Raw genomic sequence first — 144,179 nt, 5'->3', positions numbered from 1 at the left:
GCCAGGAGCAACTATGGGCACCTTATTGCATAGGCAGCAGAATGCTGTTTGGGGGAGTCCAGGAGCTCCACCCTAGCCCCAGCGGAATCCTGCAGCACAGCCATCACCAGCTCCCGACTCCACCTCCTACCACCTCCTGGCATTGTACTTTAAATCTTTGGAGCAGCGTCAACAAGCAGGCCTGCCCCCGTAAGTAGAATGAACGGTTCTGGGGAAGGCCTGTTCATTGACATTGCACGGCGGTTGCCCCACAGATATAAAATCCAACTTTGGGAAATGGATGGGATGGCGGGCATCAACCATCAACTGCCAGTTTTTGGGGATGCCATGGCCCTGTGTCCTCCCGCATTATGACACCTATGCCTTGTTGGGTAGACTGGATGGACCATACAGGTGTTTTTCTATAGGCATTGACTATGGTACTGGTTTTTTCCACTTTTCTTTTTCAAAAGCTTCTCCTTCCTCTATGCATAGCTAGCATCAGATCCTAAAATGTAACACCTAACTTTGCTGCCACCTGCAGCTATATTCCCAGGGGTGGAGATATTTTGATTTTAATTGGGACCTACATATGTTTACTTGCCTTTCTAAAATGATGACCAAATTCTATATGATATATTTGGGGGGGATAGATGAACTCTAAAATCTGCCTGACTGCATAAATGTAGGTGCTAGGAGGGTAATTTTATAATAAGGGCTTTAAGGCAGAGTGCAGTACAGGTTTTTCTGAACCCTGTGTTCACTCACACAAATAGCCTGGACACTTTTGCAGGTATAATAATTTTTTTTTATTAAGTACAGACCTGAACCTGTTACCTCACAGGCTCTGGTAAGGGTAAGCAGTTTTTATTAAGCAAGGTTCAAGGGTTGATCTCAGCCAGACTCACATATAGTCCACAATCCAAAAGTCTCATACTGTCAGCTCTTTTAACAGTCCCTGCCAGATTTTGTGACTTCCCAGGGCTTTTCCTCAGCCCACAGCCAGGGAAGGGTTTTCTCTTTCTCTCTCTCTCTCTCTCTCAGTCACATACAAATCTCTGCTTCCCTAGGTTCTCTTTAACCCACAGCTATGGAAGGGTTTTCTAGTAAAAGTCCCTTTCTCGGGATCTCCTCTCTCAGGGACTTCTCCAAGAACACGGGACAGAGGGGTAGGAAATGAGAGAGAAGATTTTTTTCTCTTGCTGGCATCCAAATTCTGCTGCTCTAGGCATATGCCTAGCATGTTTAGTGGTAGCGCTAGTCCTGAAACCATCCTAAATCTCCAGGAATGCCTATGTACAAAGTACAAATTTTCCATAATGGTATCACTACATGCAGTTGTGTAATTTTGTAGAAAACACTTTTCTCTATGTTAAAAAGATTTTACACACTGAAAAAGCTTGTTAAAATTAAGCCCTGTGTAGTTTTAGATGGAAAAAACCCAACACATTCAAATAGAAATATTAGAAGTCTGATATTCAGCCGGTAGTAATAAGTGTTTTGCTCCCTGTTGACAGAGTTATTCCTGGATATCCAAGTTGGGAGCTTTGCAGGTTTCAGCTTTGAATATCCAGTTATTTTTAAGCTAGCTAACACGTCAAGGGCATTTGCAATATGACATCCAAATCCAAGTTTGGATGTTTTCAGAACATGCACAAAAATCCAGTAGCGAACATGATCCATTTTCAAACCACGCTCGAGAAATGGGCAGTGACATGGCAAATGAGGTTCAACGTTGATAAGTGTAAGGTAATGCATGTCGGTACCAAAAATCCCATACACGAATACATGATGTCTGGGGCGGTACTTGGAGAGATCCCCCCCAGGAAAGAGACTTGGGAGTACTGGTCGACATGTCAATGAAGCCATCTGTGCAATATGTGCCAGCAGCGAAAAGGGCGAACAGAATGCTAGGAATGATTAAGAAGGGGATCACGAACAGATCAGAGAAGGTTATCATGCCGCTGTACCCTGCGTCCAGCACTGGTCGCCGTACATGAAAAAGGACACAGTACTACTCGAAAGGGTCCAGAGAAGAGCAACTAAAATGGTTAAGGGGTTGGAGGAGTTGCCGTACAGTGACAGATTAGATAAGCTGGGCCTATTCTTCCTTGAAAAGAAGAGACTGAGAGGGGACATGGTCGAAACATTCAAGATAATGAAGGAAATAGACTTAGTAGATAAAGACAGGTTGTTCACCCTCTCCAAGGTAGAGAGAATGAGAGGGCACTCTCTAAAGTTAAAAGGGGATAGATTTCGTGGTAGAGAACTGGAATGCTCTTCCGGAGTCTGTTATAAGGGAAAATACCCTCTAGGGATTCAAGACAAGGTTGGACAAGTTCCTGATGAACCAGATTGAACATAGGTAGGGCTGGTCTCAGTTAGGGCACTGGTCTTTGACCTGGGGGCTTCTGCATGAGCGGACTGCTGGGCGCGATGGACCACTGGTCTGACCCATCAGCGGCAGTTTTTATGAGCGTTGGGAGCAGCGCAGGCCATTCAGCACAGTTCCCCACACTAAAAACAGTTTGATTGAAGAGGGTCTTAGTTTTGAAAATTGGCACTTGGACATTTTGGCTATTAACATGTCCAAGAGCTGGTTTATGCCATTTTTGGGACATCTGCATTTTTTCAAAGCGAGCCCCATAGCCTTTCATAATGATGAGGGCTAGAAAATTTGAGTGGCTTCATGAAGACAGAACATAAATTGTAGAAATGTAACTGTAGAAATGAAACTGCCACCACTGACCTAGAATCTTTGGTCACAGACATGGAATAACTTTTTAAACTTGTTTCCTTTTCTCCATTGCAGCTAGAATGGAACATAGCAACCACTGCTAGTTTCAACCTGGCACCTCTCTCTAAAAAAAAAAAAAAAAGAAAAATGAAAGAAAGAAATTTACCACTGTCCCTTGGCATGTTCACTTTATGAAAATTCCTTCTATTAACCAATTCTTTGTATAAAATTTGATTTCCAAGAGTACTTATAATAATATTTCAGGCCCATTTAATGGTGACTAAAGGTAATATAGTGCTAAATAGAAATACAGAATCCAAACCTGCAAGGACCTGAAAGGCAAAGAGGAGATCCAAGGTCAAGAAAACAGGAGAATAAGATATACAAAAAAGAAAGAAGCTGAATTGGATTACAGAGCACATCATCAGACCTACAATAATTAACTGGAAGTTATTTAAGTATCTACATTAGGCAGCAGTGGCCTAGCTTCAAGAAATAACTTAAACTGTTCGGGGTCAAAAATGCATAGGAATTGTTTTGAAAAAGTAAAGAAATATTTACATGGCAATCTGAACAAGAAGCCACATGTTTAAAGTGCTAGTACTTTGCGATATGAACTGGCTTGTTTTAATTTATAATCTGGAACAGCCACTGATGGGTTTTTTTTTTCTATATCTGAATATTTAGCGCTGGGTCTGATCTAACTTACCTGGATAGTTATCTGAATACCTTTGATTTTCTGCTCTGGCACCCAGATAACTTTTGACTCTGGCTTAGGTTAATCTTTGGCACTACTCTGATAGCAGCTAGAGAATGACACAGTGAAAAAATTCATCACCATTCCCGTCCCCGCGGATAACCGCAGGAAACCAATCAAAAGAGCTGAACTACTCAGCGGGAGATTCATGGTCTGCCTCCAGCCTGCCGCACCCCGCCCATCACTCTGTTTTGAACTGCCCAGCCCATTACTCCGCCCCTAGCACAGCTGATTGGTGACAAGAGGCAAAAGGAGTTTCCAAGTTTATTCTATATTTGATATACCAACCATCATCGAGTATCTGGTCAGTTTACAATACTAAAATTAAGGTACAATTTTAAAAGAAATGGGGACATTTCATAAATATAACACAAGTGACTGACAATACACAGACAATTTTGGCACATGAGATATTGGGGTTGGGGCAATAAGAAATACATCAAAATAAAAATAAACTTTAAAAGGAAGGTAAGAGAGGGAGGGGAAAAACAAGGGAGGGGGTGTTGCTTCTTAAAAGCGGTTCTCATTTATCACTGAACTTAAGTGGAGTTGACAGAGGATATGATCCTATCTCATATGTGATATGCACCCCTGAATAAAAATGTTTTAAATTTGCTCTTAAATTTATCGAGGGATTCTTCATGTCAAATGTCAGACGGGAGAGCATTCCAGAGTGCAGGGGCTGTAGCGGAAAATATAGTATTGCAAGTATAGAAGAGCTCCTTAATTTGGAGTATAGTTAGTAAATTCTGCTTAGTAGATCATAAAGCCCATGAAGTGGCAGCAGAAGATGACCTTTTAATGACGGTCTTTCCTGCTGCAGCAAATCAGCAGGAAACCACGACTAATCGATGGGAGATGATCCGCAAAAACAGATCACTGTTGAACCCTGGATAGTAGATAATGTTATTCAGATAACTAGCATTAAATATTGACTCCTTTGTCTATATAATAATAATTTTATTCTTATATGCCGCCAAAGCCATAGAAGTTCGAGGCGGTTTACAGCAAGAAGCGCTGGACAATCAGCGAAGAGGTTACAATCAAAGTCAGCAATACAATCTTACATAATGAAAGAATATGAAAGCTATATAGTTCTTAGGGTTACTGGTTGAATAGGCAGAGCTGAGTTGATTCTTAGTTTGCAAATCTTTTACAAAGCTGCAGTAGAGGTTTCTACCGCGGGCCAGTGAGATAATACCTGTGAGTGTCAGAGCATTTACCTCGCCAGCCTGTGGTAGAATTTTCTGCCGCAACTTTATAAAAGTAGCCCTAAATAAAAAAAAAACACCCCCCCAAGAAAAACTCTCCATGCTTTTGTTCTTAATTACCCTTTGTAAAATTTTGGAATCTTCTGGATTCTCCAATAGGAGATATTGCAGTATATAAGACACCACTAGCATTAGCGTTCTACACTGGGTCGTTGACTCGGTAGCCTCTTTTCCGCAGTGGATTGCTCGTTTCGCAGAGGTGGGGCATTATGAAATAAAACGCACCCCCAAGTCTGGGAACCTTGCTCACAGGAGTTACTTAGCTCTCTGGAGGCGGGCCTTGACTTTATGTCACAGTTCAGAGCCGGAGGCTGAAGACCCCATGCTCTGACCCTTATTGAAGTGGCTGTCGCTCTCTCCTTTTCGCTCCTTTTCGCTTTTCTAGTGGCTGCACTAGAATGTTTGGTTGTATGGGGGGTATGTCTGAGGGGTGTTTGCTGTATGATTGTTGAGATTTGAGGCCAAGTATTTGGAGTTTGTGTGTGTTTGCTAGGGGGTATTTTGCTACTTAAAAATGTAAATTGTATAGGACATCCGGCCGAAGGATTTTTGTATTATGCCTCCTCGGGTGTCATGTTTTTTCACTTGTTGCTCTCTCTGGTTGTTATGCTTATCTCTGCTTTCTCCACTTCTGGTTGTATGACCCTTTGCAATTGCTAATAAAGATATTTTTCAAAAAATAATAATCATAAATCTTCAATTCCATCATACAGTAGATACTAAGATGGAGTAGGCATACTCGCCCTCCTCCCATACTATTTTACTAAACTGCATTAAGCACTAACACAGGGGAAAAAAGGCTTACCGCATTGTTATTAAAGCTTTTTGTAGCAATTTTCCCTTTTGAGCATGTTACTCATGCAGTATTTTTTTAAAAAATTATTTTTGGAGGTGTTGTCAGGGTCAGAGAATGACTGTGAAAGCACTAGTCAGGTAGTGTGCTCACATTCGTATGTGCTAACTGAATAATGCAGAATTAATGCAGGATTCCTTAGCACCTCCTAAATAGAAGACAAAAAGTGCCTCTGTATTAATTATTTGAAGTTGCTGGGTGCTAATGACAAAATTAGCACATGACCTGCAAAAAAAATAAAATAAAATAACATATGCCCTGTTTTAAGGATACACTAGAAATGGGTTTAACATGTGGGGGAAAGCTCCATATTGAATTGCATTAAGCCCATCTCAGACCGCATTTTGGTTAAAGGGCCCCTAAGTCCTTTCCTCTGTGCTTTCAACAGTGTACTCAGACAATAGGAGGAATATTCTCCATCGGAATTTTTGTATCTCCAAAAACATACCTTCTGACAATATTCTCTGGCTTTATTACCTGAGATATGTGGAAACTTTTTAAAAAATATAGATTAATCTCCTGCTCTGATTATCAAAGATTTTGAATTTCCTGCGAAGGGCTAGATGCTCTTTAATCAATATGATACATTTCTGAATTTCATCAACTTGGACAGTCACACTCTTCACTCCAATTTTTTGAGCAACAATCCACTTTGATGCTATGTCTCATTTTATCTCAAAAGTCAATCAATTTGATAAAGACAATGACTTCTCCAAAGAAGTAATGGCCACTCAAAGACTTTTAAGCATTATTATAGAGAGTTTACTAATTATGATGGAGGAACATTTTCCAAGAAATCTACCGACTCACCAGACATGGCTCCAGACTCTTCAAACTCCCACAAACTAGTCCCACAGTCATAATGGGGCTTCATTTATGTCTTAGATCTTTCCGTTAGAGCAGTGATGTAGCGTATCCCCCGTTCAACCTGAGTGGCAGTGTATCTCCAATATCTGACAACAGGCTGAGGTTCTCCACGTTCATTGCCTCCCACTCCCAGGCTGTAGTGGATGACCACATTGTTCAGAGCTAAGCAATATTGTCATGGCCCTTTCAGGAGGCACTCACAAACAGCCGTCCAACCCCCAAACTCTGCAACACCTTATAGAAAACTATCCAGAGTCACCGGGGTAAAGGTCCAGAAGAAAGATCCAAATCTTATCCTTCTTTTTACCCATGGTGAAACAGGAAATGAACATCAAAATCAAGTGAAATCCAGGAGCTTCTGGAGGCAAATGCCAGTAACTTGGATAGCAAACCCTCCCAGAAAAACAAAACTACCACTGCTTTGTTCTTTAATGTGGTACACTTGTCTTCTATTATGAAATATACTAGTTTTTTAGCCTGTTACATTAACGGGTGCTAGAATAGATGTGTAGGCATAGGCATTTCTTTCTTTCTTTCTTTCTTTCTCTCTTTCTTTCTTTCTTTCTTTCTCTCTTTCTTTCTTTCTTTCTCTCTTTCTCTCTCTCTCTCTCCCTGGCCCCATGTCTGACTGTCTTTCTTTCTCTCTCTCCCCCTGTCCAGCAGAAATCCTTCTCCCTTACTTTTACCTCCCCCCTGTCCAGTAGTACCCTTTTTCCCTTCCCTGCTAATCACTTCTGTATGTAGTGGCCCTGCTCAAAAGTCCAGCAATTCTGAATGCAGGTATGAAGGGAAATCGTTAACTCCGGAAAAGGAAGTGGAACTCACTGTACGTGTTTGCTTCCTTGGATCCTGGAGAGTGAGCTACTTGTCCATTAGCCCGGGCAGCCTCGGGGCTTTTGCTAGGCCGGCTGGTCTCGCATTGTTGAAGTGGGCTGGCTTAGCAAATGCCCCGTGGCTGGCGATCCGGCAGCGTAGGAGAAAGTCAGCCGGCGTCGGATTTTGAGGCAGGAAATCAGCTTAGGCAGGTACTGCACATGCACAGACACAAAGCCAAGGATCACGGATCAGAGATCACGGCCACATGGAGATTGAAGTGTGCATGCGTGCTAAGGGTTTTATTATAGCGGATGCTCTACAGCCAAATGTTGTGATGAGTACCACTTAAGAACATAAGAATTGCCGCTGCTGGGTCAGACCCAGGGTCCATCGTGCCCAGCAGTCTGCACATTCGATGGCCCTCTGAGACTAGCCCTACCTGCGTACGTTCTGGTTCAGCAGGAACTTGTCTAACTTTGTCTTGAATACCTGGAGGGTGTTTTCCCCTATGACAGACTCTGGCAGAGCGTTCCAGTTTTCTACCACTCTCTGAGTGAAGAAGAACTTCCTTTCAATTTTAGAGGGTGCCCTCTTCTTCTCCCTACCCTGGAGAGGGTGAACAACCTGCCCTTATCTACTAAGTCTATTCCCTTCAGTACCTTGAATGTTTCAATCATGTCCCTTCTCAATCTCCTCTGTTCGAAGGAGAAGAGGCCCAGTTTCTCTAATCTTTCCCTGTACGGCAACTCCTCCAGCACCTTAACCATCTTAGTCGCTCTTTTCTGGACCCTTTCGAGTAGTACCATGTCCTTCTTCATGTACGGCGACCAGTGCTGGATGCAGTATTCCAGGTGGGGGCGTACCATGGCCCGGTACAGCGACAGCGACATGATAACCCTCTCCAATCTGTTCGTGATCCCCTTCTTTATCATTCCTAGCATTCTGTTCGCCCTTTTCGCACATTGCGCGGATGGCTTCATTGACTTGTCAATCAGAACTCCCAAGTCTCTGTCCTGGGAGGTCTCTCCAAGTACCGCCCCGGACATCCTGTATTCGTGCATGAGATTTATTTTTACCTACATGCATCACTTTACACTTATCCACGTTGAACCTCATCTGCCACAGTTCATAATGGACTTTCTTCACGGTTCTGGCATTAAATCTGTTCTGTAGATATATGGCTGCAACTACTGCTTTGCCTTAATATTTATGTAATGACCAGAGTCTGTCAGCATATATCTGATCATTTCAATCAAGGTTCTGTTTTTCATTTCAGCTACTTCAGTTTGATTTGGCACTTTCTTCAGACGCTCACTTCTTTGTTATTTGTCCTCAACTGCTTTCCCAGGGATAGTGCCAAGGATTTTTTTTTTTTCTTCAAATCAGCTTCTGTCATTCTAGTTCCTTCATACCTTCTGAGCATCTGTGGCCCACATAATGATGCCACAGGTAAGTACATTCATTGGGTTTCTTGCTTTTGGTGAGTTTCATCTGCCTCTTTACTATGCTGACATGATGCAGGTCCTTATCTTCTGTAACACTGTCTCTTCCACTTTTGAATTACACATTTCATTATCCTGGAATTTGAGGGTGATTCCCCTTGCAGTCATACACGTACAGCATTTTAGAAAAGTCATGGATGTCGATAAATAGATGTTTTCGAAAAAACGTCTTGAATCTTGAGCGTCGTGTTTGTCTGTCTTGCCTGTTTAGATTGTAAGCTCTTTTTAGCAGTGACTGTTTTCTTACTCTTTGTGACTCTGTACAGCACTGCGTACATCTGGTATCGCTATAGAAATAATTAATAGTAGTAGGTTAGGATAGAAAACAGAAAGTGGGGGTAAATGGACAATACTTGGACTGGAAAAACGTCACGAGTGGAGTGCCACAGGGTTTGGTGCTTGGACCCGTGCTCTTCAACATATTTGTAAACGACCTGGAAATTGGTACGATGAGTGAGGTGATTAAATTTGCAGACGATACGAAGTTATTCAGAGTAGTGAAGATGCAGGATTGCGAAGACCTGCAAAGTGACATAAACACGCTCGAGAAATGGGCCGTGACATGGCAAATGAGATTTAACGTGGATAAGTGTAAGGTGATGCATGTCGGTAACAAAAATCTTATACACGAATACAGTGCAGTACTCAGAGAGATCCCCCCCTCCCAGGAAAGAGACTTGGGAGTACTGGTCGACAAGTCAATGAAGCCATCTGTGCAATGTGTGGCGGCAACAAAAATGGTGAACAGAATGCTACGAATGATTACGAAGGGCATCATGAACAGATCAGAGAAGGTTATCATGCCGTTGTACTGTGCCATGGTACGCCCTCACCTGGAATACTGTGTCCAGCACTGGCCACCGTACATGAAGAAGGACACAGTACTACTCGAAAGGGCCTAGAGAAGAGCGACTAAAATGGTTAAGGGGCTAGAGGAGTTGCCGTACAATGAAAAAAACTTGGCCTCTTCTCCCTTGAAAAGAGGAGTCTGAGAGGGGACATGATCGAAACGTTCAAGATAATGAAGGGAATAGACTTAGTAGATAAAGACAGGCTGTTCACCCTCTCCAGGTAGGGAGAATGAGAGGGTAGGGAGAATGAGAGGGCACTCTCTAAAGTTAAAAAGGGAATAGATTCCGTACAAACGTAATCTTCTTCACCCTGAGAGTGATAGAAAACTGGAACGCTCTTCCGGAGGCTGTTATAGGGGAAAACATCCTCCAGGGATTCAAGACAAAGTTAGACAAGTTCCTGCTGAACCAGAATGCACGCATGTTAGGGCACCAGTTAGGGCACTGGTCTTTGACCTAAGGGCCGCTGCATGAGTGGACTGCTGGGCACGATGGACCCAGCAGCGGCTATTCTTTTGTTTTTATGTTCTAGTAGTAGTAGTAGTAGAACCTGTGATATTTTCCAAATACAGGATTAAACATAGAAGCACAGTGTAAAATCAGCATCTCCCCTGACCATGGCATCCTGTTGACTGTAGTTTCACAGATCTTTCTCTTTAGCATCCTCTGCCATACAGACTCCCTCCTTCCCTTCCTCTCTCAATGGAAATATTTTCCCACAATACCTTCTCCTCTAGTTGAGCTTCGGGTTGGTGTTTCTTTCACTCCTTTCTCTCCTCAGATTATGCTTCAGATTCTCCAGATCATTCCTTGGATTCTTGCAGCCAGGCACAGAGGGGGGTCCAAATCTCTGAGCTGTATACATACTTAACATGGTATCTAACTCAAAATTCAAGTGAGGTTTCACACTGGACATTCACTAACTAGGAGCAAAGACTGAACACCAAGCATAAGCGCTTGAGATCTGAATTTATTGCAAATGGCGTAGGAAATGTCACACAATATATCCCATTTAATTCCATGTCGTTGATAAAAAAATGTCAAGCAGAAAAATCTAGCTGTGCTATTCAATAAGTATGAGGGGGTGCTGAAAAGTTCTCAGCCCAACCAACTTCCTAAATTCTGAGCCACTGTATCTGAAAAGAGTCAGGAATGGAACAGTGAAACCAAGCAGGTTGTCTGGGCCGTCATGCCATTTTCAATAAAAATAATGTTAAAAAAAAAGGAAAAGAGTGTTATTTTTGTTTGCAAAGTGCCAATTTGCAGAATCATAATGCTATGTTTTGACATTGTTTCAGATCATTAAACTCTGTCAACAAAAAAGGTGTGGAATTTTCAAGTGCAGAACTCCGCTATTCCTGCAAAAGAAAACTCTAAAGGAAATCCATGAAGGTATGATGCAAACATTCTCCACAGTGAAGAAGTGGTGTGCAAACTTTCAGCATAGAGATTTCAAGACCGAAGATGCAGCAAGGTCTGGGAGGCCTCTAATGGTGTCAGCTCTGACATGATTTTGGCAGATTGATGAATATCAGCTAATTGCTGAGACGCTATAGATATCCAGGGAACGTGTTGAGTGTATAATCCAGGAGTGTATATGAAGAAGCTGTCAGCCAAGTAGGTGCCCAAATGGTTGAATGCTGATGAGAAATAACATTGAGTGGACACTTCCAAGTTAATTTTGTAGCATTTTCAGCATGCTGGTGCTAACTTTCTGGAACAACTAGCTGCTCTTGATGAAACATTGTTACACCACTATGATACCTAAAATCACTAACCCAAGTGGTTTAGATAGCACAAATCACACAATATATATTACACACCACTTATTCTGAAAAGTGCAATTAGTGTCTTTCAGCCATTTTTCTTCCAAACATTTCTCGATAGGCCTCAGAATTGGAGCCTATGCACAGTTGTAATATCACAAACTGAACTAGTCGGCGTAGTATTCCTGCTCCTTGCTCCAGTCATCGGCCTAGAAAATAGGTGATATTTATCTGTTTACTTTTTTTAACAGTTTTTTTTTTTTTTTTCCTGGATTTTCTCTTAAATAATTTATAAATATTTCTCATTACTTCTTAGACAGCAGTGTTTTCTCACTCTGTGTCCATATCAGTTCATCAATTTTCTAACATGCACTTATCCATCATATGGAAAAGAATTGACAAACAATGAAGAACTTATCTCAAGCAGTCTTCATTCTTATAAATGCTTTCGATCTTAAGCCATCTTTGTTCTTACACATGCCTTTGTTCTCAAAATACCACTATGATACTCAGACAAAACAACAGTCCATGCAATGACAGAACTTAGGTTCTCCAAAGCCAAGGAAATTCAAGATCTAAAGGTCAGCAGGAAAGGTCATGACCACAGTGTTTTGGGATCAGGAAGGTGTTGTAATGACTATCTTCCAAAGGGCCAAACAGTTAATGCAGAATACTACTGTAACTTGCTGTGCTGATTAAAGGAGGCATTGAAAGAAAAAAGGAGAGGGAAGCTGTGGAAATGAGTTCTCTTTTTGCAAGACAATGCACCTGCTCATAAGGCTCTCGAGACTACGATGGGAACTCCCTACAGCTATTTCCTAATGGCGATCTGCACAGGGCAGGAGCGTAGGAAGATTGCTCCTGCCCCGAAAGCCCGCTAGACCACCAGGTAAGGCCGGGATGCCGGGGGGAAGATGTTTTTTTTTTTTCTTTTCCCCCCTCCCCAAAAAATTGTGAATATGTGAAATCGCGATTACCGAAACTGCGAATGGGGAGGGGGAAGTGTATACAACATGTGCGTCTGGCAGAACTATAGAAATAAGTAGTAATAGTAGTAGTAGTCAGTAAGGGTTGGCACCTAACTCTACTAGCAGATAGCTCAAAGGGGGCGTGGCCATGGGCATCTCAAGAACATTCTGAAACTTTGTGTGCATAATTATAGGCCTCACTAAAACAAAACCAGCATCTACATTGTAATTGATGTACTCTTAAATAAAATTTGTTTTTGTATTTAAAGTCTTCACAGTGTGCCAGCCACCAGCCAAAACCTTTCTTAGACTTGTTCACTCAATTGGCATGTTTATCTTCATCAGACTTAATTTTTCTTTTCTTTGGAAAATGCTCTGTGCCATTCATATGTGTATTAAACTACTTCCCAACATATAAATATCTCATATATCTTTAAAAAATAACTGTTCTTAGCATCAGCACTAGTATTGTCCTGCTTCAGCATAACGATAATTTTCTTTGAATGTCGGGTAGGACCTGTCAGCTCGCCATGCTTCGCCCAAAGGCTTTTTCAAGAACGAGCCCCCCCCCCCCCTTCTAGTTTGCTCTGCTGCATCCCGACAGAATATCAGGTCCTACCCGACATTCAAAGAAAATTATCATTATGCTGATATAGCGCAGACTAAGCTCCCACAATCTCATTTGGATATCTGCAGTTTGGAAGGGCCACCACTGGCCACCAATGCAAGCACAGCTCTGATTGTTTACACCTCTTTACATTATGAGCATGTGCACAATTGGTCTTAGAGGTCTGCAGTCACCAAAACACAGGATAAAATTAATGATTGTCAGCTCTAATAACAATGCAATCACTAGTCACCATAGACTCTCATGCTCAGCGGAGCCACGCACAAGCTAGTCATCTTTTCCTTCCACATAGAGTTTTCAAGAAAGGCTAATTTCATGCAAAATTTCTCTTCCTAGTGGTTATCACAGTAATCTGACTAAACAAACAAAAATGACTTCTTTTCCGGCATAGAAAATATATTTTTGTTCTTCAGATTAGCATGCTGCATCTTTCCCTGTGTTGCTTGTGCCTGGAAAACAAATTAGGGGGGGGGACCTCTCTACCCTCTCACACAGTCTGCTCTTATAAACAACTTGCCTTTCTGGATTTAGGGAGTCAGCTGCCCGTCCACGATGCCAGACATCTGAGGCAGGTTTGGGTCATATGTTTTGGACTTGCCCCAGCATTCGCTCCTTTGGGGATGCTATTTTTTTCTTTGTGGAGCGCATTTGGAACATAAATATATGCCACTCTCCCTTGGTATTATTTGGAGATGTCCCCCACTATTCCCCTCCTAAACGGGGGGCTGCAGCTTTCCTCAAATGGACAATTCTTCTTGCATTGAAATGCATCCTGCTTAAATGGCTTGATCATGAGGCACCGGACTACTCTCTTTGGCGGTGCCAGATGATTACTCTTCTGCTATGGGAACGACAAGATGTTTCTGACTTCTCCACTCTCCCAGGGCGCTCTTTTCAGTGCACTTGGGAACCCTTTTGGAACATTATGACGCGTCTGCTTAATTGTTGATGCTTTTTTCTACTGTCATATTTATTTTATGTATACTGTGGTACTACTAATGTATATTCAGGGTGTTTATTTGGAAGGAGGACCAGGGAATGGGAGGAGGGGGATTTAGTTTGGGGGTTTGAATTAACTGTACATTAGAGATTTTTGATATACCTTGAGTTTGTTTTGCTGTTATCTTTGCACTGTTGTATGTTTCCTTTTTGAGCTCAATAAAATATATTTGAACAATAAACAACTTGCCTTCAGTTTAGCCTCCCATCTGTTTATCCCATCTGCTGTACCACCCATCTTGTCCCCATCTGATACAGTGGTGCCTCGCATAACGGACGCCTCGCACAGCGAACGCTGCGCACAACGAACTTCAGGTCTTGCTTCCCACAACGAACTTCGTTTCACACAACGAAGTCGCCCGAGCTGCATCCTTCCGTGCAGGCACTGCGCTTAACTGCCCTCTCTCCGCCTGGCTCCCTGTGCAGTGGCGGACCGTCGGCTCGCAGGGGCCCGGCGCCTACTGCTGATGCGTTGGGGGGGGGGCGGAGCTACTCTCGCCGCTTCCCCAATGCTAGGAAAAAAAAACACATTGTTGTACAGAAACCAACTGACCTTATTAAATTGACTTTTCTTTCATGCATCTGGCAATTTGTTAAGCTTTGCTCTTGCGTTCTTTTGTATCCGATGCATGCTTACACTTCTGCATTAAAGCTGCCCTGTACTTGAGATACTATATGGTTACAAGGGAGTCAAGTCTGTCTCTCTGTTTTGGGCTCCAGGAGCCAAACAGCAGCTAAACATGATGTTTTCTCAAACATACACTGGGGTGTCAGGGTAGCCTTTGAGATGCTACACAAAAGAAATGCAAAGGAATGACTGTTTTTTTCCAATGGGAGACAATAGAAAGGGCAGCAAGTCAGTGCACCAAATGTAAATTAAAGGATGTAAATGAACAGTTAAGTCCCAGTTTTTGCCACTGAGACTCTGCCCTCTCTCACTGTAAAATTAGACTCTACTTAGTCTGTCTTTAAATTTTAAAAATGTGTGTTGTTTTAAAAAACAATTATGTTTTTAGATGTATCTAAATAAACATAATAACAAAAAATTTATCTTTTTTTATGTCATCTTAGCATATTTTATGCTGCAGAACGAATTATTTTTTTTAACATGTATTGTTATGGGAAAACGCGTTTCACATAACGAACTTTTCGCATAACAAACTTGCTCCTGGAACCAATTAAGTTCGTTGTGTGAGGCACCACTGTATCTGCATTTGACCCCTCGGCTATAGGATACGCTGTATTGTAGAAAAAACATTAGCGTCATATCTATGTTATTTGAATGTTCTGATTTGTGCTTATTAGATGCTTCATAAGTATTATGTCTCCCTTTTAGTATGTATTATATCACTCATTAGAATTTCAATGCTGTTAATAAGAATACAGTGGTACCTTGGTTTGCGAGCATAATTTGTTCCAGAAGCATGCTCGCAATCCAAAGTACTTGTATAGCAAAGCTACTTTCCCATAGTGCCATAATGGCAACTCGGATGATTCGTTCCACCCGAGCCAACCTCTGGAACCAGCAGCATTGCTCCCCCCGAGGCCACCGGCGCTTCTCCCTCCCGTCGCAATTGCCTCCTCCCCACCCCCACTGACCGGCCCTGTCCTTACTCGTGCGCCGCCAGTGTTAGAAAGTGCCTGCCGCCAGTTTTCTGCTGGGCTGCTGCTGGACGTTGAGCATCTGCACATGCTCAAGGCCTTCTGGATCTCACCCTCTCCGAGATTCTCATGAGATCTTGGTGGAGTCAACTTTCCAGACTTTTTAAAATATCATCAAGCCTTCATAATGCATCAGGGCTCATTATGGCTTCTTAATAAAACTACATCTGACCTTCCCTCTTGGCTGTCTCTGGAAAAAATCTTATATGGTACCAACAATCTTGCTTGCATCCTGTCAATATCCTCCTCTCTGAAAAAATATAATTGTAGTTTCCATTCAATATATAAGGTTCTCTTACATTTTGATAGCATTATGAAAATCAAATGGAAGGACACCACATTGATTTCATTATGGAACAATGACACTTTTAAAATCTTTTAAAATTTTTGAGTCTCATGAGAATCTCGGAGAGGGTGAGATCTAGAAGGCCTTGAGCATGCGCAGATGCTCAAGGCCCAGCAGCAGCCCAGCAGAAAACTGGCGGCAGGTACTTTCTAACACCGATGGTGCACGGGTAAGGACAGAGCCGGTCAGTGGGGGGGGAGGGGGGAGGAGCGCTGGTGGCCTCGGGGGGGGGAGCAATACTGCCGGTTCCCGGGGTCGGGTTGGGTCGGGTGGGGGCTCGCAAATCGAGTCAATGCTCAGTTTGCGAGTTACAGTTTGCTTGAGTGTTTTGCTCATCTTGCAAAACACTCGCAAACCGAGGTTTGACTATATTTTTGAACTGTTTCATGGTAACCCTATTAATAAGTTTCAATATATTGATTTTAACATTACCTCATTCATTGTATTTATGTTTATATTTGGTCTTGTTACTACTGTTAACAAGATTGTGTTTTATGTTGAATTATACCTGCTGTATATCATCTTAGGTAAAACTCTTCATAAAGGCAGTTAATAAATCCCAATAAATAAATAAATAAATTTCTACACTGTTCTTGTAAAAAAAAAAAAAATGGCTTGTGCGCAGAGTAGAAGGAAGGATTGTGCAAGGGGTCACAAACAGAGCCCCGCTCACCATTACCTCTCATTGGCAGTGGTGAAGTAGGTGAGATATACAGGGGGGAATTCCCCATAAGCTCCATAAATGAAGGGCTTATTTCCAAAACTTTTGGCAAAAAATGTACCATAGTTTCCAATGGACAAAGGATATTATCTACCAGTGTAATTAACTGTTGAGATGAAAAGCGTGTTTGTCATTCACCTGCAGCCAAGTAAAAAAATAAGATTTGTTTCCAAAATTAGCTAATATATGTTAATTCCAGAACCAGTTAAGTTTTGTACATTCTATGGCTATAACATACCAGGGAGCATAGCATGCAGTAGCTAGTAATCTAGTATGCCAATTTTGTCACATGTAGTGAGCAAGGGTATAGCCAGATCTCCAATTTGTATGGGAGGGAGAAATGAATTCTCTCCCTCCCCCCTTTGTTTCCTGGTGGAAATGCTGAAGTTACGCTAGATAAATTGTGAGCCCGCCGGGACAGATAGGGAAAATACTTGAGCACCTGATTGTAAAACCGCTTAGATAATCTTGATAGGCGGTACATAAAACTTAATAAACTTGAAACTTGAAGCCCTGCCAGCCAAATTTTGCTCTCCAATGTTACTTCCTGTTCCAGGGTAAAATATGCAGCAGCAAGCATGTGCAATGAGAACCTGCGGTGGTTCTCCTTTGTTTTGTTGCTGGGCTGAAACAGCAGAAGCAGTGAGGGTGGTAGCAAAAGGGAGGTCATTTACTGGTTGGAAGGATCAGAGAAAAGGAACAGACACTGGAAGGAAGTGGGGAGAGAATGGATGGATGCTGGCTGGAAGGGTTAGGGAGAGAAAGGACAGAGCTGGATGGAAGAAGGAGGCAGACACTGGATGGGAGTTTATAGTTTATTTATTTGTATCCCGCTTTGCACAAAGCGGGTCACATCAAATACATACTTAATTATAATCATAACAATACATTCACAGCAAACCAATCACAAACAGTAAGAAGCGAATAAGCGAACTGTGCTCAATCATACAACTTAAAATTCAGGTCCCATACTTCATCTTACAAAAATAGATATCTTTTTAACAATATTTTAAAGTGAGGAGAGAGGGGACAGATGATAGAAAGAAGGGGAAGAGGCGGCATGTGCTGGATATAAGTGGGGAAGAAATAAGACAATGGATAGAAGGAGACAAAGTGAAGGCAGGCAAAGTGCTGGAAGGATGGGAGGAGAGATAAAACAAACCCTGGAAGGAAGAGGGAGAAGGGACAGGTACTAGAAAGAAGAGGGAGAGAGGAGACAGATGCTGGATGGAAATGGAGAAAGAGAGGGACAGATGCTTGAAGGAAGTAGAGAGGGGGGCAGATGCTGGATGGAAGGGAAGGAGAACATGCTACCAATTTGCATTCTGCTCAGGCAGTAGACGACTGGTGGGGTTGGGCATCATCACCAGCAAAAATAGAACTCAATGCCATGGGGGGGAGTGGAGTCAGGGGGACACCTGAGAAGAAATGTTGATAGTGGTGACAGAAGTGGTGTTGCTTCTGAATTAGACCTATTTCTAAATGACAATTCTTGTGAAGTAATAGTGTATCACGGTTTCCTCGTATCAAGGCACTGTTTTTAAAGTATAACACACGTTCGCTTTGAAGTGCTGCTATTGAAAGGCTTTTTAGCATGGGCAAATTATGATTCCAAGAAGATGCAGAATGACAGACAATAACATATTATGAGACCGCTTTCAAATACATAGTGAGCACGGCTTGTTTTCCATAATATTCGGCCCTGATGCAGTGGGTTGGAATATTTGCCCACGAAACGTTGGCCACGTTGGCTTTTCTGTAATACAAGCGCTGACTCAAGATAAGTAGGCTTTCTAAAATAAGAAATGTTGCTCAACTATTAATAAGAATTTCTAAATAAGAAATGTTGCTTAACTATCAATATATAATAAGAATTAACCTTTGGAGTTAAATGAATGAATGCAGTTTCATGAAGTTTACAAGAGTGTAATGAAAGGAATGTAAACGAACTAATTACAGCATTTTTATATACTAAAAAAACAACCTTAAATAATAATCACTAATTTATATTAGTTTTAGTCTTTTGATAAATAAAGTAAAATAATAGGAGTGAAGGAGTGAAGCCAATGATTGGAGAATAAGGAGCAACAAACAACTACGCTGAATACCCCAGTCATTGAATTTGACTACGCGTAGGCTCCATTACTGAGGCTCCATTACTCCTGTTAGTAAAATAGAACTTTCATACACATTCTAGCTTAAGTGGGAATTTTTGTTTGAGACAATAACATACGCCACATGCAATTCTTAACTTGCAGAAGATATTTGCAAATAATGCATGTTATTTGTAAATAGTATATACTGAAAAGGAAGCAAAGCAAATCAAATGAAAAAAATAAAAATAAAAGGTACACTTTTTTCCGGTTCAAAACAAATGCTCAGCCCTTTCTCTCATGTCCCTGTAACCACCTGGGCTCTGCTCTCTCTTCCCTTTGCTGTAACACTAGATGAGCTCTCCTGTGCCCCTGTAACCTTTTCAGCACCTGTTCATTTTCAGTTCTTAACTATTCTGCCATTCCTCTTTTTCTGCCTATTTCTGAAGATGTCTGAAGGCAATTCCTGAAAGCTTGAACCTGTGGTAACCTTTGACAGTTAATAGTTACTGTGTGGATGAATTCGATTTGGATGTGAGACAGTTGCTCCACTTGTGCAACTGTAATTGCATGCATTAATTTGTGGAAAGCTCCCAATACAGTCATGACCCTCCCGTTTCTGTGCATCTTTTTTGGTGCTGCATGGAAATTGTAGGTGTGGCTCCCATGCCTATTTTAAATTGAAATAAAAAAACCAATTCATGGTAATAATTGCTTGTTAAGGAGCCAATTATCAGAGCTATTTGGCTCATTGTTCAAGTAAGCTGCATGCGCTCAAATTTGAACACGCAACGCAAGCGCCATTTATAGAATTTTTAGGTTGATGCACAGGGCACATCCCTAATAGGAGAATTTCAATGATGATACAATATAGGGATGATAGAAGAAGAAAGTAGGACCACAAAGATTCCAGGGTTATGAAGGAACTCCTCTAGTGTTAGAAGAGAGCATAGGAGGGGAGTGGAACAAGCTTCCCCTACGACTGTCAGTGTTGCCATAATCCAGGTGCACTAAAGCTAAACAAAAGGCTCAAGGAATAGTCATGAAATAGACCTGCATATGAGGAAAGACTAAAGAAGTTAGGGCTCTTCAACATGGAAAAGAGACGGCTGAGGGGAGATATGATCGAAGTCTACAAAATCCTGAGTGGTGTAGAACAGGTACACTCTGTCAAAATTTACAAAGACTAGAGGACACTCGATGAAGTTACAGGGAAATGCTTTTAAAACCAAGAGGAGGAAATATTTTTTCACTCGGAGAATAGTTGAGCTCTGGAATGCATTGCCAGAGGATGTGGTAAGAGCGGTTAATGTAGCTGGTTTAAAAAAACGGTTTGGACAAGTTCCTGGAGGAAAAGTCCATAAACTGCTGTTGAGACAGATGTGGGAGAAGCCACTGCTTGCCCTGCTACTATTTGGGTTTTTGCCAGGTACTTGTGACTTGGATTGACCTCTGTCAAGATGGGATTGTGGGCTAGATGGACCATTGATCTGATCCAGTAAGGCTATTCTTATGTTCTTAATATTCTGAAGACTCTATTAACTGAGGGTCCCCCAAGACAGATTTGGAAACCACTGTTAAGCCATACAGAGGCGTGGCCTAGTGGTTAGGGCTGCAGCCTCAGCATTGCTCCTTGTGACCTTGGGCAAGTCACTTAATATTCCATCACACAAGTACATTAGTCATATTAGGAGCCTACCAGGGCAGAGAGAAATTCTTAAGTACTTAAGTATAAACAGCTTAGGCTATATGCGGTGTATAAAAAATAAAATAATAATAATTTAAACAATTAACATAGAAACATAGAGTATGACGGCAGAAACGGGCCGACGGCCCATCAAGTCTGCCCACTCAAGAACCCTCCCTCCTCGAGAATCCGTCTTTTAAGCATTCCTTTGGAGCAACCCCCACCTGACGGTCCCATCGGCCCTTGAAGTCGAGCGTTGTACTGGCCTCAACTACCTGGCGTGGAAGACCATTGTGTGGTAACATGCATTAACACTGCAGATAAGCTCCTGAAGGCAACAAAAATTGATAGGCAAGACAGACAATCTGCCGGGACCAAAGCCTTTCACACCTCATAAGAAAATACATCACCAAACATAAAGAAATGCAGCCTGCTTCTATTCATGCCTGTAAATCTTTAAGAGAGCTTGAACCTCTGTTAGACAAACACATGTGTGTCTTTTCAGGGCTGGCAGTGACTTGTTATCTGATGTACGGCTGCAACTATTTTTCCAAGAGAACTAAACTGACTTAGATGGTTAATCTTCAATTCCCAGCAGAATTCAGCAAGCAAATCTGAGTTCTTTTCTCCTACATTGCGGAAGATGGGGAATGTACGAGGCAAGGTGATGGGTTTTTAAGCATGAGCTTACTGCCACCAGTTGGAAAGCAGGAAAAGTTATCTTAGGATATGACAGAAGTGGCTCGTTCTGTACCAGCACTTTTTTTTTTTAAAGTTCATAGTCCATATCTATTATCATGTCTCTAATTAGACTATGGGCTCCTTTTATCAAGCCGCGCTAGTGGTTTAACACGCGTAATAGCGCACATTAAACCACCGGCCGTGCTAGCCGCTACTGCCTCCTCTTGAGCAGGCGGTAGTTTTTGGCCAGCGCGGTGGTTAGCGCATGATGAAACGTCGTGCGCATTAACCCCGCTAGCACGGCTTGATAAAAGGAGCCCTATGTATTTTTCATTTTAAAATGCTTGCATATTTTAATTTTATTTTAGATGTTATTAATATTGCTGTAATATGTTCAAACATAATTTCTATGTTATTTCAGTACTTTACTAGTCCCCTGAGGAAGGCATTTGCCGAAACTGGGATCCTAGTTGGAATCACAACAGAAGAGTGTTCTTCTTGTTTGGACTGCTTTATGGACTAATAAACATACTGTATTTGGTTCAATTTAGACATCTCACTTGCCTCTTTCTTTGTGTGCTTGCTTTGTTGGAATTCGAGGCAAGTTTTTGCTTTTTTCCTTTTCCTGTTACCACGTTAATGAGAAAATTAATATGCTTGAAATAGAAAAATCATCCATTTTACCCATGTGGTAAAAATCACCTTAGTGCAGGGGTCTCAAAGTCCCTCCTTGAGGGCCGCAATCCAGTCGGGTTTTCAGGATTTCCCCAATGAATATGCATGAGATCTATGTGCATGCACTGCTTTCAATGCATATTCATTGGGGGAATCCTGAAAACCCGACTGGATTGCGGCCCTCAAGGAGGGACTTTGAGATCCCTGCCTTAGTGCATGGGAATGACACATAAGCACACACTAAGGGCTCCTTTTAATAAGGTGCGCTAGCGGTTTTAGCGCATGCTTAGCGTGTGCTACAATGCCATGCGTGCTAAACGCTAACGCCTCCATAGAGCTTGCGTTAGTATTTTTCATTTAGTGCGGGGTTTGCGCACGCTAAAAACGCTAGCGTACCTTAGTATCATTTATACACCGCATAAGGTACTTAAGAATTTCTCTCTGTCCTGGTAGGCTCCTAATATGACTAATGTACCTGGGGTGATGGAATGTTAAGTGACTTGCCCAAGGTCACAAGGAGCATTGCTGAGGCTGCAGCCCTAACCACTAGGCCATGCCTCTTTATGGCTTAACAGTGGTTTCCAAATCTGTCTTGGGGGACCCTTAGCTAATAGAGTCTTAGTTAATCTGTCTTAACCCTTAGTTAATAGAGACCCTTAGTTAATAGACCCTTAGTTAATAGGGTTTCCAAATTTCCTCTTTGAAAGAAAAAGGATGCCTGGCCCTGCCCTATTCTGCCTTCCCCACATGAACCTCCCCGAGCTCGAAGACCACATTTGGAACCCTTCGTGCATGTGTGGACGTGGATGCAATGACATCACATGCAAACCTGCGTGCTTATGATGTCATCACAGTGACGGCCGCGTATGCACAAAGACTTCCAGACGCAGCCTCCAAGCTCAGGATTTCCAAAACTCAGACAAATTGCTGGGTTTTGGAAATCCCTCTAGGCGCCCGGATTATCCTCTAATAAGAGGACATTTCAGGGTTTTCCTGGACATATGGTAGCCCTAACTCTAAGGCCACTTTTTACCACAGTTTAGTAAAAGCACCCCATAATAAGATCATGGCAGGTAAAAGTTCAATGAAAGAAATATAAAATATAAGGATCCCAGTAAAGCCTAACATTGAAAATGCCTGTTGATAAAGCAAGGTGGAGCTGTAACAATTGATAAGATAAGTAAAATTTACATAAAATAAGAAAAATTTCAAAATAATAACTGAATAGCTTAGCAAGGGTCCGACAAGGATTGCAGTCTAATCATATTAGATTATGTGATTGGTAGTCTGATGACCCTTAGAAACAGTACATTTTTATATTGCTACGTTGGTTCAATGAGATATTGTAGCTATTGATAAAGCAGGCAGGTCGTCAGATTATATTCTGAAAGATGAATAAATCCTGCCTACTCTGAGTATTCAGGTTTTTTTCTTTTTTTGGAGGGGTAGGGGGGGTGCGGGCAGCTATAACTTAACTAGCTAAGCATAAATTCAGCACTGGTCAGTTAAAGTAATAGCCAATAGCCACCAAAGACAGGGTTGCCATTTATGCGGTCTGATTTGCCTGTTAAGCCTAGCCAGCTAGCACTTGAATATTTGAGGCTGCCTGGCTAAGTCACATGACAAAGCTAGCTAGCCGCTAACCGCAAAGTAGTCAGTGGACATAACCAGCTGTCTCCCACTGAATATTAGCAGTTAACCAGCCAGTGCTATTTAACTGGCCAGAAACCCACTCTTGGCTGGTTAAATAGCACTGAAAAGTCAGAGGAAAGAGCTCCAGAAAACTGCGGTAATATATGCAAAAGGTGGTAACTAAACAGACATTGGTACATGGAGGGGGTAAGAACAGCATGTGAAGAAAATCTCAGTGAATGAGAAAGTGTACAGTATATGGTATATGCTTATCTTATTGATCTTGGGGACATTCAATAATCATGAAGAGGAAAGTGAAAATTAAAATTTTAAACATGGTGTAGAGATGATAGTGAGGTCCCATGATATTGCTGTATTGCTGGTTTGACATGAAGAAGCTTCTTCATGAATCTTAAAATGATAGGCAGTGAGAAGCTGGAGCTCTGTCTATACCAGGGGTGTCCAACCTGCGGCCCGAGGGCCGCATGCGGCCCAGTGAAGTAATTTGTGCGGCCCCAGTTGAGGGCGATGCAGTGTTTTCCTCTGCTGCCCCCGGGTGTTTACCGTCTTGCCGGCTCCCTTCTCTGTCTTGCTGCAGTGTTTGCACATTTGTGCGGCCCCAGAAACATTTTTTTCGGCCAATGCGGCCCAGGGAAGCCAAAAAGCTGGACACCCATGGTCTATACGATGATAGGCTGCGTGTTCTTACATGCACTGTGATAGAAGACATTTATAGTGCCACATGGTAAGTACTGAAGAATGATATGTAGGGGATAGTGAAAAGTGTAAGTGATAACCCATTTCTTGGAACAGACATGAGTACCACATTTGTTATGCATCGTTCCAGACATACAAGAAGAAGGTACAAGAAGACAGACATAATTTGAAATGTGGAGGATGAGCATTATAAATTTGACTTCTGTTCCTTTGAGTCAGGAACAAATTAGAGTATTAGAGGACTCGAGTGGATATAGCTCATATCATCAGAAACTTACAGGTTAAACTGGGGCATTTTCCCAGTTCATCAAGGTCAGATATCCATCATGAGGCCTAAGTCATATGGGTTACCTCTAGGAGCTATGAATGCTCATAAGGATTTGGTACTTAAGGAGATAGAAAGCTAGAAACATGAAAAATATTGTAATAACTTGCAAAGGGATAAGAAGATTGCTTTACAACAGCTAGCTAGAAAATCAGTTTTGGTGATAAAACCTGCTGATAAAGAAGGCTCAGTCATGCTGCAACATTGAAATCAATATGAGCTAGAAGATTATAGACAGATGTATAACAATTAGCAGTTTAGATTATTACAAAATGATTCTACCAATGAGTTAAAAAAATCTGTGTCAACACTGGTGGATGCTGCCTGTGTACAGGGGATATTGACAAGCCATGAGGCTGAATTTTTGATGATTAAACAATCTAAAGTACCTATATTTTTATTATAAGTCATTGCAATCACTTGTGGGGTGTCAAGTTTTAAGTTTTTATTATTTCTTGATATCCCGGAAATCGCAGAGTAACTAAGCAGCTTACAGGAAAATTAGTAACAGCGTACAATAAAATTAACACCATTTAACAAAATAGTAATAATAAAAATTGTATTTATTTAAAAATTTATATACCACTTAAAAACTATGTGGTTTATAAAATTACATGCATACATATTTAAAAAATGCTAAACATGTTTCAACAAGATAAACACAAAAAGACATTAACGGTATCATTGAAATCGTCATTTAAATAAAAGTAACATACAACACAAAAAGAGACAAGAGAAAGAACTCCAATTTGTGATAGAAAAGAAAGGGTAAGGAAAACACATAAGGTAGGGGGAACAGTCTAGTTGCTTTTCATTGTTTGTTTATATAATACAGTGTTGGAACCAATGAATATCATTGTCTGACCCAATGAATATCATCTGTCTCAATTGTTAGATATTTTTTTTCTAAAACCTGCTGTAGCATATAAAAAAGACCAATCCACCGACAGCATTCATAAAATATTTTTCTAATACTGACACAGGGAAAACAGTCGGTGGAGAAAATACCTCAGCTTCTCTCAGGATACCACAACTTGAGTATCCTAAGGACTTAATCTGCCTTCAAACTATCCTCAGTCGTAAAAACTTCACCCTACAGATACTGGTTACTATTCTAATAATAGGACAAAATATTCATAATATGTCAGAGTCACTTACCTGCAGTTGAAAAAATTCCCTTGTCATCCAGTACTTTCTGCAAAAATCAAAGACAGTTTAAGTCCTTTGCATATTCAAGTTAGAAACATAGAAACATAGAAAGATGATGGCAGAAAAGGGCCACAGCCCATCAAGTCTGCCCACTCTATTGACCCACCCCTTGAGTGCTAGTGACCTAGTTCCTTAACTTGACCCTTGTAGGGATCCCACGTGGATGTCCCATTTATTCTTAAAATCGAGCACGCTGGTGGCCTTGATCACCTGCACCGGAAGTTTGTTCCAGTGATCTACCACCCTTTCCGTGAAGAAATACTTCCTCGTGTCACCACTAAATTTCCCCCCTCTGAGTTTGAGGGGGTGCCCCCTTGTGACCGAGGGTCCCTTGGGAAAGAATATATCGTTTTCCATCTCGACGCGACCAGTGACGTACTTAAATGTCTCAATCATGTCACCCCGTTCTCTGCGCTCCTCCAGGGTATAGAGCTGCAGTTTGCCCAGTCTTTCTTCGTATGAGAGACCCTTGAGTCCGGCGACCATCCTAGTGGCCATCCGCTGGACCGATTCAGCTCGAAGCACATCTTTCCGGTAATGTGGCCTCCAGAATTGCACACAGTATTCCAGATGAGGTCTCACCATGGTTCTGTAGAGTGGCATTATGACTTCAGGTTTGCGGCTGACGAAGCTTCGATTGATACATCCCATCATTTGCCTTGCCTTAGATGAGGCCTTCTCTACTTGTTTAGCAGCTTTCATGTCTGCACTGATGATTACCCCCAAGTCCCGTTCCTCTGAAGTCCTAGCTAGCGTTTCTCCATTCAAGGAGTATGTTCTGCATGGATTTCCGCTGCCGAGATGCATGACCTTACATTTTTTAGCGTTGAAGCCCAGCTGCCATGTCGAGGACCAGTTTTCCAACGTGATCAGATCCTGCGTCATACTGTCCTTGAGGTTGCTTTCACTTACTATGTTACACAGTTTGGCGTCGTCGGCAAACAGTGATACTTTACCCTGAAGCCCCCGGGTCAGGTCTCTTATGAATATGTTAAAAAGGGATGGTCCCAGGACTGAGCCCTGCGGCACTCCGCTAGTCACCTCCGAAGTCTCAGAGAAGGTGCCGTTGACCACCACCCTCTGAAGTCTTCAACTCAGCCAATCATTGACCCATGCAGTTAGTTTCTCACCCAACCCCATCGATTTCATCTTGTTTAATAGTCTACAGTGTGGGACACTGTCGAAAGCTTTACTGAAATCCAAGTATACTATGTCCAGAGCCTCTCCTGAGTCTAGTTTCCTGTCACCCAATCAAAGAAGCTTATAAGATTAGATTGGCATGACTTGCCTCTTGTGAATCCATGTTGACAGGGATCCCTTAGATTCCCTTCATCCAATATCGAGTCTAATTTACCTTTGAGTAGAGTTTCCATGAGTTTACACACTATTGATGTGAGACTCACTGGTCTGTAGTTCGCTGCCTCTGCTCTGCAACCCTTTTTGTGCAGAGGAACGACGTTTGCTGTGGTATCCTGAGAGACCCTGAAGTCTTTTTTTCCACCACTGTTTTCCCTGTGTCAGTATTAAAAAATATTTTTTGAATGCTGTGGGTAGATTGGGATTATTGAGGCATTCTACTTGTGTGACTTGCATATAAAAAAAATTCAGTTAATTTTTTTTCCATTTTTTATATCACTTAAATGACATTGATATTTCTGATTTTGGTTTTCATCGAATTAGGAGCTTTATATGCCAATGTGCCACAGGATGACATTCTAAAAACAATAGAGGAGACCTTCAATGTGTAACCTTCTCCAAAACCCTTCCAGCATTCTTCTTATACTACCATTTTTAGGTTGTTGGTCAGTTTGACGCTGTGACTCTGGGTAAGTCACTCAACCTGCCCCAAGTACATAATCAGAGTCTGTATATAACATGTAAACCTCTTTGATTGTAACCACAGAAAGTTGGTATATCAAATCCTATCCTCTTATGTTTAAATCATTTTTATTGAGAGCTTAATTGACAAATGTTCTGAAACATAGATAATGTACCAAATGGACATAATGCAACAAAATAATCATCACATACACAAGCAACAAAAAATTATAACAGTTATACAATGTGGGCAGTTATTTCCTGGGGCTATTAACACAATCAGAATAACCACAATCCCTTCCACACATTCCCCCCTACCTCCTCCCCACTCATGGGGCATCACACAGTACAAGAAGTAAAGGCAATACTACAAGTATAAGCTTGGAGGGGCATAATCGAAAGGGACGTCTAAATCCGTTTACGTCCATCTCGCAAGTCATCCAAAGTAAAAAACAGCTTAAGACACATTTTCAAAAAATAAGTCCAACTTTTTTTTCGTTTCGAAAATCGTCTAATTATACATCTTGCATCTGATCATCCAAGCTGCTAAATCGTCCATCTTTATACCACATTTTCGGCCAACTTTCCGTCCAAGTCCAAAACGCCTAGAACAAGCCCTTTTGGACGTGGGAGGGGTCTGCAAAGTGATGGACTGCACACCCAGACATGGGTAGGGGTACCTTACAGGGCACTGCTGTGAACTTCACAAAAAGGGTGCAATGTCTTCTCCTCTCTACAGCTCCCTTATAGGTTATGGTGAGCCCCCCAAACCACCTCCAGAATCCCCTAGACCCATTTATCTACCACCCCAATAGCCCTTATGGCTGCAGGAGCCACTTATATGCCAGTAAAAAAGGGTTTTGGGGGTATATTGGGCAGTGCACATGTTAAATATCAACGCAGTGATTACACGGGCTTATGGGCATGGGTCCTCCTCTCTATGGGTCCCTAACCCACCCTCAAGACGAATTAAGCTGCCTCTGGGCTGGACGACTAGCTTTTCTATGCCAGGCGGCCAGATGATGAAATTTAAAGTTGTGAATAAAATTTTTATGGGGGTGGGGGGTTGGTGATCACTGAAATAGTGTGTGGGAGGTCTATGTTATGTGTTTTCAGTGCTTATCTGGTGACTTTAAGTGGGTTTTTGTGACTTAGACTTAGACCATGTTTTAAATGGTCTAAGTCACAACGTCCAAGTTCCATCGATCGTGAGCTGTATAACTTTTGATTATACATGCTGTACAACTAAGTCTATGCCGGCCTACGTCCTGCCCAACTTCCACCCTCGACACTCCTCCCAAAATGCCCCATTTAGCTTTGGTCATTCGGCAGCACTATGAAGGCCTAGGTCGTTCAGAAATACATCCAAAACCCGTTTTTAGTATCGGCACTTGAACGTATTTGTGAAATGTTCGTTAAAGTGACAACTTAGGCCGGTTTTTGGACATATTTCTCTTTCGATTATGAGCCCCTTAGGATTCTACCATGACCCACTGGTGTCAAAATATTTCAGAAAGGCTCCCAATGTTTCTGAACTGTCATTCGCTTGGGAAATGCCATGTCCTGAACACTTAGGACTCAATATTCAGACCGCGGGAAGCAGCCCCACATTGTCACCGGTGAACCCAGACATTTAATTCCAGGGTCGTATCCAACCACTGGCATTGAATTTCCAGGCTAAGCTCAGCAATTTTTGACATAGCTGGCCAAGCTGATATTCATTGGTTGGCCAACTAAGTCATAGCAGTCAAAGATAGACCTGCTTTTTAGGCGGGTCTACCTGGCCTCTAGACCTAGTTGGTCAACCAATGACTATTGGTACTGACTGGCTATTCACTGACCAGTTTATTCAGTGGGAGATAGCCAGCTTAAACTGGAAATATTATAAAGATGGTCTTATATGAAATTAGCCCACATTATCATATTATTCACCCTTATATAATGATTCAGCTTAACCTATTTCCTTCTAGTTGTATTCAATTTAATGATTGTTTGGAATGAATTGAGATTTCCAGTTCTCTAAGATATAGAAAAAAATCCTACCCTGGTCAGTTTTTTGATACTATTGGACCACAAGCTATCCTATCAGATCAGTTCTGTAGTTAAAAATTATTTTTATAAATTACGTCTTATTAGATCTTTAGCCAAAGTTTTAGAACCTAAAGCCCTTAATGTCTTAATTCATTCTTTATAACACAGAAAGAAATACGAAGATTACAAATCATACAAAATTATTACTAATTCTAAAAAATACGATCATGTCACTCCTCTTTTGCAAGAAGCACACTGGCTACCGATTTCACACAGAATCCTATATAATAAAAGGCTAACTCGCGCATGCGCAGTTCTATTTGCGTGTTCCGTGCGCTGTAGGTCTGTGGCCGAAGGAGTGCGCATGCGCGCGAATACGTCACCACCCGATCGCCTCCACAAGCCGGACCGCAGCCAGACGACGTTCTCCGTTTCTCCTGTCGCCGCCGCCGATCTCTGTTTCGCCTTTGCCGCCCACCCCCTTCTCTTCACGCGGGCCCGAATGGCGATTCCAGCAGCGTGTACATCAGTCTCCACACGCTGCTTCGGGCCCTTCTGCCCTGATTTGCTCTGCCGCGTCTCTGATGATGTCATAAGGGACGTGCCAGAGTAAATCAGGGCAGAAGGGCCCGAAGCAGCGTGTGGAGACTGATAAAAGCGCTGCTGGAATCACCACCTTTGTAGTCCGGCCCGCGGGAAGGGGAAGGGACAGGGGGGGGTAGAGGAAACGCTAATGCTGCTGCACAGGGAACTGGTGGGGGGGGAGGGAAATGGAGGGGAAGGGAATGCTGCTTTGGACGGACAGACAGACAGAGAGAGGAAGGGAAACACAAAGAAAATAAGAAAGGCACAGGGAACTGGTGTGGGGGGAGGGGGATAGAATGCTGGACAGACAGAGAGAGGAAGGGAAACACAAAGAAAATAAGAAAGACACAGGGGCAGGTGCACAGGGAACTGGTGTGGGGGGAGGGGGATGGAATGCTGCTTTGGACAGACAGACAGAGGGAGGAAGGGAGACAGAAAGGAAAGAAGAAAGACACAGGGTCAGGGAGATACACAGAAAGACAGACAGGCAAAGGGGGCCAGGGACAGAGACAGACAGAAAGGACAGCGGGAGCCGCGTCAGGAGGGGTGCGGGATGCGGCAGTGGGAACTTTTCCAATGGGTGCAACTGGGCAGCTGTCGGGAACCTCTGATCAGGGGCAGAGCAAGGTAAGAGTATCATAGGGATAAGAAGGAGGAGGGAGGATAAAAAAGGAAGGGATGCCTACTGCTAATCTAATCTAATCTAAATCTTGGGTTTATATACCGCATCATCTCCACAGGTGGAGCTCGACATGGTTTACATGGATAGGAAGCAACGGAACTCCAGTGGGTTTATAAAAGTAAGTAAGAGAGAGGTTAGGTGTGATAATAATAGGGAGGGGACGGGTTACGTTTTGGAGAAGAGCCAAGTCTTCAGAAGCTTACGGAATGGTAGAAGGGGGCTCAAGTTGCGGAGAGGGGAAGGGAGACTATTCCAGAGCTGAGCGATTCTGAAGTGGAGGGAGGACCCGAGTTTACCGACGAGGGGGATACCCTTTGAGGAAGGGAAGGATAGTTTTAATTTTTGCGTGGATCTGGTGGAGAAAGGATTTGAGGAATTCCAGGATAGAGGAATAAGAGGTGGAAGGATGCCGTGGAGCATCTTGAAGGTTAAGCAGGCACTTTTAAAATGGACCCTGGAGATGACAGGAAGCCAGTGCAGCTTGGACAGGAGTGGAGAGGCATGGTCAAATTTGCTTTTTGAGAAGATGAGTTTGGCCGCGGTGTTCTGGATTAGTTGGAGTCTGTGGAGGCTTTTCTTTGTTAAGCTAAGGTAGATGGAATTGCAATAGTCCAATCTGGAGAGGATGATGGACTGTACGAGTACGGCAAAGTGTTTTTGGTGGAAGCAGGACCTCACTTTCCTCAGCATGTGAAGGCTGTGAAAGCATGTTTTTATCAGGGAGTTGAGGTGGTCGTTGAAGGATAGCGAGGAATCTACAGGGGGAGAAGGAAAGAGATGCTGATGGACAGGGGAGGTGAAGAAAAAACAACAGAGGACTAATGTTGGACGGGGGAGAAGGAAAGAGGTGCTGCTGGACAGGGGGGAGGTAAAACAAAGGGAGAAGGGCTGCTGCTGCATAAGGAGAGCAGTGAAGGGGTGGTGGTGGACACAGTGGAGGTAAAAGGAAGGGAAAATGGACAGGGGGAGCAGGCAAGGGGTGGTGATGAACAGCCAAGGAAAAAGAAAGGCAGAAAGAAAGAAAGCGGCTAAGGAGAGAAAGAGAAAAAAAGACAGACACACACACATATGTTCTAGCACCCGTTAATGTAACGGGCTTAAAGACTAGTAATATATAAAATCGCATTGTTAACATTCAAAATTCAGAAAACCAATACTCCTATATTCTTATATCGATATTTAATACCATATTCCCCAGCTAGATCTCTTAGATCAGCTGATCAGTATTTGCTGACCATTCCATCATTGAAAGTAATTGGTACTAGAAGAACCACAACCTTCTCTATCTTGGGACCCCAGCTTTGGAACAAACTTCCTATTTTTCTGCGCGCTGAAACTTCCTTAGAAAAATTCCAAAGCAATCTAAAAAGCCATCTATATAAAGATTAGATAAGACATCCTTTCTCGAGTTTCTCTATTCTCATTTAGATCGTCTTTTTTTTATTAAAAAACAAACAAACAATTACTTTTAGACCAAGTTTCACCAAAAATCTTTTAATACCCCTCCTGATGTTCTTCCCTAAATGTTTTTCTTTTTGTTTTTTTTCTTTTTTATTCTTAAACAAATGTAGTTTATCCTTATATTCCTTATGTATCTTTAAATAATTATGGATAAGATTGTACATTTATTGTTCTAAATGGTTTTTTATTTGTCCCCCTTAACTATTATTGTTATACGCATTGAAATTACTTGATATTGCGTTCAAATCAAAACTTTAATAATAAACTTGAAACTTCTGTCAAATTTTTCTCTCCACCTCCAGGCCTAATCTCCTCACTAACCATACTCACCTACAATACCCCTAATGAAGAAGGTCTTTTCATAGCATTGCAAAGGCAGACTCATGATTTTAGGTTTCCTAAGAAACATCCATTCCCTGACAAACTTTTAAAAAAGTAATAACTAAATGTGAAGAGACTTAGCAATTAGGCAAAATGCCAGCAGCCACAGATGGGAATGTCAGTTGTCATTCTGCAGTATTATATCATATAAAAATTAAGATTTTTTACTTTTTAGTTTGCCCTAACTCTTGGTATATAGCCCACGCTACTTAAACTGTTGACCTTTGTTGTTGACCTAAACCAGATAAAATTCATATACCCTTGGAATTCTTTATATATTCTAAAAATGAGTAATGAGCCCTTAACTAGAAATAATTGGACACTAATATAATCAACTAGTGTTTATGCCCGTTACATTAACGGGTGCTAGAGTAGATGTCTGTCTGTCTGTCTTTTTTTTTTCTTTGTCTCTCTCTCCTTGGATACTGTCTGTCTCCCTGGCCCCCTGCCTGCCTGTCTTTCCGTGGCCCCCTTCTGTTTCCCCCTCCCAGAACAAAGCATGATTGCTGTCTGCCCCCAGCACACACACCCTAAAGCAGCCCCCTTTCTCTCTCCCCCTGGCCCCCTGTTGTGCCTTGCCTGCCTGCTTCGTGGCCCCCTTCTGTTCCCCCCCATGATTGCTGTCTGCCCCAGCACACCCCTCCCCCCAAGGCAGCCCCCTTTTCCTCTCCCCCTGGCCCCTTGTTGTGCCATGCCTGCCTGCTTCGTGGCCCCCTTCTGTTCCCCCCATGATTGCTGTCTGCCCCCAGCACACCCTTCCCCCCAAAGCAGCCCCCTTTCCCTCTCCCCCTGGCCCCCTGTTGTGACATGCCTGCCTGCTCCGTGGCCCCTTCTGTTCCCCAACTAAAAGAATTCAGGAATACAATCGTAAATAACTAATAAATATTTGTCAAAAACGTATTGTAGATAATGATTAGTAGCAGGGAGTCATTCAAGCCACATATACACGAATTGCTGGCACAACACAAACTGTATGAAAAATCATAATACAACAGAGAAAAATAAACCTCAATTGTGGAAGGCTGGGACTACGCAAGTGCCCAAACCTATGGCACATCATCACGGGTTTATAAAAAAACTCCGTATACATATAAATAAATAAATAAATAAATAATTTCCATTCATACAGAATCCACTTTTCTTCAAAAAATTTTTAGTGTAAGCAGTGTGCACAAAATTCAATGCATTAATCGTGTCCAAAAAGGAGTGACCAGAATCCCAAACTAACTAAATTATTAGCGAGGGCTACAGCTCAACTTCACTAATGTAAGCGGTTGTGGAGACGTAGAGAATAGAATCACAATAACAGAGAAAATACACTCATCTGAAGGCGTAGAACTTCAAAAAAGGCTTTTAACTCCTAGTCCCGACAAAAAAGGCTTTCTGTTTCGCCTGGGAAGGCTACTTCAGGGGATCCATGCAGTGTCCAAATCTCTCCCCGCTTCTTACAACCTGACAATAGTAAAGCCGGCTCCTCTCAAAATGGTGCTGGGACTGTGAGACGCACCCGGCTCGAATAAAAAGACAAACGAACCGGGCGACGTGACGTCATCACGAAATGTGATGCGTGATAGGCTAAACACCGGCTCATGTAGAACCCACTATAATTAAAGGATATAAGTATTGTAATCATTCTCAAATTCAAAAGAAAGGTTGCCATTCATAAACAGTGTTTAAACCAAGAGGTTCTAAAGTTTGTAGTCGATTGATCCATTGTTGTTCCTTCTGCCACAACACTCTTCTAATATCTCCTCTTCTCTGAAAAGGAAGCATTTTCTCTATCACCCAACATTTCAGATTTTCAAACTTGTGCCCACATTGGATGCAATGAGCAACTATAGGAGCTGTCAATTTTCGTGTATTTAAACAACTTTTGTGCTCTGTTAATCTCACGGTTAAAGTACGTGATGTTTGGCCTATATATAATAGGTCACATGGACATTGGATTGCATACACAATAGATTGACATGAAGAGGAGTGACGTAAAATATAGTTCTTACCATTACTTGGATTAATGAAATTGGAAGCAGTGACCATTATGTTGCAGTTCGAACAATGGCCACATGGCCTATGTCCTAATATGGTGTTCATGTCCTCATCATTAAATTTTTCTTTGGAAGTGTGACATAACAAGTCACTTAGATTCCTGTTTCTTGACTGAGAGAAAATGAATCGCTTATTCTGTTCCCTTCTGTTCCCCCCCATGATTGCTGTCTGCCCCCAGCACACCCCTCCACCCAAAGCAGCCCCCTTTCCCTTTCCCCCTTGTCCCCTGTTGTGCCATGCCTGCCTGCTCTGTGGCCCCCTTCTGTTCCCCCCTCTTGTTCTTACCCTCCCTCCATCCATGGTTCCTGGTGTCTTCTGGCCCACCGGCACGAACCACTGCCGCCGCTGCTGCTCCTCTTCAAAGCAGCCTGTTGAGGTTCGCCGGCCGGCTGTAGCGAACCTCGCAGGCTGCTCTCCACCTCGGTAGCATGTTCCCCTGACGTGATCGCGTCACAGGGAACGTGCTACCGAGGTGGAGAGTGGCCTGCGAGGTTCACTACAGCCGGCCAGCGAACCTCAACAGGCTGCTTTGAAGAGGAGCAGCAGCGGCGGCAGCGGTTGGTGAGTGAGGGCGGGAGGGGGGAGTTGCTGGCGTGTTTTTTGCCTCCGTGTTCCAAAATGGAATTCAGCACGGAGGGACACAGCACGGCGCAGCGATCACAAAACCCTAAGTGTGCATGCGCGCTTAGGGTTTTATTATAGCGGATTATTGCAGTTACTTGGCTCCAGTTAGGATTTTCGCACACATCTTATAAAGATACACACACACATTTTTTAGTGTACAACTAAAAAGGTGGCATGGCCATGGGAGGGACATGGGCAGATCGGGGAATTCTCTAAAAATGTATGCAGTATTACTAAATACCAGGGATCTGCACCTAAGTGCATACCAGGATTTACAGCAGGTTTTAGTTGGTGTAAATCCTTGTGCTCAAAGTTTGGCATGGAATTGCCTCCAAGCATTATTTTATAAATGTCACCCAATTTGGAGCACTGTTTATAGAATAGCAGGTGTCAAGTTTTATTTTAAATTTTATTAAATGCTTATAAATATTTCTAAACGATACACATTGATTAAAATGGGGGACACGTAACATAGTAACATAGTAGATGACGGCAGATAAAGACCCGAATGGTCCATCCAGTCTGCCCAACCTGATTCAATTTAAATTTTTTAATTTTTTTCTTCTTAGCTATTTCTGGGCAAGAATCCAAAGCTTTACCCGGTACTGTGCTTGGGTTCCAACTGCCGAAATCTCTGTTAAGACTTACTCCAGCCCATCTACACCCTCCCAGCCACTGAAGCCCTCACCAGCCCATCCTCCACCAAACGGCCTTATACAGACACAGACTGTACAAGTCTGCCCAGTACCGGCCTTAGTTCAATATTTAATATTATTTTCTGATTCTAAATCCTCTGTTTTCATCCCACGCATATTTGAACTCATTCACAGTTTTACTCTCCACCACCTCTCTCGGGAGTGCATTCCAGGCATCCACTACCCTCTCCGTAAAGTAGAATTTCCTAACATTGCCCCTGAATCTACCACCCCTCAACCTCACATTATGTCCTCTGGTTTTACCATTTTCCTTTCTCTGGAAAAGATTTTGTTCTATGTTAATACCCTTCAAGTATTTGAACATCTGAATCATAGCTCCCCCGTCTCTCCTTTCCTCTAGGGTATACATATTCAGGGCTTCCAGTCTCTCCTCATATGTCTTCTGGCGCTAGCCTCCTATCATTTTTGTCGCACTCCTCTGGACCGCCTCAAGTCTTCTTACGTCCTTCGCCAGATACAGTCTCCAAAACTGAACACAATACTCCAAGTGGGGCCTTATCAATGACCTGTACAGGGGCATCAACAGCTTCTTCCTTCTACTGACTACGCCTCTCTTTATACAGCCCAGCATCCTTCTGGCAGCAGTCACTGCCTTGTCACATTGTTTTTTCACCTTTAGATCTTCGGACACTATCACCCCAAGGTCCCTATCCCCGTCCGTGCATATCAGCTTCTCTCCTCCCAGCATATACGGTTCCTTCCTATTATTAATCCCCAAATGCATTACTCTGCATTTCTTTGCATTGAATTTTAGTTGCCAGGCATTAGACCATTCCTCTAACTTTTGCAGATCCTTTTTCATATTTTCCATTCCCTCTTCGGTGTCTACTCTGTTACAAATCTTGGTATCATCTGCAAAGAGGCACACTTTTCCTTCTAACCCTTCAGCAATGTCATTCACAAACATATTGAACAGGATTGGCCCCAGCACCGAACCCTGAGGGACTCCACTACTCACCTTTCCTTCCTTCGAGCGACTTCCATTAACCACCACCCTCTGGCTTCTGTCCGACAGTCAGTTTCTGACCCAGTTCACCACTTTGGGTCCTAACTTCAGCCCTTCAAGTTTGTTCAACAGCCTCCTATGAGAAACTGTATTTACTTGCTGAAATCCAAGTAAATTAAATCTAGCATATGTCCTCGATCCAGCTCCCTGGTCACCCAATCAAAAAATTCAATCAGGTTCATTTGGCACGATTTACCTTTTATAAAGCCATGTTGCCTGTAACCCATTAGATTCAAGGAAGTATACTATCCTTTCTTTCAGCAACACTTCCATTATTTTTCCAACAACCGAAGTGAGGCTCACCGGCCTGTAGTTTCCTGCTTCATCCCTGTGACCACTTTTATGAATAGGGACCACATCCGCTCTCCTCCAATCCCCAGGAATCACTCCTGTCTCCAGAGATTTGTTGAACAAGTCTTTAATAGGACTCGCCAGAACCTCTCTGAGCTCCCTTAGTATCCTGGGATGAATCCTTTCTGGTCCCATCGCTTTGTCCACCTTCAGTTTTTCAAGTTGCTCATAAACACTCTCCTCCATGAATGGTGCAGAATCTACTCCATTTTCTCGTGTAACTTTGCCAGATAATCTCGGTCCTTTTCCAGGATTTTCTTCTGTGAACACAGAACAGAAGTATTTGTTTAGCACATTTGCTTTCTCCTCATCACTCTCTACATATTGGTTCCCAGCATCTTTTAGCCTAGCAATTCCATTTTTCATCTTCCTCCTTTCACTAATATATCTGAAAAATTACATTTTTAGCCATTTGTTCTTCCGCCTGTGCTTTCGCCAGACGTATCTCTCTCTTGGCTTCTTTCAGTTTTACCCTGTAGTCCTTTCTGCTCTCCTCTTCTTGGGGTTTTTTATATTTCACGAACGCCAACTCTTTCGCCTTTATTTTCTCAGCCACTAGGTTGGAGAACCATATCGGCTTCCTTTTTCTCTTATTTTTATTGATTTTCTTCACATAAAGGTCCGTAGCCATTTTTATTGCTCCTTTCAGCTTAGACCACTGTCTTTCCACTTCTCTTATGTCCTCCCATCCTAACAGCTCTTTCTTCAGGTACTCTCCCATTGCATTAAAGTCCGTACGTTTGAAATCTAGGACTTTAAGTATCGTGCGGCCGCTCTCTACTTTAGCCGTTATATCAAACCAAACCATTTGATGATCGCTACTTCCCAGGTGAGCACCTACTCGAACATTAGAGATACTCTCTCCATTTGTGAGGACCAGATCCAATATCGCTTTTTCCCTTGTGGGTTCCGTCACCATTGGTCTGAGCAGAGCCTCTTGAAAGGCATCCACAATCTTCTTACTTCTTTCCGATTCCGCAGGCAGAACATTCCAGTCCGCATCCGGCAGGTTGAAATCTCCCAACAGCAGAACCTCCTCTTTCCTTCCAAACTTTTGGATATCCACAATCAGATCCTTTTCAATTTGCTGCGATTGAGTCAGAGGTCTGTAGACTACACCCACGTAGATAGAAGTTCCATCTTCTCTTTTCAGAGCAATCCATATCGCTTCTTCCTCTCCCCAGGTTCCTTGCATTTTTTGTCGCTTGGATATTGATCTTTACATAGAGAGCTACTTCTCCACCTTTTTGACCATCTCTGTCCTTCCTAAAAAGATTATATCCCAGTATGTTTGCATGCCATCCATGTGATTCACTGAACCATGTCTCTGTGATAGCGACAATATCTAGATCTGTCTCTAACATCAGGGCTTGCAGATCATGAACTTTATTGCTTAGACTGCGAGCATTTGTGGTCATCGCTTTCCAGCTATTTTTCAGCGATAATCTCCTTTTTCGTATGGATTTTTGTTTCGTTTCACTTTCCGTTGCAATACTAAGAAATGAGTTGCTGATATTGTTTATGTTGCAGTCTTTACTACTATCACATCTTTTCTTTTGCTGGGGGTGGTCTCTATAATTGTCCTTCGTACATACATCACCCCCACTTTCTAGTTTAAATGCCTAGTAAAATATTGTCTAAATGTCTCTGCAAGATTTCTTTTTCCTGCTGTAGTAATATGTAGCCCATCAGTGCAATATAGCTTCTTGTCCTTCCATGTATTTCCCCATCCTCCTATGTACCTGAAACCTTCTTGATGACACCAGGCTTTGAGCCATCTATTAAAGTCCTCTGTGTTTTTCACTCTTTGCTTTCCCTTTCCATATGCAGAAAAAGCTAAAGTCTTTACAAAAGGTTTCATGCCTTCACCAAGCTCCCAAAAAGCTTTCTGTGCTGCAAGTGTGGAGTTGTTGGCCAGGTCATTTGTTCCCAGATGGATAACAATATCAGTGTTAAAATTCTTAGTTTCTTCCTTAATTATAGTCTGTATTTGCCTGGAACTCCTGGAAGACATTTCACTATTTTGGTCTCCTCGCCTTGTGTTCCAAGGTTAATGCCTCTGTTGATGGAATCCCCCAACAGTAATAGTTTTCTGTTTTTGGCCTTTTTATTTGTGCTTAGGGTGTGCTTGCTCTCTTGAGTTACCTTCATTGGTTCCAGTCCCACCTCCCTTCTGTTTTCTTGAGTATCGCAGTGCACTAGTGGAGCGAAGGAATTCTGTAGAGGTAATATTAGTGAAGGTGGATGTTTCTGTGTTACATGTCGCAGTCTTCCTGAGCCTACTGTGACCCATTTATTCCTGGGCTGTTTTATTCTTTGAGGTAGAGGTGGTAAGTTGGTATGATTTTGTGGAGCGATGGAAGCTGCTTTAATTGTATTCAGTTCCTGTTTAAGTTTACAGAGCTCCTCCTTAATACTAGCAAGTTGAAGACAGATGGGGCAAGCTTTAAGCCTCCAAATAGTGTGTCTTGGAATTAAAGCACCACAGTGATTGCATAGAATAAAGGTCATCTTGATTGGTTGTGAAGTGACTTGATTTGAGTAATCCTGATTATTTGGGTCTCTATATATGAAAAGTGGTCCCTGGGGTTGGTGGGACTATAAGTCTTACCCTTATGAAGGGAAAGGGAAAGAGGAAATATGATTTAACAAAGGAAAGACAAGGGTTTATTTTTTTGTGTTGTTTTTTGTTTTTTTTTTAATAAGAAACAGGGAGGAGAAGAGAAATTAAGCAGATATAATGCTGAAAACCAGTGAAAAGAGCAGAATATGAAATGCTGAGCAACTTAGCTTTTTGAAGTTCACAGGGCAGCCTTGTTCACAGCACTGTCCCAAAGATAATGCAGTTAACTTTAGAAGTAAATCAGAGCCCCTCCCTTCTCCACCTAATCAGCAGACACAATGGCTAAAAACTATTAAGTCAGAATACAGGCTCTATACCACCTAAAACACAGTATTTTAAACAAAAATGCAGGTTCTATAACAAATCAGTGGCTACCCTAAAACACAGGATTTATAACAGGATTTTCCCTACTTTAGTCACCCTGAGCCACAGGAAATAAGATTTAACAGAGGAAAGAGAAGGGTTTTGTTTTTTTAAGTAAGAAACAGGGAGGAGAAGAGAAATTAAGCAGACATAATGCTGAAAACTAGTAAAAAGAGCAGAATATGAAATGCTGAGCAACTTAGCTTTTTGAAGTTCACAGGGCAGCCTTGTTCACAGCACTGTCCCAAAGATAATGCAGAAAGAAAAAAAACCTGTACATGTCTGGACATTCACTAAAACTTGACTAACTAGAGACTCGATACTGATTTTTTTTTAGCATAGAAATTTGAGTGCTATGAACTGAAAGTCTTCCACTAAACCATCTCTCACCCTTTCAATCTGTTCAGAACTCTGCTGCACACCTCACATCACTCCAACCCACCTTCTAAGCACCAATCTCTGTCTTATCATTCCCTCTGTAATTCCCCTACCTGAGCACACCTTCTTGTCCAGTTTGCCTTTCTTGACTAGATTGTAAGCTCTTTTGAGCAGAGACTATCTCTTCTGGGTTTTGATGTATAGCACTGTGTATGTGTTTCCTCGAAAATAAGACAGTATCTTATATTCATTTGGGATCCAAAAAAGGCACTGGGTCTTATTTTCAGGTACGGCTTATTTTTTTCGTGTACATGATCATCTCTACCTTCCTCTCCTTCATTCCAATTCTTCCTCTTTCCTTTCCCTCACATGTGCAATATCTTTCCTCCCATCTCACGCATCCCCTTGTGCCTTCCCTTTGCAGCATCTTTCTATCCCTCCATCCCTCCCATCTCCCTGTGCAGCAGAACCTTGCCCAGCTTCCATACTTCCCTCCCTTCCATTCCTTGTGCAGCAGAACCCTTGAGCAACCACCCCCGCGCAGCCAAACCCCTGCTGACCCTCCATCCTTCCCTCCCAACTGATCTCCGCCGACTGCGACTATAAATACCTTCTGGCAGAGGAGCGTCGGGCCAGCAGCACTCACAGGCTGCTTTGCGGCCTTCTCGCTGGGCCTTCTGTATACTTATGACATCATCAGTAACGCCATCAGTCCACAATGGCATTTAATAAGCTTTTAAATACCTAACTTATAAGTGACATTTTATAAATAATAAATTATTAACTAGCTCTATGGTCTTCAGTAACAGCCAACCACCAGCCAAACTATTTGAAGGCTTCAAAGAACAACGCTGGATTTATATCCTGAACACAGTACATCCAGGAGTATTAAACTTAGAAATAGAATGGATGACATTAGTTTAGGCTCCTCCTACTTAGCCGTCATCATCAGTGAGGTAGTGAATGAGTTATGCTATTTAAACAGAACCAAAAAATGCCGCGGCCTTCTTTGCATAGAAGATTGTATGTCGGGATGCTGCAGAGCAAAACAAAAGGGGTAATTTTTTACTTTTAATGCCAGAATTAACAAGGTATTGAAGCATTCTTGTTAAATTTAGGATAATGTAGGGGTCTCGTTCTTGAAAAAGCCTTCGGGTGAAACTTGTTGAACCCTAAGGTCCCACCCGAGGTTCAAATACAAAAGAATGAAGAAATAGCTAAAGCTAAAGCTAAGTACACAAGTTTTGAACTTGTACAGGTGAATGGTTACTAAAAGTGATAAATGAATTTTTGAATACAAGCGTTAATGAATTGTACAAAGCACAAAGCACTTTAAATAAAATCAAGGTCTGATGATAAATAAAAGCCTTAAAAAGTAAAACAAGCCTTCAAATAGTTTGGCTGGTGGTTGGCTGTTACAGAAGACCATAGAGCTAGTTAATAATTTATTATTTATAAAATGTCACTTATAAGTTAGGTATTTTAAAGCTTATTAAATGCCGTTGTGTACTGATGGTGTATATCACATTGACAGCGTCATAAGCAGTATTGGGCTATTCTAATACATCATCAGTAACGCGGCACACAGAAGGCCCCAGCGAGAAGGCTGTGAAGCAGCCTGTGAGTGCTGCTGGCCCAATGCGCCTCTGCCGGAAGGTATTTATGGTCACAGTCGGCGAGGATTGGTTGGGAGGGAAGGATGGTCAGCGAGGGTTCGGCGGTTTGGCTGCTCAGTAGGGGGCGAGTCGGAGGGAAGTGCAGCTGCCTACGACTAGAGTTTATTTTCAGGGGTAGGGCTTATATTAAGACCTACCCCCAAATCATGCTACGGCTTATGTTCAGGATAGATCTTATTTTCAGTGAAACACGGTATAAAATGATTACTGTATTTTCTCGCATATAACGCGCACGTTATACGTGGTTTTCACATACTGCGCACACCCTTGCACGTTATACGCATGAGCGCGTTGTACAAATTTTTTTTTACATAGTTCCCCCCCGACGTCCGATTCACCGCAGGACCGCTCGCACCCCCACCCCGAAGGACCGCCCACACGCTCCCGCACCCGCATCCCCACCCCGAAAGACCGCTCGCACGCACTCCCACCCGCACCCACACCCCCACCCTGAAGGACCGCTCGCACCCCCACAGCCTCCCGACCTCCCCCCCCATTATTTAGAAGCTCCTACCGGTGTCCTGCTGCTTCCTCTTGGCGGTCCCGACACCCGACACGATCGGGGCAAGAGGGAGCTCAAGCCCTCTTGCCCCAGCCAACCGCAGCACCCCCGACACGATTGACGCAAGAGGGAGCTCAAGCCCTCTTGCCCCCCCCGACTCCCTGACACGATCGGGGCAAAAGGGAGCCCAAGCCCTCTTTCCCTGCCAACTCCCAGACAATATCGGGCCAGGAGAGAGCCCAAGTCCTACTGGCCCTGGCGACCCCCCCCGGCTAGTTGTTCGGGCCAGGAGGGAGCCCAAACCCTCCTTGCCATGGCGACCCCCTACCCCCACCCCGCACTACATTATGGGCAGGAGGGATCCCAGACCCTCCTGCCCTCGACGCAAACCCCCTCCCCCCAACGACCGCCCCCCCAGCCAACCCGCGACCCTCCTGGCCGACCCCCACGACACCCCCACCCCCCTTCCCCGTACCTTTGTGTAGTTGGCCGGACAGACGGGAGCCAAACCCGCCTGTCCAGCAGGCAGCCAACGACGGAATGAGGCCGGATTGGCCCATCCGTCCCAAAGCTCCACCTACTGGTGGGGCCTAAGGCGCCTGGGCCAATCAGAATAGGCCCGGGAGCCTTAGGTCCCACCTGGGGGCGGGGCCTGAGGCACATGGGCCCAAGACCCCGCCTCCAGGAGGGACCTAAGGCTCCCGGGCCTATTCTGATTGGCCCAGGCACCTTAGGCCCCACCAGTAGGCGGAGCTTTGGGACGGATGGGCCAATCCGGCCTCATTCCATCGTTGGCTGCCTGCCGGACAGGCGGGTTTGGCTCCCGTCTGTCCGGCCAACTACACAAAGGTACGGGGAAGGGGGGTGGGGGTGTCGTGGGGGTCGGCCAGGGGGGTCGCGGGTCGGCTGGGGGGGGCGGTCGGAGGTTCTTGGTGGGGGGGCGGTCATTGGGGGGAGAGGGGTTTGCGTCAAGGGCAGGAGGGCCTGGGATCCCTCCTGCTCGTAATGTAGTGCGGGGTGGGGGTAGGGGGTCGCCGTGGCCAGGAGGGTTTGGGCTCCCTCCTGGCCCAAACAACTAGCAGGGGGGGGTCGCCAGGGCCAGGAGGACTTGGGCTCCCTCCTGGCCCGATATTGTCGGGGAGTTGGGGAGTCGGCGGGGCAAGAGGGCTTGGGCTCCCTTTTGCCCCGATCATGTCGGGGGTGCCGCGATTGGCTGGGGCAAGAGGGCTTGAACTCCCTCTTGTCCCGATCGTGTCGGGGAGTCGGGACCGCCAAGAGGAAGCAGCAGGACACCGGTTGGAGCTTCTACATGATGGGGGGGGGGCCTGGAGGCTGTGGGGGTGCGAGCGGTCCTTCAGGGTGGGGGTGCGAGCGGTCCTGTGGGGGGGGGGTGAATCGGATGTCGGGGGGGCATCAGGCTTTCAGGGTGGGGACAGGACTTCAAGGGGGAGAGGAGAGTCGGGGCGGGCGAAAGGAGAGTCGGGGTGGCCAGAGGAGAGTCGGGGCGGGCAAAAGGAGAGTCGGGCGGTGACGGGAGAGTCAGGCAGCACGCGCGGTATACGGGTGTGCGCGGTATATAAAAATTTCTGTACATAAATTTGTGTTTTTCGCGCACTATACCCGTGTGCGCGTTTTACACGGGTGCGCGTTATATATGTGAAAATACGGTAATAGCAGTAGTATAGGGAGTAAATCCATAAGCCATTATTAAGATGGACTTGGAAAAATCCAAGTTTATATTTGATATACTGTTTCATTGCAGTACTTCTAAGTGTCTTAATGATAGAAACAGTAGAGAATTAACAGGGATGAAAAAGGTAGAAAAAATAGGAAAGGGGCAAAAGTGAATGGAACTTGTATACCCAGGGCAGGATTAACTAATAGGCCAAGTAGGCACATGCCTAGGGCCCGAAATGGTCAGGGGGGCCCGATGAAGGAGGGCATCAACATTGTTTTTTCCAAATGGTGATGGGCCCCTCCAACATCGATCGGCAACGTGGGCCCCATCCCGATCAGCAATGCGGCCCCCCCCCCATCGACGGAAAGTAAGACAAGCAAGCAACGCGGGTAAGAAAGGCAACGGGAACTGTAATTGTGCAAGCGGTGCTGCTTGCCCAAAGCTTCCCTTTGACGCAGCTTCCTATTTCCGCCTGGGCACATGGTGGGTGGGGCGGGGGGCCCAGTGTATTTCTGTGCCTAGGGGCCCTCAACGAATTAATCTTGCCCTATGTATACCGCCTTTTTGTGGTTACACATTCAAAGTGGTTTACATATATATAGGTACTTATTTTGTACTTGGGGCAATGGAGTATTAAGTGACTTGCTCAGGGTCACAGGGAACAGCACTGGGATTTGATCCCTCAACCTCAGGGTGCTGAGACAGCAGCTCTACCACTAGGATGGAGAGGGAACCATAATACTTGATAGGACTGTGGGATGGGGAGAGAGTAACAAGGGGCAGTTATCTCTAAAGAAGGAAAGCAAGAGGATCCAAGGTGGATCAAATACAGGAAGGACTTTGCTGTTGGGGTCAATCAGAAAATATTTTTATCAGCATTATCCATCCAATGCCACTGAAAATCCAGGCAAGACCCCCATGGGTGGCACTTATCTGGATAGGAGCCCTTTCTATAAATATCAAGCCTTTTGTATTTTGTTTGTCTGTTTATTATTGTTTCAAATAAACAAAAACTAAAACAACATTTTGAAAAAAAAATTAAAACAATAATAATTTTAAAAAGTTTGTGTAGTTCTTTATGTGTTTAAAGCTACAGTGTCTCCTTCTCAAGATAAAACACAAATCTGGCATGATGTGGAGGATAGCTCTTACTGTAATCAGGGTGAAACACCAGGGGCTGAGCTTTTGTTTTGTTTTTTAATGCCAACATCGCTTTTAGAAAAAATTCATATGATTCCCGTTAAATGAGAGGATTTTAAACAGCAGATGGGCCCATGATCTTCCTCTTCTACCTCCTTTCACATATTCTACCAAATAGCTTAGATTGTAGCATTGCACATTTTATTCAGATAATCATTTAGATAATTCAACCAGAAAATGCCATTAGATCTGTGGCATCTGAGCACAGTCTAAAAATTTTATTGCTTCGAGAGAGGAAGACAAAGGCAATGGCGAGGGGAAAAAAAAATGAAAATGAGTCAGGGAGGAATGCATAAGGAGAGAGATACCGTGGCAAACAAAATAAAAGAGGCAAAGGAATGCAAAACAGAGATGATAAAAGAGTGGGATGCGCACAAAGGCAGAATAATGAAGGAAAATAAAACAGACAAGAGAATGAAAGACAGACAAAGAAGAGAGAGAGAACTGAACTGCACATAGGACTTATCCACTTACTTATCAACTCTCTAAGTAGGTCTAGCCCAGTGGTCTCAAGCTCAAACCCTTTGCAGGGCCACATTTTGGATTTGTAGGTACTTGGAGGGCCACAGAAAAAAATAGTTAATGTCTTATTAAAGAAATGACAACTTTGCATGAGGTAAAACTTGTTATAGTTTATAAATCGTTCCTTCATTGCTTCTGGTAATTTTAGCTATACACAGCTGAAAGCAGTGCAACATGCAGAAAGTAAAGGAGAGGTGCCGAATTTCAGGAGAGTTCCCGAGATTACGTACACACAAACAAGCTGCACTGCCTTCAATGGTTATCTTACGTTCTGCCTTAACCTTACGCAAGTGCTTTCCTGCGTCTGTACGCAATTGTTTTCTCCACTCCACAGACGCAGTAAAGCGCTTGCATGAGGTTACAGCAATGAGGTGGGCAACGTTCCAGAACAAGGGTAACGTACCGAGGACCTCAAAATAGTACGTGGCGGGTAGTCCGTGAGTTTGAGACCACTGATCTAGGCTCTAGGGTCCAAAGAGCGACTAAAATGGTTAAGGGACTGGAGGAGTTGCCGTACAATGAGAGATTAGAGAAACTGGGCCTCTTGTCCCTTGAAAGGAGGAGACTGAGAGGGTACATGATTGAAACATTCAAGATTATGAAGGGAATAGACTTAGCAGATAAAGACAGATTGTTCACCCTTTCCAAGGTAGGGAGAACAAGAGGGCACTCTCTAAAGTTAAAAGGGGATAGATTCCGTACAAACGTAAGGAAGTTCTTCTTCACCCAGAGAGTGGTGGAAAACTAGAACGCTCTTCTGGAGGCTGTTATAGGGGAAAACACCCTCCAGGGATTCAAGACAAAGTTAGAAAAGTTCCTGCTGAACCAGAACATACGCAGGTAAAGCTAGACTCAGGGCACTGGTTTTTGACCTAAAGGCCGCCGCGTGAGCGGACTGCTGGGCACAATGGACCACTGGCCTGACCCAGCAGCGGCAATTCTTACGTTCGTATGTTCTATCCGCCACTTGCACAACACATTGTGTTGTCTGTGAGAGCACAGCCAAATTTTGAGTGTCCCTGCTGATATGATGCATGTGCTAGACTAGATGTATTTGGAAGCTCTGCCAACCTAAAGAGGAACAACAGAGAATAGATAAACTTTGTCTAGCAGAAGAGGAGACAGATGCCGGAGAAAATAAACAGGCATGCTAAAAAAAAAAAAAAAAAGCTGAAGAAAGCACAGCAGATTCGGGCAGATTCTTTCTATTTTGCTAGAAAACTCAAACTTTAAAAAGGATGTGAAAAATGGCTTTGTAGCAGAAATTAGAAATGCCAAGATGACAGCTGTGCCAGAAAACAGCAGGAGGGAAAATATGCCTTATGTTTTGTTTTGATTTTTTTTAGAGATAATGATAGAGGAGCCAGTAATAATCAGCCAATATTTCTTTAAACACATTAGAACTGGTGCCTTAACAGGAGTTAGTAAACCAAAAAAATGGTAAAAATCTGGAATGGAGCACATCAATCCTAAGTATAAAATGCTAGACGGAATGGTTGAAGTAAAAGTGGTTTTTTCCCCAAATGAAGAGACGCAACACAGTCCGTGTTTTGGCTGCCAAGAGCCTACCTCAGGAGTCACAAGAATGTCAACTGTTAATCCTTGCAAAACACTCAAAGAACTATTTCACCACAGTCGCAACTCAGTCAACAGACAGAGTTGAAATCTCTGCCAGAAAATACTCCTTAGAAATGTGCGGAAGTTAAAACTAAACTAAGGGCTCCTTTTACAAAGGGGCGCTAGCGTTTTTAGTGCATGCACCGGATTAGCACGCACTAGCCGAAAAACTACCGCCTGCTCAAGAGGAGTCGGTAGCGGCTAGCGCGCGTGGCATTTTAGCGCTCGTTAAGGCCCTAACACACCTTCTTATAAGGAGCCCTAAAACTTAGTTTTATAAACCGGGTCATCAGCCAATTTGGAGCTTGACTCGGTTAACATTAAGAAAAAGAAAAATATAAAAGAACTTGACGCGAAAAGAACTAAAGCAGGAGAGATAGTAGTTAATTTCCAAAGTGCTTGGCAAACCGATATGTAACCCAGTGGAATAGTATGGAAGGTAGGGGGGTCAATCTGCCCCAGGTGTAGTCTTCCTAAGGGGGAGCACCCCTCCTCCTCTCCGCCCCCTCCCCCGCATCTCTCCTTGACACCTCTTGCCTTCCCCCCATACCTTTTTTTCTTCCCTGGTGCGAGATTGCTGTCCATGTCGACATCAGTGCTTTCTTTGATGTCACTTCCGGGACCCCGTGCCCAGGAAGTGATGTCAAAGAGAGAGCTGACACAGATGTGGATTCAGTTCTATAAATGACAGCCAAATATGGGTGCTGATAAAAATTAGTGCTAAGTACTATTCTATAAACGGCGCTCAGAGTTGGGCACCATTTACCAAATAATATTTTGGCGCTGGGATCCACACCGAATTTTTTGATGCGAGCATTTACACCAAGTAAAACCTGGTGTAAATTCTTGCACCTAAATTAGGCACACATCTCCCTTATCCTATAAAATTGCACATATATTCCAGAAATGCCCCTGATTCGCCCATGTCCCTCCTACCTTGGTATCTGTTCCACTGTATTTTGTTGCTTTGACTCAGGTCACTAAGGACTAGATTCAATAAATGGCACCTAAAAAAAAATCAATGCTGAAAAAAATAGCGCTTAGAGCTATTCTATAAATGGCGCCCAAAGTTAAGCACTGTTTATAGGATAGCGCTTGGCGCCAGTAACTGCACCTAACTTTAGACATGTCCATTTTATTCCAACTGTACAGTTACAGTTATTTTATTTGATATACAGTAAAACATTGGTTTGCGAGCATAATTCGTTCCAGAAGCATGCTTGTAATCCAAAGCACTTGTATTTCAAAGCAAATTTCCCCATAGGAAATAATGGAAACTCTTACAATTCGTTCCACAACCCACAAACTTTAATACAAAATACTTTGGGGTCCTTTTATCAAGCCGCGCTAGCGGGGTTAGCGCGTCAGACATTTCATCACACGCTAACCCCTGCGGCCAGCTAAAAAACTAATGCCTGCTCAATGCAGGCGTTAGCGGCTAGCATGGCAGTCAGTTTAATGTGCGATAAACCCCTACCGCAGCTTGATAAAAGGACCCCTATATGTGCTTGTATTGCAAGACCTCGCTCATTTAGAACAGTCACTACACTCCCACAGCCTCAGGGAGAGAAGAACCATCGGCTCAGTTGTGATGTGTGTATACTGAATGTACTTGTATTGCAAGACATTGCTTGTATATCAAGTTAAAATTTAATCAAATGTTTTGCTTGTCTTGCAAAACACTTGCAAACCAAGTTACTTGCAATCCAAAGTTTTACTGTACTGCCATTTTTAAGAAGAAATCAAATCAAAGCGGTGTACAATTAATAAAAACAATGGGCAATATTAAAATAAAAACATAACAAGGGGGAGAGTACACGAACAAATTAACCAAACTAGACACAAAAGGGCAGGAAAGGTTTACAATATTTTAAGGAAAAAAAACAAGCAGGATAGAAACAAAAGGGTAGGATACAGAAAGAATAAGGAAAAGAAAAGCGCAAGATAGTGACTACCTGATCACAAGTAATATGAAAAAATTACAAGGAACTTAACTACCTAGGCAGAATTATGGGAAAATATTGCAGAGATAAAGACTCCCTAGTCTCGAGGCATGGCAAAAGTTTCAAAGTAACAAACTATTAAGAACTAGGTTCAAATGCCATTTTGAAATAATAAGCCTTCAAGTGAGACTATGAGCTCCTTTTACCAAGATGTGTTAGGGCCTAAACGCGTGGAATAGTGCCTGCTAGACCTTAACACCAGCACTGAGCTGACGTTATTCTAGAAGTATACCACGCGGTGTAGCATGCGGTAATTTTGTGCGTGCACTAAAAATGCTAATGCACCTTAGTAAAAGGAACCCTTAATAATAATAATAATAATAATAATTTTATTTTTATATACCATCCTACACATAGTTCTAGGTGGTTAACATACAATAAAAATTATACAATCAATGAATAAAATACAATTTACTAAAAGTACATTAAAATCCACTAAAATATGCAAGCTATGAAAATGATATGCATTTACCAGTCAAAATTCTAAAACATCAGTTTACAAATTTGTCAAATAAATCAGTTTTTAGTAGTTTCCTAAAAGACATATATGAGTGAGCCTGAGAGATAATGGTATTTAACCATAAGTTCATTTTACCTGCCTGAAAACTGAGCAATTTATCAAAAAAATCTCTTGTAATGACAAGACTTGATAGTCAGGAGAACAAATAAATATTGCCCTCGAGTAATGACTTTAGGGATTTTTCAGGGAGTTCCAGAGAGTTGGAGCCATTACAGAGAAACTAGAGTCTCTGTAAATATCAAAAAACAGCTGCCGAAAGTATGGAATAGACAGTAAGGATTGATTTGAGGAACGCAGCTATCTCCTGGGTAAATAGGGAATCAAATGAGAAAATAAAAATAGAGGAAGACCGGTATAAACCCTTGCACCTAAATTAGGTGTGGACCCCTCTTATTCAGTAACAGTGCACGTAAATTGCTAAAATGCCCTGATCCTTCCATAACCCCCATGGCCATGCGAACTTTTAGGAACCGCATGTAAAATTTGCATGTACTACATGACGGCTCTGGTATGCAAAGTGCGTTTCTATAGTTTTATGTAGAAGATTGTAGATATAACTAATGATGGTTTGTTATATTGTCAGGAGGATCCTTGAGAAAGCTATTCAGTGAAACATGTTGGAATAAATCTCCCCAGATCGTAGACAAAGGCACTTTAGAGATAAGTTAAAAATATTTATTTAAAAGATATTTAAAGTATTTAAAGCACTAAACATTGAATGGAAATTTCCTATATTTAAAGGAAAAAATGCATATAAAATATGGATAAATATGGATCTATGATGATAAGACAAATAACGCTAAATCACCGTGAGATATTTTGAGCGGTGAGTGGTGTCACTGAGAACCTGAAGAAAAACTAATGAACGCATATGTGAAACAATTAGAAATCTGATATTATATGGAACATTTGAAATATTGCAGAATTTGAGTTATTTAATATATATTTCAAGTATAATAAGTGATAAACCATATATTTAGGATGGACTACACATAATGCACACATCTAAATACATGCATGTAAATTTTAATTAATTTCAATTAGTGCCAGTAATTACTTAAGATCCCAATTATTGGTGCTAATTGCCTCTTTAATTAAACTATGCACAACTTGGGCACATGCCCATATTCATGCTCACAATTTTTTGTATCTTTCACAGAATTAGGCTGCAAGGGCCAGATTCTTTAAATAGTGCTGCACGCGGCAGCCGCTTAGAAAAGTGGCGCCGATCACATGCCAATCATGTGACTGCACTGTTTAGAGAATCACATTCATGTTGAAAGTAGATGCCGGAAATATAAGCCAGAGTTTTACAGGCCTACATTTCCAGTACCTACTTTCAAAGAGAATTGCATCATATAGGCAACCACCAGCACCTACAGCAACGTCCAGCATAAACCACGCCTATTTTAGATGTAGGGGGTCAGTAGGCACCTCCATGGCTGGGAGTTGGCCACCATCATTTGTAGGCACTTGGAAGCGCCTACATTTTTTTAAAATTAGATTTTAATTGGTTTTAAACAACGGAGTCAATTACCACATCGTTTATCACCAATTAAACCACTTAAGTTAGATGGCAATAGGAAACCTACCACCACCTATCTTTTTGTGCAGCTTTGAGAATTAGTGCCTAAGTGGGTAATTCTATAAAGGGGCAACTATATTTTGGCAATGAGAAGGTGCCAATTTTCCTTTTAAGCACACTAGGACAACAGGCAAATACATCCCCATGTGTACACCAATTGTTTACCACAGAAGTTAGACTTTCAGCATTCTCCAGTCCTCTAGTACCACTGTCGACACTAGAGAAGCATTGAAATGGTCAGTCAGTGGAGCCACCAGAACTTCCCTAAGTTCCTTCAGCACCCTCAGATGTTCACCATCTGGCCCCGTCGCTTTGTCTACTTTTAATTTAGCTAGCTCCTCATGAACACAACCCTCTGAAAATTGTCAGGGTCAACTACTTCTCCACCCCTATTTGCGTTTGTCTTCTATGGTCCCGCTCCCAGCGCCTCAGCTGTGAACATAGAACAGAAATATTTGTTAAGCAATTCAGCCATTTCTTTATCAGCTTCTACATATTCCTCTCCTTCACATTTGAGTCTCACAATGCCATTTGATCATATTTTTTAGAATTTGTAATGATTTTAATGGCAGTATTTTGGATTAACTGAAGACGTCTAATATTTTTTTGGCATATACCTTTATATAGTTTTATGTAGAAGATTATAGATACAGTATAACAAATGATGGTTTGTTTTACGAGGGCTGTTCAAAAAGTATCAGACCTTAATTTTTCTTGCATAAACAAATAAAGCTAGGGGGTGTGGTTAGGTGCACATATGTAAGTGACCCTAATGTGCATGCTTGAATTTTTTCCTGCCTACAGAAGCACTTCTTCCTATCACTGATATATCTAAAAAATGCCTTGCTCCCTGATATTTAACTCTCTTAACTTTTCCAGATATTTTTGCCTGTCTTCCTCTTTCTGTGATCGTTTGTAGTCTATGAAAACTAACCTCTTATTCTTTACTTTCTCAAGCAAGTACTTCTGAGAACCTAAGCGGCCTTCTTTGCCTCTTACTTTTACTTACTTGCCTCACGAAAAGGTCTGTCACCCTTACAATAACTCTTTTCAGTTTTGACCACTGCATTTCTACTCCTTCCAGACTTTCCCATCCAGACAACAATTCCTTGACGTAAACCCCCATCTAAACAAAGTTAGTTTTTTAAAAAGTCTAGAACCTTTACTTTTGAATGAACCCTCTCTATACCTGTCTTAATATTAAACTGTCCCATGCAGTGATTACTGGATGTCAGATGATCACCCACTGTAACATCAGAAACACTTTCCCCGTTTGTAAGCACTAAGTCCAGTATGACCCCATCCTGCGTGGGTTCCATTACCAACTGCTGGAACAGTTCTCCTTGTAGAGAATCCAGGATCTCCCTACTTCTAGAAGACCCCACAATAGGGATACTCCAATCAATATCTGGCATGTTAAAATGACAATTTAGTAAAGCTTCCCCTTTTTTAGATATATTCTGAATGCCTACTATTAAATCTCTGTCCACATTTTCTATCTGTGAAGGAGGCCTGTATATCACACCAATATAAATATATTTACCATTCCATCTTTCCAAATTGATCCACAGTGCTTCTTTCTTGCTTTGTAGATTCTGCAATTGTGTGGCTTTAATATATAGCGCTACTCCCCCTCCTTTTCTTCCTACCCTTCCTTCCTGAACAGATTATAGCCCGGTATAACTACATCCCAGTCATGGTTCTCCATGAACCACATCTCCATAATTGCCACTATATCCAACTCATCTTCCATCACAGCCTCTAGAGCCAGAATCTTGTTTCCTATACTTCGAGCATTAGTATATACTGCTTTCCAGACATTGTCCCCTTTTCCCATCCATGTAGAAGTATTCATTGATTTACTTACCTGAGGGCTTATACTCATCCGGGGACTTTGATCACCCTGCCCCATCACTTCTAGTTTAAAGCTCTCTTCAGTAGATTAGCCAGTGTGCCGCCAAAGACATTTCTTTTCTTCTTTGATAGATGTATCCAATCCCTGCTCAGCAGCTGTTGGAAAATCATCCCATGGTCCAGGAAGAGAATGATGTGAAGCCTTGAAACTTACATGTTATTCCACACTTTTCTTGACACTTTTTTATTTCATATCAAAATTACAGGAATGAAAATAAATCAGACACTCTTCACTGCTTAGGCTCTCAACTGTGGAATCAACCATAGTTGCCTAGAAATGGAATGCAACTACCTGATTAACCTGATGACATAGCTCCAATTGGAAGCCAAGCCATACTCCTGTAATTGAAATGAAAAGTGTCAAGAAAAGTATGGAATAACTTATCAGTTTTATGGCTCTACATCATTCTTTTCTTGGTTGGGCTGAGAATTTTTCAGTTGCCCCCTTGTATTGTGATGTCATAATGCCTCATTCCACCAATGCCTAAGAGCCAACCTCATTGGTGATGTCACAATAGCTTGGTTTCCCTATATTTGTACCCATTTACTAGATGTGTTTGCCTCATTGAAACAAAGTGGCTCCACATTCTCTTCTTGGTTGGGCTGAGAACTTTCAGCAGCCCTTCGTATTTGTGTTAGGTCCGATTTAGTATAGAGGTGTTTAATTCTAGTGTAATTTAATAAATGATTTATTAGTTATATTTTTCTTATTGGATCTCTCCTTTTCTCTTCTTCTTTTAGTTGTAGTTTATAGCTACTAAATAAAATAAATATATTATAAAGGTAGAGCTTACAAAAAAATAAGAAAATATCTGCTCTTTGGATTTCCAGAAAAAAACCCTTGTTACTGTCATACCCTAGGCTTGACAATTTTCTTCTTCAATTACAGGAGTATGGCTTGGCTTCCAATTGGAGCTATGTCATCAGGTTAATCAGGTAGTTACATTCCATTTCTAACTAACTATGGTTGATTCCACAGTTGAGAGCCTAGTCAGTGAAGAGTATCGGATTTATTTTGATTCCTGTAATTTGTCTTTTGGATTCCTCTAATTTCATGTTCATGAAGCTTGTTCAGTGATGTGAACGTATTTATCGCCTTCTGGTTTCCCCTATTATATGTATGTCACACTGAATGGCTTCTGATCTTTTCTGAGCTAAAAATAAGTGTAGTGTTGAGTTTTTGAAAGTAGAGAATAAGAAAATGTAAATATAGCTTAGTAGGGTTTTAAAAAGGTTTGGATAATTTCCAAAAAGTGTTTAAGCCATTATTAAGATGTATTGGGGGGGGGGGGGGACACTACTTTTTTTCTAGGATAAGCAGCATAAAAGCTGTTTTAGTCTTTTGGCATATTGTCAAGTATTTGTGACCTCATTTGGTGACTCTTGGAAAGAGGATACTGGGCTTGATGGACCCTTTGGTCTGTCCCAGTATGGAAAGGCTTATGCTCTTATGAGTATGTGTATCTAAGTAGATGCTGTGCATGTCTGTGACTGGGAGGTAATAGAAGCAGTGTAAGTTGTCTGTCAGTTCTAGTCTGATTGCTAGTTTAATATTCAATATACAGTATTCACTTTTAGAACAATTTCTGTGATTATCTATAAGTATTAGCAAGAAAATCAAGAGCAATACTACAGATGCTGAGCTGTTCACTTTATTTTTCCTCTTTTTGTCAAAAACTTGTTTTACACAATCATAGGTCACAAAATGTACACTAGATGGCAGCAAAGCCTTTCCATGGAATATACTGTACAGTACAGTATACTGTATATACCATATATTTGTGGACATGATTCTCTGTACAGACTGTTATAGGACCATTATAATTAATACCAAAAGGTTCTGCATTGCATGAATTTCTGAGACACAGATCACTATTCAACCATTGAGTGACAAGCGTTTTGCTCACTGCCAAAGGCATTATTTCCGGATATTTAAAAAAATAAATTGTCCCCTCTTTTACAAACAGGGCCGCCATCAGAAATTTCTGGGCCCCTTACTGAGCAATCCTATTGGGCCTCTCACGCACCCCTTCCCCCCCCTCCGACCCCCTCCCTTCTTCCATGGGCCGAATACACACATACTTTTCTGCTAATGCTCCACCTAAGCCAGTCCCTTAAAATCTTCTCACGTCCATTGGGTGATTTGGCATAGAGGAGATATTCATAAAAAGAACGTCCGTCAAGATCTTTACTCATAGACTGTGCCATTTGCTTTAAATCATCTTCCATCATTAATCCAAATTGCACAATTCTTTCTCTGTCTTTGTCCTGAATGACATCTGGCCACATTGCTGGATCCTTCCAGTCAACAAATTTATGAGCAGGCTCGGAGAATGCATTTTTAAACAAATGTAATTTATCCTTGTACTCCTTATGTAATTTTTTTTTTTTTTTATTTATCAAATTTTTACATGTTATAAATCAAGTATCCACTTGTACAGAAAGTTGAAGAAAAGCAGGAAAATAATACTCAAAAGTAAAATACATGGTAATCAAGTAAAATAAAATAAAATTTTTAGCTTAAATTCAGCTCAAGTCCTCATAATTAGATCCAAGAAGGATAAGGCGGACATTAGTAACAAATACTAACAACTATCAATTCAAATATAGGAAAACAAGATCCCTTGGCTGAGGAAGGATATCATTATTCAAATGCACTTCACTTTGATTTTGATTTTCCTTCATCCAGCCGAGCTCCTACCAAAAAGGCTGTCAACTGGAATGGTTCAAAGAATACATATTTCTTCATTGTATTACACATTTACAAGGGTGTCGAAGAAAAAAAGTCCCACCAAGAGATATAACTCCTGGTTTCAACAGAAGAAACTCTCGCCTTCTTCTCTGGGTTTCCCGTGCCAAGTCTGGAAACATTAATATTTTTTGTCCAAGAAATTCTTTCATTTTGTTTCTAAAGAACAATCTAAGCAACCAGTTTTTATCTGGGGCAAGAGCCACAGTAAGAAGCAATGTTGCCGGAGATGCAAGCTCTCTATCCGAAAGTTCCAAAATTGCTGAAACATTAATTGGTTGATTATTCTCCTATTGTTTAGATGGTGATTTAATAGGTTTCATTGGTAGGTAATATACTTGAGTAAGTGGTGGTAATGTATCCTCTGGAACACCCAAAATCTCCAACATATAACGTTTCAACATATCCCTAGGCGTCACCGAGCGTATCTTAGGAAAGTTAATCAGTCGGAGATTATTATTATGCGAAAAATTCTCCAAAGTTTCCAATTTTCTACGCATATTTGTATTATCTTTTATTATTGCTTCATTAAGCTGTTTTGATGCTTTTAATTCCTGTTGTATATTCTCAATAGAATTCTTAGATTCACCAATTTCAACTTTTATATTTTTTATCTCAGTTTCTTGAAGAGTAATTTTATTTTCCAGCTGCAAAAGCTGGGGCTTGACAGACTTGGCTAGGTCAGCCACCAAATCCCAAATTGAATCCAGTGTTACTTCTCTGGGTTTTTCAATAACATATGAAGAATTAAAAGTTTGAATAGTCTCACCAGTTTTCAGCTGTTCCTGGTAATCCTTCTGCTGGCCTGAAGTAGTCCCTGATGTTTCCAATTCCTCAATATTCTTTGGACTCACCTGAAAACTCAGGGAGTCCACGCTCCCCTCACTGTTCACCCTGGCCTCCGAGGGTAGATGCCTGCCTTCTACCGGCAGCTCCTCCTCTCGTGGGGAGCTGGTAACCTGAGGAGGTGGGGGAGGTGCCCTAGCGTCGGGGCTCAGCGTAGTCTCCAGCCCCAAGGAGATCGCCTCATTCCCGCCCCTCTGAGGCGTCTCCAGCGGGGGCACCAACGCTGCCAGGACATCCTGCATCCGACGCAGGAGTTCTTCTATGTTGCCGAACGAGGGGACCGCCGAACGCCGCGAGGCTCCAGCGGCGCTGCGGCCTCTCCTCTTCGGCATTCTGAGTAAGTAACTCTTTCCAAAGAAAAGTTTTCCAAAAATCTCCGGCGTGCTGCTCAGCGTCCGGGACCGTCGGCCTCCTTATGTAATTTTAATCATCTATGGATATGTTTGTATGTTTATTGTTCAAATGGTTTTATTTATTTCCCCAAATTTATTTTTGTTATACGCTTTGAAAATATTTGATATTGCGTTTAAATCAAAATCTCAATAAATTTGAAACTTGGAACGAGTGCCCGTGAGATTGTGGGAAGGTTAAATACTCAAAACAGAAGAATAACAATTTACTTAAAGTTTTTGCTACGCCAGCTTTCTGGTATCTTTACATACAGTGGCGTACGTAGCATATGTAACACCCGGGGCCCATCATTTTTTGGCACCCCCCATCTGTAAGAAAAACATGATTTTTAGTAACAAACCACACGTCACACATGAGTACCTAGGAAAAGGCAGCATCTTACATATTGCAGTGAGCAGTACATCAATACACCCATTGTAAAACTAAACAATTCAGACCAGCACAGATCAATCCTACACCGTCAATCCTAACAGAAAACCATGTCTTTCGAACACACAACACAGAAAACACCTTCGCCTAGTATGGAATATGTCATCACAAACTAACCCCTCACTCTTTTACAAAACTGTAGTGTGGATTTTAGCCACAGTGGTAACAGCCCTGACGCTCATAGAATTCTGAGCATCAGAGCAGCTACCACCACGGCTGGCGCTAAAAAACGCTCCACAGTTTTGTAAAAGGGGGGATAAAATAGAAATACACAGTTTCAACGCTCTAGCTCAGAGGTGCCCAAACTTTTTGGGCTTGAGAGCTACTTTAAAATGACCAAGTCAAAATGATCTTCCAACAATAAAATTAAAAAACACAAAGCACACTATACGCTGAGAAAATGTTAATTATCATTCCTATTCTGGGTTTTTTTCAAAGAGGTCAAGGCAGATGACTCTATGCATTGTCACCTCAGTAACAACCATACAAAAATAGACAAATATACCTTCCATCCTTTTTATTAAACAATAGCAGTTTTTAGCGCAGGGAGCTGCGCTGAATGCCCAGCGCTGCTCTTGACGCTCATAGGCTCCCTGCGCTAAAAACGACTATTGCGGTTTAGTAAAAGGGGACCATATTGTAAAATATAGACAGCAGATATAAATTCAGAACTGTGCATAGTAAGTGAAGGGAAGTTTTCATTTCTGGGAATTTACCCAGTTAACTATTAAGTTATTTGGGCAAATTCCTTTGAAAACTGTGGTAATTCTGCCTCCACTTTGCTAAATTTTAAATAAAATCATTTTTCCTACCTTGTTTGGTGATTTCATGAGTCTCTGGTTGCACTTTCTTCTTCTGACTGTGCATCCAATCTTTCTTCCCTTCTATCAGCCTGTATGGTTTCTCTCCTCCACACCTCATTCCCTCCCCCAACGTTTTCTTCCTCTCTCCCTGACCTTTCTTTCTTTTTTTCTGTTTCTCTTCTTTCCTTCTGTTTCCCTGCCTGCCCCCTTTCTTTCTTTCTTTCTTCCTGCCGTTCCCCAAGCCATTGCCACTGCCGCTGCCATCGGGGAACAGGACCCACCAATGGATAACAGGCCCCAAAGCCGACGCCGACGCATGCTCTCCCTGCTTCGGGACGATCAGTCTTCCTCTCCCCAACATCAATTCTGCCGTCGGAGAGGAAGTTCTGCCCAGCCAGGCAGCGATTGGCTGGCCCGAACTTCCTCTCCGACTGCAGAATTGACGTCGGGAAGAGGAAGACTGATCGGCCCGATAGATTAGATCGCCAAGACAAAGTGAGTCCTGGGTGATCGACTCACTTTGCCTTGGCGAGCTACTGGCACCCCTAACTTAGAACACTGCCTAGGACCCTGGGGGAACCCGGGTCCCCTGTCAGCTCCGGGCCCCTGAATGCAGGACTGGTAGTACTGCCCTGATGGCGGCCCTGTTTACAAAACCGCAATAGTGGTTTTTAGCGCAGGCCGGCACGCTGAATTCTCTGTGCCGCTCCTGACACTCATAGAGTGTCAATGAGTGTTGGGAGCAGTGCAGACTATCGCGGTTTTGTAAAACGGTGGGGTGGATGGGGGAAGGAGGGGGGTTGATATATTACATTTTAATTTTGAAGACTCCTGATGAAGACACATTATTTATGTGTTGAAACACTTGCTCTGTCCAGCTGAGCTGTAATCCGTCTTATGTGATTCTCCAATAAAGTTTGTGTGTTCTTAAGGAAGGACTATCCTCTCATCCTCATTTTTTTCTGCTTGTGCATCTAGAATTTAGGTGCCATTTATGGAATCAGGGCCTTTATTGGTGGTGGTGGTGGTGGGGGGTTCTTGCTGATAATGGTACACATTCTTTTGAAAGAGTGCATGTTATTTGAAAAGTGAACGCCCATTGTGCATGTGCAAACACATGTGCATGAACCCCTACGCATGCACGAACAGGACTGGAATTAAAAAATGACACCAAAAATTGGGCACCAGGAAAAATCAGCGCCCAGGAGAATTCCATAAAGGGTGCTCCGAGATGAACACTATAATAGAAAAGCTCTTAGACCCAATTCCCACACCCAAATTTGATCATGAAGGTTTATGCCAACTAAAACCTGGTGTGAATCTTGGCACACAAGTTGAGCATGGATCATCCAGATTTTGTAACACTGCATGCATCTTGGGAGAGCAACCCTAACCTACTCATGTCCCTCCCATAGCCACGCACCCTTCTGGGTTGCAAGCTATGAGCTTTGTGTGCGCACAGTTATAGAATACGGCACAGCAGGATGAGCAGGCAACTTCTACTTGATGCCAAATAACACCAGTTGATTAGCATTCAATTATTTCTATTTGATTGAGATGCACATGCATCTGGGGATTATGCCCACATTTGGGTGTGGAAAATTTGGTGACTTATTCAGAATCTGGAGAATAACTCAGGACTGAATTCTATATATTGTGCCTAAAAAAAAAATGGAGCCCAAAAAACACTTAAAGGTAGCCTTAGTTTATACAATAGCGCTTATGCCTAGGAGCCATGACTAAATTTAGCTGCAGCCATTTGTACCAGTGAAAATATGGTACAAATTCCAGTGTCTAAATGCAGACACAGATGCCCTTATTCTATAATTATGCGCATAACTTAAAGTAACACCCATGACCCACCCATATCTGTGTCCCCTTTTTTGACTTGTGGGTAAAATTCAAGTGTGGTTCCTGTAATTGACTTTAATTAGCACTCATAATTGCTTGTTAAGATGCCAAATTTTAGCGCTTTTTATAGAATTAGTGGGTCAACGGTTTTGCTCCTGTGACCGAAAGGTGATCCAACAAAAAGGAACATTCACGCAAATGACATAAGAAACGCCACAAAATAGAACTTTTCTTGCCACCCATCCCTAATTTCGTAGAATAAAATATTGTATCAGAACTCCTCGGAACTTAGAAGTTAAAATGTGACACGATTGGGAAATTCATCCTCCTCCAAAGCGCAGCGTTGTGTGGCCTACTTTCAAATTCCTTCTTAGCTATTACTAGAAAATCACTCATGGCTAATCTGCCACTAAAGGCACTGAAATGAGTCCCCAGGGTACAGCACTGTAGTGTTCTGTGTCTCGTTAACTGGAGATCATGTCTCATTTTATTGTGTAAACAAAGCAAATGTTAATTTAAAAACCAAATAAGATGAGTGAACTACCCCATGCTATCCTGGTTGTAAGACACACCTGGATATAAAACTTTACATTCAGGCTGGTTTGGTAGGATGCCACTACCAGAGATACTGGCAGGGCCTGCAGTCTCCCCTTCCAATGGGCCAGGTGAGGGCTGCCTGTTGCATCCTATACTGCTGCTATAGCTGGAGATAAATGCTCCAACCAAAGGAGAAAGAGAGCCTTCAGAATTGTTAAGGTGTTTCGTTAGAATTATAAAAAGAGGTGTGTTGTAGTTTTGGATCTGTATAAGGGAAAGAAGGACAAGGGAGCAACAAAGCATTTCACCTGTGACCACGTTGGAGGGGTGTGGCCTAGTGGTTACAGCTGCTGCCTCAGCACCCTGAAGCTGTAAGTTAAATCCCAGCCTGTTCCTTGTGGCTCTGGACAAGTTACTTAACTTCCTCCCCTGCCCCAGGTGCCAGAGCTAGATTGTGAGCCCACAGGGACAGATAGGGAAAATACCCAAGAGTACCTGATTACAATTCAATGTATTGTAAACCACTTTGGGTGAATCTCTTCATGAAATCTCCCCCCCCCCCCCCCAGTAAATAAATCTGTATTCAGTCCAGTTCTAAAAGGTGTTCTGGGGGAAGGAATTAGAGAGGAGAGGTCCTCCACCTGGAAGATAGGTGTATTCAAATATAACCTTAGTGACTGTAAGCATTTAATATTTTTTCTGTTCCACCATTATTTTTGACTTTCAATAAATCATTGGCTCGGAACAAAAGCTGGCCTGGACTATATCATTTGGAAAGGAGAGGGTGTGGAGAGAATAGATTTTGGTTTTAATGGCCTCACAGATTTTATTGGACTCTAATGGCCACACAGATTTTATTGGACTCTACCTGGAAACCTAAATTCCCAGAGTTAAATCTGCCAAAGCCATTGTTATGTCCCTGTAATTATGCCATCAGTCTGCTGTGCAGCCTAAAATAGCTGGTGTAAGCCCCCCACTCCGTAAGAATTACAAGATCTTAAAATCTATTTCAGCAGCAGAAGAGCCTTTGTTCCTCCACCCATTGACTTTTTAAGGCATAATAGTTTTCTCCAGATCTAACAGACACATGAAATCAGACAGAAACAAATTCTCCAGTTGTTCCAATAAGCTGTGACAAATTTCCTACAAGAGCAACCACAGATGAAGAAATAGGACCGGAGTTCCACAGACAAAATCATAGTACAAAAGCACAAAGAGGAACACAACGTTTCTGGACGTCCAGGAAAAATAATTTATTCGAAACAAACAGTTTTAAAAACAAAATAAAAGCAACCTCTGGATAAATTAGGGACAGATTGTGTCACAGATGGTACACGCTCACAAAAAGTGAGACTCGAATCCGAATTTCCTACAAGCTCATCACAATGGAGACAGCTAAATGGACCACAGGATACTGTTTGCCACTTACCTATGTGATTAAAATGAAATAGGGAGGAGCCATAAGGTCAAAGTCAATGACTGCTTAGAAGGATTGAGGACTAGCTCAGCCTACAAAGCCCATGCTGGATTGATTATGAAGCAGGAAGTGAGACTTGACATAGCTGACACTTAACGCCCTCTCCCCATCCTGTCTCCTAGACGATGAGAATAAAGATATTGCATTTTCAGTGACACTGACATTTTTATACCTTTTAATGAAGGGGAGGGGGGGGATATGTTTTCAGAGCCGTTTAAGAGAACTTTACAGTACAAAACACTTGTTCAACATTTCAGGGTGGTATCAGCTGGAAGCTGGGTTAGAAATGACATCTTAAAAGTTTATAATTTTGTTTTTTTTACATGAGACAAAAAAAAAAAAAGGAAAAGCAAATTTCCCTTTTCCCCACAGGAGAAGCATGGTGCAGAGAACCAGGAAATCTTAAATCTTTTTAAACTACATTTGTGAATGGACCTTCAATCCATTTACAGTTAATACTCCCAGAGGGAAAAGAAGAGTTTGAGATGTTTACAGCTGACCAAACAAAGATCTGATACCACAGGACTTACTTTACTACAAAAATACAATGTTACTGCTTCTCCAAAGTGATTCTTTCCACCCCAGAAAACACATTTAAATTAATTATAGTTGTAGGGAGTGGGTCAAATGTTAATTGAAAACTGGCGACAAGAGCAAGTATTAATTTAATACCTTGATGCGCACAGACCAGAAATGTATTTCTTGTTAATGGTCTCATGAATGTTATCTCAACAATGCCTGTGGATCGTGGTATGTAGTTCGTATATTATCTGGATAGGTAATGTGATATCACTTATAGGGGTGGTTTAGGCCTCAATCGAGGATGGGGAGAGGGCGTTTAGCTTTATTGTTGAGAGGGAGACAGGGGCTCTGGCCTGTTATGCTGGGCCGGTCAGGACTTGCGTCAGTCACGCAGCATACTGCTCATAAGCAGTTAGAAGAATGCTCTTACAATTTTGCTTCACTTCTTCCGCCATTATCATTTCAAATCAGAACTCTTCAAAAGTATTAGGTACCATGCAATTTATGTCATTCTTCACAGGACCCCTGAAAAAGGCTGAGTATTGCCGAAACACAGACCATGTAGGGTCCGAACCTCACTTCGTGAGCATTAAATATACAGTTTCAGTGAAACATCAAAGACACAGACATTTTGTACCTGATATATTTGGGGTTTTTTGGTTTTAGAATTAATAATAATAATAAAGCTTTATTTATATCCCATCATACCTTTTCAGTTCTAGACGGTATACAGTAGTGGAAACAGAAGTTGATAGTTACAAAGAGGAGACATTACATTGGTGTCTTTTATCCCGCCAATACCTTTCAGTTCTAGGCGGTTTACAACAAGAGTTGGCCTGTGCATTTCCAGGGAGTATACATGGTTAATACATGTAGTATGTGTCGGGATCTGTGGAGGGTCGATCAGGTTTAATTAAATCATTTGGTAAATTTCTTGAATAGAAAGGTTTTAAGTTATTTCCTGAATGTTTTGTAGTTGGATGTTATAATCAGCAGATTGGAGAGGTGGCGGTCTAGTTTCATTGCTCTAGTGCTAATAGTCCATCATATATTTTTTTGCATTGTATACCTTTGATTGGGGGGTGGGTAAAGTGTGCATGAGTTCTCCTTGATCTGGATGTGTTTTTCCTGTTTAGGTGGTTGCTCAGATAGCTTGGTCCATTTCCATTTAGGGCTTTGAATAGGGTGCAGTAGAATTTGTATTGTATGTGTGTTTGAATTGGGAGCCAGTGTGAATCTCAGAAGGCGGTGGTAATGTGGTCATATTTTTTCAGCGAGTAGATCAGTCAAAGAGCTGTATTTTGGACTGTTTGTAATTGTTTTAGCATGTTGGTTGGTCATGTCAGGTATAGGATGTTATAGTAGTCCAGGAATCTAGGATTAGCGCTTGTACCAAGGGTTTGAATTGTTCATTGTTGAAGTATTTTCGGATTTGCCTTAGGTTGCGCATGGTTGCGAATGCCTTCTGGATCATTTTGCTGATTTGAAGTTGCATGGTGCAGCCTTTATCTATCATTATTCCCAGGAGTTGGGTTGCATGGGATATGTGATGGAGTCTATTTCTAGGTTTGTTATGGTTGGGGTTTTGTTTTTTTCTAGAAGTAAGAAATTGGCTTTGTCTTGATTCAGTTTTAATTTGTGGTCTCTCATCCATTTTGACACTGTTTCTAGTGCATTGTGTAATTTGTTCATTGTGTTGGGGTTGGTTTGGTCGAAAGGCAGGAGGATAGTGATGTCATCTGCATAGCTGTATGAAATTATGTCTATTTCATCTAAGCGTATGCCAAGTGTGGTTATGTAAAGGTTGAAGAGTTTTGGAGATAGTGGGGAGCTTTGGGAGACTCCGCAGGGGTTGTTCCAGGATTCTGACTGTTCCTTGTTTGCTTTAACTCTGTATTTTTTTGAGCGTAGGAATCCTTTAAACCAATTGTAGACTCTGCCTGTGATTCCTATTGCCTCCAGTGTTTGTAGTAGGATGTTGTGATCTACTAGGTCAAATGCCGCTATGAGATTGAGTTGTATGAGTAGCATTTTTTTTGGCTTTACTTAGGTGTTGTTTGGCTGTATCTAAGAGGGAGACTAGTAGTGTTTCCATGCTATAGTTGCCTCTGATGCCTGATTGTGAGGGGTAGAGTATGTTGTGGTTTTCTAAGTATTCGTTGAGAAGTTTTGCTACAAGGCCTTCCATTAGCTTGATGTAAAGTGGTATGGAGGCTATAGGTCTATAATTGGATGACTGATCTGTAGCTCCCTTTGGGTCTTTCAGGATAGAGGTTATGATGATTTCGGATAGGTCTTGTGGAAATTGGTCCTCTGTTAGCATGTAACTGATCCACCGCATGAGGTGGGAAGTCTGACCAGTTTCTGTCTGCTGCGTAGGCCTCTTTTTCTATGGGCGGTAGTGAGACTTCGTCGAGATGGCTTGGGGTCCTGGTGAAAGTGTTTCTGGCTGTTGAGATTTTGTTTCTGAAGAATTCAGCCAGTTGGCTTGCTGTGTGGGGAGGGGCAGTATTGGTGGCTAGGTAGGGTTTGGTGTCTGTGAGGTCCTTTAGTAGTTTGAAAAGTTTTTTGGTGTCTTGGATTTCTGTGCCTATTTGACTGGTGTAGTATGATTTTCTTTTTTCTTTTCGCTTTTGTTTGTATTGTTTGTTCAGTATTCTCCAGGTTGTTTTTGTGTGTTCTTGTCTTTTCTCCATTCTCTTTCAAGAAGTCTACATTATCGTTTGAGTTGTAGTAGTTCGTTGTCAAACCATTTGTCTGAGTGTCTGCAGATTCTGGTTTTTATTTGTGGTTGTGTCATGTCTTCAAGGATGGCTGGGCTTAGAGTGCGCCAGTGGTTTAGAAAATCCATGAAGGCAGCTATGTCGAGTTGGTGGCCCTTTTCGTGTGTGGTTTGTGGGTCCAGGATTCTGTAGGAAAGGGTTTTGAGGAATGTGAGGAGGTTTTCTGTTTGATTGGAAGATTCGTCTTCTAGGTACAGGTTAAGATCGCCCAGGATTAGGTTGTATGTTGATGTGAAGGAGTTTCTGAGAATAAATTCTTCAAATTCTGATTTTGCTATGTTCCATTTTCCTGGTGTTATGTAGCAAAGTAGGCATGTTAAGGTTCCTTTGAGTATGGGAGCTCGATAGTTGGCATGCGAGTAGATTAATGTGTGGGGTGGAGGCTTTGTCCTGTAGGGCTATATTTAGAGTATTTTGGGCTAGGAGGGCTAGTCCTCCCCCTTGTTTTTTTTGTCTCTACAAACTACTTGTAGCCTTGTGGACACACCTGTTATTCTGGGGTCAGCGTCTGAGGTTAGCCATGTTTCTGTGAGAAAGAGGCATCCTAGTTTTTCTGTGTCTATCCAGTCCCTTATAATCTCAGTTTTTGGGCCTAGGGATCTGATGTTCATGTATGTAAATTTTATTGATGTAAATTTAGTGTTACTTGAAGTTTTCAGGTAGATGAGGTTGCAGTGGCGTACCAAGGGGGGGAGGTCCGCCCTGGGTGTGAGCCCTGAGGGGGTGCTCCGGTGTCCGTTCTCCCCCCCACCCCCACCCCCGACAACTGGTTCTTCCTCTCTGGCCTCCCCGCACCATTAAGAGTACCGAAGCAGCCTGCAGCAAGATCACGATGTCAGCGATCTTGCGCTGCTTCATGCTGTCCTCCACCGCAGTCCCGCCCCCTCCACTGACGTCAGAGGAGGGGGGTGGGTCGGTGGCGGAGGACAGCACAAGCAGCTCAAGATTGCTGACATCGCGATCTTGCTGCAGGCTGCTTCTACTCTAAATGGTGCGGGGAGGCCAGAGGGGAAGAACCGGACGTCTGGATGGGGGGTGGGAGGGGGGTGAGCGGTCCTTCGGGGTGGGGAGGGCAGGCAGGCCTTCAGGGGGAGATGCAGGCCTTAAAGGGGGGGACAAGCCTTCATGGGGGGAGACAGGCTTTCGGGGGGGGGGGACAGGCAGGCAGGCCTTCAAGGGGGGGACAGGCCTTCAAGGGGGTGCAGGCCTTCGGGGGGGTGCAGGCCTTCAAGGGGGGTGCAGGCCTTAAAGGGGGGACATGCCTTCATGGGGAGACAGGCTTTCGGGGGGGGACAGGCAGGCAAGACTTCAAGGGGGGGACAGGCAGGCAGGCCTTTAAGGGGGGACAGGCCTACAAGGGGGTGGGACAGGCCTTCAAGGAGGGGACAGGCCTTCAAGGGGGTGCAGGCCTTTGGGAGGGGTGCAGGCCTTCGGGGGGGTGCAGGCCTTCAAGGCGGGTGCAGGCCTTCAAGGGGGGGGACAGGCCTTTGGGGGGACCCTGGTGTAGAAGTACACAGAGGGAAGGGGGTGTTCAAAGAGATGTACATATGCCAGACTTTGGGGGGGAAGAAATAATGGGTCTGAAAATAGAGAAGAGGGAGAGAGATGATGGACCATGGGATTTAGAGAGGGAAGGAACAGAAAGGGAGAGAAATTGGACACAAGGGATGGTTTGGAGGAGGGATAGAGATACTGGATAGGAGGGTAATTGGGAAAAGAAAGGGAGAGATGGTGGGCCCTGGGGTGGTGGGGAAGGAGGGAGAGATGCCGGATGAAAGGGTAGTTAAGAAAAGGTGGATCTGTGGAGGAAGATGAAAAAAAGGAAAGATACCAGACTTCCTGGGGAGGGAAGGGAAATGGAAAGGGAGGACAGAGATGGCAGATGGATGGCTAGCATGAAGAAAGAAGGAGACCCTGGCAAGCAAGTTATCAGAAGACAACCAGAGCCTGGGACCAACAAGATTTGAAAAATAACCAGACAACAAAAGGTAGAAAAATTAATTTTATTTTCTGTTTTGTGATTACAATATGTCAGATTTGAAATGTGTATCCTGCCAGAACTGGTGTTAGACCCCAAACGTGAGCTAGGATTTAACAGAGAGAGGAAAAGTCATTTTTGTTTCTTAATTTTATTTACACCACAGTGTCAGTGTGGTTAGGAGAAGCCAAAGGGGGTGAAAAAGCTATAAAACCCACCAGGATTTTTGAAAAAAAAATCACCCAACTGGGCAGGAAAATCGAATCGAAAAACCAATTAAATAGGCTGAATCAAAATTTTTCTTCCTGAATCGGGCAGTTTGCGCTACTGTCTCAGACTTTAGGACCTGGGATTGGGGAGAGATGGCATCCTCAGTATTTTATAATGCAAGTGAAATGAGGATTTGGTCAGACTTTTGAAGTGTCTGCAGAAGAAAAATATTGTATAGGCCGGGGACATGAGACAGCAGGAAATGGGAACTTTTCTTCCTTCTATTTTTGTGAATGGAAAGGCTGAGGATATCAGAGAGTTCAGTTAAAATATGTGCTTTATAAAAAAATATAATAATGTGTTTTATAAAGTTTATAAGCATTGCTGGCCTACCCAGTGAGGTGTTCCTAGTGGTGGTGGTGGTGGTGCTGGTGGCAGTGTGTCAATGTGTTGAGAGGAAGAGTTGGTCTGGGAAATTCTCCTGAGCAAACTCCAGGCCCATTTCCACCCCCCAGTTAGTCCACTCCACTCAACTGGTTCACACACTGAATGGGTCTTTAGGTATTGTGCCTAAGTAGTTGTTTTGGGATCTCTTCCAGTGGTTTGTCAGTATCTCCTTGTGGTCCAAGGAAGGAAACTTTGTTAACCTTAGCATTGACCTTTGTAACAGTGCTGCTTGTGTGGCATTAGGCTATCTAGTGATCGAAAGAAAAAAACAGACCTTTGCACAATTTTGCACTATAGGTGGGTGTATGAGGAGATTCACATTTCCTGCACAGCTAAGTCCGTGTGAAGTTCCCTTGTGTTGTATTTGACATCTAGCAAGGTCTCTGTTTGGAAGGAAAGATCTAAGCTTAAAAATGAAGTGGCCAGAAGTTATGGTAAAAGCAGATAGCTTAGCTGGTTTTAAGAAAGATTTGGACAAATTCCTGGAGGAAAAGTCCATAGTCTGTTATTAAGACATGGGGAAGTGTCTGCTTGCCCTGGATCGGTAGCATGGAATGTTGCTACTCTTTGGGTTTTGACCAGGTACTAGTGACCTGGATTGGCTACCATGAGAATGGGCTACTGGGCATGATGGACCATTGGTCTGACCCAGTTAGGCTATTCTTATGTTATGTTCTCATCTGTAGGGGTCTTTGTATTCACTTCTTATTTTAATGTATTTTTTTTCTGGGAACTTATCAGTGTTTTTTTATAATGGGAACAAAAATGGAAGAGAATTAATGTGTGTGGAATGGGGGGGGGGGTAACTAATTTCTTCAGCTAAATAATTAAATCCACCTCAACCAGACATAGGAGAACTGAGAGGAGACATGATACAGACATATAAAATCATGAAAGGCATAGAGAGGGTGGATAGGGACAGATTCTTCAGACTAGCGGGGACAACAAAAACAAGAGGTCACTCAGAAAAACTGAGAGGGGACAGATTCAAAACGAATGCAAGGAAGTTTTTCTTCACTCAGAGGGTGGTGGACACCTGGAACACGCTTCCAAAGGAGGTAATAGGACAGAGTACAATACTGGGTTTCAAAAAGGGACTGGATGACTTCCTGAAAGAGAAGGGGATTACAGGGTATAGATAGAAGGTTACACTACAGGACAAAAGCGAAAAGCATATGTGAGTTTTAGGGTAGGAGCACTATCAGGTCCTGGACCTGAGGGGCCGCCGCGTGAGCGGACTGCCGGGCACGATGGACCTCCGGTCTGACCCGACAGAGGCAAGTCTTATGTTCTTATGTTCTAACTCACACACCATTCACACACCCTCCAACCAAAAACGTCAAAAGAAAAAAACTGTTCGACAACCTCCTAACACTCGACCCCCAACTCTACAACCTATTGACCTCGACCACAGACTACAAAACCTTCAAAAAAGAAATAAAAACCCTTCTATTCAAAAAACACTTAAACCCGAACTAACACAATCAGAACTGTCCCAAGCATCACCTGCAACTACTCCATACGTACTTCTGATGTCATGACAATTCAGTCATAATTTATGTTATGTTTGGAATAATGGTTACATATATGAGGTTCAATAAAAGAATATTTTCACTCCCTGTTTCTATTCTGACCATTTATACCGTTTCATGGTTATTACAAAAAATATTTTTTACATGGAGGGTGGGTGGGGGGGTGGGGGGTGTCAAAAAATAATGGGCCCCGGGTGCCACATACCCTAGGTACGCCACTGTGAGGTTGTTTGCTTGGGGAGTGGTTTTGTTCCTAGGATGGTTTTGGGAGGTGTCTGTAGGTCTTCTCCCCCAGGTCTGGAGGATTATGTGGTGCATGCAGGAGGAGCAGACAACCACATTTATATGGATCTACCTGCTGAGTGGTGGTTTCTATTACTTGTTACTAAAACTGGAATTGGAGAGTTATAGTTCCTTTTGCTTTCTGGTAAGTTAGGATCAAGAGAACAGGACAATGACTGTTTCTGTTTTGTTATCTTCATTTTGTGGAGCTGAGAGGTGTGGGTTGGTTGGTGTGTATGTGAGGAAGTTTGGAGTGAGTTGTATTTCTTTTGGGGTTTTCTTTTTTTTTGTGGTATGGGTAAGATTATTTTTTTGTTCTAGGGGGGACTGGAGCGGCGTCGGGCGGAAGAGGGAGGGATAAGATGGAGGGAACCTCTTCTTTCCTCTGCCTTGCTGTTCTGCAATGAAACTTTTCGGCTGCCTTCAAATAGGGCTGAAGAGGAGCTGGAGCTCTGCTGTGGGCAGAGCCAGGCCCAATCCTCGCATTTGGAGTGGCGTCGGGCAGAGGATGGAGGGACAAGATGGAAGGAAGAGGAGCTGGAGCTCTGCTGTGGGCAGAGCCAGGCCCGATCCTCGCATCTGGAGTGGCGTCTGGCGGAGGATGGAGGGACAAGATGGAAGGAAACTTCCTCCATCCTCTGCCTTGCTGTTCTGCAGGGCAGTCCTGGGCTCTGGACCACGCGGTGGCCCTCTGTGCCCCTTAATAGAGCTGAGAGAGGGCTGAAGGGAGCCCGAGTTAAAAGTGGGCGGGGCTTTCCACCGAAGAAGCAGGATCCAGCGCAGTGAGGGGAAACGATGTGGCCTTCCTTCTCCTTCACGGTGCTGGGTTCTGAAACGCGCGGTGGCCCTCTATCAATATAAGTTAGGGGGTATGGGGAAGAGAAGAGGAGGAGGAAGTAGAGGGGGAAATGGGGTCTTTTTATAAAGGTGTGCTAACTGATTTAGCATGCACTAAATGCTAAGGCGCCCATAGAACATAATGGATGCCTTAGCATTTAGCGCCCTAATCTTTAACACATGCTACATCAGTTAGCGCACCTTGATAAAAGAACCCCTATTTGAATTTTGTTAAAACATTTTATTTTTAACCTCCTGAACTACCAGAAACCTGCGTTCCTCCTTGTGCTCGTAACTTGATTTTGTTTGTGGAACGCCAGTCTGTTTCCTTGGTTTTGTGTTTACTCTTATCATTTAAAGGGGAACATTTTATGAACCTCAGGTTTGTCACATGATCACAATTAATCTTGTTATTTTGATCCCTATCTGGTGGACCATGCCTTTTCTAAAGAAATTAGGAACTACAAGTCTACAAGATACAATGGGGCAAAATTGGAACTACGGTACTTACGTAAGTTAGGCACTGACAAGTGTCTAGATCATGACTGCTGGAGCCTAACTTAATTGTTTAATCAGCTTTAAGTGGCGCAATAATTGATTGCACCAGTCTGATTTAAATTTTTTTTTTACAATAGGCACCTCCGAAGACCAGCAACTAACACCAGAGTGCCTATCAGCGCTTAGTGATGATGCATTCCTAAGTAAGTGTGTTTAGGAGCAGAATTGGCCTTAGGTGTCACTAAGCTCTACTAGGCATTTTTCTAAGATGAAACTAGGCGCCAGAAATGTAGGTCTTTAAAACCCTGGCCTACATTACCAGCACCTAAGTTCATTTTTAGGTGTGATTCTCTAAGTGGTGTATGAACATGATTGGCACGTGGCAGGCGCCGTTTTTCTAGGTGCTTGCCATTTCAGGTGCCAGTTTTAGAATTAGCCCCTTAGTCAGGGCAGGATTAATTCGTCGAGGGCCCCTAGGCACACAAGTACACTGGGCCCCCCGCCCCACCACACCATGCGCCCAGGCGGAAACAGGAAGCTGTGTCAGAGGGAAGCTTTGGGCAAGCAGCACCGCTTGCACAATTACAGTTCCCGTTGCCTTTCTTACCCGTGTTGCTTGCTTGTCTTACTTTCCGTCGATGGGGAGGGGGGCTGCGTTGCCGATCGATGCTGAAGGGGCCCATCGCTATTTGGAAAAACCAATGTTCATCGGGCCCCCTGACCATTACTTGGCCTATTGGTTAACCTGCCCTGCCCTTAGTGCTTCAATGACCACAGCTAGGCTCTGAACCTTTTCCCTGCTACTAAGCTGAAATCTGTGTGTGTGAGTGGACGGGGGAGGGAGGGACATGAATAAAGATCATGGAGAGGTAGGGTTACCAGACGTCTGGAAAAATACAGACATGTCCTCTTTTTACAGGACACTTTCCAAACCCCGGAAATTTGTCTGGGTTTTGGAAAGCCCCAACACACTGCAGCCGCATCTGGAGGGCCTCTGATGTGCATGTGCAGATGATGTCACACATGTGCAGATGACGTCACACACATCCGCGCATGCTTCAGGCCCTCCAGACTCGGCCGGTGCTCGTCAGGAAAGAGGGAAGGTGTGTGGGCAGGGCTGGGGGCTGAACTGGGCGGGAATGGAGGTAGAACTGGGCATGGCCAGAGGCAAAACAGGGGAGGGGGCAAGTGTCCGGGGTTTTACCTCTGAAAATATGGTAACCCTACAGAGAGGGGCCCATGACAGCAAGTCCACAAGTGTACAGAATGTATTTATTTGTACATGGTTCAATATACAGTACTTTCCCTATATTCATGGGGGTTCCATTCCAGGAACCCCCGCGAATATCGGAAAACTGCGAATACGGTTTGTCACCTGGGAAGGCAGGAGAGGGCAGCTGGTGCACTGGTGAATGAAGGAAATCACTCGCGGTATGCTCTGACCGCCTCTACCTGTACTAAAGTCGTGCTACACCAATCAGGAGCTGCTTTGACATGCAGCTTCTGATTGGTGTAGCCCGACTTTAGTATAGGAAGAGGCGGTTGGAGAATACCGCAAATGAGTGAAACTGCGAACCGCAAATTCGTGGGGGAACACTGTATTGTTAATCTGGCCCTGGCTATGTCCCTTCCTTATCCTCTATTGTGAAAGCTAGCTGTTTTCTAAAGTAGAGTTACCAGATAGTTATGTCCTCTTTTTAGAGGACAAGCCTGGGTGCTCGAAGGGATTTCTAAAAACTGGCAGTTTGTCTGGGTTTTGAAAAGCCCCGAGCTCAGTGCCACATCTGGAGGGCTTCAGAAAATGCAGAGGCATCGACGTAATGATGTCACATGCATGCACACATGTGCGTTGTGTCATTGCATCGACAGCTTTGCATGGGCACAGGCCCTACAGATGTGGCACCAAACTCAGGGAAGGAGACATGAAGTTCATATGGGACAGGGCTAGGGGTGGAGCAGGGTGGGGGGATCAGGTGCCCTCTTTTTTTAAAGAGGAAATCTGGTAACCCTGTTCTAAAGGCCTGATCAATTTAATTTCCTGCCTACATTGAACAACCACAGTAACCACATGGAACTACAGTGTTCCTCTGTGAATTTGCGGTTTGCAAATCACGGACACAGTTATTCGCGGTATTTTCTGACTGCCTCTTCAGAAAATACAGGGAATGAGTCTGTGAATCAGCCTTCTGCACAGCCGATTCCTCCTCCTCTCACCCCCCCCCCCCCCCGGAGCATACCGGGTATGATTTACTGTACCCGTCGGCACCCCAGCTGCCCTCTCCTGCCTCTCCTGCCTTTTTACAGACTCAAAACCACATTTGCAGTTTTTCAAAATTTGCGGGTGTTCCTGGAATGAAACTCTCACGAATTTCGGGGCAGTGCTGTATATCCAAAACTTGTGTAGCATCATAATAGAGGATAACTCAGGCTAGACCTGCTCAGCAAAATGAAACAGGTTCAACAGGTAATACCATTCTATAGGCAGTACTTATACAAAGGAGCAGTGGCGTACCTAGCATATGTGACACCCAGGCCCATCATTTTTGACACCCCCCCCCCAATCTGTACGAAAAACATGATTTTTAGTAACAAGCCACATGTCACACATGAGTACCTAGGAAAAGGCAGCATCTTACATACTGCAGTGAGCAGTACAACATCAATACACCCATTGTAAAACTAAACAAGCCAGACTAGTACAGATCAATCCTGCAGTCAATCCTAACAAAAAACTATGTCTTTCGAATACACAGAACACAGAAAACACCTTCGCCTAGTATGGAATATGTCATCACAAACTAACCCCTCCCCCTTTTACAAAACTGTAGTGTGAATTTTAGCCATGGTGGTAACAGCTCTGATGCTCATAGAATTCTGAGCATCAGAGGTGCTACCACCACGGCTGGTGCTAAAAAAACGCTCCACAGTTTTGTAAAAGGGGGGATAAAATAGAAATACATAGACAAAGGTTAAATTGAACCAGTAAGAAGCTGGACTCTGCATACAGTGCACCACAGAAACAGTGACACATGTCTCCTAAAGCAATAAATAAATACAATTTTTTTTTTCTACCTTTGTCTTCTGTGGTTTCTGCTTTCCTCATCTTCTTACAACTCTCTTCCTTCCATCCACTGTCTGCCGTCTCTCTTCCCCTATATGGCATCTTCTCTCCTTCTATGCTCCTTCCAGAAACTGTATGCCTCCCTCTTCCATCTCTCCTTTCACCCCCATTGGTCTGGCATCTCTCTCCTCTCCTTCCCTTTCCCACACCTCTCCTCTGCAATCCCTTTCCCTTTTTTCCCTCATTTTCCTTTTCTGCATCTGTCTAGATTATGTTCTTACTACCCTCTCATCAATGTCCTTTTTTATTGTCTACCTAAAGCTTGCCACCTCTTTCCCTCACCCCTCCAGTGTTTCCCTAACTCAATCCTTTTCTCCCCATCATGTGCCCTCCTTTTATTTATCCCCTCCTTCCATCATGTACCCTCTTTGTCCAACCCTTCCATCTAGTACCTTCTCCTTTCTCTGTCCACTTCCATCCAACGCTCTGCTCCCCTCTTTCTCTCCTCCCATGTCCTTCCTGCATTTGCTCCCTTATCTCTCCCATCTGCACTTCCATCTAGCATAGGCTCCCCACTACCATCCAATGTCTGCCCTTTCTCTCGTCATCCACCCCTCTTCAATCAGTATCTGCCCCCTTTCTCTCCCTCCAATATCCTTCCCCCTTATGTCTCTCCCCTTTCTCTGTACATCAGTTCTATCAGCACCACCCTTCCATACCACCCTGCTCCCTTTCTTTCCCTCCACCACTCTTCCATTCCAGCAATCCTGCTCCTTTCTCTTCATTCATGCAGCAAGGTCCCACAATGATTGTAGCTGCCGGCTGCCAGTCCACCCCACTCCGACGTACTTGCTCTGAAGCGGACTCAGCAGCTGCATGCTGGAAGGTCCCGTGATGACTCATCTGCTGACTCTGCTCCAGAAGAAGTAAGTTACGTCGGAGGGGGTGGACCCGGCAGACGCAGGGAGTTGTGGCAAAGTCCCGCAATGACTGCGTCTGCTGGGTCCATCCCCTTCGATGTAACTTACGTCTTCCGGAGCAGGGCTGGCAGACGAGTCAGCACGGGACCTTCCTGCACCTCAGCATGGCTGCCGACTCTGCTGCAGCGAAAGTAAGTCAGGGGCAACATGACCATTTATTTTTTTCATCAAAAAGTGACATCTATTGATTGACTGTGTATCCTTTCTTTCATTTCTTTCTTTCTACACTCAGGCCCAACAATTGTCTCTTTCTATTCCCTCCCTCCTTCCTTCCTATGTCCTTAGTGCCCCCAGTACCTCCGTCCTGTGTCCTTAGTGCCCCCATTGCCTCCGTCCTGTGTCCATGGTGCCCCCAGTGCCTCCGTCCCGTGTCCATGGTTCCCCCAGTGCTTCCGTCCCGTGTCCATGGTGCTCCCAGTGCCCCCATCCTGTGTCCATGGTGTCCCCAGTGCCCCCGTCTTGTCTCCTTAGTGCCCCCAGTGCCTTCTTCCCATGTCCATAGTGCCCCCAGTGCCTCTGTCCCGTGTCCATGGTGCCCCCAGTGCCTCCATCCTGTGTCCATAGTGCCCCCAGTGCCTCCTTATGTCCCCCCCACTACCTTCCAGATTTTGGCCACCCCAAAGCCAGCCTGCCTGTCTACCTATCTCCCTCCCTCCCTGCCGCACTATAGCCAGCCAGCTTGCCTGCCTACATCCTGCCCTCCCTGCCGTGGAAAAAAAAAGCACCTCTCCCCTTCCTTTCCCCCAGCTCTGCACCGCTACGAAACTACTTCCCCCCGCCGACAAGAAGTCTTTCCGATGTCAATTCTGACATCAGAGAAGATGTTCTGGGCCAGCCAATCACTGCCTTGCAGGCCCGGAACGTCCACTCCAACATCAGAATTGGCATCAGAAAGACTTCTTGTCGGCGGGGGGAGGTTGTTTCGTAGCGGCGCAGCCGGGAGAAAAGAAGGGCAGGAAGACCCGGACCTGGCTGGCTGTGCACCCCCCCAAGCCGTGCACCCGGGGTGGATCACCCCCCGCCTTCCCCCCCTTGGTACGCCACTGCAAAGGAGTCTAGCTCTGTAATACCTTAAACATCCAGATCAGAACTTGAAACTTTGCTCAAGCTGCCTGTTACAGTCAATGCAAGGTAGCCAAGTTAGGAGAGATGTGTTTAATTAACATAACTGCAGCAGTTTGAATGAATTGCAGGGCTTTCATTAATGAGGCCAGGTGGTTCTAATAAATAGGTCTGGTTTAACAATCAGGCAGACAAGGCAGTCACCCAGGGTGGCACCTTCTCTTTTGGAAAGGTGGGGGTGGGGGGGTGGGGGAATGAAGCACACAAAGAGCTGCTGCAAACAGCAAAATAGATTCTGGCAGCCACACAAAGAAGCATCAACTTGTAGCTTTAACTGGTAGAAAGCTATGCTGGTCAATTATATGGTTTTAGAAGATCATTTTGGAAAGGGGTGCCTAGGAATATGTAAAGTAATTGAAGGGAGGGATCAGGCTGAAAAAACAGAAACATAGAAACATGAAGGCAGATAAAGGCCAAATGGCCCATCTAGTCTGACCATCCGTAGTAACCATAATCTCTTCTTCCAAAGTATACAGATTGAGATCTTTAAGTCTGTCCCCATATGCCTTCTGATGAAGACCACACACTATTTTAGTAGCCTTTCTCTAGTCCGACTCCATCCTTTTTATATCTTTTTGAAAGTGTGGTCTCTAGAATTGTACACAATATTCTAAATGATGTCTCCCCAGAGTCTTATACAGTACAGGGGCATCAATACCTCCTTTTTTCTAGGGTGCCTAATTCCCTTCCATTAGTCCTGCCAATTTTAAAAACAATTGGGTTAGTTCAACTGAAAATAACTGGTTAGTGCCACACTGAAAACCCACTATTTTGAGGACATTATGATAGTGGAGTCAGTACTTGGTCAGTTAAGGGCTGTTCCCTCTAAGCCCAGTGGGAGTCCTCCTCCTATAGTTCTGCCAGTGGTGGGGGGGAGGGGAAAGGAGCTGTTTCACTCTCACATTTTCTTTTTCTTTTTTTTTTGGTTTAAAATGTTTTTTATTAAGAAGCACACAGACAGACAATGGTAATACAACTGAACCATAATCAAGTACAAAGTAAAAACGGTACAGAATGCAAGGCATGAAGGTCAGAAAGGGTAGAGGGGAGAAGAACTGAAAACAGCCAGGCACACAGAATGAACAACAACCCCCCCCCTCAAAACCCCTCAGAATCAGCCAGTACCCGCAAGGCCCAGAACTCACAGAACAACCATGAAGAAGAACCAGTCTGGCCGCATACCCTCTTCTTATTTTCCGAGAAGAAAAGAAAAGAAACCCCCCCCATACCCCGCCCAAACCAAACAGAAAACCACCCCCCTACCCACCACTCCCACCCCTCAGCGACAGGAGAAGAGAGAAAGAAAGGCAGAAAGAAAGAGAAGACAGAAAGAAGAAAGAAAAACAGAAAGAAAGAAACAATAAGAAAGAAAGAAGCGAGAGGAAGCGAAAACGAAAAACAAAGGAGAAGAAAGGAGAGGGAGGAGAGAAGAAAAGAGAGAGAGAGGAGAGCAGCCTCAGAGGGGAGCAGCAAGCGCAACAAGCTCAGCAAGAGCCCACTCCCAGAGAGACTTATACAGCAGGATCTGTCCCCCCGACTGTCCCCGCAACCCCCTCAGCTCCCAATGGGCCACCTCTCTCAATGCCTGGTGCCACCCCACTAGTACTGGCGGTTCCACATCAATCCATTTGCGAAGGACTCCCCGTTTGGCGACCAGGAGAGCAACATACACAAAACGCCACTGAGCAGCAGTAAAACCCTGATCCAAAAACTCCACCTCATGGCCCAAAACCAAAATACGATAAGACCACTGGACTGGCACCCCCAAGATCTGAGCAAGAAAATCCAAGACCCCATTCCAAAAAGCACTCAGGGATGGACATTCAATGATCATGTGCAATAGAGTCCCCGACGCATGCGCACATTTCGTGCAATCCGCCGAATCCCACAGACCCGCCTGTAGACCCCGGAGCCGAGTAAAAAAAGTACGATGAAGCAATTTGAACTGAAGTTTCTGGAGCTGTGCACTGCGAGCCCCCGAGGTGACGTTGGAGAAACATGCCTGAAGCTCCCCCGAAGACACCTCCTCCCCCAAGTCTCCAGACCATCGAGCGGCCAGTCTAGGCAACAAAGTATCTGCCCTCTCCGCTCTTGCCGTCCGATACCAAAAAGATAAGGAATTGAGAGCCGGAGGGAGGGACAAGAATATCTGGTCCACCCGTACAAAAGAGCCGCCCCCTGGATTACGACGAAGGCTAGCCATGTAAAAATGCCTCAACTGAAGGTAAGCGAAAAAGGGCATACGTGGCAGGGCCCACTGAGTGCGGAGGGTGTCATAGGAGGGAAAAATAAAAGGACCAGAGCTCAACGCAGACACATGACCCAAGCAGAAACAGGAGCCGAAGCGCGTCCCCACTCCCCCCGGGGATCCCACCCCCGGAGGAAAGTCAGGACTGTGACTGATCATTTGAAGAGCCCAATTGCCCTGTCCCCTACCAATCTGATGTCTCCACCACCGCAGCGCCTTACAAAGGGGAAGGAACCAAACCGAGGCAAAACCCAAGCGAGGGAGCCTCCACCAGGGGCAAGTCAAACAGGCAAAAGCTCTATGGGGTGTCGTCCAAGAGTCGAACAACCCCCCTGGGGCAAAACGAGGAGCATCAGTGAAAAGCTCATGAACCCATCTCAACAAAGCAGCGACATTGTACAGGCGCAGATCTGGCAAAGCCAGCCCCCCCCCTTCCCGACTCTGAGTAAGCGACCGCCAACGAATTCTGGCCCTCCGATTATGCCAAATAAAGGAACCAATAGTAGATCGATAGAAACGTTCATCCACCGCCCTAATCCAAATAGGGAGCATCTGCAGAGGGTAGAGAAGTTTGGGGAGCAGCACCATCTTCACCAAAGCAATTCTGCCACACAAGGAAAGAGGCAGTTCGCCCCATCGCACACAAGAGTCCTGCAAAGTTTTCAAGTGGTCAGAGATGTTCCGACGATACACAGTAGACCAGGCCGCACTAAGGAAAATACCTAGATATTTGAGTTCCCCAACCGCCCATCGAAATAGAAAACTAAAATCAGATCGCGAGGCACACGGGGAAGAAACTGGTAAGGCTTCTGACTTGCTGAAATTAATGCAAAGTCCCGAAAAGGCCCCAAACTGTCCAATAAGGGCAGTCAGACAGGGAATCGATTCCCGCGCCCTACTCACAAATAACAACATATCGTCCGCAAAAAGAGAGATCTTGCACTCCTCAGCGCCCACCCAGATACCCGAGATATCTGAACATGACCTAATCTTTTGGGCAAGGGGCTCTAGGGATAAGATAAACAAAAGCGGAGAAAATGGGCAACCCTGCCGCGTACCCCTATATAGCGAGAAGGACTGTGTACGACACTTATTAATAAGCAACTGGGCCGTAGGAGATGTATAGAGATGAGTAATCCACTGATGGAAAGGCCCAGAGATACCGAATTGCTGCACGACCCAAAAATGATAAGGCCAAGTCACTTTATCGAAAGCCTTCTCCGCGTCCAGGCTAGCCAATAGATCGTCCCCTGCTCGAGTCCTACCCTCCCCAAGAGCCACCAGCGCCCTCAAAATATTGGCAGAGGCAAAACGGCCCGGGACAAAGCCAACCTGATCAGCATGAATCAGGTGAGGAATCACTTGAGCCAAGCGGCGCGCTAAAATCGCGGTAAGGAGTTTCATGTCCTGGTTCAAAAGGGATATTGGCCAGTATGAGCCCACTAGCTCTGGATCCTTTCCGGGCTTCGGTAAGACCACCACATGGGCATGGTTCTGAGTAGGGAGAACACGCCCCGTATTCTGCATATCAGCGTACACGGCCACCAATGCCGGTCCCACTTTAAATTTCAGTATCTTATAGAATTCTGGCCCCATACCATCCGGTTCAGGAGCCTTTGCCAATTTCAACGCCCCCACCACTGTAGTAATCTCCTCGCACGAAATAGGGGCATTCAACAAGATTAACTGCTGTTCCGATACTCGAGGTAACACGAGATCCCGAAAAAAAGTGTCACGCGCCTCCACATCATAGGGGCCCGGCCCATATAGATCCTGATAAAAGCGAACGAATTGATCTTTGATCTCAGCCTCCCCCGTGTAAACAGGAGTAGCATTCGCCCGGATGCGAGAGATACGAGTGGCCTTACGAAATGGGTGCACCAGATTGGCCAATAATTTACCCGCCTTATTACCTCATTGGTACAGCCGAAACTTGTAAACGTCAATATGAGACATAGCTCTCTCAGTAAAAATAGCATCAATTTGTTTACGCAGGCTCAAATATTCCGCACGACCGGTCTCCGAGGGTGCGGCATGCAAGGCACTCCTACACAAACGCAATTGACGAGTGAGAGACACCAAAGCCGCATCTCGTCTCCGACGTTGCGTCACCATATATGCGATAATTCGCCCCCGAAGAAAAGCCTTAGCAGCTTCCCAAAAAATGGTATCAGACACCTCCCCCCCTCCATTAGTTTGACAGTAGAAATCCCATTCCGTTTCAAGATACGCATGAAAGGCTTTATCTAAATAAAGTGAAGGGTTCAAACGCCATATACGATCATGGACCGGGCCCTGCCAAAGCAAGGTGAGGGAGACTGCAGCGTGGTCGCTAAAAGGAACATCGAGGATACGGGTACGCACCACCCTGCCGATTGCCTGTGACGGCAACAAGATGTAATCCAACCAGGAGTGGGTATGATGTACTGCAGAATAGAACGTGAAATCCACTTCCCCAGGATGGTGAGCCCTCCACACATCAACCAGTCCCAATTCACTCATCAAAAAATTCACGCCAATACGCTCATGATCACCCCGCACCGCCCTCGGAGGCTTGCAATCTAGGGTGGGATCACTAGTGATGTTGAAGTCCCCTGCCAAAATGGGCTCATAGTTAGGCAAAGCCAAAATATGAGCCAGCACAGCAGAAAAAAAAGAGTGAGCATAAACATTGGGGCCATAAATATTGCACAAGAGCACCGAGCGATCCTGAAGGGTGCCAGCCCAGAGGACAAACCGGCCCTGGGGATCCACAATGGTCTTATGTGTAACTGCCACCACCACTTTATTAATAAGAATAGCAACACCGCGCTGTCTAGAGTTATAGGAAGAGTACACAGCCTCCCCCACCCAATCCCTAACTAATTTGGAATGTTCACTAGAGATAAGGTGGGTCTCTTGGAGAAAAGCCATTGACACCCTCTCCCTCTTCAGAAAAGATAACACCTTCTTACGTTTGATGGGAGAGTGTAGACTAGAGAATGCCACAGGGAAAAAATCTGTCCCCGTCACCGTCCCGTCACCGGCCCACCATCCTCTGCACCGCCCCGTCACCGCCGTTCCCTTCACCGCCCCGTCACCGTCACCACCATCCCTTTCACCGCCCCGTCACCGCCACTGCCATCCCATTCACCGTCCCGTCACCGTCCCCGCTGCATCCATATAAGCCTTAGTACTGTAATATTTAGCTTATTCCTTACTTATAAATCAAAGTTCCTGCTGCTGAACTAGAGAAAGAGATGTTCAGCTGGCAGGGCTTTGTTTATAAATTTTTATCAACACAACTAATATACTATTTTATCCTAAAGCAAAAAATAAATAAATAAATATAATTTTTTTTTCTACCTTTGTTGTCTGGTTTCTGCTTTCCACATCTTCTCATTCAATTCCTTCCATCTTCTCATTCAATTGTCTTCTCTCTGTGTCTTCCACTTGCTGTTACTGTGCCTCTCCCTTCACCCCCCCCCCCTCCAATTGGTCTAGCACCCATCTTCTTCCCTCCTCTCCCCCATAATATGGCATCTGTCTTCTTCCCACTCTGTCTTCCACATTTCCCTTCGGGGTCTGTTCCTCTCCACCCTCCTTCAATGTCTGTCCTATTCCTTTCCACCACCACCCTTCCCTCCCTCCTTTACCATCTGTTCCTTTCTACTACCCTTCAGCTCCTCTCGCGTGGCCTATCTATCTACCTTCCTCCCTCTTATTTTCATGGCACGTTACAATGTAATTTGTGCAAGCCACTGGAGCCTGCAAGCTCGGTCCCTGTCCCATCCCCACAAGCCATCTCGCTTCTGTGCTATTTTCCCCATTTCTAATATCTCCCCTATGTATCTGCCATTGCCCCCCCCCCCTGTGTCCCCATGGCATGTCCCCTTTATGTCACTGTCCCTATGCCCCATGCACATAATTTCCCCTCTTTCTGTTACCTTCCTGTGTCCAGATTTCCCCTATCTTCCTCTTCCATACCAGTGTGTCTCTTCTTTTCAACCCCATCTAGCTTTTTTCCCTCTTTCTTCCCCTCCCCCCCCTTGCTTCTAGCATCTGGCTCACCTGCCTGTCCTTCCCTTTCTTTCCTGCTGTGGGTTTTTCTTTTCGTCTTCATCCCCTTGGCCCAGAATCCTTTTCCCTTTCACTCCCTCCTTCCAATTTGAGCCGGGAACACGAGCGATCGCACGGTCCCCGCAGCCACCACCCGCCTGCCCAATGGATACTACTGTTTAGCCAGCTCTCTCCCTTCTCCTCACCTTAGTTTGTAGGTTTTGTTTTTCGGCGACATGCACGCTTTCCCAAAGAGCCGCGCATGCGCGGCTGCTCAGTGTTCAATCTTCTGCTCTGCTACAACTTCCTGTTTCCGGTTGCGTCAGAGCAGAAGATCGAAACTGAGCAGCAGCAGGTGCGCGGCTCTCTGATAGCGTGCGGGTCGCCGAAAAAGAAAACCTACAAACTAAGGTGAGGAGAAGGGAGAGAGCTGGCTAAACACTAGGATCGATTGGGCAGGCGGGTGTGTGCTGCGGGGACCGCGCAATCCTTCATGCCTCACTGCGGGGACAAGACCATTCACCGCCCCACGGGCGGTGAATGGCCTTTTCCCGTCGCCGCAGCGACTGCTAGTTTTCGTTCCCCGTTTCGGCGGGTGACCCGCGGCTAAAATGCGGTGGCCGCAGGTAAACCGCCATCGTGTCATTCTCTAGTGTAGACCATCCACATTAAGAGTTATATAAGTCAGTTCAGCCATATCCATGTGAGCTACACAGAAACAGGAAAGAAAAGCACAGGACGTCAGATTCCCAAAGAGCCTCCCAGCAGAGCCCTCTGAGAAAAAGAAAAGAAGAGATCACCCCGTCGCCAAGGGGTACCCACCCCCTAACCCACCTCTCTCCCCTCCAAGGCCAGCCCAGCCCCCAACCCCCCCAAGGCACAACACCCACCCAGCCACTCCTACCCACCCCCCTCCTTCCTACCATACAGGAACCAGTGGAGATCAGCAGAAAACCTCCCCAGACCCCCCATCGTGGTAAAGCATCCCACCCCTGCCAAATCTGGAGAGTCCCAATGAAAAGGAAATATCCACCACCATTCCCCCCTCCCCCCACCCCACCAACCAGCCCCCGCATACACATTCCAGATCCAACGCACAGACCGCCCCCACACAAAACCCCTCATCCACACACCCCACACCCTCCTCCCCCCCCTCGCTACAAGGGTATACACGTCCCAACCCTTGCCACTAGACAACCCTGCATACCCCCCCAGCACCCACCACCCCCAAAACCATAAGGTAAAAAACATCCCCATACAACCCTCCCCCGCCCCCCTCCAGCCCAGCAACAAAAGAACAGAGAATCAAAAAACAGTGCAAAAACATAAGAAATACAAGGCAAGTACCAGAAACCTCAGAGAATAACAGCAACCCAGATCAGGACTCCATTGATTCTGGGAAAGTAAGTAACCCCTGAAAGGGGTGCCTCCACCTCGGAGTTGAACAGACATGTAGAAACCAGTAACGTCCCCAACCTATACGGGGAAAACAGACAGTCAAACAAACAGGCATATCCCCCCCCCCCCCCGGGAAGCAGTATGAACCAGCATCCCGACCAGGGAAGAGTCCGCCAGCCATCCCAAGAGGGAACACACTCCAAACGTCAGGGAATAAATGGCCCAGACTCAACAGGGACAGGGGGAGCCAAGTGCAAGGGAAGCCCCCGTCACGAAAGTCACCTCCGGCTCCACACCGCTCCCCCGTCCCACAGAAAGCTCGTACGCGAGCCTGGAGGAGTCAATGTAACAATGGCCGTGTAGGGCATGTCCAGGCAGCTTAAGACACAGCCTCCTCACGGCGCTCCGCCAGGAAGGCCTGCAGCTCTTCTTTGGTCTCACACAGACGAGCCCCTGCGGTAGTATGGATCCGGACCCTGGCTGGATACAAAACAGCAAATTTTAAGCCACGGTTCCGGAGCTCTGTGCAGTAGGGAGCCAAGGCCTTCCGTCTTCCCGCAACATCCGCCGAGTAGTCGTTGAAGAGCAGGAGCTTCGCCCCTTCATAGGCCAATGTCCCAGATCTCCGAAACAGCGCCAAAATGCGATCCTTAACAGCTGCATTTAGATATCTGGCAATCACCGGTCGTGGGCGCGCCTCGTCCCCTCTCTGTGCCCCAATGCGATGCACCCGCTCAATCGCCCAGCCTCCTACCTCCAGGTTCAAGCCCACATGTTCTGGCAGCCATCTTTCCATGAGGTCTTTCAGTTCAGAATCTTTGACCTGCTCAGGGAGACCAATCAACCTCAGATTATTTTGCTGCCCTCGGTTCTCCTGATCCTCCAGGCGGGAGTGGAGTACTTTACAGGTGGCCTCCAGTTCCCGGACCCGCGTCTCCGTAAGCCCGGCTGCGTCCTCCCGGGCCGAAACCCGTTGTTCCAGCTGGGTGATTTGAGACCCCTGGCGCTCGACGCAGTCCTTCATTTCGTCAACTGCCGCCTGAAATCTGGCGAATTTATCATCGATCAGGGCCGACAGATGCCGAGTCAGCTCCCTGATGGTCTCCTCCTGCAGCGCGACGGTGGTTTTAGGAGAAGTGCTGGCGGCCGCCATAGTTGGGGAGAGCGTGGTCTGTCTCAGTTTGACGGGCCGCTGAGTCTTCGAGGGCATGACCCGGGACCTGACACTACCCCCGAATCAAAATCACGCCACCCCCCTGCGCTGCGAGGTCTCAGCTTCCCCTGGAGTCCAAAGAGCAGACCCAGCCACGAGGTAAGCACTGTTAAAAAAGCTCAAGGAGCTGGAAAGGAACGGAGCTCGGGCTGAAAGCCTCCGCTCAGCTAAGCCTCATCACGTGACCCTCTCACATTTTCAATAGTGAAGTGCAGGCAAGCTCTGTAAAGGACTTTTGCAAAACTTGGGGCTAGATTCACTAAACATACTGATCCTGTAATGACAATCGTAAAACCAGTTTTACTGGTTTTGCAATTGTTCCCCGACCCTGTCCTGATTCACTAAACAGCTTCCCGATCAATCTCCGATCCACCCATGCAAATGAGGGGAAATGGCATGCAAAAGTAAGAAGCCATTGATTCACTAAGCAGAAGAAGAAACACCGATTGGGTTTGCCGATCCGAAAAGAAGCGACTGCTGAGGACCATTTACTTACTATCCTTGCCGACTCTTTTGCCCTCTTCCGCCCTGAAATATCAGTATCGAGATTACAACCCCGTATAAAACAACCATCAAAATTAAAAATAAAACTGTAAAATATCTTTACATATGCGTAAGAATTCCTTTTTTATTTATTCTGTAAAAAGCGCATTGCGAGCCCGTGGTTTTAACCTGCGGGTTTAAAGTGTGTTCTGTTTGATAATCTATCATTGCATTGGTCACAAATCATTCCTTTTAAAAATGTCCAACTCATAGGGCCATCAAAAGTAAACTGCAGCCACCCCTCCCCCTTTCTTTTGAGTTTGCTTGTGCTTTGCCGCAAATGACGTGCGGGAATAAACCCCGCCCACTAACTACGTAGTAAGGGCAAAGAGCTAGAACATTCATAAATTGCATCAATAAACAACAAGGATGCCTTTTGATCGCTCATACAGCGATCAGTGGGATCGTTATAGGGTGTGCGTCCAATCAAATCATTTGCATGGAGAGTAGTGAATCGGTCGCTCGGCAAAACTCAGCCAAGAATCGCTCAACAATGATCCAGATCGGTTAGTTTAGTGAATCTATTCTTGGCCTTAGAGGGAACAGAGGTATATCTTCCTTCCTCACCTCACACAAAGGCTTTAGTTGGGACATTGTAACAACAATGCTATGACAGATGACATGTAGCCTAGTTCCTTTGGAACCTGACAACCATGTGCCTCAAATCAAATATGGAGGTGGTGTTACACACAATCATCACAATTCCACCCACCCTTTTGGACTGTGAATGCTGTATTCATAGTAGAGAATGACACAGTGACAAAAATCATCACCGTCCCCGTGGATAACCGCGGGAAACCATCTTCATGTCATTTTTTAAGGAGAGAGGGAAGAATCAGAGTATGAATGGTCACAACCACTGACCCGCAAGCTTTGCTTTGAAGAATGCTGGTATAGAAGGACTGAGGTTGAAATAGACACTAGAAAATGACATGGGATTATTTCCCGCGATTATCTGCGGGGACGGGAACGGTGATGAATTTTGTCACCGTGTCATTCTCTAATTCACAGCTTGGGCTGACCTGGTGGTAAAAATGCAGAGTCGGGAATCAAAGCAGGAACTTCCTGTACCGACGTCCAGACCCTATCTGAGCCATTGGACCAGCCTGTAAGGTCAACTTTTATACGTTCAGTACAAGAAAGGGAATGGATACTGCTTTCTTGTGGCTACACATTCAAGGCAGTTTACATATGTACAGGTACTTATGCATTTTGTACCAGGGGCAATAAGGGATTAAGTACCAGATTTACTAAAGTCAGTGATCATCGCTAACAGGTTTAGCGACGATTACTTCTAACCGACCCAATTGTCTAAATGACCCACTGCATGTTTTTCCCCTCAATTGCCATTTTCTGATCCGATTCAGTCATGCAAATTAGTAAAACCCCCATGCAAAATAGCCAAGTGATTGATTCAATTACATCGCTTGGCTATTTAGCATCAGGTTTTACTGATGCAAAAAGTTGATTACTGTAGAGGGGTTACTGCTGGGTTGTTGGGTTTTTTTTTAAATGACACAGATATTTTGCGTGTATTACACACACAAAATATCTGTCCCATTAAAAAAAAATTAATCCCTCACCGCCACCGCTGGCCTTCCCTTAACAACACTCGACAAGCATGCGTACACCCCTGACAAACACAGCGACCAAAAAATGGCAGGAGGTATGCCCACTCCCTTCTGTCATGAAGAATCTCCCCTATCCTTCCCCCTCAAAAAAAAATGGCAGGAGGGATGCCCAGTCCCTCCGGCTCTGAAAGACCTCCCCCCAAAGAAAAAGACAGGAGGGATGCCCATTCCCTCCGGCTCTGAAAGACCTCCCCCCCAAAGAAAAAGGCAGGAGGGATGCCCACTCCCTCCGGCTCTGAAAGACCTCCCCCCCAAAGAAAAAGGCAGGAGGGATGCCCACTCCCTCCTGCCACCAGTGGCCCCCTCCCCGCCTCTGTGCCCCATAGCTTAACGTTGGGAGCAGGAGGTACTCAAAACAGGTCTCCTGCTTCTCCTTTCTTCCTACGACACTGGGCTTTAGGCCCTGCCCCTGTGCATCATGTGATGCACAGGAAGGGGCTTAAGGCCCTGATTGGCTCAGACGCGCCGGCTCATCCCTTGGGTGAGGCCTGAGGCCTCTGAGCCAATCAGGGACTTCCTTAGGAAGGATCCTAAGGATGTCCCTGATTGGACAAAACAAATGCCAATCAGGGACTTCCTTGGGCTGCTGCCTGAGTCGGTGGGTTTGCATGCAAATGATTTGCACCTCTGTGCAAATCATTTGCATGCAAACTTAATAGTGAATCAATTGCTGTTGGAAAATCGGCCAGAGAATTGGCCAACAGTTATTGAGTCGCTATTGTTAGTGAATCTAGCCCTAAGTGACTTGCTCAGGGTCACAAGAAGCAGCCCTGGGATTTGATCCCACAACCTCTGAGTGCAGAGGTAGCAGCTGTACCACTAAGCCACTCTTCACCTCCGTACTACTCACCTCTAAAGTACACTGATTTGGATTCCCTCCCTATCTTTCTTCACTTAACCATCCCTTATACTCCCTCTTGAACCCTTAGTTAACCTTGATGACCAACAGCTAGTCCTTCCAAAACCTTGGATCAAGCCCAGTATGAACCTGTTAGGAGCTCTGCTTTTTATTTTGCCATCTCTGCTCTTTGGAACACATTTCCCTTGAAAATTCAGCATGTACTGTTCCTTTTTAAATCAGCCATCAAAACATGACTTTTTGAAAAGGCTTTTCTGGGCAGCCATTAGAAGGGGTTTCCATGACTGTTTCACTGTTTTGTTTTGAGGGTTTTTCACTCCCCTTACCTAGTCTCTCTCTTATTACCTTGTTAACTCTCTCTCTCTATTGGTCTGTTTTCCACATTCCTGCTAATCTGTGTATGAATGCTTCATTGTCCTGTAAATTTAAATTATAGTTCCTTTCCTAACTTTTTGTTTTAGTTTGTAATGTTCCTCTCATTGGGCAAAGCGATTTAACAAATTTAAAGTAATGGAAAGTAAAGAGCATGGTCCAGTTTGCAAAGGGGTAGCAGTAACACTAACACTGAGGTACAGTGAAAGCATTCTGTTTAACTACTATGGATTAGCTATAGGTGTAATTTAAGACAGCAAAATGGCTGTCCTAATTTAAACCACTTAATTGTAGAGTTAGCAACAGAAAATCACAACTGTGTATAGCAAGGGTGTCCAACCTGCGGCCCAAGGGCCGCATGTGGCCCCGTGAAGTATTTTGTGCGGCCCCGGTCGAGGGTGATGCAGTGTTTTCCTCCGCTGCCTCCGGGTGTATACTGTCTTGCCGGCTCCCTCCTCTGTCTTGCTGCAGCGTTTGCGCATTTGTGCGGCCCAGAAACATTTTTTTCGGCCAATGCGGCCCAGGGAAGCCAAAAGGTTGGTTACCCCTGGTGTATAGTCAGCAGAGTGTACCTATATTCAAAGTTGGCACTTCTACGGATAGAGGCACCTAATATATGTTAAATATTTTTAAATGCTTCAGCTGACATTTTAAAAATTGATCAATAAATATTGCTGGGTCAGCATTTAAAAAAAAGAATGTTGGCCCAACACTTTTTATTTGAGATGGTCTGGAAACAATCATGACTGTTTTGAATCTAACCCATATTCTGGGTGTTCAGGAGGTCTTCCTCCAGTGTCAGGGCCAGCTGAGTTGGAGGAAGCCCCTCTCTAATGATGCTCCTGTGTGGAACCTGAAACAGAAGACAAGAAGCAGACCATATGAAGAAAAGTGTGTGGTTTTTCTTTTTTTAAATGAATGCTCCCAGGAGATAGTGCCCGACCTGGCTGCGTTTCACCAATAAGGCAGCTGGTGAGTATCCTTTTTAAACATTTTAACCTTCTTAATGGTTTTCAACACTGGTGGAAGCTGTTATGTGTCACCAGTTGGTTGTATGCCCCTGACACAGCCTCGTTGGCGACATGCCGCTACGTCAGGCATTATCTCCTGGGAGCATTGATTTAAAAACCACTTTGCTTCATTTTAGTCTGCTTCTTGACTTCTGTTCCACATTGGATCTAGTAGATTGGCTGCCTCGTTGTTTCCTTACCCCTATGTGGAACTCTACTTTGGCTGCTGCAGTGACAGCCACAACCTGACACACTGATTTCTGGTTTGCCCGCCTCTCCTGATGGCCCTTGTTGTTGTGAATTTTGCCTTAAGACACTGGAACAGTCTGGATGGGTCCTATCTATTAATCTATTGTCCTTATTGAAAAAGTTAGGGTTTTTAAAAAATGTATTTATCTATATTTACCCTCCTCCATGCCTATAGAAAACAAAATCTTTATCAAGTAAGGCTTTCTAACTTATAAAATAGGCTCTTATTTCATAATTACTAGAGAGGCAGGCAAAAAAAGTAGGGTATAAATATGAAATTTAATTCACAAGAAATGCACATGAGCTCCTCCACGAAAGCTGAACACAAGCAAAAAATAAATAAATAAATAAATCTGATGAGATAAGCACTTGCATTGCAAAAGTATCTACAATAAAATTTCCTGAATTGTTTTATGCAGTTCAAAATGCATTCTTGTATCAAAGTTTAGATGGAGTTTTCTGTTATTGGAGTAAAAATCACAGCTCCCCTCTGCACATCCAGCCCCCCCCCCCAAAAAAAAAATACCCCATTAAACAGTTTTTGAAAAAGCCCAGAGATCTTGTAACAAGATGAGGTATTTACTCCTTTTCAAGCCATCATTTTTCTCTCTTCTTGACACTGGAGTTTGGGGCCGGAGGAGTGCAGAGAAGTGGCATGTCACATGTCACAGAAGGCTAAACTGGAGGAGGGTTAGAGGTCACATCTTTCCTAACTGTTCCAATGTGTCTGTGGAATGGCTAATGCCTCTGTCATGGTATAATAATGGACTCATGTTTCACAAGGTAGGCTGGAGGGGGCGGCGGTGGTGAGCAGGGAGTCTTCTATGAAATACAGCTTTTCAAACTGCATTCTCATATAATGTGGGACAGGCTAACTTATTGATGTTCCCTAAGTATGAGGGCAGAATACACATGTGGACCTGATTTATAGAAAGGTTTGGCCCATTTTATTTAAAAATAATAACTTTGCTGAGGCTGCACTCATGTGACTTGTTGTACAAGGCAACATTAATAATGCTGTAACCTGATTAAAATTCTTTTCCATACTTATAAAATTTTAGTACAACAATTTGGCAGCAGTCAGTCAACTGATAAAGCATCGTTTTATTTATCAACCAAACGATCTCAGGATTGAGGTCTTGCTTTAGGTTAGAATAAGCCCTCTGAAAAGCATATTTATTTACTTTTTTTTATTGTGTGCATTTGTGACATGGCCACTGTTCAAAGAAATAAGCCATAGAAAGCTAAATGCTGCTTATGCTGATATTACTAAACAAAATGGTGCCCTCCATCAACTGGATTATATATTAACATTTTATACAGAATATTGCTAATTCCCTTTACAGCTTTGCTAATAAAGAGGGCCAAATCTCTGAGATTCTTAAAAGGGTGGTTGAATAGATCTTGTTGTGGACCATGCTTTGGAGTAAATTTCCTTATACTCAGTAAACACACTGTCCCTCTATAGATGAAACAGCTTTCTTCCCTGTAAGTAGTTAATTCTGTAAAGCAGCACCTATTTTTTTTTACCAAGTAACACAGTAAATGACAGCAAAAAAAAAAAAAAGACCCTCAAGGTTTATCTAGTCTGTCCAACAAGGTGGCCAGAGCCTCACCTGCAAGCCTCAATCACCCATGTTGAAATCAAGTCATCACCATGCTAACCATATAGGCGGCCAAATGTGATGGGGATGATATATAATTATAACCAAAACTCCAAGTATTGCTGACAGTATTCAACTTACCAGTCAAGATACCTTCCTCCCCCTAAGCTGCACAGAACCCTCGCTCATAGTGACATTAAAATGATCTAACACTCTAATGTGTTGACCCCCCCAGTCCATGCCTGGGTGCACGCAGATTTGGAGGACTGGCTACACCTTTGTTAAGAACATACCTATTTGTATCCTATTCTATAAGGAAAAGTAGACCCCTATTTTTCTTTACATAATAAGAACATAAGAATTGCCGCTGCTGGGTCAGACCAGTGGTCCATCGTGCCCAGCAGTCCGCTCACGCAGCGGTTCTCTGGCCATAGACCAGCGCCCTGAGACTAGCCCTACCTGCGTACATTCTGGTTCAGCAGGAACTTGTCGAACTTGGTCTTGAATCCCTGGAGGGTGTTTTCCCCTGTGACAGAGCGTTCCAGTTTTCTACCACTTTCTGGGTTCGTACAGAATCTATCCCCTTTCAATTTTAGAGTGCCCTCTCGTTCTCCCTACCTTGGAGAGAATGAACAACCTATCGTTTTCCACCAAGTCTATTCCCTTCAGTACCTTGACTGTTGTAGATGTGACTATTTATACCAGCACAGAGATGGTATAAATCCTTGCAGATAGATGCTAAAAGAGCAAAGGTTCAAAGAAGAACGACCAAGATGATAAAGGGGATGGAACTCTTCTCATATGAGGAAAGACTAAAGAGGTTAGAACTCTTCAGCTTGGAAAAGAGATGGCTGAGGGGAGATATGACTGAAGTCTACAAAATCCTGAGTAGTGTATAAGTGAATCAATTTTTTTATTTTTTTTTTTACTGCATCAAGATTCAGAAAGACTAGGGGACACTCAAAGAAGTTACAGTGAAACACTTTTAAAACCAATATTTTTTCACTCAAAGAATAATTAAGCTCTGGAATGCATTGCCAGAGGATGTGGTGAGAGTGGTCAATATAGCTGGTTTTGAAAAAGGTTTGGACAAGTTCCTGGAGGAAAAGTCCATAGTCTGTTGTTGAGGCATACATGGGGGAAGTCACTGCTTGCCCTGGATCCATGGCATGGAATGCTGCTACTATTTGGGTTTTTGCCAGGTACTTGTGACTTGGATTTGGCTCTGTGAATATAAGAACATAAGAATAGGTCAGACCAGTGGTCCATCCAGCCCAGTACCAATCCAAGCCATAAGTACCTGGCAAAATCCCAATTAGTAGCAGCATTCCATGGCAAGCATTGGCTAAGTATATCACCAAAAGGTATTCACTCAATATATCTCACTATCTGAGACTGATTAAGGCAGCGTCCTAATGCGGAGAAAAGACCTCAGTGTTCCCTGAGAACAAATTCGGGAAACTACTATGACAATTGCTAAGTTGTCATAGAAAGCACATCCTCGATCATAGAAAAACTCCGTTAAAGTGCAGTAAATATTTAAATATATTAATAAAGTTTCTTCAAATAGAAATGCTTGTAACAAAAAAGAAAAAGGAACCTGAACTTATCTCAATAATATCCTCAGATGTGGAAAAGATCACTGCTGCTCGATAGAACGCACTTTCCCGGTGCATGAATTCAATTCAGTGTAGTAGAAATCTTGGAACTCTCATCTTATAACTCCCGACAGGCCCTGTTTCGCAACCACTGCTGCATTAATTCCCCTGATGCAGCAGTGGTTGTGAAACGGGGCCTGTCGGGAGTTATAAGATGAGAGTTCCAAGATTTCTACTACCCAGTTCTCCTCACATCCTGTAAGCTTGTTGAAAAAGCCAGGTCTTTTTTTTTTTTTTTTTTTTAATTCTTTATTGATTTTCAATTCAAATACAAAGTGCAAAAATTTTACAAACCAAGTAATACAATGTACAGCACTTACAACCAATCAAATAATACAATACAAAATATATTTCCTCCTACCCTCCCTGGATGTGTGTGAAAATCAAATAGGAGTTAAGAGTTTATACAATTAATCAGATTTAACAAATTCCGTTAATGGACCCCATGTTGAATGAAATATTTTACTATGTCCCAATATTTCCGAATTCATTTTTTCATATCTATAACATTGGCACAAAGTTTCCCACCAAAAGGAAAAATTTAGCCTGTCCCAGTTCTTCCAATTCCTGGTGATCATTTCCATGGCAACCCCTGTCATAATTATAAGAAGTCTGCTATTATAATAAAAGATTTAAAGCTGACCGCAGATATCTCTCCACATATTGCTAAAGGGAACAAGTTCCAGAGGGCGGGAGCAGTGAAATAAAATGCAGAATGTCTTGTTGTTTCATGTTGGGTTGATCAAAGATTTGGCAACAGCAGAGGTTAGTGTAGCTGGATTTAAAACAAGTTTGGACAAGTTCCTGGAGGAAAAGCCCACAGTCTGCCATTGAGATAGACATGGGGGAAACCACTGCTTTCCCTGGGTTCAGTATCATGGAATGTTACAGCTATTTAACTTTCTGCCAGGTACTTGTGACCTGGATTGGCACTGTGGAAGCAGGATACTAGACTAGATGGACCATTAATCTGACCCTGTATGGCTATTCTTAAGTTCTTAAACAGAAATTAAGACTAAAATAAAGAATCAAACTTTTACACTTGCTTGGATGTGCCAATACTACAGTCTTATGGAAAAATCTTTTAAAAGATATTTTATATATGTACACTGGTGTAAACAGGTGAACAGTGCTTTTATAAAATTAAGATCTTGCTATTGACATTCTGACATTTGAATTCTTGCAGTCTTTGGAACCAAAATATTTGCTGACTACCCCTCCCTTTTACAAAACTGCAAAAGCGGGTTTTAGTGCAGGCTGGTGTGCTGAATGCTTTACACCGCTGCTGACGCACATAGAGTTCCTATGTGCGTCGGAGCAGCACAGAGCATTAAGCGCACCGGCCTGTGCTAAAAACTGCTTCCGCAGTTTTGCAAAAAGGGGAGTAAATTAAAGAAATACGTGCCCAAATGGTCATTATGCTTTAGTCAAGTCTTTATGTTGGAGATACCTTCCCATAAAGAAATTAAACATGAGTGTATTAGGACAAGATTGTTCTCAGTAAAGGCACCTAGAGTTAAGAGCAGAACTGGATTTACATTAATTTAAAAGAAAGCCGAAGGCATTGCTTTTTAAAGATTATTTTTTATTAAGATCAGTGAACTGTTGGCAGTCTTTCCTTGAGAATACATAATGTCGGCTGACTATTGTGACATTGAATACGTGTATGTGTGATAATTGTGTGTATGTGAAGCTATTTGGAAATTGTGAATGTATTTTGCAAACCGCTTTGAGCTGACTTGAATAGACATTATAAATGGCATAGAAATTTATAATAAATGTAAAGATAAAATTATCCCTTTAGGGACAGATTCTATAAACAGTGACTAGGTACGCCTACATTGTAAACACTGTTTAGCGCAGTTGTCAATCAACCACTAGGAACTACTTATAGAGTCCGACCTAGCGGCACCAAGACATGCTTATTCATCACTAGGTGTTCTATAGGTATGCAAAGAGGGCCTGATTCTGTAAAGGGCGCAGATAGCTGTGGCTACTTTAGAAGTGGCCGCCAATCACGTGTCGATAATGCATCAGCGTCCTATTCAGAATCATGTCTACACTCCCAGAAAGAAGTCTTAAATGTAGGCCTACTTTTAAGGCCACTGTCTTGCATCTACAGAGATGTGTATCAACACTTAAGCCCACCCAAGGCATCTTCCGGGTGAAACCTTGGGCATGCTTAAAGCTACAGAGGCCTACAATAATAATAATAATAATAATTTTATTTTTATATAACTGCCTAACCAAAAAATGGTTCTAGGCGGTTTACAACAAATAAGCACAAGTCATATAGTGGAGAGTAATTTTAAAAGGAAAAAAACGGGGGCGCTAGTGAGCACCACAGTAAATGGCAGCCTGATAACTGTGCTCCGCCGACCGAATTACTAAAAAGCTTCCAATCACGATTTCCGCGTTCAATTCACTCGAGCCTACATTATCGCTGAGTGTGTGAACGATGGCTGCATCAAAATCTGGCAAGAGGAAAAGTATTGAGCCGATCTCGCCGCAAAAAACAGCGCCGGCAAAAGAAGACGATGACTCGCTCCACACTGTCATGGCCGAACTTCGAGCCATGCGGGATCTGCTCACTTCCACCAACCAAAACACAGAAGATATCAAAAGTGATTTGGCTTCCCTCAAGGTGGAAATGGCTGTGTGCCGGTCTAGAATTGACACGGCAGAGCAAAAAATTGAAGTTAATGCAGCTAACATTAAAGATTTACAGCGTCAAGTAAAAAAAATCGCCATCTTGGAAAATGAGCTTGAAGATGCTCAAAATAGATCTCGTCGAAATAACTTACGCATTTTGGGTGTCCCGGAGTCGAGAGAGGGGAAAGACACCATAGCTTTCCTACAACAGATGATACCTAAGCTTCTTAATACCACCTTTCAACATGAAATGGAAATTGATCGTGCGCATCGAGTGCCCACACATGTGCTGGATGCTGCAGCTAGGCACCCGAGGCCTATTGTGGCACGCTTGCTGAGATATACTCAGGTTATGGACATCATGAGATTGGCTAAACTACAGCAACCATTAAAGTATGAAGGAAACAACATTCTCATCGTCCCTGATTTGTCTAAACAAACCGCTAAGCGCCGCAAACTTCTGTTGGAATTTCGTCCTAAATTGAAGCAAATTGGTGCCAAATATGGCATGTTTTATCCTGCCACTTTCCGGGTTACTTACAATAACATCACCAAGAATTTCTCTCATCCACATGAATTGGCTGACTTTCTGGAAGCACAGGCTCCAAGTACCATTGATAAAACCTGAACTGCTTGGAGACTCCACTCTGGGAATGCAGTTTATGATGCTTTGAAGAGCTCTGGGTTTTGACTGCTGTAAACTGATGCTGTGGCTATTTTAGCTGTACTTACTACTGAGTTGTTTTTTCATTATGCTTAGGCTATGAAGCATTAAGATTGATTCAGTGTTCTATTTAATATTAGCCTGCATTTACTGTGCACTATTAGGCTCCTGATAGATCTATTAGTTATTTCTAACTCAAATAACAAACACTTTTCGGTCGGCGTTGAGCTAGTTGGGGTTAGCCTTTGTGGCCTCTCTATCCCGTTTTACTTACTTCACCAATTGTCTGTTCTCTACTAATTATACATATCAATCAGAGGATATTATAAGTATGTTTTTCTTATCCTTGTTATGTGTTTCTGTCTCTTTTTTGTCTATCCACGTGCCTTTGAGATTTAATTCTTTATTAGTCTGCTGTTTATTGCTCAAGACTTGCTTGATCCTTGTTATGTTCATACAGGTGATACTACAAATGTATTTTTTCCTGCAGCATAGGGTTCGCTTCCCACTGTTGCCATACCCTAACATATCAGATATATTGTATTGTTTTACCTTCTCACCAATGGTGAATCTGACGCAACTGTCTGGTTTGCACCTTGTTAACATGCTTTTCCCTATTATAACTGACAAGCACTATCATATATCTCATAGAGGAGTTACATATACTAATATACAGATATGTATGTATATTTTCCTGTAGTTTTCATATTGATGTAATGTTCACATTATGGCTTTGACATTCAGCTCCCTTAATGTTAAGGGACTTAACAATCCTGTAAAGCTTCAGAAAATTAGTGATTACATATCCAGAATGCAAACTGATATAACTTTTATTCAAGAATCACATCTTTCAGCTATAGACTCATCCAAGATCCAGTTTTCATGGGCTTTCCCTACAGTGTCCTCTCCTGCTACTGATAAAAAGAATGGGGTCATGATAGTCATAAAACGTAGACAAGATATTAAGATTATAAATCACAGCACTGATACTTTGGGTAGATGGATTCTGCTATCCCTAGAATTGAATGGGAAACCAATTACATGTTTGAATATATACGCCCCTAATGCTGACACCCCAAGTTTCTTTGACACACTTTCTGATATTCTTTTAACCACGGAGGGATCCTCCTTTATAATAGGGGGTGACTTCAACTTAGTCCTTGACCCTTCTTTAGACCGTCAATCACATGCTATTTATAAAAAATCTAGATCCTGGTTTAAACTCCATGATTTCATTTCTCAATTTGATCTAATTGATTCTTGGAGAATCACACACCCTACTGATCACTCATTCACTTACTATTCACCCCCACATTCCACTTACTCACGTATAGATTACTTTCTAATTAGTGCCTCCCTAGCTACCAATCTGAACTCTACTGATATCAAAGAAATTGCCATCTCAGATCATGCAACAATCCTACTGTCCCTTAAGAACATATCTACTTCTATCTCCTACCGTCAATGGAGACTCAATAATTCACTCCTACAAGACCCAGAATTTGTGGAATATATTTCTGCAGCCATTACAGATTTTTTCTTATTTAATATCTCTTCGTCCACTTCTTGGGTAACACTTTGGGACACTTTTAAGGCATACATTAGAGGTGAAATAATATCTCGTGCTGCTTTTCTCAAAAGAAAATCTCTAGGCTTGATCAGGGAGTTTGAATTGAAGATTAAAAATTTAGAAACGCTTCACATCACCCACCCCTCTGATTTGCACAGTCTTATGAAACTGCGTGCCCTAAGAATAGAATATAATGCCTTACTCAGTAAAACGGCTTCCCATACGATACTCCTAAGAAATGCTTCGTATTACATGGAAAACAACAGATGTGGACATAGATTGGCTCAGTATCTGAAAGGAAAATCTTCTAAAACATATATAGCCGCTCTGACTGGGGACAATGGTGAACCTCTGACTAATTCTAGTGATATACTCTCTCATTTCCATCGGTTTTACTCTACTTTATACTCCTCGGATCTGAACACTTGCTCTTCTGCTACCACATTTCTGAATTCTCTCCCACAGTCACCTATAGACGAATCTCTTGTTCAGGACTTAGCACGTCCTTTACACAAAGATGAAATTTCGTTATCTATTCGCCAATTAGCAAAAAACAAGGCTCCGGGACCAGATGGTCTCACAGCAGAATTTTATCAAACATTTCTTCCTCAGATACTTCCTCACATGTTTACATTCTTTACAGCTCTTTTGCAGTCTGGTGTTGTCTCTGGTACATTCACTGAAGCCACAATTATTGTGTTATCTAAGCCTGATAAATCACCTCTGAATGTTGCCAACTATAGACCTCTTTCCCTTATAAATACCGACGCAAAAATTTTAGCTAAAATCATTGCTACTAGATTGATTCCCAGTTTACAACAGATTATCCTACCTGATCAAACAGGTTTTTTGCCGGGCCGACTTTCAGGAGACAACACCAGACTGTTGACTGATGTTATTCACATGTCCAAATCCTCTCCCTCCCCTCTGCTACTCATGGGATTAGACGCAGAAAAAGCGTTTGACCGCATAGAATGGGGTTATATTTTTCAAGTACTACATTGGTATGGGTTCCCGACATATATTATTTCCATGATTAAAATTCTATATACAGCCCCTACGACACGTCTATATATTAATGACTTGTTCTCTGCTCCTTTCCATCCTAAGAGAGGTACCCGACAGGGATGTCCCCTTTCACCACTCCTTTTCAACATTGCGCTGGAACCTTTTCTGACAGCGATCCGTGTCAATTCCAATATAACAGGCCTTAAAATCAATTCTACCGAAATAAAACTCTCGGCGTACGCTGACGATGTCCTTTTGTACACCAACCCTGGATCTATTCCTCACATACTAGAGTTAATTTCCCAATATTCTGTAATATCTGGATACAAACTAAATCTGACTAAAACTGAAATTATGCCACTCAATTGCCCGGAATATCATGCGGAAATTAAACAGTATGGATTTATATGGTCCCCAAATAAGATCAAATATCTGGGAATATACTTCGGCCCGTCAGTTGAAGACACAATCTCATATAATGTTGAATTTCTTCTGACGAAACTCAAACGTTTGGCATCTAGTTGGTCGCCACTCAAGCTATCTTGGTGGGGCAGACTAGATACCATAAGAATGATGCTGATTCCGGTTATCAACTATACATTGAGTATGCTCCCATGTATGCTTCAAACCTCTGATTATAGAAAACTAGAACAAATCTTGACCTCCTTTTTATGGAACGGCAAAACTCCTAGGATAAGTTTGCAGAAACTAAAATGTTCCAAAAAGGAAGGAGGGGTTAACTTCCCTAATATACAGGACTATCATATGGCCTTCCTTTTGCGACAAAGTTCTTACTGGTTTCACACAAATCAGACATCACATGTGCCTTTATGGGTGATTTTAGAATCAAATAACTCCCCTTTTCCGCTTCAATATATGCCTGCTATGCAGGACACACATGATGCAAATAAGAACCCGGTTGTAACATCTACTATACACGCTATAAGAGAATTTGATAAAATCTCTGAAATACCATGGGCTTACTCCCTGTTCTCTCCGATCTGGAATAACTCCAAATTTCTGATTCAGAATAAACCAATCTCATGGAAAGGTTGGCAGACTCAAGGAATTTGGACTGTCTCTCAAATATATGATGGGATTACTTGGACACCCTTTGAAACTTTATGTCGATTATATAACTTACCTCCTTCACAATTTTTTAGATGGTTGCAATTGACCCATTGTATTAAAAAGATCTTTCAGCCTAATAAGATTGTCACTGACACCCCTTCTTATATCAATTGTTGCACACTTATTGCCTGCTCACCTAAGGCAGCTTCTAAATGGTATAAGCTCCTACAGGGTTATAGATACTCTTTTGATCAGAACATAAGAGAGACCTGGCATAAAGAACTTAAATTAACCCTAGATTTGGAACCGTGGAGCGAGATATGGCTCGCTGCTAGCAGAGCTCTTCATTCTGCCTCCTTTCTACAATCAGCATTTTTTGTTTTACATAGAGCGTTTTGGACACCATGTAGGCTGGCAAAAATGAATACATCACTATCCAAATTATGCTGGTCTTGTAATTTACATGACGGCACCCTTAAACATATGTTATATGATTGTCCCATGCTTGGAGCTTTTTGGCAAAAGATCTGGTCTGACATATGTGATATAATACATATTAATGAGAACATATCATATTCAGTGATTATTTTAGGCGCACCAGCTATTAAGACCCCTCTAACTGACCCTGAAGGTATCTTACTGAAGGCACTCCTTCTATTAGCGATTAAAGTCATACTTTCCAACTGGAAAAATTTATCAATGGTTTCACATGCAGCATGGTGGTCTAATTTGTCTATCATTGTTAAGTACGAACTTATTTATGCTACAAAAGTGGGATCATTGACCCGCTTTCACGATATATGGGACCCTGTGTTATTTTATTGTGCAAAATATGTTTGAGCTTTGTATTCTTTTGATGTTCTTAGAGATACTTTCTCTGTTTTACTTATATTGCAGTCCTTACTGTGTATTCTAGATGTTTTATCACCTATATAACATCTCTTGATTATTATCTTTAGTCCATTTACATTTCGATATATGACTCGGGCATGTGATATTCGATCCTTCTATACTCTGATTGTATTGCTAATCTGATCTCTACAGACATTGGTTTACCTCTCTGTATTTGATACGGTTGATATGTTATTTGTTCTCTTTTCTACTTCTAAAAATAATAAAATTTTACTGAACTTAAAAGGAAAAAAACAATACAATGTAGGTGTCCTGCCTCAGATACTCTTTTTTTTAACGTGTGTCCCGATTGGCTGCCAGATGACGGAAGGATGCCTACCACCGCCTGCAATCAGGACACACATTTTGAGAATCAAACCCTGAGTGTGCAACATTTGCAAAGAGGATGCACTCATTCAGAAAGAGTGTACTCTCTTTCCCAAGTGTATGCATGTAGGAACCATCAGGAAAGGGTGCACCCTCTCTCTGAAATCGTACACTATCTGTGCATAGAGGGCACACTATTTTGAAGTAACATATAATTTCATAGGTGTCAGAATGGTGGGGGGACATAGGGGCCATGGCCTCCTCCAAAATTGCCCGTCCTGTAGGTGATTCAATAGGGGGAAAATCCCCCACTTCTTGCGAGGCTGGGAGCTTGCTACCGGACAGCGTGCCTCTCTAACGTGCACCTGCCGGCATCTACTCCTCCCCCTCCTCCTTCCTCCCTCCTGCCTACTCACCCGCCCACCACGTTTAACTTATTAGAAAAGCGCTGCACCGCTATGCTGCAGGACTCGGCATCTTGTCTCCACAGCGGCCCACCCTCTCTGACAACTTCCTGTTTCTGCTAGGGCTGGCCACAGTGGAAAGAAGACGCCAAGGCCAGAGGCATAGTGGCACAGTGCTTTTCTAAAAAGTTAAATGCAGCGGGTGGGTGAGCAGGCGGGAGGGAGGATAGGGGAGAAGTAGATGTCGGCAGGGGTGCATTACAGAGTGCCAACAGCTAGGTGTAGAAGGGAGGAGCATGTGGGACTGGGGGAAGGGAGAGATATGAACAGAGGAAGTAAGAGAGGGAGAGATGGACATGAGGGAAGGCAAAGAGGGGGAAGGAAGAAATGGATGTGGAGGGGCAAGATGGGGAGAGGGAGAGAGATTTGGGGAGGGGATAGAAGGGGGAGGGAGAGAAATGGACAGAGGCAGTAAGAGAGGGAGAGATGGACATGAGGGAAGGCAAGGGGGAGAAGGGAGAAATGGATGTGGAGAGAGCAAGATGGGGAGAGGGAGAGAGATTTGGGGAGGGGACAGAAGGGGGAAGGAGAGATGGACAACTCGGGAAAAGCAGAGGAGGAGAAGACATGGCTAGGAAAAGGCTGATGCAATATGGACTGGGCACTTTGAGACTTGAGAGATGTCATACTTGGGAGCACACCAGGACTTCTGGCCATACTCTGCTGCTGCTGCTGCTGCCTGTGGCTTTATGAAAAAAGAAGTGCAGCTGGAAAGAAAGAGAAGGAAACCTACTTGGATGTTTTAGAGCCAACCACAACACATGCTCTTGGGAGGGAGCATGAACTTGGGACACAAGAGGGAGGGAGGAAGAGAGACACATTGGGTTAGAGGAGGGAGGGAAGGAGAGGGGCATATTGGGACACAAAAGGGAGGGGCACATTGAGACAAAGAAGGAAGAGAGTGTGAACTTGGGACAAATGAGGGAGGGGGCATGAATTTGGGATAAAGAATGGAGAAAGGATACGTGTTAGGACACAGAAGCGAGAGAGAGGGCACAAACTTGGGACAGGTTGGAAAGGAAGGCGTGAGCACTAACTTGGGACACAGAAAGGAGGGAGGGGGCATGAATGGGACATAGGATGGAAGGATGAGGGAAAGAGATGCTGAAATGAGGGAGGAAATAGAAAGGGAGAATTGTTAAGCATGGGTGTGAGCGAGAGGGAAAGAGATGGTGTACACTGGACTAGTTCTTCACTGAGAGGAGTGAGGTAGAAAGAAATAAGAGGGGAAAATGTTGGATGTGGTGGTGGAGAGGAAACAGTGGGACAGATGGAAATGGATGCAAAAGGGATGAATTTATTTATTTATTTAAAAATTTATATACCGCATACAACTTTGTGATTTCCATACATAAAATCTTGTTTCCCTACGATTATCACATATAACATAGACATGTCTAAACATCATTAATCGTCCCTGTTATAAACAGGGATAGAGCACAAATTCAATCAATTCAGAAATACAAGCAAGCTTTAAATCATACATTAGTGAATCTGAATCTTAGGAGGTTTTGGAGTCAAGATGGGGTCGGGCGCAGACGTGCACGCTGAGCTGTACCACTAAGCTCCTCTAGAACTTATCAAACTCCAAACTTACCCATTCGCGTTGCTTCTCTCACGATGGGAAAGAGGAAAGGATCCTTGCAGTCAGTACCTCCAGCGACCGCGACTCCGAGTCAGTTAGTTTAGATGACTTTAGAGGGCTTGACCCGATGCACAACCCAGATGGCACAGCCAGCTTCTGGAGAAGTTCCGTTTTCAATGGAGGTTCTTAGCGTCGAAGGGGCTTCGTTTAGCCCCGAAGTGAGACAGCCACCCATCAAGCCCGGAGGTTCCAGCCCTGTGCTACAAGCAACACTGATGTCTCTGGAAGTGGAAGTGTGGAGCTCTGGAGGAGCGGCTGGGAGACCCCGTTGGGTCAAAGTGCAAGCCAGAGATCTAACAATGATCTTCAGTACAGAGATTGGAGAAGGAAAATCCGGGGAAGAAATACCATCTTTTGGAAGGTTGGAAAAACCAGCTGTTGTCAAATTAGAAGATATTTGGAGGGCAATAGAGAAAATGGACTCCAACCTTAAAAAAGCAGTTGAAGTTTTAAGGAAGGATTATGGTAGTAGTATCAGTGCTAAAGTGGAACACCATGGGGAAATCCTGAAGGAATACGGTGAGATTATTCAGAAGCGTGAGAGGCAGATTTCTCAGGTGAATGATCATCAAGTAGACATAGGGCTTCTTTGCTTTATCGCACACAACTTATAGCACGCACTAACCCCCGTGCTAGCTGAAAAACTACCGCCTGCTCAAGAGGAGGCGGTAGCGGCTAGCACGGCTGGCAAATTAGTGCGCGCTAGTAAGTGCGTTAAACTGCTAATGCGGCTTCGTAAAAGGAGCCCATAGTTAAAGAGAGATCTGTCTTTCAAAAAAAATAGAGTATATTGAAAATTAATCAAAGAAAAAATAATTTGAGAATTCAAATTTTACAAGGTCACCAGTAATCTCAGCTATTGAAATGGTCCATAAATATATGCATGAAATTTTGTTTCTACCTGGAGAAAATCTACCACCAATAGTGAGAGCGCAATATTTGACCATTTAAGCTAAGCCAGTTAGCTCTACATCAACGGAAACTGAGATGCCTGGAGCTGAAATTAATTTAACAAACTTTTTGGAAAATTCTTTTGAAGTTATAATGGAAAGGACCACTCTTGTGGTAACTTTTGCACTTGAGTTTGAATGAGACTGAAGACTTATTTTTGGCATATTAATGGTCAATTTATGGGCTCAAAAATATGTATATTTCCTGATATTTCACAAATATCACAACGTAGAAAAAGGGACTTTCTGGTTTATCGACCGAGAATCACTTCATTAGGTGCTACGTTTCTACTTAAATATCCTTCAAAATGTTATATTACTTATTTGGGTAAAAATTTTCTTTTCTTTGAGCCCAAACAATTGTTAGAATTTATTGTGGCTAGAGAAGGTGGGGAGATTATAATTGGCTCTGTTCCCATTCCAAAAGAGTAACGTGAACTGGCTGTTGACAGTGCCCTCTTTGTAATGCTCCCATGTAATGAGATTGTTTTCTCTTTTTTACTTTTTTTATTCTTTTTTTATTTCTAGTGCTTGACTCCAAAAATATTTGTGGACTAAATAATGATAGTTTTCTTTTTTCTTTTTTTATAATGTTAGGGATTATTTCCCTATTTAATTTGGTGAATCTTTATTCAAGTGTGTAAATGATACTTGTTTGATTAATTTAAAAAAAAAAAAAAAGATAAATAAATCATTCATTGGTGTCAGAAAAAATTATAAAAGATGATTATCAACTGAAATATATCTTAACATAAGAAGGCATTGGCAAATAATTGAGTTTTTAGCATTTTCTTAAAATTCATCCTTCCCATACAAAACCGTAGGATAACAGGCAAGGCATTCCATAGTTGGACATGGTGGTGGAGGGAATGGAGGAAGAGATGTGGCATGGAGCTGAAGAGGGGTGTTAGAAGCAGAAATGTTGGACATGGGGATGGTGGGTAGGGGCGAAAGATACTGCACACATAAGAGAGGAAGAAATATGGGATGTGGCAGTAGGAGAGAGGCAACCTGGATCCCTCTCTTTCCCCACTCCCTTTGGAGCAAGGGAGGGAATGAGAGAGAGAGAGAGAGAGAGGAAGATGTTGCACTTAGGGGTGGAGGAGAGAGGAAGAAATGATGTGCAGTGGTGGAGAGGGGAAAAAGAGTGCACTTTGTGTAGTTTAATTTTGTGGTTACCATTGTGTATTATTAATGAGATTAAATTGTGTGTATATGAAAAATGAATGGGAGAAATGGTGTTTACAATTAGTACTATTATTATGGAGGTGAGGTCTGGGGAGGAGCTTGGGCAGGTCTGGAGTGGGATCTAGGGCAGAGCTTTTGGGCCCCCCAAACAAAAAAAGTTCCGCTGCTTATGTGTACTCTTATGACATTGCCCCTGAAACAAAAATGAAGACATACCCAAACAAAACAAATCATTCTTTTTTTAAAAAACAAAATGACACAAAATGAAACAAAATGACACAAAAAATTTGAAGTTGCCCATCCCTAGTACTCATAATTCCATATTGTCATGGAATTCCTCAGGCAATGTGATATAGGGTGAACTGCAAGGTTCTAAAGCCCACAGGACAATCTCGAAGACACAAAAATAGATTTTTTTTTTCAAGGTACTATGAGACCCTTATTCTGAAGGTATTAAATGCCACTGAATATTAGTGGATGGTAAGCCGAGCATGATTTAACTTGGCAAAATCCTTTTGAATATTGATCTTACTAACAGTTTGTTAATGCCTTTGCATGAAACATATATGACTCCTTGGGAGGTTTGTGACATCGGATACTTGCTACCACTGGATGTAGTCCAAGGCCAGTCAGCTCTGAAGCAGTGTGTTAGTGAAGGACTAGTCCAGTGAACTTGCCTGACCCTCTGTCAAGCTGCAGATTATTTATTACACCCTCAGAGCTCATACTCGTTGCAGGCAAAGTCCTTGCACTCTAAAGGTTAACCCTTATGTGCCAGTTGGGGGCAACCCTTGGAAGAAATATGGCACTTTGAGAAATTTTATATTGCATTGTGTATTTTTCCATTAAGCTCTCTTTTCCATCATTGAGAGAAATCAAGTCCATTAGTAAAATTTCACACTCCTTTCCATACTTACTAACTGCAATATGGAATGGACTACCTCCTCAAATTAGATCGTGTATATCTCTTCAGATCTATCACAAAACCTTAAAAGCCATCATGTTTCATCGCGTTTTAGGCAATAGCTCCAGTGAATATTAATGGATCTTTCTTTGTGACCTACGGTAATCATGTAAACCGAATCGAGCTCCCATTTTTAGGAGACGATTCGGTATATAAGATTAGATTAGATTATGAACCACAACCGAACTGCCTGTGGCAATCTGGGTGTATGCCTCCTCTTTAGGTTTGAAGATGTAGAGAAATGCACCTAGGTTCTGGGACAGGCTTAGATATGGATAGGAAAGGTTGATCCCTGTTGGTGCGTTGGTGCATAGGTGTCATTTGCTGGCTAAAAGATAAAGGTCAGTGGTCAGCGGCAGGTAGAGTTTTCCTCACCGCCAATGGAGCTATTCCTGGATAGTCAAAGCCGGAACCTGTGCAAGCTTTGGCTTTGAATATCTGGTTATTTTAAAGCTGGTTAAAATCAGTGGCGTATCTAGCATATGTATAAACAACACTTCCAATAGGAGACTGGTGTGGTCATGAGATGTTATAGTAAATTTACTGCAGAAGCAATGAGAAAACAATATCAGTTCTTTATTGCTCAAAAAGAAGGAAAACGCCTCAGAAAGGGCCCTTCCACCTCCACAATGGTGGATCTAAAGGTGGTTAAGCGGTAACCTCATAGGCAAAACCTTCTTGCAAGAGTGAGCAATTTAATCAAAAACTGTGCTTCACATAAATGCTGATTTAAAGATAGAGGCAGAAAAACCACTTATCTTAGAGCTGATCGGCACACCGACGGAGGCCAGCGTTTCACCGACAGGCTACATCAGGGTGTGACCCGACCGATCAGTCTAAACAAGAGCGAGTACCAACGCTTCAAAAAGTCCAAAAAATGGCTCCCTAGCATATGTGACACCCAAGGCCCATCATTTTTTGGCACCCCCCCCCCCCCCCATCTGTACAAAAATAGAACAGACTTTCATGTGGTCCCATTTTTGTAGTAAAACTCTCTCCTTAAATCACTTCACTGTCTCCCTATCTGCCATCTCATACAGTTCAAGCTCCTATTGCATTCTGCTGCTCCTCAATATCTCTCCTCTCTTCTCTCTCCTTATACATCTCCCAGAGAACTGTGGCACAGTGGTTAACGGTACAGCCTCAGTACTCTGAAGTTGTGGGTTCACAGCCCATGCTGCTCCTTGTGACCATTTTTCCCTATCTGTCCTAGTGGGCTCACACTCTACCTAATGTACCAGGGGTAATGAGGGATTAAGTGACCATGTTTTAAATGGTCTATGTCACAACATCCAAGTTCCGTCAATCCTGTGCTGTATAACTTTCGGTTATACATGCAGTACGACTAAGTCTAAGCCAGCCCACATCCCGCCCAACTCCAGCCCTCGACACTCATCCTGAAATGCCCCGTTTAGCTCTGGTCATTCAGTGGCACTATGAAGGCCTAGGTCATTTATAAATACATCCAAAACCCATTTTTATTATCGGCACTTGGAAATATTTTGACAATGTTCGTCCAAGTGCCTTCTTAGGCCGGTTTTTGGACGTTTTTCTCTTTCGATTATGAGCCCCATAAGCTATAAGTGGTATATAAGAACATAAGAATTGCCGCTGCTGGGTCAGACCAGTGGTCCATTGTGCCCAGCAGTCCGCTCACACGGCAGCCCTTAGGTCAAAGACCAGTGCACTATTAGAGTCTAACCTTACTTGCATATGTTCTGTTCCAGTAGGGACTTATCCAACCTTGTCTTGAATCCCTGAAGAGTGTTTCCCCCTATAACAGCATCCAGAAGAGCATTCCAGGTTTCTACCACTCTCTGGGTGGAGAAAAACTTCCTTATGTTTGTACGGAATCTTTTCCCATCTAACTTTAGCGAGTGCCCTCTCGTTCTCTTCACCTTGGAGAGGGTGAACAGTCTCTCTTACTTTACTAAGTCAATATCCTTCAATATCTTCAATGTTTCGATCATGTCCCCTCTCAGTCTTCTCTTCTCAAGGAAGAAGAGGCCCAGTTTCTCTAGCCTCTTGTTGTACGGCAACTCCCTCAGTCCCTTAACCATTCTTGTCGCTCTTCTCTGGACCCTATCCAGTAGTACTATGTCCAGTGACCAGTGTTGGACGCAGTATTCCATGTGGGGGGTGTACCATGGCCCGGTATAAAAGCATGATAACCTTTTCAGATCTATTCGTGATCCCCTTCTTAATCATTCTTAGCATTCTGTTAGCCCTTTTCGCCGCCAACGCACATTGTGCAGATGGTTTCATTGACTTGTCTACAAGTACTCCCAAGTCTCTTTCCTGTATTCGTGCATACAATTTTTGTTACCGACATGCATCACCTTGCACTTATCCACATTGACCCTCATTTGCCATTTCGTGGCCCATTCCTAGAGTGTATTTATGTCTCTTTGTAGGTCTTTGCAATCCTTCCGTGTCCTCACTACTCTGAATAACTTTGTATCGTCGGCGAATTTAATAACCTCACTTGTTGTGCTATGTTCTATGTCGTTTATAAATATGTTGAAGAGCATAGGCCCGAGCACCGAACCCTGCGGCACTCCACTCGTGACGCTTTTCCAGTCCGAATATTGTCTATTCACCCCCACTCTCTGCTTCCTATCCGCCAACTAGTTTTTAATCCACGTTGAGTATATCACCCTCGATTTTGTGGCTCGCAATTTTCTGAAGTAGGCATCCATACGGAACCTTGTCAAACACCTTCTGAAAATCTAGATATATGATGTCGATCGGGTCACCTTTGTCTATCTGCTCATTTACTCTTTCGAAACCTGTTCTAAGCCAGTGTTTCCCAGTCAGTCTTGGAGTAACCCTTTGCTAGTCAGTGGAGAGGTATGGGCTAGTCAGCTTTTCAGGATATACGCAGTAAATATGCGTGAGGTTGATGTGCATATACTGCCTCCACTGTATGCAAGTTTTCTTCATGCATATTCATTGTAGATATCCTGAAGCCTAACTGGCAAGGGGGTACTCCAGGACTAACTTGGGAAATAGAGCTCTAAACTCTGCATAACCATCAGCTAGTTGCTCCTTTGGACCTGGGCTTGGGAGTATATTTGTGGTTTCCTTGCTGGTTTTTACAAGTCAAAAGTGTGATGTCTTGTAATTTTTGTTCCTTCTTTCTTGTAATGTGGGGTTGTGACAGGGCTCACTACATCAGTTATCAGTCTTCTATTTCTGTTATGCTTCTATTTGTTTTTTCTAGGGGGGGAGTTTACCCCATTACTTGTGTAATAATGTTGATCTTGTGATTATTAAAAAAACAATCAATGTTTTAAATGAAAATAAAGATTTGACTTTTGAGGCATGGCTCTTAATTGTCTCCCATTGGACCCACAGTTTTGCAAAATCAGGCATATACATATTTGGGTAACAAAATCTACCACTTGCCGCACTTACACACACAAAATCAGAAATTAGCCTTTTTTAATTTTATTTTTTTTTAATAGCTATTCCAACTGTATCTGCCTCTATCATACATGCATTTTTTACTGTTGTCAGGGGGAAATATGGGAGTGGTGATGATATATATATATATTTTGAGTGGTCTGCTGAACTTGTATGGATGGAAGCTAAACAACTGGATTGCTGGTAGCCTGACTGCACTTACTTCCTCATATCAGCAATTGTGGCAGCTAGTGTGTGGTACCAAACTATCTACTACCTGTCCCAGCTGGCCACTCTTCCACCTGCCGAGCTCCTGCCTGCTTCCATATTAGGAATCTAGCATTGGATTTTTGCCATGCTGGCTGCTTTTTATTAATGCACTACACATTAGCAGGGACTCATGCTAATGAGTACAGCAAAGTGAAATCTGTGTTAGTTTTTTTAACACGGTTTAAAGGACCCCTAGTCCCACCGGACAAATTCATAATACAGCAGACAAAGAATAGAAAGGGTAGGACAGTTAGTCAATGACCCTTGAATAGAATGTTAGGGATTATCAGGAAAGGAATGGAAAACAAAGATGAAGATGTTACAGTGACTTTAAATTGCTCCATGATGCAGTCGCACCTCAAATAGTTTGTACAATTCTAGTCACCGCATCTCAAAAAAAGATACAGCGAAATTAGAAAAGGTGCACAGAAGAGAGACAAAAATTATTAAAGGGATGGGACAACTTCCCTATGAGGAAAGTCTTGGTCTTTTCAGCCTGGAGAAGAGATGGTTCAGGGGTGATAACAGAGGTCTATAAAATACTGACTGGTGTAGAACGGGTACATGTGAATCGCTTGTTTACTCTTTCCAAAAATAGTAGGATTAGGGCCATGTAATGAAGCTAATAAGTAGTAGATTTTTTTTTTTAAATGGAGAAAATATTTCTTCACTCAACGTGTAATTAAACTCTGAAATTTGTTGCTGGATAATGTGGTGAAAGTGGTTAGCTAAGCAGCATTTAAAAACTGTTTTTGATAATTTCCTAATAGAGAAGCCCATTAGCCACTATTAGGATGACTTGGGGAAATCCATTGCTTATTCCTAGGATAAGAAACATAAAATCTGTTTTTCTCCATGGGATCTTGCCAGGTATTTGTGACCTGGGTTGGTCCTCTATTAGAAACAGGACACTGGGCTTCATGGACCTTTGGTCTATCCCAGTATGTCACCTCTTATGTTCTTATGTTTAATACTGACTTTAAATTTAGGGTGTTTGTATAACTTCCCGGACAAATGTGACAGTGCATCAGAAAGAGAATGTCAAAAAAGATGGACTGACCTATAATTTCCTTCCAAAATTATGGTCATACCAATATCTGCTCTTTTTTATCCTCCATAGTGCAAAGACAGATTCTTTCTGCATGTAAGAAATGACTTACAGCTTCTCAAATTACCTCTAAGCCTTTGAAACAAGTTTCTGCTCATTTCACCCCTTTAAATGCAGATGCTTAAAGCACTTGATTTTGTTTTCAGTCCACTGGGACCTGGGTCAGAGTCTCTGATTGCCTCCTGGACTGTGGCTTAAAGCTTGCATTTCTGTTAGTGTGTATGGCCTTCATGTCTGAAGCTTAGCACTAGCTTCAGAGGCTTCATCACGACCTTTGGACCACTAGCAATTACCTTCCATACTTATCAAATGGCTGATTGCCACTCCCATCACATATTTCAAAGAAACAGACTTATTTTCTTTTCTTCCATTCTAGGGAAAGAACTTTTCTCTTTGAGCTGGAAAATGAATCATTCTAATGAGATGAAAGATTGAGATAAAGGCTGTCCAGTCTACAGTGACACAGACTGCTTGGCTAAAGGATCACATTTGACAAGAGAGGGTAGTTATTAAGGTGTGCTATGGTAATAACACATTTTATTTGCCCATTAACATGTATTAAATGTCAATAACTTGAATTATATTACTGTTAATGCACATTAATTTAAGATTAATAATAAAAGTATGCAAATGCATGCAAAACACCTAATTATTAAGTTCAAGTTCAGTTTTATTTGATATGCCAATATCACAAATTTAAGTGGTTTAGACTTTTCTCTAATGAGGGAACAGGATTAAATATACATATGAAGTAGTGGTGAAAAGTTCTCAGCCCAACCAACCACCTTCCTAAATTCTGAGTGTTATTTTGCCACTCTAGCTCAAGTTGCAGAAACAAAATTCTTTGTTTTGACATTGTTTGAGATCATTGATTGAATCATATCCATGTCATTCTCTTTTTGGGCTGAAAACTTTTCAGCACCCCTTGTAGCAACATTCCAAAGCTGACATTGTGATGTCATAATGCCTCATTCCCCCAATGTCTAAGAGCCAACATCATCAGTGATGTCACAATAGCTTGATTGTCCTATACTTGGCTCACTTTTATTACATACAAGGGGGTGCTGAAAAGTTCGCAGTCCAACCCACCAACATCCTAAATTCTGAGCTTTATTTTGCCACTATCTAAAAGAGTGTTATCTTATTTCGTTAAATGCCAATTTGCAGAAACAAAATTCTCAGTTTTTTACATTGTTTCAGATCATTGATTGAACCATATCCATGCCATATTAAATATTGAACTAAGGCCAGTACTGGGCAGACTTGCATAGTCTGTGTCTGTATATGGCTGTTTGGGGGAGGATGGGCTGGAGAGGTCTTCAAAGGCTGGGAGGGTTTAGATGGGCTAGAGTAGGTTTTAACGGAGATTTCGGCAGTTGGAACCCAAGCACAGTACCGGGTAGAGCTTTGGATTCTTGCCCAGAAATAGCTAATAAGAAAAAAAATTAAAAATTTAAATTGAATCAGATTGGGCAGACTGGATGGGCCATTCGGGTCTTTATCTGCCATCATCTACCCTCTTCAATATCTATATCGCCTCCTTAGGTCACCTCCTACAAAATCTAAACCTAATACACTACATTTACGCAGACGACATATCCATTCTAGTCCCCCTAAATGACATCACAAAAGAAATAGTAGACAACCTCTCAAACGTAATGACTGAAATCGATAAATGGACCACCAATTTCAAACTAAAACTAAACGCAGAAAAAACAAAAGTCTTCCTGGCTAGTCCTAATGACAAAATCACGAAAACATTGATAAAAATAAATAATCACGAACACCCAATTTCCAAAAACATAAAAATACTTGGTATCACGCTAGACACTCACCTAACTATGACTGACCACACAAACTCACTAGTGAAAAAATGTTTTTACACGCTATGGAAACTAAGGACCATAAAAAAATACTTTGACCCAACATCATTCAGGTTACTGGTACAGGCACTGATCCTATCCATTCTTGACTACTGCAACATCATCTACCTGGGCATCCCACAAAAAACAATAAAAAAAACTGAGATTAATACAAAACACCGCCGTTCGACTAATTTTCGGACTAAGAAAAAACGACCACATCAGCCCCTACTATAAAAAACTACATTGGCTTCCAATTGAAGCGCGAATACTATTCAAATTTGCTTGCACCTGTTTCAAGCAAGCCTGGGGACTAGCACCCTCATATCTACAAACTCACTTCATCCTACACAACCCCACACGAGCGACCAGAAACAAAAATATCTTTGCATACCCAAAGATCACTGGCTGCAGATACAAATCATTTCTGGATAGAACCTTTAAGTTCCAAGCGAACAGACAACAAGTTTGGCTGAAAAACTACATAAATAAACCTAATCAGTCTTACAGTGCATTCCGCAAATCGATCAAAACCACCTTATTCGCAAAATTCACGGACTAAAACGGTCCCCCCCTTCAATAGGACTCCCTCACTGTAAACGCCTTTCTTTCTCTAAAGATGCCCCTCACGTATTCAGATATTCGCTTTCCATAGAACTCCAACTCAATGGAAGTTCTAAAGAAATACTCAGATATTCATTACCTATTGAACTCCAAACTATACGTAACTTTCCCTTCTACAATATTGTATTATATTTAGACTCATTGTAGGATACTGTATTTAGACTTATGTATAGTATTATATTCAGACTTATGTATTGTATTGTATTCAGACTTATGTATTGTATTGTGTTCAGATTTTTGTATTATATTGTAGTTAGACTCGTACTATATGGTACTGTATTGTATACAGAATCTTTGTATTGTATTGTATTGTATGTTGACTTATTGTATTGTATTGAGACCTCTTGTTATTCGCTGATTGTCCAGCCTTCATACACTGTAAACCGCCTAGAAGTCGATTGACTATGGCGGTATAGAAAAATAAAGTTATTATTATTATTATTATTATTATGTTACTATATGTTTTTGGTTGAGCTGAGAACTTTTCAGCATCCCCTTGCATAGAACAGAAAAGAATCTATACAAATGTATTGAGGGAAGAAAAGAGAAGGTATAAGAAAGGAGGGTCACAAAAGAAGTTTAAAAATCTTTTATTCATAATTCAATTATTAGTCCAGCCAAATATAGTAGGGAAAGACAAGGGAATAAGGAGTCATTTATTCAATGCATATTATATAAATTGAATAACAGCTTACAGAAAAAAACACACATACACAAACAAATTGTATTATTCCAGGAAAGTTGGCATTATTTTTTCTGCCCAGGAGCATCAGGCTGCTAACACGCAGCCCCATGCTCCCAGCTACCATCTTAAAGAGGCTAGATCAAACGCTGTTCCCCTCCCCTCCCACTGAAGACACCCCTGAAAACAACCTTTTTCCTAGAGACACCTTCTGCTGAACACAACCCTTCCTGAAAACATGTCCTTGTACAGAACTCCTCCCCAAAGGGTCCCCCCTCCCCCCTGAAGACCCCTATCGTTCCAAGGCCTTCTGTAATGCATTTTTGATGCCTAGGGATTTCTGGGGCACAACCAATCCATAGTCTCTTCTGCTTCTGCTGGCTCTGGCTCCAAAGGGCGCTTGCGACCAGTGGTGTAGTAAGGGTAGGAGGCACCTGAGATGGTGGTGCCCTCCCCTGCACCCCAACTCCTTCCATCCCCTCCCCGACTCCTTCCCACCCCCATTCCACACTTGTGCTCTCCCTCCCCTCCCCCATGTACCTCTAAATCTTCGCCAGTGCTCCTTGTGTCAATGTTGAATTTCCCTCTGATGTCTGTTCCTGGCCCCGTGACCCAGAAGTGATTCAGAGGGGAACTAGGCTGGTGCGAGTAATGGGCAGAAGTTGCTTGCGCTAGCAAAGATAATACAGTGGAACCTCGGTTTGCGAGTAACCCAGTTTGCTGAGTGTTTTGCAAGACGAGCACAACACTCAGCAAACTTTTAACTCGCAAATCGAGCACTGCCCCGATAAATGAGAACTTACAGCCCAGGAAGCGCCGCTTCGGGGGATTCCTCTTCCATCTTCCGGCCAGCCTTCCATGTCGGTTGCCTTCCGCAGGATAGTCTTGAGGTACTACCATATAAGGCAGCCTGACCTCTAGTAAAACTAGCAGAGACTTGCAGAAGGCTGAGCACAATGCTTGGATTTTAATGCAAAGTCATCAGCTGGTCTTCAGCTCTTTCCACTTGTGCAGATTTTACCAGGGCTGTGGAGTCAGTAGATAAATGTTCCGACTCCGACTCCTCAGTTTTTTGTACTTCAGACTCCGTTTCCGGCTCCAGGTACCCGAAATTTCCTCCGACTCCGACTCCAACTCCTCGACTCCGACTCCACAGCACTGGTTAATTTTCAGATCGTTAAAATGGAATGTCAAGTTGAGAGAAATGAGCATTTTCGACACCACCTTCTTTTTGCTTTTAATCAAGGTTCTAAGGCCGCAGAAGCTGCTCACAACATTTGTGCTATGTATATAGTGGGTGCTATAGCTGAAAGAATCGCTCGTGATTGGTATGCCAAGTTCAAAAATGGAGTCGGTAGATAAATGTTCTGACTCTGACTCCTCAGTTTTTTGAACTTCTGACTCCGACTCCAGGTACCCAAAATTTCCTCCGACTCCTCGACTCCGACTCAAACTCTGACTCCACAGCCCTGTATTTTACGTCTGCTTCTTCCCTTTATCACAAGTATATGGGATCTGCAAATTTTTCTGGCCTTGTTGAGAAGTTGAGGGAGGAGATATATGTACATATATAATACTTGTAAAGAATAGCATTCCAGCACATGCACAAATAACTCTGGGTGCTGATACAGTTTTCTGGTACATCAAAGATAGCTGCTGCTAGTGCAAACATCTGGTGTGCATGCATCTCTTATGCTTTCCTCATATGTTAGTACATGTTTTTGTGCACAGTCAATTGCATTTCATTTGCTTACTGCTTCAGGGAGCAATTTTGCTTTTCATTTACTTAGAGTTACCAGATTTTACTTGTGTAAAATCTGGACCCATAGACCCGCACCCAGACCCACCCAGTTCTATCCACCCATGCCCCAGGCTCACCCCTAGTCCTGCCCCACTCAGCCTGTTCTTATCAGTTGGGAGGGCATCTGTGCATGCACGGATGCACCCTCCTGACATGATCTGAAGAGGAAGCTTTTCAAAACTTGGACAAAGTGCCGGGGTTTTGAAAAGCCGTCCGTGAAAATTCGGACATCTGGTGACCCTACATTTACTCATCTGTTAGGAAACTTTGTGCTGAGCTCTAGCACAGAGTCCTAAAGCAAAGCTTTATACTTCAGACCCTGGATGCAAGGCCACTGGTAGACATCTTTGGATCCAGGACAGAAATTGCAAGGAGACCCCCAGCACTTTCCAGCAGGCTATTCAACCTGAAGGTTTGGGTAGGCTTGGAAATCTTTTTGCTTTAGGGTCCCAGAGAAAGTGACCTATGTGCAAGACCTATTTTCAATCTCCAGAAGTTTAGAGGATGCTCAGCCCACCTCCATCACTCTTCCTCCAGCATGCCCACACTAATGTTCTTCCCCCCATCCCCCCTCCGACACACACACTGCCCTATACCACTAATCTCTCTCTCTCTCTCTCTCTCTCACCCTTATTCCTGAATGTCTGACCTCACTGCTGCTATCGCGAACTTAGTTTTGCTCCTTAAACTGGTGAGATCTGGGAACATCACCAGTTTCACTGCTCTGGACTCTAGTGCCATTTCTTTGTCTGAATAGATCTAGGAACTCTGCCAGCCCAATTATTCCAGTATTCTTTTCCTCTCTTCAGCAAAGCCTGCAGTCTTTAATCCCTTTCTTAACCCTCAAAAGTGGCTTTATTTTTCTTCCCCTTCTCTTACCTCCACTTGCATCTGACTTTTTCTCCTTTCTCCTTCTAGCCTCCCCTCTCTCTCCAGCATCTGCACCCAGTATCTCTTCCTATCTCTGCTGAGCATCTTCCCTAGTCTCTTCTTCACTCTTTCTACCTCCAGACTTTGCTCTCATCCTCAATTATCTTTTCCCTTCCACCATCTTCCCCCTAATTCTTCTTGTTTTCTCCACTCAGAATCTACCATGTTCCTCTCTTCCATTCCTCATCCCTCATCATCTGTCCTTTGCCTCTCTTCTTTACCTTAACTAAGTGGCTGGGGCATATACCACTGCTCCCAATTGTTCTGCCTCCTTCTGCCAATGCCATTTTCAAAATAGAGATACAAAAGTTAATCCTTCCCAGAAAATTAGATTTTCCTTACCTGTGGTCTCTAGGCCTATTTCTGCTGGCAAGGCCTATTAACCCTATCAGCTCTGCTGTTCTATTCCTCCCTTTCCACCTCTCTATCGGCCTCTAATTGCTTCTCCATCTTTTTCAAGCACTTGTTCTCTGTCTCTTATTTCCTCCATCTATCCATTGGCATATGGACTAATCTCGCCTCCCTTTCCCAACTTCTGTTTCTCTCCCTTCCTGCCAATATTTGCATTCAGTTTCTCCCCCCTTGTATTTCAACATATGTCTTCTGCTTCTCTTTCCTTCCTCACACTCAGGTCTACCAACTTCTCTAGAATCTGCCTCTTGCTCCCCCCCCCCCCCCATCAAGTTACTTGAGTAGTTGAAGCCTGATCCCTACTATTGCCAGCCCTGTCATCCTATTTAACAATGAGATGACAGAATGGTAGGGAACAAAAGTATAAATATCTACTTTCAGAATCCAGAATCTCCTCTGGCTAACAAGCAACATTATTAACAAAAAAAGGCACTGGCGATGTCAGATCCAACCTGTGGTCACAAATCCTTTATTTTCAGTTTGTATCAAAGTTTTATAACAAGTCTTTAAAAATTGCTAGAACAGGCAAAGTTCCAAAAGACAAAGTCCCGACTAGGATCCAAGTTTCGGCGATACTCTCGCCTTCCTCAGGGGACAGTTAGGAACTTGCAACGTACTGCTGACGGTGCATATGAACGTGTCGGCATCTCTCTGTCCAAAAATAAGCACGCTCATATGAACCGTCAGCAGTACGTTGCAAGTTCCTAACTGTCCCCTGAGGAAGGTGAGGGTATCGCCGAAACTTGGATCCTAGTCGGGACTTTGTCTTTTGGAACTTTGCCTGTTCTAGCAATTTTTAAAGACTTGTTATAAAACTTTGATATAAACTGTAAATAAAGGATTTGTGACCACAGGTTGGATCTGATATCTCCAGTGCCTCTTTTTGTTGGTTTTGCTTAGCCTCAAGGCTTGGTACCTTCTTTCCCTTTCCCTATAACAAGCACCATAAGCCATGATGTTTCAATAATTTGCAAAGAGGAAGTAAGTATAGGTTGAATAAAATCACAGACAATGCAGAGCCTTGCAGAACACCTGTATATACTTCCCAGCATTTTGAGAATTTTCCCCCACACATACTACCTGCATTCTACAGTACCTTTCAGAAATGACTCAAACCAATGTAACACTGCTTCTCTAAGACTACAATCAGACAACTTTTTTAACAAGTTAGCATGATTCAATGTATCAAAAGCAGTCGAAATATCAAGAAACACCATCAAATACTTAAATCCTCGATCAAAACCTCATCTAATTTCATCCAAAGTGGCTATTAACAACAATTCAGTACTATGAGCCTTGCGAAAAGCATATTGATGCTCATCCAGGACATTACATTGCTGCAAATAGTCATATAATTGATAATATACAACTTTTTTAACAAGGTTAACAAGACTAAGAATGTTATAATGTCTCTGTATCATTGCATGGTGCAACCTCACCTGGAATATTGTGTTCAATTATGGTCACTTTATCTCTAGAAAGATCTAGTGGAACTAGAAAAGGTTGAAGAAGAGTGGCCAAGATGATAAAGGGGCTGGAACTCCTCACATATGAGGAAAGACTAGCAAGGTTAGGGCTCTTCAGCTTGGAAAAGAGATGGCTGAGGGGAGATATGATTGAAGTCTATAAAATCCTGAGTGGTGTAGAATGGGTACATGTGGATCAATTTTTTACTCTGCCAAAAATGACAAAGATTAGGGGACACTCGATGAAATACTTTACAGGGAAATACTTTTACAGGGAAATTACAGGGAAATACTTTTAAAACCAATAGGAGGAAATATTTTTTTCACTCAAAGAATAGTTAAGCTTTGGAACGCGTTGCCAGAGGTTGTAGCAAAGGTTTAGACAATTTCCTGCAGGAAAAGTCCATAGTCTGTTATTGAGACAGACATGGGGGGAAGCCACTGCTTGCCCTGGATCAGTAGCATGGAATGTTGCTACTCTTTGGGTTTTTGCCAGGTACTAATGACCTGGATTGGCCACTAGGCTACTAGGCTAGATGGACCATTGGTCTGACCCAGTAAGGCTATTCTTATGTTCTTATGTAATTTTTGATAGAGTAGGAGGTAACACAGATATTTAGCAGTTGTGTACTTTCACTCAAGAAACTGTTCAATAAATAAGAAGCTCAAAGGAATGGAGCTTCAAATTTCATCTCTCAAGGCTACAGGAGTGAATATGATTAAGGACAGTCTTTCATTGCAATATGGGATTGAGAGACTGGAAAATTTGCTTCGTTTAAGGAATCTGAGAGTTCTGAATTTTCCACAAACTAGATTATTTTCTTCACACTTTATGTTGAACAAATATTTCAAGTAGGTACATAATTTTCCACAGCTGGATGAAATTATGATGATTCAAAGTTATTATATTTCTCAACACTCTTGAGTGGAGAATCCAAAAGTGGGTGGTTTTGACTCCCTGGCTGGAGTTAACTTTTATTTAACACATTTTTTTGAAAGTTCAGATGATGTTATTAATGCAAGGGCTACTCCCTTTATTATTTTCTCCATGGAAAAGCACAAAATGATGGTATTGAATGATTTCTAAAAATAAATAAATAAATAAAAGTTGTTATATTATGGTCAAAAGATTCAGATTTTCCCAGATATAGATCAGTCCACTCAGTTGAGACAGATAATTTCTTGAATTAAAATCTTGAGTACTCCGTTTAGGAGCTCCTCCCCCCTCCCCTAATGAGATTCCCATGTAAGTGCTTGATCAGCTAACAAGGGAAGATTTTTCTTTTTGATCCTACTCAATTAGAAGCTTTCTTGAAAGTAAAAATATAAGTAATAAGTTCTCTATTGCGGTTATCAATCCTATCATGGTTTTAGATTAGATAAATCCCAATAGATAAACAAGATTAAATTCTAATTTGATTTCCTTAATGTTTTGTTCAATTATGTAATCAACATCCTTGCTCCCATAACATAGGCTAATTCACCATAACTAAGGCTCCCATAACTAATTCACCAATTTTTCTTTTGTTGTTTGAGAAGTTAATTTTTCTTCTACTATTATTCCCATAAAAATGATGTATTTACTTTTGCATGTTAAGAATGTCTAGGGTGAAGCAAAAAAAAAACCCCAAAAAGACTAGAGTATTTTGTGTGTCTAAGTACCGTACTTAGAAAATGAGCCCCTTAATATATTAATATGTGCTTGCATCAAATTCAATTAATCTATAAGGGACTGATTCTATAAATGATTCCTAGCAGTATCGGTGCAGTTATCAATCAACTGCTAGGTGCCATCTATAGAATCATGCCTAGCAACACCTAAGTAGACTTAGTCATCCCATAGATAGTTGCCGCTTCATTATGCCAGGTTTTCATTGGCCTAATGTAATGGCACCTATCTTGGATACATAGTGATGCCTCCTTAACTACACCTAATCTCCGCCCTTAGCCATGCCTACTTTTCAAGTCATTAGGCATTGGAAGGTGACTCCACTTAGGCATTTATAGGCCATGTGGAATTCTGTGCCTAGTTTTTAATTTTTGTTTACTAATTATTCAATTAACTTCAATTGCATAGTCAATTACCACACCATTTAAGCTAATTGATTCATTTAGTTTATGCACAGATTTTAACTAGGCGTTGTTAGCAGCCTCAATTATGGTGCCAGCAGTGTTTAACTGGGGCACGATTTACTTTATAGAATCTGGCTCTAAGTGTCACCTACCTATTGTTCCCCTCTACTTCAACAAACTCCTCATACCTTATGCTCTCTCTCACAGTCTGTTCTCCTCTGACAATAACCTACTAGTCTGCCTTCAACCGCACTGTGTCATATAAAAACAGCATTCAGCTACCTAGCTCCTCAGCTCTGTAACACACTTTCACTACAGTACACATCAAAATCATACATTCAAAAAGCTACTCAAAACCCATTGCTTCTTTGAGACCTTTGGCTCTCCCACTGACTGATCTTCAAGTATCAAGTTTTATTTAAAATTTGATAGATCGCTTAATCAAAATTCTAAGCGATTAACATAATTAAAAAATAAAATTTACAACATTCAAAGGGAACCGTATGACAGACTTACAAAAGACATACAGGACTTACTGTGCCCAAAGCGAAAGAAGGGTAGGAAATACAATAATGGATAGGAAAGAAGGACAAAAAGGGAGAAAACATCAGGATGGGTGAGTAGAGACAAAGCGAAGGTAAAGAGGTAGACAACTAGAAATAAGAGAGGGAGAATGGAATAATAGATAAAAGATTTTTTTTAAAACCTGCAGGAAACAAAAAAGTGAAAGCAACTCTGTGGAGAAGCGAAAAATGGAAAGAAAAGCTGAGATCCTGACCTAGAAAGCTTAAAGATCAAAGGCATCCTTAAATAGAAAGCATTTTAGGTTACTTTTAAATCTATCCAGAAAACATTCCTCTCTTAAATAGCTTGGAAGAGAGTTCCATGTTTGTGGAGCCGTGACTGAGAAAATATATTGCCAACGGGTATTAATAATTTTAAGGGAGGGGACTCTCTACTCTACTCCATTCATCTTCTTTTCTCTTTTAAAATGTGTTTTATGTTGTAAACTGCATAGATGCATTATTGGCCCATTGTGGTATCTGGGGTATGAGGCTATTTGGATACAACTGGATTTAAGAGCTGTTTTTGACACAGTTTCTCACTCAAAGTTAGTTTTGCATCTGCTATACTGTCTTGCATTGGTTTAAATTGTATTTTTCTAATCGCTCTCAAACTGTTTGTTGGAATTACAAGCTATCTCCTCAAGCATTCATGGCTCATTGCTCTCACCTGTACTTTTCAATGTACAGTTTATCTTGTTCCCTTGAAGAGCTGGAAATTCACGTTTCATCTTTTTTGTTGATGATTGATTGAATTTTCTAGCCCATCCTCCCAAAAGAGCCCAGAATGGGTTACAAGTTTACATGCATTATTAAGGTTACCAACAAGGTTACAAGTTGACATATATAATAGCGGTTAGCGACAAGGCACATTCTTCATATAGTAGTGAAAATTTCTATATATAGCATGAGAGATCGAATATCTGCTTTGACAACTATGTATAGCAACAGTAGGATAATTTATATCCACTGCACGAAAGATCGAATACATGTTTTAGGAGCTAAGTACAGTAGTAAGACAATGAGGGCACATGAAGCAGAGAGACATGTCCATACATAGCCTAAACACAAAAATATGCATTGGGACTTAATTGTAGCTACAATTCGAATGGTATGTACAAATAATTGTCCCAGGTGATGTGATTCCCCTTAAAGAAGAAATACTCACTTAACCTGTTGGTGCGTTGGAATCCACCAAATATAAGTACTCCAAAAATCTGCCCAAGAAACTTAGAAAGAAACCTACCAAGAGGCAGTGTAGATCACACGGTTCAGAGACTGGCGACTTAATGACCAGACCAACAGTGAACATGTGCTAAATAGCGTGAATCCTCTAAAATCTAATATAATTTAGTAATGGAGTACCCTCAGTGTGTTTTTTGATCTGTTGTGGGAGTTGCTTGGGGGAGGTTCTCAGAATGGCTCCTTTATTGACCTCACTCGTGTTCACTGGTTTGGTGATTTACTTTTCACTATTGTTTTTGATTTATTACACACAAGGAGGTACCCTATGATGGTGTGGGGGCAGGGACTTGTGGGTCTCTGTCTCATTATCACATGCATGCATGCGTGCATGCTATGCGATGATGTCACACGCAGGTGCCCTTGTGATGTGATGATGTTGTGTGTGTGCACATGATATCATCATATTGCATCCCCGCATTTGCGGATGGCGTCCCGATGTCGGAAGCTTTTCAAAACCCAGAACCCGCGTACATGTCCTTAAAAGGAGGACATGTCCGGGGAAATCCGGAAATCTGGTAACCATACTATGCCACCTTCCACTCAACCAGTTTGTGACCCATTCTGTCACTTTGGGACCCATTCTGTCACTTTATTAGATCCCTTTGTGGAACACTATCAAAGGCTTTGCTGCAATCTAAATACACTACATCTAATGCACTTCCTCTATCCAATTCTGTGGTTATGCTTTTTCATGTTTGTGTACTTTGTTCTATTAAGTTAATTTACCCTAATAATAAACTCTTCTAAAAAGTAACAGATGATGCAAATACTTTATTGAACTAACTGGCATTCTTCTTTATTTAGATTGTATACTTTGTGAAGGTTTTGACTGAGCCCACCATTTGTGTCATGTGGCCAAGTTGTACTGTAGAACTAGGGAAGTAGAAAGTAGTCAAAGATGCAGGATTTCATGTAGTTATTTGCAGATAAATAGCACACACACGTCTGCATGTGCACACTTTCAAACACACATACATGCACACACAAACATGCACGCCTCTGCTTTCTATCTGGCCCCTTCCTTACCTTGTTCCTATTACAGTCTGTAGCCAGTTCCCAAACTACCTATTCTATTTTCATACCAAATAATGCTTAAAGATATCCTCTTTTAGCATCATTTATGATTGCTATGACCCTTCCCTGGAACTTTAGTGTTCAAAGAAAGAGAGAAGACTGTGGCAAGAGAGAGAGAGAGAGAGTTGTGAAGTAGAAAAGCAAAGACCACCTAATACTGGTAGGGAAGGTAAGCACTTTCCTCCTCCCTGAAACAGCAGCCAGTTCTGGTCTGGTTTTCATTTGCTGCCCAGTCAGGCAGCCGTGGGACGCATTTCTCCTCTTCGGATAATTTGCCTTGATTGCTCTGTGAGGGCAGACGCAGACCTCCCCATGGCACCATTCTTTATTTACCTGTCATGTCCCTGAAGTCATGATTTTTGGCCCCAGCCTTCTCCTCCTACGCAGCTTTTCCCTAACCCCGGCTCCTTACTCCCCAGACTGCATTACTCTGGATCCTACATAGCTACTTTGGGACAAAGGTATTACTGTTCTAACATGGCTTTAAACAGCTGATAGTCACTAATGTTGTTGCTTTTGTGATTAGTCACTCAGCTTTCAACCTTGTGGTCGGTAGCATGGCATTCCTTTCCATGTTACATTAATGACCTACCAATATATGTTGTGTTTCCTTGCATTGCTCAAGTGTAGTACAATTGAAAATTAACATGAACTATTGAATTAGCATAAATTAATTTGATACATCACAAAAACTATGGGATCTTGCTGTGCTATGGAACCAGAAGCCAGAGAGATAGTTTAGGTAGAAAGACCAGAGATCAATGGATCACAGTTCTTCTGATTACTTAACATTTCTTGCATTGTAAATTAAGAGGGAGGTTAAAAACAAAACAACCCAATAATAAGGGGGGGAGGGAGAGCACATTACAGCACTTATGCATTTCCTTTGCCATACCCATGGACTGCAGCATACTCCCATTTGAGATTGATTGACTGAATGAGTTTCAAATAACAGAGGAACCTTTGTGTGGTTAGCTCTGAACTCAAAACCGGTATTTTGGAGGTGGTCTTGAGGGCGGAGTCAGCATATCGTTGGATAAGAGCCTATATTCAGCACTTAACAGTCAGGTTAACTGCATGAATAGGAGTGCATAAATGTCAGTGCTATCTTTATGCGGGAACCCATAGCTCGTTAAGTTCTGAATATCACGTTTAATGGGCTTTGTGTTAACTGGGTCTAAAAAGTGGCCCAGTATTGAATTTCCAGGTTTAGCACTGGTGGTGCTCAGCAAAATGCTGATCACTGCCGCTGACTATCAACTTCCACATGCGTAGATATGCGATTTAATTTAGGACACCTTAGATCAGGGGTAGGGAACTCCGGTCCTCGAGAGCCGTATTCCAGTCGGGTTTTCAGGATTTCCCCAATGAATATGCATTGAAAGCAGTGCATGCAAATAGATCTCATGCATATTCATTGGGGAAATCCTGAAAACCCGACTGGAATACGGCTCTCGAGGACCGGAGTTCCCTACCCCTGTCTTAGATTAAACTACATAGCAAATATATAACCACTGTCTATATAGCTGCTATCTGTATGGTAGGGTGCCCTAACTCTGTACCAACACTATCCTTATATCCCCTCATTCTGTAAAAGGTCATTTAAAGTTAGGCATCAGTTTGGCTTGTAAATTATAGAATACTAGGGTCTGATATTCAGCCGGCGATGGTGAGCATTTTGCTCACTGCCAACAGAGTTATTCCCGGATATTGAAAGCCTGTCTGAGCTTCAGTTTTGAATATCCGGCTAACACATAGCTGCTTAAGTCGATATAAAGCACTTAAGCGGGCATGGGCTAGCACATAAAAGTAGGACAGACTTTTAAGTGGCCCATTTTATGCACTAAACCTGGCCGCTTAAGTGCCGAATATCAGCACTTAAGTGGTCAAGTGCTGACTCTGCCCTGGAACACCCCAACATAGCTGGCTTTGAGTTCAGAGCTAACTGCGAATTTCAGCTGCACTTAACAGATTAAGTGCCAATGAATATTAGCAGCTAGCCCTACCAAATGATGTAACCAGCTTTGAAAATCAGTCCCCTAGTATTTATGTGCGCAAGTACTAGGCATGTGATCAGCATTATTCTATAAGTGCACAACTGTCTTAGTGCATAAATGCAAAGGGATGTTCACGGGGGAGGAACATGAGTGAGCTATGGGTATGTCTCCCACTTATGTGCAAAACGTACAGCATCACTTACACGTGTAAGTGATGCATTTAGGCATGCACATTTGGACCTGTTATTTACATGGAGTAAATGAGCACACCTAAATGTAGGCTCATAAATGCCAACTTATAACGGAACCTGGGTACCCAGATGCCACTATAGAATAAGGATTCAATGTGCCGCATCTACGTGCCTGAATTGTGGTGCCCAGTTATAGACTTGACCCTATGGTGCCATGACTCTTAGAAGGATTTTCAGCTGTATTATCTAGATCAGGGCTGCCCAATAGAGGTCTGCACAGGAATGGGGATCGCGGGAATCCCGCAGGTCCCGCAGGGGTCCCGCGGGAATTCCTCTTAACCTACGGGACTCCCACGGGGACCCCCCTCTGGCCCACGGGGACTCCCCTCTAGCCAACGGGACTCCCACGGGGATGGAAGGCTTTGGAAGCAGGGTTCATCCATATAATATAAAGGACACGTCAGCCTTAGTAAAAGAGGGGGTTTATAAGTTAATTACCTGAACAGAAAACAAAAAAAGAGTTCCACCAAAGAGATTCCACAAGGAAAACAGCAGCGCAAACACAAAAGAAACTGTGGAATTGATAATCCTGTCAGAAGTAATTGCTGCTTTTTATGGGGACGGGTGGGGACGGAGAGGATCCTGGCGGGGACGGGCGGGGATGGGTGGGATTTCTGTCCCCGTGCAACTCTCTACTGCCTAAGTCCGGTCCTCGAGATTTACTGGCAGGCCAGGTTTTCTGGATATCCACAATGAACATGCATGAGAGAGATTTGCATACCAAGAAGGCAGTGCAGGCAAATCTCTCTCATGCATATTCATTGTGGATATCCAGAAAACCTGGCCTGCCAGTAGATCTCAAGGACCGGACTTGGGCAGCCCTGATCTAGATTGTGCCACTGAAAATCCATGAATAAGGAATTTATAAGATAGTGGCAGTGGTTAACATTTAAGCCCCTATAGATATCGATCCATGTATTTTGTCTGGCAGTTTCTTGTTCCTTTGGGCTTTCATCTCAGTTGGAACTAGCCTCTGTTAGGAATGAGGATCAAGAGCCTTTTGCTCCACTTAAAACCACTCATCCCCTCCCCAGCGCAGCCAAGTCATTGTAGTGTTGGTTTTGGCTTGATGCCACAAACCATAGTTCTCCAGAACCTGGCATGCATGTTCCCTACATCTGATGAGATGAAACTACCCTTGAGCATCATTTACAGCCTTAGAGGCTTGATATGATCTAAGAAAATGAGACTTATGAGGCTTTCTCTCTCTCTCTAGTCTCTCTATTCAGCCTGTAATGAGACAATTTTTTATATTGCTGAGCAACTCACAATTTAATAATGGAGGGAGGTGCGCTTCTAATTAGAGAATGACACAGTGACAAAATTCATCACCGTCCCAGTCCCCGTGGATAACCGCGGGAAATAATCCCATGTCATTTTTTAGTATCTATTTCAACCTCGGTCCTTCTACACCAGCATTCTTCAAAGCAAAGCTTGCAGGTCAGTGGTTGTGCCCAATTATACTCTGATTCTTCCCTCTCTCCTTAAAGAATGACATGAAGATGGTTTCCCATGGTTATCCGTGGGGACGGGGATGGGAATGGTGATGAATTTTGTCACCGTGTCATTCTCTACTTCTAATCATATTCTGCTTCCAGTTTACTGGGAGTCAACACAAGTGGCCAAAATATAATAAGCCTTTTTTTTTTGGGGGGGGGAGGCAGTCACTATTTTGCAGTATAATATCCCCCCAAAAAGGGAAGTGGAACAAGTTAAAGATGCATAAGGCCTTCCCTGTCTGAACTCCAAAAGCACAGGGGTTGGGACAGGTAAGGCATGATTGTGAGCTGAGATTGGGTGCAATGTGCTAGAGAATTAAGAAGAGAGGGAGGAGAAAAAAAGAAAAAGAAAGATCATATGGAAGCAATTAACAAGCCTCGTTCAGAAAAGAACACACACACGAAAAACTAACATGAAGGTGCTCTTGGCATTAAAGCTGAAATCTGTATTCCAGGGCCATAATTCACCAACACTTAATATCATTTACCCTGTAGATGTACGATTATACCAGAAAGATCAGATTACGTCTCAGTAAAATTTGCCCACTGATGGCTGTCGAGTTAGCTGCCCTTGGGGGAGTATTACATGTTGTCTGGTTAGTTGATGGTTTCTTTTCATGCCCAAAGGGCTAGGGATCATCAGCTGTGCTGGAAGGAGGGCTTTGTTGCTTTAAAGGAGAGATTCTAGAAGGCTTAGTTTGGGAAAGAAAACACCACTTGTTTAGACATGAAAAAAAAAAAAATCTCCATGAGTCTCTCCAGCAGCTTATAGTGCTGACAGACCTCATCCAATAGAAAGAGGAGAGGCAGCTAGGAGCTTGGCTTCTAAGAAGTCTCAACCTTGATGTCCCTGATAGCTCTCGGATACTTGCTCTTGTAATTTCAAATCCTTCCTGAAACATGTGCTGCCCTTGAAGGTGAACTAACTACCAAAGACAGGCAAATTCCAGGCAGGCACTCCACAGGTTTACCAACGAACCATCCTCAATTCTGTTCTTCAGCATTCTTTGCTAGTTCAAAATAGCCCTACCAATGCCACTGAACTCTCCTAACGCCATTGAGCCTAGTCTACAGCATCCCCCATAAGACATAAACCCCTCAAAATACTATATGGTGTCTGGGTGGAAAAAACCCAAAACAGGACCCCCAACATTTTTCCAAATAAATGTATTATTATTTTAAAAATATTACGATTATTGACAGGTATTACTGCAAGATGCATTTAGTCAGTGGTGTCAAAGACTTTGTTAACATGTCAAGCTTAAAAGAAGACACTTTGAACATAAGAATTGCCGCTGCTGGGTCAGACCATGCCTAACAGTCCGCTCACGCGGTGGCCCTCTGGTCAAAGACCAGTGCCCTAACTGAGACTAGCCTTACCTGCGTACGTTCTGGTTCTGCAGGAACTTGTCTAACTTTGTCTTGAATCCCTGGAGGGTGTTTCCCCCTATAACAGCCTCCGTAAGAGCGTTCCAGTTTTTTACCACTCTCTGGGTGAAGAAGAACTTCCTTACGTTTCTACGGAATCTATCCCCTTTTAACTTTAGAGAGTGCCCTCTCGTTCTCTCTACCTTGGAGAGTGTGAACAACCTGCCTTTATCTACTAAGTCTATTCACTTCATTATCTTGAATGTTTCGTTCAAGTCCCCCCTCAGTCTCCTCTTTTCAAGGGAGAAGAGGCCCAGTTTTTCTAATCTTTCACTGTATGGCAACTCCTCCAGCCCCTTAACCTTTTAGTCGCTCTTCTATGGACCCTTTCGAGTAGACAAATTATGAATTAATTAAGAAAAAATCCATTATACTAATGTATTTTCAAAGGTCATGCTAAATGTTTAAACAATTGCAAAGCATTTCCAGACTAAAGGGTTCTGGGGCTTTTTTTTCCATACACCATGTATGAAACTCTGTTCTGAGATTTATCCAATAGAGGGCTTCACATATCTTTAGGATTCTACAGCCAATTAAGATATTAGGATATCCCCAATGAATAGGCATGAGATACATCTACATGTACTGGAGACCAACATATGCAAATTTATCTCATGCCTATTCCTTGTGGATATTCTAAAAACTTGATTGGTTGTGGGGTCTTCAGGGCAGGTTTGGGAAGCTTTGATCTAATGGTAGGCAGGCTCTAAATGGTCTATGCTGGTGGTTTTCAACCTAGTCTTCAGAACACACCCACCTCATTAGATGCAATATTATCTAGAACAGTGCTTCTCAATGCAGTCCTGGAGTTCCCCCATGCCAGTCAGGTTTTCAGGATATCCACAATGAATATGCATGACAGAAATTTACATAGAATAGAGGCAGTGTATGCAAATCAAGTTTATGCATATTCATTGTGGATATCCTGAAAACCTGACTGGCAAGGGGGTACTCCAGGACCGAGTTGAGAAGCACTGGTCTAGAATATTGTTTGCAATTCTAGTCACTGTATCTTAAAAAAGATATAACAGAATTAGAAACAGTTCATAGAACCAAAATAATTATGGCGATAGAACTCCTTTCATAGGAAGAAAAGCATAAGAGGCTGGGGCTCTTCAGCTTGGAAAAGAGATGGCTGAGGGGGGATAGGATACAAAATAGATCTGCAAATTCCTGAGTAGAATAGAACAGGTAAATGTAAATCAATTTTTACTCTTTCAAAAAGTACAAAGACTAGGGGTCACTTCATGAAGTTACATGCTAACACTTTTAAAATGAATAAAAGGAAATGTTTTTTTCACTCAATGAATAGTTATTTATTTATTTATCTAAATTTATTTTCCGCCCTCCTAGAAAGCTCAGGGCGGGTAACAGTAGAACAAACACAGTTTCAGAGAGTGGGGTAACAGAAGGATCTTTGGGGATACAGAAAAGAGAGGGAACCTAGGTACAATGTTAAAGGCTATCAAATTATCATCAAGGAGAAATGTGCAAATTCAGTAGGCAGTGAATTAAGTACAAGGTGAGGCTAACATGTTATCATGTACAGTGGGGAACCAGGAGGGACAAAGGGCATATATAATCTAGGGGGAGGGGACTTGGGTAACATAGGGAGCATAGCAGGGCATGGACTGAAAAGCATATTGGAGGCATACGTGTCTGTTTATATAGCTTGAGGACAGTTCCTTGTAACCCATTTCTTGTCTGAAGCAGTTAGCAGAAGAGGAAGGTCTTTACTGTCTTCCAGAAGGTCATCAGGGAGTCCAGGGATCTGATTTGCATGGCCAGATGATTCCATAGCTTAGGGAGGAAGTGGCTGTAGGAGCATTTACTTGCAGTTTCCAGTTAAAGGGCTGTTCCTGGGGAAATGCTGAGCCATTTTTCTGTTTTGGAGTAGAGGGGGTGGTTGGGCATGCAGGAGTATAATTTGGCAGCTATGTAGTAGGGTGCTTTGTGGTGGTGGGGGGTTTATGCGCTAAGACGAGGCCCTTGAAGGCACAGTGCTTATTGATAGGTAGAGAGTGCGCTGCACGTAGTGCAGGTGAGACAGGGTCATGAAAGCCGAGATTTTTTAAGAGGCAGATTGTCACATTCTGTACTCGCTGTCGACGGTTCAGGATTTTTGCAGTGAGGTCATTGAAGAATGTATTGCAATAATCCATACGTGAGAGCACATAAGTGTACAGGAGCTGGGAAAAGTCTGGTTCAGAGAGGTATGGGCGGATCCTCCGTAATTGGTGCAGGTAATAGAATGAGGTGGAGATGACTTGGGAGATGTGGACAGCGACAGAAAGGTGGCTACCCAGTATCACACCAAGGCTGCAGGCTGGTGTCCCCATCTCTTTGTGGTTTTGTAAAAGGGAGTGGGGTGGGTTAAATTAATTATTTAGGAAATTCAGTTTAAAGAAAATGTCCATTAGAGTTTTTTTTGAGATTTGGATCCTCCCCTGAGAGAATTACCCGCTGTTCTCCCCATCTCTGTAGTCTCCAACAGAAAACACTCCAAGAAAGTGGAAACTGGGTCATCAAAATGAACGTCACCCAACAATTACTGCTATAACCGGGTGAAAAATAGCTTTAAATAAAGCTTGCAAAATGTTTAAGCCTGATGTGCACCAAGTCTAAATAATCAGTCACAATTAAAGCGCAAGGAGAATTTATTGCACTCAATTATTTAAAATTATAAATATATTGAACTCCTTTCAATAAATAGCTTGAACAATTTTATGTTTAAATATATGAAAATGCTTTTAACATTTAGGGCTCCTTTTACAAAGGTGCCTTAATGCGTGCTAAATTGCCGTGTGTGCTAGCCGCTACGCCTTCTTTTGAGAAGGCGGTAGGTTTTCAGCTAGCGTGAGTTATAGCACGTGCTAATCCAGTGCGTGCGTTAAAAACGCTAGCGCACCTTTTGTAAAAGGAGCCCTTAAACATTTTCCCTCCTGGCCAACACATTACAATCTAAAGTGAAAAATAGTTTGAAAAACATTGTCACAAAATTCTCTTAAAGAAGAAACATTTGGTAAAACTTGAATTTAGGTTTCTGAAATGTTTGCAGACTGGGTTGTCGAATGTGTTTTCCACACCATCAAAAGTGTCTATCCTATTGCAATTTTGGCATCATCCACAAAGAGGCAAATCTTACCAGACAGAATATTTGTTCAGCAATATCGCCTACAAAAATGTTAAAAGGAACGGGTCCAAGAACCGAACCTTGAGGCACAAGACTGGTAACATCCCTATCCTCAGAGCAATCTCCATTTATCACTACCCTCTGTTGTCTTCTACATAACCACTTCCTGACTCAGTCCGTCACTTTTGGGCCCTTACAGAGGGCATTACTTATTAGAAGCCTGTGTGGAACAATGTCGTAGGGTTTGCTAAAATCTAAATACACCACATCTAGTGCTCTCCCTCTATCCATCCAGCTCTCTGGTCAATAGTGGTAAATCAATAAAAATAAATCCAATCCAAAGAAATTGATCAGATTTGTTTGACAAGACCTGCCTCTAGTGAATCCATTATTGCTTTGGACTCCAGCGACTTCACTATTCCTCTTTTAAAAGCATTTTCATTAATTTACTCACCACAGAGGTCAGACTTATCAGCCTGTAGTTCCCTACTTCTTCCTTACTTTCGCTTTTGCGGAGAGGGATCACATCCACCCCTCTCCAGTTCTCCATACCACTTCCAACTCTAGAGAAGCCACCAGAACTTCTCTAAGTTTCTTCAGTACACGTTGATAAATGACATCCAGCCCCATCGCTTTGTTAACCTTTAGTTTAGCTAGTTCCTCTTGAATAGGGTTACCAGATTTCCCTGGTCTTGAATAGGGTCTGGATTTCCCTGGTCATGTCCGGGGTCCAGACAGCTTTTCAAAACCTAGTATTTTGTCCGGGTTTTGAAAAGCTGCCTCAATCGCATTGGGCAGGCTGGGGGGAGAAGGGGAGGCTGGGGCAGGACTGAGGTATAATAGGGCAGGGTGAGTGGAACTGGGAGGGCCTGGGGACAGATCTAGGTAACCTTCCTCATTGACACTGTCTGCTGAAAATCATTCAGGGTCTGCTACACCTCCATTCCTATTTGTGTTTGTCTTCTGCAGTTCTGCTCCCAGAATAGAAATATTGGTTAAGCAATTCAACCTTATTTTTACCAGCTTCTGCATATTCACCTTTGAGTTTCACAATGCCACTTCTGCCTATCACTAACATATCTAAAAAAATGTCTTGTACATATATGAATTAATTTTATTGATATAGGGAGGGCTGGGAGGATGGGATGGGGGGGTAATTTAAAGTATTTAAGATTTATGGTTAAGAATGTACAAGTGATTTTGTATATTATAAGATATCATATTGTATACTTGTTAATTTAAATGAAAATGAATAAAGAATTTAAAAAAATAAATAAAAAAATGTCTTGTACCCATATTTTAGTGTTAGCTATTTTTTTCTTCCATTTGCATCTGTGCTTTCCTGAATACCAGATATTTTTGTTTGTTTTCCTCTTTGATCTTTTGTGGTTTATGAAACCTAACCTTCTTTCCCTTACCTTTATAGCTACTACTTTTGAAAACCATCAAAACAAAATTCATTTTTCTTTCTTTTTTTTTTTTTTTTAAGCTTTGTTTTCGAATGAGCACTCTCTGTACCTGTCTTAAAATTAAACCACACCATCCAGTGATCACTGGATTCCAGATGATCACCCACTATAACATGAGAAATACTTTCCCCATTCATAAGTAATAAAAGATTCAGCAATTTTATAATCAGATGGAACTGCTTGTGGCTGCTTCAGTTGAATATTGCAGAGAAGAAATGAATCCCTCAAAGCTTGAGAGTTGTTTAAAGAATCCAAGATCTCTGTGGACAATTGAGCATCTGTTAATAATGGAACCTTTATTTTCAACAAATGATCACTGGATTTAATTATTTCAATATTGAAAATACAGAGAAGAATAGTCTTCTATAGGTTGACTTTGTATAGGGCACCTTAGCAGGACTTGGGACATCAAGACTGGAATATGAACAATTTCCCAGGTATTTTATAGAAACATCTCATGACAGAATAAATTACACATTTTAGTGGGCAAATATGTGTACCACATATAAATATGAGAGAATGAATGCGGAATGTATGGGGTCTATATACAGTCTCTTCCTCTGTAAACTGCTCTGAACTGTTTGTGGTATTGCAGTATATAAAAATAAAATTATTATTATTATTATTGCTGGCACGTAGACATGTAGATCCTGATTTTACAACCTACATGTCATAAGAACATATGAACTGCCGCAACCAGGTCAGACCAGTGGTACATCGTGCCCAGCAGACCGCTCATGCAGCGGCCCCTAGGTCAAAGACCAGTTCCCTAACTGAGACTAGCTTTACCTGCGTACGTTCTGGTTCAGCAGGAACTTATCTAACTTTATCTTGAATCCCTGGAGGGTGTTTTCCCCTATAACAGCCTCTGGAAGAGCGTTCCAGTTTTCCACCACTCTCTGGGTGATGAAGAACTTCCTTACAATTATACGGACTCTATCCCCTTTTAACTTTAGAGAGTGCCCTCTCGTTCTCTCTACCTTGGAGAAGGTGAACAACATGTCTCTATCTACTAAGTCTATTCCCTTCATTATCTTGAATGTTTCAATCATGTCTCCTCTGAGCCTCCTCTTTTCAAGGAAGAAGAGTTCCTGTTTCTCTAACCTCTCACTGTACGGCAACTCCTCCAGCCCCTTAACCATTTTAGTTGCTCTTCTCTGGACCCTTTCGAGTAGTACCATGTCCTTCATGTACGGCGACCAGTGCTAGACGCAGTATTCCAGGTGGGGGCGTACCATGGCCCAGTACAGCGGCATGATAACCTTCTCTGATTTACTCGTGATCCCCTTCTTAATCATTCCTAACATTCTGTTTGCCCTTTTCACAGCCGCAGCGCATTGTGTGGACGGCTTCATCGACTTGTCGACCAGTACTCCCTGGTCTCTTTCCTGGGGGTCTCTCCAAGTACCACACCAGACATCCTGTATTCGTGTATAAGATTTTTGTTACCGACATGCACCACCTTACACTTATCCACGTTAAACCTCATTTGCCATGTCGCGGTCCATTTCTCACGCGTGTTTATGTCATGTTGCAGGTCTTCACAATCCTTCTGCATCTTCACCACTCTGAATAACTTCGTATTGACCGCAAATTTAATCACTTCGCTCATTGTTCCAATTTCCAGGTCATTTATAAATATGTTGAAAAGCACGGGCCTGAGCACCAAACCCTGCTGCACTCCACTTGTGATGCTATTCCAGTCCGAGTATTGTCCATTTATCTCCACTCTCTGTTTTCTATCCGCCAACCAGTTTTTAATCCACATGAGTATTTCACCCTCGATTCCATGGCTTGCAATTTTTCGAAGTAGTCGTTCATGCGGGACCTTGACAAATGCCTTCTGAAAATCCAGATATACAATGTCGACAGGCTCGCCCTTGTCTATCTGCCTGTTAACTCCCTCGAAGAAGTGCAGCAAGTTCGTCAAGCAAGATCTTCCCTTTCTGAAGCCATGCTGGCTGATCCTTATCAGATTGTATCCATCAAGGTGATCAATGATGCGGTCCTTTATCAGCGCCTCTACCATCTTTCCTGGTACCGAGGTCAGACTCATCAGTCTGTAGTTTCCAGGATCTCCACTTGAACCTTTCTTGAAGATTGGCGTAACATTAGCCACTGGAAAGTTGATCGACAGATTGGCTATTAATTGAAGTAGTTCAGCTATAGCTTCTTTCATTTCGTTGATTACCCTCGGATGGATGCCATCTTGTCCTGGGGATTTATCTTTTTTAAGCCTATCAATCTGCCTGAAAACCTCTTATAGGCTAACCATCAATCCTTTCAGTTTCCCGTCCTCATTTCCTGCTTATAGCCTGTCCGCTTCCGGTATGTTGTGTATATCCTCTTCGGTAAATACAGATGCAAAAAATGTGTTCAGTTTGTCGGCAATGGCTTTGTCCTCCTTTAGCACTCCCTTTATTCCTTGGTCATTCAACGACCCCACCGCTTCCTTCGCAGGTCGTTTCCCCTTAATATATCGAAAGAACAGCTTGAAGTTTTTTGCCTCCTTGGCTATTTTTTCCTCATAGTTTCTTTAGGTCCTTCTTACCACCTTGTGGCATCTGCTTTGATGTTGTTTGTGCTTTTTCTAGTTTTCATCCATTTATGACCTTTTCCATTCCTTAAATGAAGTCTTCTTGTCTATGATCGCTTCCTTTACCGCTACAGTGAACCAAGTTGGTTCCTTGTTCTTTTTCCTCTTGGATCTCTTGGTGATACGCAGTATATATTGATTTTGTGACTCGGTGATTGTGTCCTTGAAAAGGCACCATGCTTGCTGTAGTATTTTTACAGTGCTTATCCTCTTCTTAATCTTCTTCCCCACCATGAGTCTCATCCCTTCGTAATTCCCTTTTCAAAAGGTCAGTGCCGTGGTCGACGTTCTGGATTGATGTTTTGTCCCCGTGTCCAGGTCGAAGCGGATCATATTGTGATCACTGCTTCCTAGCATTCCTTTTACTTCTACACCTTGAGCCGGTCCTCATAGTCCATTTAGAATTAAGTCCAGAATTGCATTTCCTCTCGTATTTTCCTTGACAAGTTGGTCCAGGAGTGATTATTTTCTCCTGAGGCGATTAAAAAAACCCAGAGGTAAGCATAACCGCTCTTTCAGTCACAATTACAAGCCTCGGGTCCAAATGAGCAGTTCGTTAATCCTCAGAGCAGGTGTAAATGCCAACATCCAGATTTTCCAAAGTATATGTTGATTACTCTTATAAAATTTGAAATGCATACATACCTTTGTGCTCCACACAAAATGTTCCCACACCATACTCCCTTGGAAATTTTGAATGCTGTGGCTCTGATCATGCAAAGTCAGCTTTTATAAAATTTCTTGGGTCAATATTCAGCCATCTGTATTGCCAGCCAAATGGGCCCCAGATATTTAATGCTAGGCCATATCTGGGCACTGGCATTGAATATCCAATGCTAATCACATTAGCACTGGCTGCCAGATCTTAGATAGTCCTGCCCGATATTGCCATTCTCTCCTCCATTGCCCCTCTGCCACCAGTCTTCATAAGACAGTGATGCAGGCCCCAACTGAATATTGGCTGGACCCTACATCACCCTCGATATGGTCCTTTAGCTCCTATGAGCCCCCTCTCACCCCTGCCCCTGAAACAGCAACCCTCCTTCCATTTCTCCCTCAGTCCATAACATCAAGATCCCCTTCTTCTCATCCTCAACACCCTCTTTCCCCCCACACCACAGAAATACCTTAGATCCCAGAGGAGCAATGATGGTCCAGTAAGGGCAATGGGGATGGAGCCCCACTCACTCCTACTTCTAATGGCTGAATTATTAAGATGGCTGTTATGACCTCTCGTGCTTGCATCACAATACTTCCAGTAGTAACACGAGGCTGGTGCGAGAGGTCAAGACAGCTCTTTTGATGATGCAACCTCTAGGAGCAGGAAAGAGTAGGGTTTGCTCCTGCTCCCCATTGCTCTCACTACACAGTCAATGGGGGTTGAGGGGTTTGGAAGGCAAGATCTTTCCTTGCTGAGTGAAGGGGAATTGGAAAGGAGGAGACAATCCTGAGGGTTATCTGGCTGATATTCAGATCTGGCACCCGCACAGCTAGTTGGCTGAATTAAGACACCTTTTGAACTGTCTTACATTTGCTTGATTAGCTATGCAGATGCTGGCACTGAATATTGCCAGCACCCACATAACTACCAGCTCCAAACCCCTCAACTCTGTTCCCTATATTGCCCATGACCTGCCTGGTTAAGTGCCACTGAATATTGGCATTTGGGCAGCCCTAAATGATTTAATTGTACTTATTAATGGCAATAGTATTTGGGCCATCTCTATTAGTATTTTATAAAACATGTATTTATAAGTTTATAAAACATGTATTTATTTTCTATTTTTTTTTTACATTTGCTATGGTTTCTTTTCCCCACTCCTGTAATCCACTAACCAAGTTGCATGGTGCCTTAAAATTTCTGGTTTTCTTTCTTCCATTTATCCGTAGTACATTTGTGATACCAGCAGATGGTACTGTAGTACTGCTAGTGAATCTAGTAGCCTCCCAGTTGCTTCCTTATGAGAACTCTGGCATTATCCTGCATCCCATCTATTCGGCTGTAGCAACCTGAAATGCCATTCTATGTTTTAAATCAATTCTACTCTTAAAAAAGAAAACACTTAGTAAGCAGAATGATGTCTCAGCTGAGAATAAGAGGACCAGTCAATGCAAAAGCCAATATCAAATGCATTTTGTTAAATAACCAGGAAAGGGCATGATCTTTTCAAAATGGCTATTTTCCTTCCCTCTTTTGCTGGATATTTGTTCCCTACACATGTGCTAATTACTTAAAGGTCTTCATAGATTCTTGTCTATAGTTTGGTGTATGTCTATATTTTAGAAATTCTCCAATAAAGGGTATTTTGCAGAAGGCTTTGGTCTATCCTGTGGTGATCTGTGTCCTAGCAAGTCTGAAAATGATATTGTCCTTATCTCCTCCATAGCACCTCCCCCGCCATTTCTTAGTTCTCCCACCAGCAATTCCTCTGTCTCCCTAGTCCCTTCTGCCAATATGGTCCAGCATCTCCTCATCTGTGACATTTTCCCTTCCATGACCCCACTATGTTAAGCTTATCAACTCCAACCCTCTCCAACTCCAGCATCTCTCCCATTTTTGTCTCAGCTTCCCATCTAACAGCCCCATCTTATCTAGTCAGAAACTTCCCTCCAAACCTCCCAAATCCAGTCCCCCATCTGTGTACTTGCTCCCCTCCCATGGCTCCATCATCAATACAGCACCTCCAGAGAATGAAGCAATGACTGTTTCCCATGGCTATCCTTGGGTAGCCGTGGGTAACCCGCAGGAGTGGAGGAAAAAAAAATCAACTAGTTGCTACGGATACGGGGACAAGACTTTTCACTGCCCCATGGAGAGTGCATGCCTTTGTCCCCGCAGTAAATGATCTGCCGTGAGTCACCTCCCTTCCCACCCCTCCTGGTCAGTAGCCCCCCTCACAATCGTGGGTCCAGCAGCAACCCCTTGCAATTGTGGGTCTAGCAGCAGCCCCCCTCACGAGTCCAGGAGCCCCCTCCCTCCCTATCATGGGTTCAACAGTCCCCCTCCCTCGCACTCCCTCTTCCTCGCTCCTGATCGCAGCTACTTGTAAAAAAACAACCCTGTGACTCCTTCGTCAGCCCCTCTGTGCCTTCTGGGGCAGGTCTATCAGCCTCTTAGAAGCGTTTGTAGGATGAAGAGGCAAAGTCATCACATGCAGGGCTGCTCCAGAACCTAGAACCTTCTTCCTCTTGAGTTCTTCCTTCCGATATACCTTCCAGTTTTGAAGGTAGGAAGAGAGAGAGGAAAGAGAAAATACTGAATCAAGGGGATGAAGGAAGAATGAGTGAAATATTGAACATAGTGTGGGGAGGGAGTAAATAGAGATTGTGAGAGACACATTGGTGTAACGGAGTAAGAGAGGGGAGAAGCTGGACACTGAGAGATATACAAAAAGAGGGGAGATGGTGGGCATTGATGGGAGTATAGGAACAGGAACAAAAAGAGGAATGCTGCATGGGGGTAGTATATGGACACAGAGGGGTAATGCTAGATATGGGAGGGTATATGGACACAGAGAGAAGATGCTGGACAGGGGGGCCATAGGAATATAGAGGAGTGATACTGTACACAGGGGGAGGAGGTCATAGAATGGTGAGATGATGAAGGCAGGGAGATAGGCACAAGGGAAATACTAGAAAGAGACGTATAGGAGACATAGAGAAGGGAGACACTGGACATGGAGAACAATACATACACAGAGATAGAAGATGGATGGTGAGCATGGAGAAATAAGAAATGTCAAATGGTCAGGAGATCCTGGCAAGTGAGTTAAGAGAGAACAAAAGAAAACAGATTCCAGCACCTGAGGCCAACATGATTTGAAGAATAAAATGATGAGACAATAAAAGGTAGAAAAAAATAATTTTATTTTCTGTTTTGTGATTAGAATATATCAGATTTGAAATATGTATCTTGATAGAGCTGGTGTTAGACATAACTGGGGATCGCAAAGCCCAGGCTGTGCTTCTTTAGCTTCTATCTGGTATAGGGCTCTCTCTGACCAGGGAGTAGTTGCCCTAGTTGCACTCCCCTAACACTAATCCTGTCATGTGTGACTGCGATATTCTGTTAGCATGATTTTTCTGTGTGACATTCTGTAATAATTTGGCTTATTCAGTTTTCTCAGTAGTGGAAGGGATATTTGTGAAGGGGAGGGGAGGGTTTTGTTGATCCTTGCTCTGTATGATATGTGTTTATAAAATATCAATTGTACAGAATATTGTTTCTTTTTATACTTCAATAAAATAAGTTCAATATAAAATAATAGCTATTCGAAGCTTGTGTGGATGGGATCAGATGGTTTGCAGGTGGGGACCAAGCTCACAGGGACAGGGCGAAGACGGGGACAAATGTTTTCCCCGTGTCATTCTCTACTCCAGACTTCCCTATCTCCCAAGTCCAGAATCTTCTTTTTCCATTGGCCTGCGCTCTGTGCATGCACACACACACTGACAGCAACTCCAGTCCCCCCCTCCCATGATGCAGACCTCTTATATTTGAGGAGGCAGGATCGGCATTGCTGACTGTGCATGTGTTAAAGACAGTCCATGTGCATCTCTCAGCATTAATATGGCTGTGTTAGATTTGGACACGCAGTTCCTTAGTCAGTGGGAACGGAAAGTAGGGAAGTACAGCTGCAGCAGGAAGCCATCATGAATGCCATGGTGATTGGCACTGCCCAGTTTTCTGTTCTGCCGATTGCTGGTCATCTATTTGAACAGGCAAGATCGGCCATCTACTGACCAGTTGGCAATTCCCAAGCATAGACATACTGTACTTCCACATGAAACCCTGGAAACTTATTTGGTGCACCAACTAGGTATAGAGATGTTTCATTTGTTTTTCATAGTGGTGGGTGTGACAAGGAACAGGAGGGCACTGTAGTGGAGAGGATCCTTGTGTCAGGAAGTCCTGCTATAACATCTGTGCTTAAGCAAAGAACAGACTACCAGGCACCCAGAGCCTGAGGCAGTGGCATAACGTACCTAGCACATTTGACATCTGGAGCAGGTATACCCCTATCTTTCAAACCCTCCCCTACCCACTGTCTGGCAGCACCCCCTCCCCCCTTCTTTCCAACCACCTCCCACCACCCCAACATGATCTGGCAGCTCTATCCTCTTTCAAACCCCCTTATACTACACGGTGTGGGAACTCCTCCCCTTCTCAAATCTTTCCTTCCCTCTATTCCTAGAACCTTCTCTTTTCCGCATTCAGCCCCTGAGGAAACAGGAAATGATGTCAGAGGAGGTAGGTCATAGCAAAGGGAAGACTCTTGGGTAGGCAGTGTTATGTGAATCACTAACACTGTCATCAGCCTCTAGAGGGGAAAAGCCTTGAGAGAGGGGAGAGCTGCCAGGCCATGAGTAGGGGGAGGTTTCAGAGAGGACAGAGCTGCTGAACAGGAGGAAGGAGTAAGAGAGATAAAGAAAGGGGTTGGCTGTACCCCCTTATTGTCTGCACCAAGGATGGATTGTACTCAATGCTTTGTCCTTGATATGTCACTGAACAGCAATGAGATTGTTTCATGTACCCACCCATATTCTGGCCAGGAAAGTTTACTTATTTTAGCTCATTTACACGGTTTGATGGAATAAACATCTACGGACCATCTGAGCTCCAGCTGCTTATATCAAAGAGGAAGGCTACTTATTTGAACTGATGAATAGTACTGTAGAGTAACATGTGTAGCATTCTTAGAACTTGCTTGATCTGGTTACAAACTCCATATCAACTTGGAGAGATCTACACTTGAAAGATACCAAGGGGACAGGGCTTTATTTGAAAGAATCCTGATCTTTGGGTGATTTGCATGGTACAAAAAGGGTTAAAATTAATGATAATTATCTAATGCTTCACTGAATTTCAAGGTTGCTGCAGGAATGAGGAAGCCAGCCTGAGAGATGACTGCAGGAACTGAATAGAGATCTGATAAATCATAGAAACAAAGAGTACTCCATAGGTAGTGTGACCATATGGCTCCAGAAAAAAGGGGACGGATTGAGACATCCGGGTTTAACTTTCAATGGAAGTAAAACCCGGATGTCTCAATCCATCCCCTTTTTTCTGGAGCCATATGGTCACACTATCCATAGGGAAATGGGGGGGGGGGGGTAGGGGGAAGGAAAAAGCTACTATTTGCTATAGTCTCTGAGAAACAAATGAAACTGGGAGACTGGGCATCCAAGTGCCAGAATCCATGCCATGTCTTGCAGATATCCCCAGAGATGACATTTTGAAATCTAGGAATCCCATATTCATGTATGAAGAACCAGAAGAGGGGCTATACAAAACTGGTACACTGGCACTTTGTTGAAGTAACAATGTTTGTAAGTGTTAGTTGTTTTGCAAGAGCTTGGTATTAAATCAATGTATTGTAACTATAAGATGACTGTGAAGATAAAGAGCAGGACAAAGCAAAGCAAATAGAAATCCAACAAACTAACATTACTCCAATTTTAAAACAGTTACATTGGTTGCCCTTAAAACAGCGAGTGCAATACAAGGTGTTATCATTAGTGCACCAGGTGTTATATGGGATTGTCCCGGTTTGTTTTTTTTTATCACGGTGGGAGGTTTACAAGCCTGGAAGAGCTTTGAGATCAATGGGAGCCATGAAATTAACAGCTACCATGGAAAGAAGAGTGCGCTATGTGGCCACAAAATCCAAAATGTTTTTAGTCACCGGAGTGAAT

This window comes from Geotrypetes seraphini, chromosome 13 (genome assembly GCF_902459505.1).
Source record: "Geotrypetes seraphini chromosome 13, aGeoSer1.1, whole genome shotgun sequence".
Classification (NCBI taxonomy): Eukaryota; Metazoa; Chordata; class Amphibia; order Gymnophiona; family Dermophiidae; genus Geotrypetes; species Geotrypetes seraphini.
The sequence above is the reverse complement of the archived record's forward strand: the minus strand, read 5'-3'. Positions refer to the sequence as shown.